Genomic DNA, 144179 nt, shown 5'->3' on the forward strand with positions numbered 1-144179 from the left:
AGAGTCTCACTGTAGCACCGATGCTCCTGATAAACGAGATGACTTTCCTCAGCATCGTTTTAAAGACAAAGGAACATCCCAAGTGAACGTTAACTGTCTCAGCTGTTGTCTCGTGAACAGGTTGAACCAGAGATGACAGGTTTGACCACACTGGGCCTTTCACACACACACACACACACACACACACTGAGAAGACAAGGAGATGTGCACTAACAGGTGCTCACTGAGTTGTAACAAATAATTCAGTGGTAAATAAAAGTTTGGGCATAATTGTTAGTTGTATTATAAGGAACTCACAGCGTGACAATGTGGTGGAGCCCACTCAGGAAATAGAAGTCACGTGATTCCTCCCGCTTTAAACCACAACGGGCACATGTCTATGTGGAGGTTTAGTCTTATTAATCATCATGAAAATGTCTACCGTGAATAGAATTGAAACTAATGTATTTGTTGCAGAGGCAGCGACAGCAGTGGAGTTAGTAGTAGAAGAAGAACTAGTAAAACCGTGTAGGACAGTAATTAAAGCTGTGGTAGGTGTATACGTCATACAGCTAAGATTTCTGAAGGTTTAGCAGGTGCACTTGAACGCAGCATAAAGTCACCTGAAACTAAAGGTGTGTGTCTCCTCCCCTTTCCACGCCGCGCCCCTCCGCGCGCTCCCGGCATCTTCCAGGAAGAGAAAGGCGGCGGATGAACGGCTGCTGGCAGCTTTAAGGAAGGGTTTGCAGAGGTTCCCACTCTCTACGGGCTGTTTGGTGCAGGAATAGTCAACATGCTCATCAAAGAATTGTGAGTATTTAACTTAGTAAAAGTACATTTTTTTTTATCCGATAGAAGAGAGACACGGGACTGTCACTGTCGCCCGAATCAGTTTTTCCTCACATGAGTAGCTGTTACCTGGGAAGGGGAGCGGGATACTGCCGCCGTAGTCCATCTAGTTGTATCTCGTTAAGTTGTTCCGGTGTGCTTTGCATTTGTGGCTTTTCAGCAGCTCAGCTTGGCTCAGAGTTGTCTTGGGATTTATAGGTGGAGCGATATATTTGAACCAGTGGTGTAAATCCACCAAATGTTAAACTAGATTTGGTTTACACAGTTTACGTACTCGGTTAACTAAGCTGCTGACATTTCACTGCATTTTGGCAGGAAGAGGCAGGCTATGGGTGCGGCAAAGCAACTGTCAAAGTTTAATTTCTATTGACTTAAATCATTCTTTGAGGTATTTTTATATGCCGGAGTGGAGAAGTACCTTTTAAGGCTTCTGAAAAGACATTAATTCACATTTCATAAGGCATGCGCGTGAATTGACGAGGAGAGACATTCCAAATTTGCTAATGTTTGAACACAGTTTGTTTTTTTTGTTGTTGTTTGTTTATGTGTGTGTGTGTGTGTGTGTGTGTGTGTGTGTGTGTGTGTGTGTGTGTGTGTGTGTGTGTGTGTGTGAAAAATGGCTTGATTGAAGGGAATTAATTGATGAGCTTTTACATTTCTACATTCTTGCACGGTAGTTTTATGACTGTCATGTCATATGCACATCATTGTCAGAGTAATGTCCAGTAGCTGGCTGTCATCTGACCATGGTGCAAAGTACATACAAATACTCCCCTATGACAAATTATTACGCTTAGGAGGAAAAAATTCTACTTGTAAAACCAGACTAATTGACCCATTTAGTTAGACTCATAACTTATAAACTGATCATCTTTTTCTGTTACCATTTGAGTGCAGGCAAACATCTTTTTCATCATACCAGCCTTCACGTTCATGCCTGATAGGCTCCTCTTTCACTCTGATCTGTTCTAATGAAATATTCAGGCCCTGCTAGTCCTGCAACAGGTGGCGATTAATTGGCTATTGTATCATGAGCACACACACACACACAGCGTTTCCATCACAAGTTCCAGGCTTATTTGTTCTCTCACACTGGCAGTCTGTGTTCCAGTTTTCTAATTTCCTCTTTCTCTTCTCTAGGTTCCTATGACAGCGATACACTATCAGAGAACTGTCTTCCCAGTGTTAAAAATCAGTCAGTCCAAATACACTCGTCAAAAAAGTGCTCGCATTCAGATTCTGAAGTGCAGGGTGTGAAAAGATGGCAGTGTTAGGGAGAAGGAACAACATATATTGTTACCCTTGCTGTTTTTATGGCTTAGCAAGATTAGTAGTTTTATCAGACCCTTGCTGGGCTGCCATGTCTAAACTGTCTAACAGTCACCTCTATGGTCCAGCTGATTCACCCCGATTCTTGATTTTAATGCAGGTGCTCTTGAAGATTGTGTTTTCCATTGTCACACATATCTACAAGTCAAATTTCTTATGTGTGTTGAGATCAAATCCACACACTCTGAATGAAGGTGCAGGCATTTTTTCAGGTCTGACATGAAAACACATGAAATGTCATGGGAATCTACTGTTTTTGTCCCCCCCTTTTCCACTCTTATGCTAACTAAGCTAAGCTAAGCTGCTCATATTCACTGTACAGAAATGAGAGAGGAATCCATTTTTGTATCCTCTGGGCAACACAGTGAAATTCCCAAAACATCCAACTGTTCATTTTAGATTCCACGTCTGGAGAAGGCTTTAAAATGAATTCACTTGCAGGTTCATTTTGCTTTTCTGACATGTTTGGACATGTGACTGTTTATTGGTGTGCTGAGATTTTATAATCAGAAGGCTGTCTGTCTGTCTGTCTGTCTGTCAGTCAGTCTGTCTGTCTGAACTTAAAGACAACATGTTGGTGTGTTGACCTTTGATAATAAATCCATATCCACCTCTTAGAGGTCAACAGTACATTGCCATTGTTTTATTGTCTGTTTTCTGTCTGCACCCTAATGAATGCTTTCTTGTTTCCCCTCCTCTCTCCTGTAGCCGAATTGTTCTGCCCATCTCGGTGGACGAGGTGAGTTGTTTCCTTTCATTTTATCAACAACACATTTGACATCGCTGCGATGCAAATGTTGCAGATTTAGCTAAATTGCTAATTTTGCACTTCCCTTATCTGTTGGCAGTTTGGTTCCCACTGAGTCAGACTGTCGATAGTTGCAACCTAGAATATCAGCACTCATTTATTATAAATGCAGTTACATCACATTTGAAGTGAACAATTCAACTTTAAATGTTTGATAGATCTCAGGGCTGTTGCATAGAATTCCTCACTACAGAGGTTTGTGTTGTTCCCCTCACTTTCTGTATACAAAGTACTTCCGTATGTCAGTGACTCACAAGTTTAATTGTGGAGGTTCCTTCTCTCTGGTGTTAGCTGATTAACCTTTATTATTTTTCACTGTTTAGAATTATCCAGGCTGCTGCTGGTCAATGTATTTCAGTTATCACCATGCACCCGACCTTACAGCGCTCAGAAATGATAAGACACATCAGAGCAAATGGGATTTTATACATGCTACACTGAGTGGCTGCCCCTCGGATCACTATGTGCCTAGACGTGTTGTTGTTGGAGCCAGCCTGTCTCAGGACCGTCACTTTAGGCTGCCTTTAGATGCCCTTGCAGTTGACACACTTGGCTATCAGGTCCAGAATTTATTTAGCTGTGTTTAATCTACCATATGATTGGCTGCTACCTCATTATCAAGAGGCCAGGGTCAGCCTCTTTCCCCTTCATCAGTTGTGTGCTTCATGGAAGAACCATCAGGGTTTTATTAGCCTACCTCACCTGAATGCTATTGGCTCATTCTACATTTTAATCTAAATGTTCCATACAACACTGTACTCTTTGTTTTTCTGTTACTCAACACAAAGTGGAAGCCAGTATTTCACTAAGCCATGTAATCATCATTTGCGGTATGACCAGCTTTTCCTCTGATCCCTTTCAGTGTGAAGCGTTAGCTGGATTTCGGTATTGGTTGAGTAACTAATTCTTTGTTCAGACTGTCGGCCCAATTCTGTTTTTTTTTTTTGGCCTATTGGATCCAGATTGATGTTAGAAAGTCTGAACAGCAAAAAACAAAACACACACATGAAATTCAGTTTTTGCCAATGGGATCGAGGCCACATTTGGAGGTGGTTTGAAATGCAGTCGTTTGGATTGCAGTCAGGTTTCTACACATGCATCTGTGTCCAGATGCCCTCCTCCCTCAAATCAGACTTCAAAGTGTCTTTTTTTTTTTTTTTTGTCACTCCCAATGCGCCATGCAATGAAAAATGAGCACAGTCCAGAGCAGTATGATGGAGGACGTAGAGAGCAAGAGTCCGTGGAAAGATGCTGAAATAAGCTGCCTGCTGGCCCGTTTGGGGTCCTTCCACGTTGGAAAGCTGTGTCACCGGTGTATCCATTTACTGACGCCTACATTGTTCCCAAAGCAACCATGCTGATAGGTTAGTGATGTCACTTGCATATGACAGAGCGGACAGTCCGACTTCAAGGTCTAATTTGAGTAACAAATCTGATTTGCTGCATTCAAAATTAGGACACTAGGGAAGCTTACTTGAAAATATATTCTAACTGGGCACAGGTTATAAAAAAACTAAGCTATGGAATTACTCCGTATTAGCTGTCTGTTCCTTTCAGTCAGTGTCACATAATAGCTTTTATATTCATGGTATCAAAGAAACATTTCAAAACATGACTATGGATATTAAAGTTTGTACAGTGGCAAACATTTTCACAGTTAAATTATTTGGTTTGATAAGTTGGAGAAAAAAAACTTTCTTTGGACAGAGGGTAGCTGATTGTATGTTTCCAGTCTTTATGCTAAGCTAAGCTAATCAGCTGCTGGCTGTAGCTCAATATTTTCAATACAGACATGAGCAAATAAGTGTGTTTCCCAAAATGTCGAGCTATTCCTTTCTTCACTAAAGTCACGTTTTAGGCAAAAATAGAGGCCACGTTGTCCTGGCTTTCAGTCCCAAGTGTAGGTCAGGCTCCAAAAACACTGGGCTCTACACTTCCCATAGTACAGCTTGGCGGTGTCTTTATTAAACCGGCTTGTCTGATAAATGACCATGTCTTGTAAACCCCCCCGCCTCATACTCCCCATGACAAGAAAACTGAGGTTGATTGGTGGGATGCTCCTTTAATCAAGAAATTCACACATCATAATACATAACAAAAATAGTTGTTAGTCACCCCCAAGTGTTTTAGTAATGAATGGAAAAGTATTCACAGGAGTGATTATTTTCACAGTCATCTACATTTTGGTAAATGCACGCTGCATGGAAAAGTTAATGCAGAACAACTTTTCAACAACACTTGAGGGATGGTGCTGCCTGGAGCGGTCAGGTCATGTGACTGAAATATTGCATAACGATTTAACCCAGTGATTGTTGTTCTTATTATAAAACAATGCAGCTGTCATTCAGAGTCGACTCCTTGTTTTTGACAGTTAACCACGATCATGGGTTCACTTATTCTCTGACAAACTTGACAGACGGAGCACTTTGCCTCAGCATGTTTTGTGATGACCACCTCCGGTCAGGTTCAGCTGGTCTGATGTGTCCAACTGAATGTCACGTCCCAGCCCCTGAGCCACTCAGGGAAGCCTGCGCCACGCCTGGCTGTCCTTGACAATGAGACAACACACTGGTTTTACACGACAGGTCACATTCCTAAGTTCCTACTCACAGTGGCAAGGCTGAACATCTGCAGCCACCAAAATAGGTGACGAGCCTGCAGACAGTCTGCTCTGTCTGTAGGACTACAAGGTTTCTGTTCAGCTAAAGTACAGGTGGTGGCAGACAGTGGTGGAAGAAGCACTCAGATGCTTTACTTAGTAAAAGTACCAATATCACTATGAAGAAGTACTCCATTTCAAGTGAAAGTCACTCACCTGAAACCTTGCTTAGTAAAAGTACTGAAACATTATAATAAAAACGTGATTAAAGTATGACATGTAAAAGCATTTGTTCTGTGAATTATGGTTTAGTATATTGTTAGATTATTAATACTGATGGGTCTGTGTAGTGCAGTCAGTGGAGCTGCTTTTCAACACCCTGTACAGTGAAGTTTGGTAGTTTAGTCCAGTGGTTCCCAACCTTGGGGTCAGGCCTCTCCAAAGGGTCACCAGTTAAACCTGAAGGGCCGTGAGAGGATTAATGGAAGCCAGAGGGGAGGAGGAGGGGGGGCAGAAATAAGGTTCTGATGTGAAAAGGCCCATCGGCCACTTACAGATGTCTGAGACACGACTGTGCAGCCATTGGTTCAATCTTTATTTAACATAGCAAACATGTCTTTTAGAAGCAAATCATCCATCCATCCATTGTCTACACACCGTCTATCCTTAAGGTTGGCAGGGGGGCTGAGCCAGTCCCAGCTGACATTGGGCGAGAGGCAGGGTACACTGAAAAATCACAGGGCCAACACATGGAGACGGAAGTCACAATGCTTTCAGAGTCATTCAGAGTACAATGCTTTCCTCTGAAATATAGCGATATAGAAGTATAAAGCGCCATAGAATGGAAATACTCAAGTAAAGTACAAGTACTTCAAAAAGTAAAGTTAAAGTAAATTTAAAAACCTTTTCCACTGAAGTGATTTGAACACACTGCGGCACTGTTGACCATCCATACGTGCAGGAAGTGACATTCAGCTGCAGTGTGTGTGTGTGTGGCCAGGCTGACGGCACCAGTGGTGTGAGTCACTCTTTCCAGTGTCACAGCACTTTTGCCTGACTCAGGAAGAGTTTGAACTAAGGGGTTTGGAGGAGGAAGAGGAAGAGAAGATGGAAAAAAGATGAAGAAACGGCTTGCTTTGCTGTTTTTCCAATGCTGAAGTCTGTGTCTGGGACACCTAAAGGAAACTGGTTAACTAGGGGTCATTTCCACGAATGGTTTACTGAGCTCATGACACTGATTCTCAGCAGGGGTGTTGAACTTGTCTGTCCATTCTGTTGTCTCTCTGGGGTTATCGTTTATTTTCATTCATTTTGCGAGTTATATGGTACAACATTACTGTACTTTTTCAGGATTACCTAAGCACTGTGGTGAAACATCCAACACACAAATTGTTTAGGAGGAAATCCTGTAAATCCCATTGTTTGAAGATTGAGCTGCTCAGTGCACTAGTTTTCCAATAGCCAATAATTAGCCAATGCTAAGGTATGCAGAGGCTAGTGCTGTGTTTTTTAGGCTGTTCCCATAGGAGAGAAGAGTTCATTCACTTTGATTAAATAAAGTGAAAATGTTTATTGGTCGGAAAATCAGACAGCAGATATTCATTCCATCTGGTGAACTTTTATACAACAGACATTTTGATTTGTCAAAAAACTTAAGAACTTAAAGCTGTTTATGGATTATTTGCAGCGCAACAAGCTGTAAAACACAACGCTGACATGTTATCATCTCATAAAGTTAGCAAATGGTTGCATGCTTACGTATCCAGCACAAACAGAGCTGCTAAATGCTCCGCCGTGTTCACCGCTGGTTGCTCTTTTGGTGCCGGGCAGGTAGCGTACAGTGACTCTGAGCTTTTTTGCTGAAAACGAGGCAGATAAAAGTCGAGGTTGTGTGGCAGAAAAACAAGACGATGAGCTAAAATGCTCCATAGAGCTGAGGGACACTGCAGAGTCAGTCTCTCTGTGTGTTATTCTCTGTGGCTTCCTCACTTGGAGCAACCACTTTGACAGTACACATTTAATCTGCAGCTGTGACGTCCACAGAGGGAAGCTTATCACTGAAGGGTAGTTCCTTCCAAAGTCTCTGAATTGATCAGCTTAAAACATGCATCAACACGTAATTTGGGATGTGAAAATGGATTGAAGTAATTTGGGTATGAATGTATCTGTAAACATTAACCATACCCACCCTTTTGTCCCTCCAGTACCAGGTGGGCCAGCTGTATTCAGTGGCAGAGGCCAGTAAGAATGAGACGGGTGGAGGAGAAGGTGTGGAGGTGTGTGCCAACGAGCCGTATGAGATGGACGGAGAGAAGGGACAGTACACCCACAAGATCTACCACCTGCAAAAGTAGGCAGCTCAGTTCTGCTACACACACACACACACACACGCACACACACACACACACACACACACAGCGACGCACTGAGTAGGAATACACAGAAATTATAGTACCACTCTCTGATAAGGGTTTTTATGTTGTAAGTAATGGCTTTATCAATGATTTAAGTCATTTACTAATACTGCATGGCCGTATTACCGTATTTTCCGCACTATAAGGCGCACTTAAAAGCCTTTAATTTTCTCAAAAAACGACAGTGCGCCTTGTAATCCGGAGCGCCTTATATATGGACCAATTGGTTAATTGGTTGATCCATACTGGTTGTACACGGCCCCAAAATGGCACCTTCCAAGAGACACGCTTACGACGCAGAGTTCAAGCTCAAGGCTATCGGTCACGCAGTAGAATATGGGAACAGAGCAGCAGCGAGAGAATTCAACATTAATGAATCAATGGTACGGAAGTGGAGGAAGCAAGAAGATGACCTGCGCCAAGTTAAGAAAACTAAACAGAGTTTCCGAGGGAACAAAGCGAGATGGCCACAGCTAGAGGACAAACTCGAACAGTGGGTTGTTGAACAGAGAGCAGCAAGTAGAAGCGTCTCTACAGTCACTATTCGAATGAAGGCAACAGCACTAGCACGGGACATGAACATCGATGAATTTCGAGGCGGTCCTTCTTGGTGCTTTCGTTTCATGAAAAGACGTAATCTCTCCATCCGCACACGAACTACTGTCTCGCAGCAACTGCCAAAAGATTACCAAGAAAAGCTGGTCACTTTCCGCGCATACTGCAAAAAGAAGATCACTGAAAAGAAGATCCGGCCAGAGCACATCACCAACATGGACGAGGTTCCACTCACCTTTGATATTCCCGTGAACCGCACTGTGGAAAAAACGGGGACCAGTACGGTGTCTGTACGCACCACAGGGAATGAGAAGTCATCCTTCACTGTAGTTCTCGCCTGCCAGGCTAATGGCCAGAAACTTCCACCCATGGTTATTTTCAAGAGGAAGACCTTGCCAAAAGAAAACTTTCCAGCCGGCGTCGTCATCAAAGCTAACCCGAAGGGATGGATGAATGAGGAAAAGATGAGTGAGTGGCTGAGAGAAATTTACGTTAGGAGACCGGATGGCTTTTTCCACACAGCTCCGTCCCTATTGGTCTACGACTCCATGCGCGCCCATATCACCGATGCTGTCAAAAAACAAGTGAAGCGAACTAATTCGGAGCTTGCCGTCATTCCGGGTGGATTAACTAAAGAACTCCAGCCGCTAGATATTGGTGTCAACAGGGCGTTCAAAGCTAGACTGCGGACTGCGTGGGAGCAGTGGATGACAGAAGGCGAACACACGTTCACCAAGACGGGGAGACAGCGCCGGGCGAGTTACGCCACTATCTGCCAATGGATCGTGGATGCCTGGGCTGATATATCAGTCTCAACTGTGGTCCGAGCTTTCACGAAGGCAGGAATAATCTCTGAACTGCCAGGCAACAGCAGCGACACTGACTTGGATAATGACGAGAGGGAGCCGGGCAGGTTGGATGCCGTACTCGCCCAACTGTTTAATTCGGACACTGAAGAAGAAGAATTCGAGGGATTCGTGGACGAGGATTGAACTGAAAAAGTGAGCTTTACGTGTTATACGTAACTGAACAATGTTGAGTTATGCACTAACGTTTGATTTAGTGGTATCAGACTGTTTCTTTTACTACGTGTTTACTGAACCAGGGAAAAGTTCCCCTCCACGTTTGGGAGAAGAGTGAGCAAGACTGGGAGATATTGTTTAATATGCACATTAACGTTTGAACAACGTTACCATGGGAGTGAACGGAGTTGTCAGAACGCTTAATAAAGTTTGACTTTATCTGACTGTTTTGTTGACATTCCTTTTAGCACAGCTCCATCTAGTGGATGCACAACGCAACCCCAGTCAAACGTTTGACTGCAGTATCTTCTATTCTATGCGCCTTATAATCCAGTGCGCCCTATATATGAAAACAGTTCTAAAATAGGCCATTCATTGAAGGTGCGCTTTATAATCCGGTGCGCCTTATAGTGCGGAAAATACGGTAATCCTCCTTCAGCATGACACTTGATTTATATCTTTTTACTTCAACAGGAAGACCAATCCAGTTATTAGATCACTTACCCTGTGATGAAGGGATATAAAGTTACAACACATGCTCAGACAGAAAGCCAATATTCAGTGAAAATGTCATTCGCTTCAACAATTTAATTAAAAAAAAGTATTACATTTAATTGAAAAATGCATTTTTTTTGTTGACACGAACAGGAAAAAACTGTATGAAAATGTATTTTGATTTGTGTATTCAGACTCTATGGCTGTTCACTGTCAGGACAGCACGACTTCAACAGGGTCAATTTGTATGTCAGAGTTCACCAGTTGATCAGATCAGAACAGATTTTATCGCCCTCTGAGCAAATGCAGTGATCCTGGTGATTCCATTGAAACAAAGATCTGCAACACAATGTCATGTTGTACATCATACTGTACCTGCACATTATGCTATTATAGCTGGAAAGCATTTGATGAACAGAAAACTGGGACATAGGATGCTAACACTGTTAAACTACAAAACTGCACCCTATGTTTCTGTAAGTCTGTGAGTGGATACATTTAGCTATGAGGATTAGTTTTGTGTGTGATTACATCAATGCCTATTTGTGTCTCTGCAGGAAAGTGCCAGGTTTTATACGGATGTTGGCTCCAAAAGGTTCACTCGAGATTCACGAGAAGGCCTGGAACGCATATCCTTACTGTCGAACTAGTGAGTCTACCACACACACACACACGCCGCATGTTGGTGGACAATGAAAAATATAAGTCGGTGCCTACGTTGTACAGTAAAGACCAACAGCAGCTGTTTGTTTGCAGTGCACAGTTACAGTGTGTGCCGTGGAACTGATGTTTGAAAGCCGTTTTCTAAAACCATGTCTTCCCTTTTCTTTCTGATCCACCCTCCATCACGGCCCACGCTCTCCTGTGATGCAGTCCTTACGGTAAGCATTCTCACAGTTTGAGTTTCCACATAGAAGTTCAAATTAAGTTCACCTTTCTACACGCTGTATGTGTTTGAATTGAATTTGAACTTTTTATCCTAAATATGGTCCATGTTTTCTGACTGTACTTTAGTGAGTGAAGTTAAAACTGAATAAAGTGCTGAGTGAAACATTGTTGAAGTTAACACATGAAAGATGAGACCATGTTAGGCGAAACGTGACACTGCAAGCTTGACTTCACACAGTGCGTGTATGTGTGTGCTGGGCTCACATGCCGGTGCTAATGTTTTATGCGTGGACTATAGTGCATTAATGCACCTGTCCGCAAACTGTCGCACAGACACGGCAGCATAACTGTTGTCTGACTCTGTCATGTGTCCCGCTCATGCTTCCAGAATACCTACATGGAGGGCAACTTCATGATTAAGATCGAGACGTGGCACAAGCCTGATATGGGGGATCAGGACAATGTAAGTCATGTGATCTTGCCATCGTACTGTCATACTTTACTCAACACATACATGGAGCAAATGCAGGTATAGTTGTGTAAGTGATGACTTGGACTAAGTTAAGTTATTGACTGCAAGAGGAAATTGGGGACAAAATAACAATCCAATAATGTAAATATTTGTTTAGCACCTTTAAAAACAGTTTGCAAAGGGTTTTGACAGAAAAGAAAAACGGGGTGCTCAGAAGGCAGTATAATAAGAGAAAGCCGGAGTTAAGATACAGTTAGAACAAGAAAACGAAAAGAATCAAAAACACCATAGAGAGAAGACAGAGAAAGATAAGGAGGGTAAAAGACATAGCAAGACAATAAAAACCACCAAGGAATGTAAATATAAAGTAATACAAATAAAAGAACAAAAGCAATTGAAAGATGACATTGCATAAAAGCAGGTCTATAAAAATGGGTTTTTAGAAGTCACTGACTCTGTGAGCCTTATCTGCTTAGGCAGGACGGTCCAAGCCTGAGGGCTCCTAATGGCAAAAGCAAGGCCACTTTTAGGTTTAAGCCTTGATTTTGGAACAGCCAACAGGGCCCCACCTGAGCATCAGAGCATGGAGGATAGTACCCCAACAATCACTGGTGTGCATAATGAGGCCTGTTATCCTGTCTGACCTGTGTTCCTTGCCTTTACTGAGCAACTGGCCTAACTGATGGTATGATTTTGCTTCACTGCAGGTACATGGACTGGACAAAAGCATATGGGAAAAGACAGATATCGTTAACATTGACATTGCTGACAACAGTTGCATAAGTGCAAAGGTAAGGACACAGTCCGATTCTACAATCAGCACCCAGAGTCCTACATTTTATGTTTAGGTAGCACATCTATTTACTAAAGGTGACATGCATTCAGCCTGAACCTTTTGGTACAGGATCTTGGGTTCGGTATGTGACTTTCCTTCGGTATGCTAACAGTATGTGACCCAAACAATTACTGCCAAAATAGTTTAGTAATCCTATTACTCCAACTTGTGGAACAATAATTCTAGAGGGCAAGTACGCTGTAACATCTTGGTAATGCACCACTCATGGATATGCTACCCTGGGACTGTCACTATAACACTATTGTTATTAAAACATGCACCCTTATCTCCAAAGTGAAGATATATCACCCTCCCCTGCCCCTCTCTGTGAATGTCAGCCTTTCACGCCGCCTCTGAATGAGGCCATTCTGAACAGCTATGGACACATTTGATTTCTGCCATGGTCAAACAGAGAACCAGTTCTGGGACAGAGAAAATGTGTGGTCCTTAATAAGTATGAAAGTAAAAGTAGTGGTTTGGTCCCTGTGGCTGATATTATGAATGGCATAGTTAGATCATTAATACTGAAGCATGACTGCTAGACACTGCATTTGAGGAACATGATACTGCTGTAGCTGCTGGAAGTGAAGCTGGTTTAACTACTTTATGACAACTGAACCATAAATCGGCAGAAAACTGCTGTCAGCAGGTGTCCTGGCTCCCTGCAAGAAAGAGAACTGTATTTTCCTTTTCCACTGCATCCAAACTAAACTGTTTTAGTAGAACTTGAATTTTGTGTACCGCTACACCCCTGGTATCTATTTAACATTCAGTATAACCAACCAGCTGCTTATTAGGCTGCTTCATATTTGTCACGGCTACACTGTACATCATTGAACTGGCTGCATTAACTCTTTAGGACTACAAAAAAGAGCACGATCCGGCCATCTTTAAGTCACAGAAGACGGGTAGAGGGCCTCTGGGACCTGACTGGAAGGTACTACACCTCCTATCACTCTTCACTGTGGCTCACTTCATTAAAGAAATGACACTGAGTTTAAAGGCCTGGAGAATTTTGTGTTTTTTAACTTGTCTTTGCATCCACGTGTTTGCAGAAAGAACTTGCTAACAACCCCAGCTGTCCACACATGTGTGCCTACAAGCTAGTCACTGTTGAATTCAAGTGGTTTGGACTACAGGGCCAAGTGGAAAAAAACATTCAAAAGGTATAGAATTGCTGTTTTTTCTAGGACAAAATGTGTTTTTTGGCGTACATTGCCTTCTGGTGGCCAATATATGAATTTCTGCACGAAGGAGATTTCATTTTGCCTTGAGTAGAAAAGGCACACAATACCAAAGACGTACTTCGGACTACTTTTGTTTCATTTCTCTCTGTAACCTCTCTGTCTGTTCACTCCTCCTGTTTGTCTGCTGTGTCCTCGCACTACACACCCACTCTGTCTGTCCAGGTGGAGAAGCGTCTGTTCACCCACTTCCACAGACAGCTGTTTTGCTGGATAGACAATTGGATTGATCTGTCGATGGACGACATACGACGCATGGAGGATGAGACAAAGACAGAGCTGGATGAGGTGACTGAACACAGCATACTGTACATGGCACCACTGTTGGAGGGCAGAGCGTACCTCAGTGAAACCATTTTTGTCGCCTCTCATGGAAGCTTGTCACTGCCACCATGACAAATATTTGCTCCATTTCTCCTCATAATACAAAAGATTTCTCCTTTGAACAAAATTTTGGAAGCAAATGCTATAGCATTTGACTGATAAAAAGTAATGCTGTGCTCTTGTGAAGGTACACCAAGTATTGCCATGAATAGATTTTTCCCACAATAGCATAGTCGCTATAGAGTCATACATAAACTCTTTATGCCGTTGCCATAGTCTTTACAATATTTGTCGTCAGCAGCAGTGCCTGTGCTGAATAAAAGAAACCAGGTATTTGTGTGTCCTTCTCAGTAACACATGTCTCTCCGTGTCATAGATGAGGGTGAAAGATGAAGTTAAAGGCATGGGATGTGACGACAACTGATGGCATTTGACTTGGCTACCCCTGTGAGTATCAAACTAATGATTTGGTGACGTTTAATGGTTGTAAATTTGAACAGGATTAATCAGTCTCATTTTTCTGTACTTCCTCTTCAGATCACTTTTTGGAGGATTTGACTTAATCGAGCTCAGACTCCTCACCTTGGACACTGGACCCAGAACAACTGGATAGGCATAATCAAGAATACCACACTTCCATCCTAATAAAATTTGCTCTTAATAAGAGCTCATTATTGTAAAGCAATTGTGTGTATTTATGTACTACATTTGACTACAGCTACAGCAGCTTTTAGTCTTTTAGTTGAAAATCAGGTTTGAGGATGAAGTGTTTTGGTTTATGCCTGTTCTGTCTTCATTTTGTAAAAACATGAATAAAAAGGTGTGGGTTGTTCTGAGGGAACATTTCTGATTACCGTTCTCCTTTTTAATGGCATTTTCTGGGGTTTTGTTCTTTTTCTTGATTTTTGTATTTTCTAGTTCTCAGTGGTTTATTGTTTACTCACCAGAGCATCTTTGACACGTCTTCTGTCTACATCCACAAATGCTCCACAGCTACTTGGATCTTAAAATGCTTTTAATTGACTAGGAAAAAAATAGGCTGTAGTGATTTTGAGAAAATTCTGTTAATTTCCTGTTCACAAAGTGCACATATCGTTCTGTTTGTCAAACTGGAAATTCTCCAACCTCATGTGATTAAAATGTCACAAGTAATTTAAGTCATGTCATGATGGCTGGAGGCATTACAACTTAAAAAAAAAATAAATAAAAATGCTGCTTCTAATTTATGTCAAATATGAGGTGGTTTACATATGACATGTTTACTTCAGAAAGACTCCATCAGAGACATTTAATATAATTCCAGAGTAAACTGTGCCTGCTTTCAACTGGGTGATCACTTGCAGTTATGTAATTGTAGCTTTGGGTTGAGGTTTTGAGTGTTGGTGATGATAATATGATGAACCTGAACTCAGCAGATTTTAAAATGATGAAGCCGATCTGTCTTGATAAAAGTTTGACCTATGTAAAAGTCATGTCCTGTGTTGAATGAAATAACCTGGATAACGAGTTATACGATTGTGTAGTTTATTAAAGACAATGTATTCCTTGCTTTTTGTATGTTTTTGCATTGCTTCTCTGTTGTTCTCTGAGACAACTAAGTCTATATTAGTGAGCTGAGCCCATCCCATCCTTTTGATTCCAGCCAGGAAAAGACCACACTGTTTGTGAATTTAAATCACAAATTATCACAGAAGAAGAGTCCATTCATGAAATGTAATCTAATAAGAAGCTGTGTTGTGCTTCACCAGTAGCAACGATACAACTGCTAGTTTGAATCCTTCATAATAAAAGCATCCTCACATAGGTTAACTGTATGGAAACAACCCGTATGCCACAAAGGGTGCACATACACTGTTAAAATGCCTGTTTTCACTTTATTACTTTATCCTCACACTAACGTTAAGCTGTAGTTGTCTTAGAAACAAATACGTCAGGTCAGGCATAAAATATAATGCCGAGAGTTTGAGACCGAAGCATTTACTACATATGTAAAAATAAAAAAATTCTCCCTGTGAAGCACATAATTTCTTTTGGTTATAAACATCATTGATGTTGATAGCTGAAAATGTATTGCAGCGTAGATAAATGTATTGATGAGGAGTTTATTGTGATTCATCAAGTTACGTGCCATTATTTTGAAGGGAAACAAATTGTCTTCCGGATGAGGGCGCAATTTCCGGATGAGGGGCGGGACAACAACATCACCAGCTACTGTAACTGTGAGGCTGCCGCTACTGAACTACTGTACGTGCCTTTTAAGTAGAAAAACAACGAAAATAAGCGCTGCCGAAGCACACCAGGTAGTACACGACAAACACACCTACTCATACAGGTTTTAAATTCGGGCGTTAGCTCAGTGCTCGATGAATAAAGCTCGGTTTAGCTAGCTGCGTAGTGTTGCGAGTATTAATATCGTTTACATTAACGTTTCAACACCACAGCAGCGGGGCACGATGATAACGTTGACGTTAGCTATGTACAGTTAGCTCGACGTAAGACAGTGCCACCAGCTACTCTTGTGCAATAATCATGTCTGCTCAAGTCAGAGATTAAATACGTTGCATAACAGCATGTAGATTATCTTCAGCCTCAATTTAAAGTAGAGGTAGAAGTTGTTAGCAATCTCAGCTCACAGTCAGTGTAAACGGAACAAGCGATTTACTAGCTATTTATTGGTGTGCACTTCACTTTAGACTCCAGCTGTGTTTGTACTGTCAGATTTAAAGTTGTCTTGCGGGTTTGCCTCATTGCCTTCCAGGTCTGGAGATGATGGAGGAGCAGGAGGAGCAGCCAGACCTCAGTTTGAGGAGGAGAGACAACGAGGGAGAGCGCTTCAGGTTGGCCTCCCACTTAAGCGCCCTTTCACAAAGCCCAAAATGTTACAACTGCAAAACGAAAATATCATCTGTAAATTGCTTAATTAATAAAACTTTTATAAAATGTTAAGTCAAACACTATCAGGCATCTTGCCAATAAGCAGTAGCCCCACAACTCCAAGTTTCTGAATGGACCTCAGCCTGAGACATTTTCCTGTAAACTCCGATCAGATCCTTCAGGAGATACACAGCATACAGCCACTGCACAATGAGAGGACATGCATGCTTACATACTTATGTACATGTATGTACACACACCTTTTGAAAGCTGTGTTGGCACAGCTATGAACTGATCAGGTTTACTGCTCGTAAAAAGCGATGGCATGTGAGAGGAAACTGCTTTTTCTTCTTGTTGCTTAAGTAATAAGTAATCTGAAGTGTGACTCAGGGAATAGTTCCTGAACTCCTGGTGTCTGGTCTTTGTGCTGTCTGGTTGTAGAGCCTTACCAGACTGGTGAGGAGGAGGGTGCGGGGAGAGACTCATTGACTGCTCAACCTAAAGTTCAAGTGGCATATTGGGAAATATGCTCAATATTTTTGTTCTGTTTTTGAGGACAAACTAATGATCTGTGGGTTTAAAACTGTACAGAAGCCCAACCATACAATGGGAAGTAGGGTATTATGAATCAGGCGCCAATGTGATGGGCTGTGATTTATACATTGTATAATACCAAATAGTGTGTGAGAGTGATTTTTCAAGCTGCTTCAGATATCTCCTCATTGACACTATGTTGTGTTGTTCTTGTAGCCGGTTTGGTGCTGCCTCCTTAAGACAGAGATGGCATTGTCCAGGTTTGGATGTAAAGTCAGACAGAAAGACAGGCTTTACAATGCTGACATTCATTTTTACTGCTTATCTTAATTGTTACATTTTAGATGTGGCATTAAAGTGTACACCTGCACAGTATTATTTCTCTCTTATTTCATTTAATTAAAGGATAACTCCAGCATTTTTAAACCAGGGCCCTATTCTTTACATATTGTGGGTTTCAAATGACTTGTAGGTACAAAACATTTTGGAATGCACTAATAATAGTACAAGACTCCATTGACAAAAACAGTAATTTTATCTCACAGAGCATGTGAGTTGTTGATCTACTGCTGCCTCAATCAGTTAGTTTATTTGTGTTATTATGTGACTTGGTGTTTTAAAGGGTTAGTTCAGATCCAACTCAACACACGATAACACAAACAAACTAACCGATCAAGGCCAGGATAGACCAGCTACTCCTGTTTTTTGCGAGAAAAATTACTATTTTTGTCAATAGAGTCTGGTGGCTTTGAAGAGAGCGATATAACAGCTGCTTCTGGTTAAACAAAAATAATCTCCCAGGTCTGTCTCTGTAGGGATAATTACCATAATATTGCCAGACAATTAGAATAACAGTCTTAGCTTGTCAGTGGCAAAAACACTTGTAGTGCGCCTACTTTGATCGGGCATAGTTTCCTCTAAGGACTATGGAGCAGCCATTGCATCTCGTTTCATGGCTGGACCAGTTCCAAAACTTTTTGCACCTACTAGTCATTTAGATCCTGAAATATGTAAAAATAAGGCCCATTTTTAAAAATACTGAAGTTATCGTTTAAAGCTTCGGGATCAGTAATTAACTAACTCATCATATGTCAATGCCTGCCGCTGGTACCAAAGCTCCCAGGCTTTTCCTGAAAAGCATAGCACAATTGTCTGTCTCAATTAGGGTTGAACATGCTCCAAGACTAAACACAATGCAATGTTTGCCAGTTTACGAATCTGGCTGCATTGTGTCAGGCTGATTTAGTTGCTCAACAATACACACTTAATGCGGATTTGAAGAAAGAAAACAATGTGTTGCTATTCCGCCTGAGGAAAGAGCAGCTGGGTGCTCAACAGCTTGCAAAAGGGAAAGAGTTTTTATATTCACTGGGGCAAGTTGTTTTCCTAATGTTTCAATAGGCTTTATGTTGAAACATTTTACAATGAGATTATGCATAGTTTTTAGTACACAAAGAAGACTTGTAGACAAATAAACCAGATCCCTAATCACTCAGTCCAACTCTGGAGCACCAAATCCTTGAGCCACTACTTTCCTCATTTCACTCAGTGGTTTGTTTCTACAGAAGCAAGCAACACTTTGGACCCTTGCACGTTTGAGGCAAAAGCCAAACATACTTCAAAGTGTCAAATTTGGGCAATTTTTAGTCTCGTGTAAATTCAGTCCGGCTTTCAAGAAGACTGCTGAACACTTTGAGCCAGAATGGATGAAATTAGTCGGCTATTTGGCACCACGGGGCGCGTCCGCTCCGTGAGCCTTTCCAGCGATGCCACGCAGTCCACGGGGAGCAAACTGGGTCTGCGTCATCGACTCACCCAGCTGATGACATGCGTGGATGACTTGGACCCCAAAAACGAACTGCATGAGAAAGTAGTCAAGACCCTGGATAACGCCTTCCTTATCTGTGGCAAGAGAGCCAACAAGCCGAAAAAGGACAGTTTCAGGTGGAGGACAAATGCCACCTCTTTGCTTTTCTTTTCTGTGTGTGAAAGCTGGAAAGAAAGTTTGTGTTTTTTGTACAGGGATGTTATTCTTCTATCTCCTTTTATTCAGCTCTTTACTTTTTTCTTTTGCCTCTCTTTAATATGTTTGATTGATTCCTCTCCTGTGGGTTCATGATTTTCCCCCACCACTAGCCAACAGAAGACACTTTTGAGTCTTGCTAATTGAAACCCTACAGCAGCTGAGCACAGAAAACTCAACATTATAGAGGCTGCGAGTTTGTGTGAAAGGATTACTGCTCTCATTATGTGTTAACTGTAGCAGCCTGACCTACGTGTGGCTGTAGCACTGTGCTTTTACTGTAACGGCTTTTACATTCGGATGATGTGCTTGCCTGTGGTTTTTGAATCACTGAATGAAGCTCTTTGATTGTAAAGTTCAACTTTTAGTCCTGCTTCATTTTGTGATATAGTGGAGCTGGCTGTTGGAGAATGATTCTGTATATTCTTATATGTTTTACCAGCACTTCAGATAGCTTGCTCTAAACATTCTCCATCTATTATCGATGCAATATGTACATTTTTGGATGTAAGTGCAGCACAAATGACTACATTTCCATATGCCATGCCCACAGGCTACACATGGTGACGTGGAACGTGGCCACAGCTGATCCGCCAGATGATCTGACCTCGCTTCTCCATCTGAACTCCCCAAAGAGCCCAGACCTCTACGTCATCGGGTAGGTGCTGTGGTGCAGAGAAAGTGAACTGACTCATGGGGTCATGAATTTGTTTATATAACTGGGTATGGGACAGAATGACTGACAATTAAGCCTGTTTGTGTGTGTGTGTGTTAGTTTGCAGGAGGTATACTCAGGGCCGTTAAGATTCATATCAGACACTGTATTCGATGACCCATGGAGTCAGCTGTTGTTGTCCACTTTGGCACCGCGGAAGTATGTTAAGGTACAAATCCTCTCAAAACAGCCTCATACACATGCACACACACCAGAGGCAGCACTCATTTTCTCAGGCGAGCAAGATTAAATTGATCTTTCAAGTAGTAGTACAGCGCCTGCTCAGGAGTGGCTGATTGCTTTGCTCTCTGAAGTGTGGTCTTGAGACACTCATTCATTGAGACACTCATTCAGTCGACTTTGCTCTCAACACTCGACCACAAAGTGTGAACTCGATTGCATGAACAGCTCTCAAGATATGCATACACATCTGATGTAGAGACAGCCATATTGGAGGTGTTACACACACACACACACCTTGATGACTATTAAGTATTATGTTAATGTGTGTATTATGTCCTGCTGTATTTACTGTGTGTGTGTGTGTGTGTGTGTGTGTGTGTGTGCCTGTATGTGTCTCAGGTGTCATCCATCAGAATGCAGGGGCTGCTGCTGCTCTTCTTCTCCAAACTAGACCACGTCCCCTTTATCAGAGACATTCAGGCCACGTACACACGCACAGGCATCTTCGGTTACTGGGTGAGAAATACACTTACACACAAACACTCACACACACAATTAAGAAATTAAAAGAGTACTCCACTGATTTAGCAATGCATTTCAGGACACTGTTAGACTCACAATGGACAGTTTTAAAACTCTTGTTTCCCACAGTGCAACTCAACTGCCAACAGTTCATGCTAATAGCATGAAAAACCCAAATAATGTAGCCTTGAGCTACATTAGCTGCTGACTTTCACTTTTATCAGACTTCACACAGCTCCCTCAGGCCACAGACAAAAGGCTTCACAAGGAAAGAACTTGGGCATACTCTGAGATTAAAGCAGTAAATTTATGAGCAAAAAAAATCGAATTTATGAGAAAAGTGTTTTTGTGGTTCCTTGACAAAGAAACTTTGAATTTTCCAATCTTTCTTACCTTAAACCGGTAAATTTACAAGAAATTTTTTATATCTTTTTTTACTTTTCCAAGTTTTAATCTCAGAAATTCAGCTTTTTTATTAACCCCCCCCCACCAGGCTATTTTTTTTTTTAGCCCTTATAGACTGCCGCACACAGACACCTGGAAGCAGATTTTGATGTGTAAAATCGGCAGAATTCTACTTTCAATACGTGGTGGAACTAAACGTCAAGTTTAAAAATGACGTCCCACTGTGCCACCTTGGTGAACTGAACCGTGGGAGCAGAAAATGTCTTGCTGTTTTTTCCCCCAAAATGTCAAAATAGCTCATGGGTTCTTTTTGTTGAAGCTGATAATTTTGTCTTAGTTTCAAAAGCATCAGCTCGTCTCCCTCACCTTAGAAACTGAAAGAATGGTACAGACTAGTAAACTGTTTCCTCTGTTTCTTCTCTCTTCCCATTTGTCTCTCAGGGTAACAAAGGTGGCGTGTCTGTCCGTCTGTCTTTCTATGGCCACATGCTCTGTTTCCTAAACTGTCACTTGGCTGCTCACATGAAATACGCCACAGAGAGAGTGGATGAGTTCGAGTACATCATGGACATGCAGACCTTTGACTGTAAAAAGGCTCCAGCAATTGTTGACCACAGGTGAGCAGATACAAACCTCTGTTTACCCAACAGGTGATTAACACTAAAGCTCCATCAACAAGGCTTGTGCTGATTGGTGATTGGCTTGTATATCCAAGAATGAAAAGATAATCGCAGATTGGTTTTTCCTATGCCAGCATGAAGGTGATTTTGAACTAACTTAACATCAGGACTAAGATTTGAGGGACTGTCCGCCCACTGAGCCCCGTTAATCAGCACAAGTGAGTAGTTAACGTGATGGAAGAGATCTGGAGTGTGATATTAAGGAAAAGATAATAATGTTGAAAGAGCTTGATGCAGTGATATTGTTGTACCAAGCACAAACACGGTCGTTGTCTGGAAGGACAACTGTTGCTGTTAAATAGGTTTTGTAATGTTTAAATATTCACACACTTGTTATTATAAATGTTTATTCTTGTAATAAATATACAGCTATTTCTGCTACTGCTAAGAATGTTATCAAGGGAACAAAATATTCAGTATTTAACAGTAAGCCTGTTAAGCCTGTTTACCTGCAAACAGTCGATAATAATCAAATTTGGATAACAAGTAGCTTTGTTACGTACTTAGAAATCCAACACTCTTTCCCTTTTGTCCTGCTGTGTCTCTCCATCCAGGTTGGTTTTCTGGTTTGGAGATCTCAACTTCCGAATTCAGGACCACGGCATGCACTTTGTCCGCTCCTGTATCAACAATCAAACCTACAACCTGTTGTGGAGCAAAGACCAGGTCTGACACGTCATCATCATTATTAGTGTTATTAGAATCATTAGACGCGGTTCGTTACCGTGTTGGTTCTAGTTTGGGAGGCCATGAAATGTGTGTTTTGTCTTCTCAGTTGACTATGATGAAGAAGAAAGAAGAGATGCTCCAGGAGTTTGAGGAAGGGCCTCTGGACTTTCAACCCACGTACAAGTTTGACTTAAACTCTGATACTTATGACAGCAGGTAACCGTTTCCAACTGAAATCATCATCATAATCGATCATAGCTAATTCTAATCATACTTTTGAAATCACTTTTTATTTCAAGTACTTTCCTCTTAAAATGTTAATTGGTGTGTGTCTTATCCACACCTCTTTTCAACCTCACAGGCTCTACAGGACATGGTTTGGCTTTAAGTAAGGCTTCAACTCCACATCTCCTTTAAAATATCATGTCACCACCTTTTTAATCCAACTAGCTGCACTTCAGTATGCACATACTTTTAACAAGATGCTAAAAGTACTGTCCTCTTTTTTATGCACTATATCTTTAGAAAAGTTTCAACCACTTTTCTAAGGCCTTTCTTCCCCTGTAACATACTGCAAATTAAACAAACAAGCAGGTGGAATAAACAGTCTTTTCAAGACATGTCAGATTGTCTCTGCGTTGAAAAGACTGACAAGCTTGTTTATTTTACAGAACGCTGTCTGAACTCACAGACCTGCCGTTCTGGGAGCCAATACTGTTGCTGTTAAAGGCACCCTGTGGAGTTTTTGACCACTAGTGGCACTGTGAAGCAATGTTTTTATGAGCAGATCCCACTTGGTTTTGCATCACTGTTATGAGTACGCAGGCGAGATGCGACGGTTTCATGTTATTGTACTGGTAGACAGTTGGTGGAGGTGATGCACTAAGAACAGCAAATGGCAAGGACTTCTAGCTGAGTATAAAAAGTGTTTATGAGGAAGAAAAAACATTCAACACATGTTGATAAGGCTTGAAGTGCATAAAATGGTTTCTTAAATGAAGTACACTGAATGGAAATATAACTGATTGTTTACAAAGCTCCACAGGGTGCTGCCTTTAAATGGCAAAATAGCAGTACTCAGTGTTAACTTGCATTAAACCTACTGTGTAACACCATTCCACTGCTTTCAGAGCTAGTGTGTTTAAAAGCCAGTGTGTAAAACTCTCTGCGTCCCCGAACAGCTGCTACATAATAGCTAACATGCATGGCCAGAAATAGATGTGTAGGTAATGCAGGCGCTATGACTGTGGATAATTCCATATGTGTGCACTGGATTATAACTGCAACAGCAACTGTATCTGTAATAACTGCGATGAAACTGCAATTCCATTCGATGATGGCATTTTACAGTGCTTCTGAATGCGTGATGTAAAGGCATTAATGCATTAGTCACCGATGGAAATGTGGCTGTGTGAAAATGGGCAGGTTTTTGTCCTGTCCTGTGAAGCGGGTTGCACTGAAATCGATTAGGGGACCGGCACCTAATCAAAGGACATTCTCGAAAAGTGCTTGTTTTGCCACTGACAGGCTGAGATTGTTATTCTAAGTGTTTGACAACATTACAGGAATGATCCCTTACAGATAGATCTGTAAGGTCCTTTTCGTTTAACCACCAAAGCTACCAGACTCCACTGACAAACAGTCATTTTACGTCGCAGAACACGGTATTTGCTCGTCTACCGCTGCCTCGATTGGTTAGTTTGTGTTACTGTGTGACCGGTGTTTTAAGGGATTAGTTCAGGTCCAACACAATATTTGTGTAACGCACAAATATCCTTTAAGGTATCCCTTCACATGCTCGCTCTGTGTTACTTCAACCCTCCAGTAAAAATTTAAAAAAGTAAGTAAAAAAAGTAAAAATGTGCTGTCCTGTAAAAATGCCTGTCTGGCCTCTTAACATAAATGGAAGGCTCTGTGCCCAGGTGGTCTCTCTGATGGGGCATGAGAGATGGATGAAGAAGTAAGAAGTTTGATGTCCTGCCTGACATAATGCCATAGTGTTTTTCACCAGCCTTGTCAAACCACTATCTTTGCTGTGTAATTTTAACAGTGCTTTAATTATATGACATCACCTGTAACAAAGATTAAAGTGTAATACATGCCCATATCCTGTAATGTGACAATGTGAAGTGCCTTAAGGCATAGTAGTGAATACATATTAACTGCTGAAATATGGATGTAATGCTGATCACAGAAAGGCATGAGATGTACTGTAGTTACTTTCACGTGACCCCACCGCCAAGGTTGCTACTGTGAAATAGATACTGTAGCTTGTTCGGTGTCATGTTATATACCGTATATACTGTTTCCATCACCCAGTCATAACATACTTTATCCTTGCTATAATGATGTGACTGTCTCCTAACTAACCACCTCTCTGCTCTCTGCCTGTCCGTAACCACCTGTCCAGTGGTAAGAAGCGTAAACCTGCCTGGACTGACAGGATCCTGTGGCGGCTCCGACCCAAAGCCCCGCCCCCCAACGAGCAAGATGGGGTGGATGGGAAGACGCTCAGGCAGCTGGAAGAGGATGAGGAGTACCCTCTGAAGATCAGGCAGGACTTGTACACCAGCAATATGGAGTACAGCATCAGCGACCACAAGCCTGTCGTCGGCGTCTTCACACTGGAGGTGAGGAACTGGAGCAGTGGCCGTGCTCTCCAGAATGACACAGGCACAGCTAACACTAGCTTGACCTGTCTCTCTCACACAGCCTTAATGCTCTCCTTTCTGACCGGCATGATTGGATTATCTATTGATCGTGGAGCTGAACAGTGCTTGTTTTGTTATGGGAACAAATCCTACGAAAACACTGAATGAATCTGCTAACACGTATTATCTGTGTATCACAACCTTATGTGTCTTCGCTGTCTGAGTCATTGAGCTCCATTGTTGTCCAAAAACTATTCAAACACATCAGTGAGTCACACTATTGCACTGGATGTTCCCTCACCAGCATGAAAACACACACCATAGTTTATTCTAAAGCAATCCACCAACGAAAACACTATTGACTAACTCTTCCTGTTTGAGTAACACTACAGTACCCGTCTGTTTCAAGTTACTGAGCCTGTTTATAAGTGCATACTTGTGACCAGTTTTTATGCCTCCACGCTGACGAGGAGGCATTATGTTTTCAGGCTATCAGGTGGTCCATTTGGACTCAAGGATGAACTGCTAAGATTTTGGGGGCCAAAGTTCCAAGGTCACTGTGACCTCACAAAACACGTTTTTGGCCATTGACTCAAGAATTCATACTCTAATTATGACAACATTTCACTCAAATGCCATTTCATATCCAAAAGGTCAATGATCAGCTTTACTGTGACTTTTCTGTAATAAACACATTTTTGGCCGTTATTTGACGCCATAACTCGGGAACACAAGGGTAGACGTTAGGTCAGATGCTGAGTTGGTGCCCACCTTGAAACTGTGCTGATTGTAGAGATCTTCTGTTCTGTGCTGTCTGGTTGAGGATGTGTGTGAAGCATCCACCTTTTATAATTTGTAGCTTCCTTGAAGCATAGTAAGTATCTTTGTGTGTGTGCGTGTCGTCTTCTGTAATGGATGCAGCTCTGCATCAGAAGCAGCTTTATTGGCCGAGCATGTTAACACATCCAAGGAATCTGTCTGTTTTTGTTTTACATATCACTAGATCACAAATTAGCCTCAAAGGGCTTCACTCATCCTCTATCTAGGGATGATTGGTCATGAGTCATGGTTATGACAGTATTGTGCTCACCACAGTACATACTGAGATCTGGAAATACTCAATATCAATTGGCCCAGACAATTGATATTAGGTTATTGCAGATATATTCTATTGATATTGGTGTATATAATGGCTGATAATTAACAAGAACTTGCACAGAATTAAATGTTTGACTACATTTGAGATCATTTAGAATTAGTGTTGATTACATAGTTTGTCCACCACAGAGCCATGACAAGTCAGCAAGTGTCTAAGGGTTTTATATTACGATAGTTTGTGTTGATTATTTATGTTTGAAAACTATCTAGCGGCCAATATATGTCATTATTAAATGTTTTAGAACTCCCCAAAATGTTCTGTTTCAGTCTGAAAACCCCACTATGGGGTTCAGGGTCGAGCTGTGGTTACAACAAAGTCTGACGGGGCCACAAACAATCAGACAGGATGTTTAAAAGCCAACAGTTTTGCCATTTTTTTTCTAAAACATCATCTCTCATTGCACAGAAAGTTTGTAGCTTCGATTATGGTACCAAAGGTCAAAGTAAAGCAGGACGTCAGTCATACTGTGATGAATGTTACGATACATAATAACCTTGGTTTTGTCTTCTAAATAACTTTGATTAACGTGTACCCGTTTCCTTCCCTTCCACATCCTTCACCGTCACAACTGATAGAAACTGTGGCCAAACTTACCCAAACAAGTTTTAATAGCACGATTTGTCCTTTTAAGATCGGCAATTTACAGATTAACTTGTATGATATTGAAAGGCCAACTTAATTGTCATTGCAGCTGAGGAAGATGTACGGGACTCCTCTGGTGCGTCTGCAGGCCGAGGGCGACTGGAGTGCAGACATTGATGCCATGGTTCTCTACAGCCCCCTGCAGCCATTCCCTTCCAGCACATGGGACTGGATTGGACTCTATAAGGTTGGCCCAGCAACAACCATTCACCACTGGTGATTGAAATGGGATTATACCCCTTTTGACAATCTCGACTGTGTGTTTGAAACCCAGGTTGGATTCAGCAGTGTGTCGGACTACATCACCTACACGTGGGTCAAAGATGATGAGGTGGCCTTTAATGAAGAAATCGTGCAGGTAACAACTCGTGCTCCAGGGACATGATCATCTGTATTATCTGAAGAAAAGTATCAGAGAAAACTCAGGTGGTATAAATGTGTCTGCTTTTGTAGGTTTATGTTAGCAAAGAGGAAATCCCTGTGCGGGGAGGAGAGTGTGTGCTGTGCTACTACAGTAGTACTCTGCAGTGCATCATTGGAGTCAGTGAGCCGTTTAAGGTGAGGAATAATAAGCACAGACTGTACACCACTGATTTATTTATCTATCTTTCTATCTATTTATCTACAACTTGTAACTGACTACATTTTGCCAAAAAGTAGAGTGCGGGTGTGATCTGCTGGTCTGTCTTTCAGGTCCACGAGTCCAAAGTAGCCACTGAGGAAGGCTTGGTGCATGAGAAGCTCAATGGACTCAACAAAGCCATAGCGAGTGAAGACCTTTGGAACTAATGTGGCAGGAGCCACAGATGGTATGGTGCAGAAATGGATCTATTTGGCCTTGGATTGCCTGAACAACAACTACTGTGTTTCCTAACTGTCCACCGAGGGAGCAGATTAGGAAGTGCTGCATATACATGCTGTTACACATCCCAAATGACCTCTCTAATGTGACCGGTACAGCTGTCTCTCACACCTCTTTGCTCAGTACACAAATTCTAAATTGGCCTTCTATTTAGCAAAGAGGTGCCAGCTTTGTGTCCTGAAGCATCACAACATAACAAACGTACTGTATTAAATTTGAGAAGAATTATACAATATGATGAAATGTTTCGATTGACTGTGGCATGTTTAGTTGATGAGGAGAGGGAGGTAACGGGTGAGACGTATCGATGAAGTAGAAGGTGAAGTATGTTGTTGGATCTGTGGGGATCTGTATAATCGTCGATAAAGGAAGCTCTCTGTTGAAGGCTGAGGTAACGGATGAAAATGTTTGTGTGAACTCCATGTTCTAATGCTGAAGTTGCTCTCACAGCTGCCTCCGTGTGGCTGAAAGAAAAGCTGGAACACTGAATACTGATGTTTGGGAGGGTGAATAGACCCCAGCCAGACTTCACCTGACTGCTACAATTGTGAAAAGGAAAAGGGAAATGCATAGTTAACAAAATTGGCCGACTTTTGTTTACATGACTCCACTGTCACATCAGTTTGTTCATTAGCAATGAGTTATTTTGCAGTGGAAAATTAGCTGTTTGCAGCTAACTTAACAAATATGAAGAGACTGGTATCCTTGAAGCCAGTCCCAATATATATGACTAATTTACGTATTCATAGCTCAGCCAGTCTGATGCTGGATCAGGAGCACATTACTATTAATATATTTTCCACATGTTCATTTCAGTTTGATTAAAGCTTTAAAATAAGAAAGTACTCCTTGTTCAGAGGATAATCAGAGCTTCAAAACTTTAGTCAGCCAACCCATGTCATCTCAAACTCTGTCTCAGGACAACCTCCAGTAGTTGAGCCTCAGAAGTACCACTCTCCTCACCACCAGTGATGTGCAGGCACGGCAGGCTGCAGGTGAGCAGAGTGAGTGAAGGAAATAAAGAATAGAATAGGCCAAATCCCATTTTGGCTACACTGTTACAGAACATGTTTATGCCATGGAGTTTTGGAAGAGACATTATGGTCAACAGACGTGGGGTAAAGTGCTGGATAATGACTGAACAAAATCCTCAAAGTCACAAAGAAATAAAATTCCCTTTTTTTGGTGACCTATTCCATTGAACAGACGGTGATCTGACCTTGTCGTCGTCCTTTCCACTCTCTTATCTTTAAAACATTATGCTGTTTTGGCTTAACTTTGTCTTAAGTAATATGCAGAGCATTATTTGTCCTATGGGACTAAGTCACATTGCAGTTGAATGTAGGCTGAATTTCTTCGCTGTTTGTAAGTTATTTGAAGTATTCGCTGGGCTCAGAATATCTCACTGTAGTGTTGTGAATGGACTGCTGTGGGAAGTGTTTGCAGTTTTGATTTTCTCCTGACAGTATTTTAATTAACTGCAGTTGTTCCTGGACACTTGAACACACACAGCTATAAGATCCAACCTTTTACTTTTTTCAGAGCAGATAATCTGAGGCTCTTTTTTAGCATGCTGTCTCATTAGCCCACACGATCCCTGCAGTTTTTAGAATCATTCCCTTCTGATACTGATTGTGGTATCACAACGTAAAGATGTGTTGCACTGTTAATTGTTAGTGTGTACTGAGAAATAATATAAAATCATTTTTTGTTTTTAAAATATGTATTCAGCAAGTGCCTTTGAAATGATTGTTGCTTCAGTGCACTTTTATATGCTGCTCAATTCTGATACAACACGTATCATTAATGTCCATCACATTATTTATCATAGCTTGGCATCGTCTCCTTGGCTCTTCTTAACGTTCACCAACATGGAGCTCTCTTCTGCTGATGGTGTTGTTATTGGCTTTCTAGAATCATCATTACATTTCAATTTATGTGTTTTTATTTTTTTCCATTTGTAACTAAAAAGTGACACAAAGTGACTTCTCTCAAATAGACATAAAATGTTGTAATGTACTGTAACAGAATACCAACAAATTTATAGCTTTGCAAATGCAAATATTAAACAAGTTTCACTTCATAGTTTGTGTGGTTTATTTATTAAGCACCAGCCATCTATTCTATTTTTTAGCGTCTATTTTGTCCACAATATACAACTACTACTAAGGCTAATAGTAGTAGGTATGATACACACATGCACACATATACACTGCTAAAAGAAATATAAAGGGGACACTTAAATCGCTTATGGGATTGCGATGAACTAAATATTCAAGTTCAAAATCTTTACTGTACATTTTGTAATTCGTTGAGAACAAAATGACGTAACAGTCAACGGGAACCAAAATCACCAACCGACTGAGGGTTGGATTCAAAATCAATCAATCAATCAATCAATCTTTATTTATATAGCGCCAATTCACAACAGCGTTATCTCAAGACGCTTTACATAAAGAGCAGGTCTAGACCAAACTCTTTAATTAGAGAGAGACCCAACGATTCAGGAATTCAAAATTAAGGATTCAAGAATCCCCACATGAGCAAGCATCAGATGTTGTATCGAGCAACAGTGGCAGGAAGAACTCCCCTTTAACGGGAAGAAACCTCGAACAGACCCAGGCTCAATGTGGGTGGCTTCTGTCAGGATCCGTGTTGGGTGGAGGTTGGACAGAGAGAGAGAGAGAGAGAGGGAGAGAGAGACAACACAAACAGCAACCATCGTACTAGCAGTGACTATAGCACTAACAATAGGAGTGTGACTAAAAGATCAGCAGTACGATATTATTGAAAAACATGACGAGTGGCCGACGATCCGCAGCAGTGATTCATGAAGCAGAGAACCACATCAGCAGGACCAGGACCAGGATCCACAGGAACCTGAGAGATGAGAAAGCACAGAAAGGCTCTGGGGAAGATAGCAAGTTAGAGGCAGACATTAGGCGGACATGAGACATAATGATGGAGAGGAAGAGGAGGATAGAGAATAGAGAGGAGCTCAGTGCACCATAGGAGTCCCCCGGCAGTCTGAGCCTATAGCAGCATAACTAGGGGCTGGTCTAAGGCCTGATCCAGCCCTTAACTACATCCCTTGTCAAAAAGGAAGGTTTTTAGTCTACTCTTAAATGTAGAGAGGGTGTCTGCCCCCCGAACCCAAACTGGAAGGAGGTTCCACAGGAGAGGAGCCTGATAGCTGAAAGCTCTGGCTCCTGCACTACTTTTGGAGACTTTGGGAACCACCAGTAGGCCTGCATTCTGGGAGCGCAGTGCTCTAGTGGGGTAGTACGGTACTATGAGTTCTTTAAGATATGATGGGGCCTGACCCTTAAGAGCCTTGTAGGTGAGGAGAAGGATTTTAAACTCTATTCTAGATTTTTCTGCATCATCTATAGACAAAATGGGCCTGATTTTAGCAATATTATGTAGATGGAAAAAGGCAGTTCTAGAAATCTGTTTAATGTGGGAGTTAAAGGACAAATAAGACTCCCAGATTCCTCACAGTGGAGCTGGAGGCCAGAGTAATGCCATCCAGAGTATGTATGTTGTTAGAAAAGGTGTCTCTGAGGTGTCTGGGGTCGAGCAGAATAACTTCAGTTTTATCTGAATTTAGCAGCAGAAAGTTGCTGCTCATCCAGGACTTTATGTCCTTAAGGCAGATTTGAAGTTTAGCCAACTGATTGGATTCATCTGGCTTTATTGATAAATATAATTGTGTATCATCTGCATAACAGTGGAAATTAATGGAGTGCTTCCTGATAGTATTACCCAGAGGAAGCATATAAGATAAAGAGTATTGGTCCAAGCACTGAACCTTGTGGAACTCCATGTCTAACCTTAGTGTGGACAGAGGATTCATTAACGTGTACAAGCTGAAATCGATCTAATAAATAGGACTTAAACCAGCTTAATGCAGTTCCTTTTATACCAATGAACTGTTCCAGTCTCTGTAACAGGATGTGATGGTCAATGGTGTCGAAAGCAGCACTCAGGTCTAACAAGACCAGTACAGAGAGAAGTCCACTGTCTGATGCCATAAGAAGGTCGTCTGTAACCTTCACCAGTGCTGTCTAAAAATCACACCGAAAATCTAAATTGAAATCACAGGCTGATCCAACTTGTGTGAATTTCATCACGACAACTCAGGTGTTCATTTTTTTCGATGAAGGACAGGCAACTTCTCTCATTTAAGGTGCTTTATTTTTTGTGTGAATAAGTATTGAGCTTGGCCAAGGACTCAGTCAGAGCTCTGAAAACCACAGTCAGCAAGCTGTTAGTCTGTAGCCAACAGGTCCCAGAGTGAGCCCCGAAACACGTATGTAGTAACAGTATATACATTCCAGCAAGAATACAATTATTTTTGATTGGTTGTCTAGGTGGGGAGTAGCTGTGGATTTATGCTTGGCCCTCCCTTCGTTGGTGCACAGGCTGGTCCCAGCCTCTTGGCATCACGACCTTCATCCAGCAGCCGTACCTGTAAACAAAGTATCCTCCCTGGTGACCTTTCCCTATCATGTGCGTGCTTCTTACAATAGAGTCTTTCTGAGAGCATCCTCCCCTGCAGCTATCTCATCCTCCCGTTACAATGTCGGCCTCCCACCAGCTTTCGGCCTTGGAGCTCCCAGTACTGGGTGTGAAATGTAGTTTATGAGGTGTGTAGTAGTGCATGTAAGCGTGCTTGTGCTTTCTTGCCATAAACATCCCACTTAATCATCATGTGTCTGACCCTTCAGAACCTGGGGCCAGTGCTTGTTCCCCTCTTTATCAACTATGGGGTATGGCTCTTCCCTGTGGCGGTGCATTGCATTAATGTGTCTCTCCCTGCTGATTTAAAACAGTACATACATTGTCAGTAAGAACTGAGCTTCCAGTGTTAGTAAAACAATTGGCTCTAATGGTTGATTATATAGTTTTATTAGTTCACTCACAGGTCACTTAGTTAGTTCAAATATAGGTGATACAGTTTATTATTATTATTATAATGTTAGTCATACAGTTATTATTGCTAATTCAAATCCAGTGTTCTGTAATTAGTTTTACATATAGTGTTGTTAGTACAAATTTAAGGCACACAGTATTGTATAATTGGCCTTTTTATAAGTAGTGATTAAAAGTAGTATTAAAATTCCCCACACCCCCACCTGTAAGACCTTTCCCCTTTTGGGGGTTGTCTTGCTGTTGCCTCTCCAGTGCTCCTGTTGTCACTTTCATTTGCACCAAAACAGGTGAAATTGATTCACAATCTCTTATGTTTCCTAACTGGACATCTCTGAGGTTTACTTGCCTTGGTGTTACACAGTGATGATGTGTGCTCTTCATTTGACCAGTGTACAGCTGTGACGCCTGTGACGTACGTCCTCGTTGCCGTAGCAACCGTTTGTTAGGGTCCACTTCCCCAGGAGCGAGAGGCTGATAACGCTACAGCAGGAGTCTCCACCAAACAAGGTCTGCATATCTGTACTTGTGCTTTTCTCCCTAACGTGTGTGTTTGGGTAACGTTACTTTTGGGAATGTCCGGTTCAAACGCACGGTTAGCTAGCAGCTACTCTCTTTTGGGCTAACGTTAGCCTCCTCCTGTGCTGCCAACGGTGGCTAGCGACACAAAGTCATGTTTTCACAAGAAAATAATTATTATTTAAACTCAACTTTTTGTTTCACGAAGTCAACATCAAGCTCAATTCAAACAACGTAATGTAAGAAACAAAAATATGCATAAGAACCTAAGTCTGTCATTTCTCGCATTTTTATTCCATGTTCAGTTTACACTGGGTGTGTTCAGGCCTTCCTTTGTCTCTCAAACATCTCCTGTAAAATCTGTATCATGTGTTTTCCTCTGATTGTTACTTCTCTTCCACCATGAGGCAATCCACATTTCTTCCCATTTTCTTAATTCACGTTCTTCCCTCCTGCCTGTGCTGTCAGTGACTGACTACCAGTGGAGAACCATGTCTGTCCTGGAGCGCAGCCTCCAGCAAGGTGATGCACCCAATCTGGTGAATATAGAGGTCATGCGGAACCGCTCCGAGCTCTTCAGAGCAGAGTGCACCAGGCTGATCCAGCAAACTGACAAAGCGTGCAGACGAATGCAAGATGATGACAACAAGCGACTGGGTAATAGAGAGAGCAGCAGAAAAACAGCCAGTCTGTGTGTAGCAGTGCAGATAGTTTTACTTGTGGTGTTTATTTCTTTTGCTCTGCAGATCAGCGGGTCAGAGACATCCAGTTTCTGAAGAAGGAGCTGGAGCTTAAGTTGGAGGAGATTATTGTGGAGATTGATGACCTCATAGCGTTGCAGAGCAGAGTGGCGAAAGCCCTGCAGGCCTGCAAAGAGCCTCAGAGAGTCACAGTGCTCTGTCTGGAGGAGAGGTTAGGAGGGAATCTTGAACATTCAGAGGAAAAATGCTTTATATTTTGCCACCGTACATAATAAGTTCAAGGGGTTGGCTGCCTTGAAGGATGCAGTTTATAATGGTGATGCATTTAGGCAGTGCAATTATGCATTATCCATGTTATTTGTGTAGTAACTTAATCTCCAGGAAGTTGTTCAGAAATGACCAAAAACAGATTAAAGGATTAGGTTCAGATTTTTCCAGTTCATCTTAATACAATACTCACAGGCCATATGTGTGTTGAGAGTTATTGGTCACTGTAGTCATTCCTCCGTACTGTCTGCCATGAAGAGACGCCTTTTTTAGAATGACTATGCTGTAAAGGCATTTGGGACAAAATCCATAGTCCTTGTGTAAAAATACATTGTTAACTAGAGTTAAAGGTAATGTAATGCTTCTGCAGTCTTGTTATACAAGTGAAGTTGTTATTTTGGGAAGCATTGTTGTACACAGGCAGAATTAGGGCTGCAACACTATCTAGTGTTAACAGGGGCAAACAGAGGTTTGATTAAATACGTTGTGGTGAAAGGTGCTGTAGCAGTAGGGATCAGCAGATGAGTGATGCACACTTGTTTTTCTTTGGGCTCCAGAATGAAACGTGTCCCCTCTGAGAGGCTGCATGACGAGGTGGACAGAGAGCTACTGAAGGAGAGGGATGCTATTGAAGGAGTGGCCTCCGTCCTGCAGCGAGTAGTGGAGCAGATCACTGAGCAGATCCGGTAAGGAGGACAGAGCAGCTATGATTATACGACTCCACAGATGGGATCTTAAAAGTGTGCAGGCCTTTTGGTTTTACTAATATTTGTTGTCCTGAAGCCTGGAAAGCAAAAAAACGGCACAACATATGTTGCTTTGTGTTCCAGATTGAACCGATCTGCCAAGTACCATCTCGAGCAGGATCTGAAGGAGAAATTTGAGGCTCAGTGCATCGACAACTCCTGTGCCCTAATGACCACCCATTCCATCAACACACTGCAGATGTCCAAAAACACAAAAGCTGGCCTGCCGAGGTAAACTGCCCTCTTCTTGTTTTCTCCTTAAAGACATGAAAATCATATCTGTGAAAGGTTTTTTCAGAACTTTTAAAGTGTAAAAGTTTAGGATATTTTCTTCAAGCTGTCTACTCAGATCTTGGTAGTCTAGAAATGTACAGATCCTGTTAGATCCAGGCTTTCACACGTTTTTAAACCTCTCCCTCTCCCAGCTTGGCAGTGACTCCAAAGCAGTGGGAGAACATCTCAGACATCAACATAGCCAAAGCGGAGCAGCAGAAGAGCAACTCTCTGTCACTACGGGCCCTGGTGGAGTCTCTGCTAGAGCAGACGGCTGCTGACATGCAGAAGCAGGTCCAGGCCACAACAACAGCCTTTCAGCTCAACATCCAGGAGATCAAGTCTGCCAAGAGCCAGATGGAGGATCAACTGGCCAAGGTAGGGCAGATGAGTGTGTGGTGTATGTAGATGGAGCAGAGGGAGGGAATGATGGGAAGGGAAACAGGCAGTGAGAGGCAGATGATATAAGAGAAAGTGAGAGAATTAAACAGAAGTAGTTGGCCAGTGATGATCCTTTCATTAAGGATGGACATCTGGGTAATAATGTGATTGACTTTTTTTCTAATGGACTATTGGATTCTATTGGATCATACTGGAGTCAATACTAATTTTACTTTAATAGCTGTTTCCCACTCTGCCAAGAGACGAGGAATACTCCTTACTTACAGCATAAAGCACCATTATATTATATTAACATAATCAATGCACATGATATAGTGTTACTGTCCTCTGTGCCAGCAGATTCAATCCAAAACTATTGAATTCACTATCTGGCTTTAAAACTGGCCCATAATGATGAATTCGGAAATGTAGCGGACCAGTAAGACAAGCAGAAAGTCATAAAGTCTATTAATCGAGTTCAGGGGTAAAAGTCTAATTCAGAAAAAAAGGAGATGCAGTTTAAAGCATTTTAACAATTGAATTTATGTTACAGAAAAACTGTATCAGACACAATGTTTAAATGGTTGCTACACTCAAAATATTCTCCTCCTAGTGGCATTGTATCCCCTTTGTGCCACAGTAGCGATAGCTTGACATGATTGTCCTAATTTACCGTGAAGTGATACTACTGATGGGCCCCGGGGTGCCACCTCTACCCCCTCCAGATTCTGTCTGAGTGTGCCAGCCAGCAGAAGATCAGAGAGGATCTCCAAGTGGCCATCACAGAGAATGAACATGTTCTGACATTGGCCCAGACCCGGCTGGCTTTGCGCCGCCAGAGGCCTGCCAAAGAGCAATGCTACGATCCAGTACAGTCCCAGCTCCTCGCCGAGGTCCAGCAGCTCACCGCTCACATCAACAAGTAAGGCCAGGACCCTCTCCCCTCTGATGTGCACACACAGCTTCTAGTTTACAAAGGCTATTTCCAATAAATGTTAAAAGCACAAGAGGAGTAGAAACAAATGCACACAAGGTGCCTGCCATGTTGTTAATTTGTGCTTCGGATGGATTGTGTAGATTGTGTTCCTGTCCTCTACCACCATTCTTCTCATATTGGCCGATGTATTGTTCAGAGGTATAACCATTTAGGAAAAGTCATTATGTGGCGTCTATTTATCTCTGTACTGTCAGACTGCAGGAGGCAGTGGCCCAGTCGGAGGAGGAGCAGAGGGCTCTGACTCGCTGCCAGCTGGAACTGCAGGAAAACATCGAGATCAAGGCCAACTCTCTCTACATTGACGAGGTCATCTGTGCCCAGCACAGGGAGCCCATCATCATACATACCTTCTGAGCAGGAAAGAGGGCATATACCTAGTATTTCTTTCTGAAAGCGGTTATATAAAAGTCAACTGATAATTATGTGTGTGAATCCATCTATTTTATTTGGTCTAAACAGGATTTCAAACAGAGTTTTCTTCAGTTTATTCTATTCAGTGACAGAGCTGTGTGTTATTTTTTTTTTTTTCTTTTTCTTAGAAATGGTTACATGAGTTTCTCTGAAGCCTTCGAGAAAATCTTACATTTAACTTCATGTACAAAACCCTTGATGACCCTTTTCATTTTTATTTAAAACATCAGCTGGGGCATTTGTATGAGTGAATGAAATTACTAAAACATCTCCATATTTCACTTATTTTGTAATGGGGCAGAATCTGGAACAAGTAACCAGTGAAATGATGACCGACAGCCAGTTGCACCAGATGCTGTGTTCACTAATTCACTAAATAAAACTGGGGGACACCACATGCATTAGTTCTTACGTAGATATTAGCAGTAACTAAATAATGACACCTCCTAACTGTCAGCTGTAACTTTTACGTAACTAACTGAACCAACTCACTATTAACTAACGTTAACTTGTTAACACATGACTTGAGTTACTATACAGAGGAGTAAAAGAGGTCGGTATCTCTGACCTGACGCCTCTTTGAAATGACATTTCAGAAAAACATCTAAACATCAAAACTGCAGTGTCCTAGGATGTGTTTGTAATGAATTTCAGGTTTTGACAAGTAAACCTGTAATGTTTTAACTTTAGCAGCACTGGTTTGGACAGAGGAAATCAGCTAAATGTTTTAGTAGCTTCATGTGGAATTAAAAAGAGACCATAGAGTAAACTGAGTAAACTATTAAATCCTGAACTCTTCATGTGGGCACAAAGTCATGTACACACTAAGACTAAAACTCACTTAAACTACCAAGAAAAAATAAACTAATGACGTGTTGACCTCTTTATTTCAGCAGAGTGTGGATTTGGCACTTCCCCTAAACACACAGGGAGAGAGGAGGGGAAACCTATTAGCAGAGGACATTTCAACAATGTACATACAAATCTTATGTGATGTGGGAATGTTACCTTATGCCAACGGAGTGTGAGGAGGGGCAGGGCCAGGTGGCAGTGGGGGCAGGTGCTGATCTGGTTTGGGTCACCCCAGGGGTCACTGCTAGCTCCGTTTGAAAGGGAGGTTGATTTATAGGTGCTGCTTAGCTGAGATATGGTCCCAAGACTGAAGAAATCCCTCTCATCCTCCCTCTCTTCCTCCTCTGGCTCGGCCTCTTCAGCATCAAACCACCTGGTTGCTGTAATACACTCCAGCTGGTTTGGGGACATAGACAGAGATATTACTTTAATGGCTGCTTGTTGAAGAATGCTGTACAGTGGATCTGGACTAAAAGGACAACTTAAGTATTTTAAAATCAGAGACGTATTTGCTTGTACTCTGGGGTCCAAGTCACTAGTAGGTACATAAAGTTTTGAAATTGGTCCAGTAGATCGCCTGACGGGCTCAGATTGCTCTTGTGAGTGTCTGACAACATTATAGAAAGTATCCCTAATAGCTATGATGGCGAAACAGCCATCATATCGCTGTCTTGAAAGCCACCAGACTCTAATGACAACACAGGAGTTGCTGCTGCATCGATTGATTGGTTTGTTTGTGTTACAGTGTGTTTCACAAATGTTGTGTTGAATCTGACCAGTCCTTTAAAACACCACAGTAACGAACTAAGCGGTCGAGGCTGCAGTAGACCAGCAACTCCTGTGTTCTTTAAGATAAAATTATTATTTCCTAATGCTGTCAGACACTTAGAACAACAATCTGAGCCTGTCAGTTGTAAAAACTGAGCGCACGTACTGATCAGACACAGTTGGCCCAAAGTTCTGCTTTACAGCCATTGTAATGTGTTTCACAGCTACAGGCTGAGGTGATCTTCTGGACGACCAGTCATTTATACACCAAAATAAAAAAATACTGCTACAGCCTTACTTGGTCTGGAATGATCAGTAGCTCACGGTGGATAAAGTTAGCTCATGTAGGCTAACTTCATGTAAAGCTTGCTGAATAACTTGTATTACTCAGTCAGTAAACAGCAGCTTCAATTTCACTTTAGCAAAAGTTGCATAGTTTTCTTTTAAACCTACAAGAACATCTTTTTCCTTGCCGGGGGCCATGGAAACAAACAGTGAACACAACACTGACACATCATCATAACCTATGAAGTTGATATGGCAAATATTGGCGAAGTTACACATCCAATAGTTACGGAGCAACATTGTCATATGTGAGAGAAATGCTTTTACCTCATGTTCCTCTATATCTTCAGCTGGAAATGAGACCTTACATGTAGTACAGCTCACTGGTATCTTCGCTGTGAAGAGAAAACAGCCACTGTAATAGTTGGACAAATAAGGGAGTTGGGGTTTGTGCCAAAGCCTCAAAGCCCACACACCCTTACTGTTGTTTGGTGGTAGTTTGCTGGTAGTCTGAGGAGGAGGACCTGAGCCGCAGGTCAAGCCGTGCTCCTGCAGGTCCTTCAGGGTGACGTAGCGGCCGCAGTCGTTGCAGAGCTCGGTGCGACTCCCACAGGCCAGACAGTGCTCATCCAGCTCCTTCCACCGCAGCTCCAGCGTGCAGAACTGACAGCTCTGCAGACGCTCCACACACTCCTCGGACTGGGGACACAGCAGAGTCCGACTGGTGAACATGTGCCACATGCTGTGTGAGGCAGTCTGGAGGATCTCTGCTCTCTTCTGTGTTTGGACCGAACTCTAACAGAGATCCAAACAGCGTCCTGCTGATGGTTCTGTCTTTTTCAAAGTTTAGTCATCTTCAATCTTTTCTTTATTTTTTCAGCCACAGTAAAAGTTTACTCACAACTCAGCAGAGACTGTTGCCTATTGCCTATTGCCTATTGCCTACCCTCTCTGGTGGTGAGAGGGCCGGCCTGTGATATTTCCTGGGAATGTCGACTTGACTCCCAGTTCTTAATACCAAAGAAGACTGTAAATACACAGGCTTTCATTACTGGGCCACTGCGGCACCACTGTGTTAAATCATTCAGCTACAGATCGGGACTCTTGTTTAGATGGAGACATTTATTTTACTGAAAGTCCTGCAGATAGTATATAGTATAGTATAGTATCCCAGCTGAGATAACCCTAATGACATCACTACGACATCATCAGGGTCTATCTTCTGATCAGGCAAACAGCACCAACAGTACCACTGGGCTTACCTCATGATCCACCAGGCGACAACGCTGCATCTTCTGGTTACACTTGGAGCATCTCACCTGCAGAAAAACAAGACTTGTGAACCTATGCACCATCATGGGGCGTGCGTGTGTGTGTGTGTGTGTGTGTGTGTGTGTACCTGGCTGTGCTGCTCCTCTCTGTGTTGCTTCAGTTGCTGTCTGGGGACGGCTTCATCACAGTCGGGGCAGACACATAGGAAGCGGCTGCAGTGTGTTTCATGCAGAGCGAAGTTGGCTTTGGCAACCTCCTTGCAGCTAAAGGGAGAAAAGACCAGTGTGTCAGTGTTTACACACACAAACACACGTGGATCTAAACGGATATCAGTAATGTACTGTAGTTGTAGTTCAGTTTAGTCTGAATAATAAAGTTTGAAAAGTTTAACATGTTTTGTAAAGTTGGCCTGTTTTATAACTCATATTCACCCTTTTATTCAGTACCTTTTATATTCTATTTATAAATAGAGAATGACTAGAATATTCATTTTTATATGCTTTCCACACGCTTGGATGTTATTTCTACTTGTGATTTGCACATTTTGAGGCGATTATGTATTATTTTATTAATATATTATAATTCAAATTAGATTACATCTTAAATTCTTTATGCTTCTCTCTCTCTTGCCTTTTTTAGTATTAATGGTGAAATGTGTTGCACCCAGAGCCGACTCTCGCCATTTTGGTGCCCTAGGCGAGATTATGGTTTGGCGCCCCCCCCACCCCCCCGCGCGCACACACCACCCCAGTCATTAATGGACAACAGCCGTATGACAGACCTTAAAGGTTTCATTGTTAATCAAACACACCAACACACAAACACACACTAAAATAACATGAAATAACATAAATAACAATAAAAAAGAATTAAATGAAATAACATAAATAAAACCAGAGTTCCTGTTCAGGTTTTGTGCGAATATTTAGAAAGTCCTGACAGCTCCCACAATATGAATAATAAAAAGGTGCTATGTTCAAACAATACAAAACAGAGCAGTATAATATAAAAACAGAATACAAAAGCTGTCGTTTATTTTTTCTGTATTTGTTCATCTTTTATTTTCAAGATAGAGCACGAGGAAAGGGCACCAGTCGCGGATGCAAATTATTACTATTATTGATTTTATTTTATTTATTGTTTTAATTGTTGTTGTTTTTTTTGAGGGCTTGCAGCAGCGCCCCCTCCAGCAGGTGGCGCTCTAGGTGACCGCCTAATTGGCCTATGCCAAGAGCTCTAGTGCACCACTTCAGTGTCGCATTTTGAGATATTAGTCTTTGTCACTAAGCTCTTCTATATCTTCATTTTCTTTCACTCAGTTTGAAAGTTACTTAGTTTGTTTTTTTCAGTTACCTATAATGTTTTTTTCACAGCTAGTTTTAGTTTTTAGTTTCGTTTTAGATCACTATAATAACTTTGGCACCAACAGTCTCACTGACAAACATTCCTCTGCTGGAAGGTGGACTGGGTGTTTTCCTCCTGTGAACTACAGTACAGTCTGTGCCCCCTGAGGTCAGACCTGCCTGCCTCCACAGTGGAACTTAAATACAGTCTGTCTAAAAGTTAATGAGACCAAAGAAGTTCTCATGAGATCTCTTTATGAAGTGCTCCATTATACCATCATAACATCGCCATGTCATCAGATTCACTCGCACTGATGAACGTCTATATTGGTTTACTTCCTGTGAGCTACATATTCACTCACCGATTATCAAAACAATGCCCTTCTCCCACATAAAGTTCACTCTCACCATTGGCTGCAGATGCGCGTTTCCTCCTTGGTATCCATCGACAGAAAACTTGATCCACACTAGTCCAAGATTATTGACACGTCCATTCTCAGTTCACTAGAAAAAGAAAGTGAAATTAGCACAGTGGCGCTGTTCTGTGTTTCTGCCGCTAGGTGGAGCAAGACATCCAACATGATTTGTATGGGCGATTCAGGCTTTGCTCTCATTTGGGATCGACAACCGCCTCCGACACTTTTATAAGTTATGTAACATTTGTCATCTTGACCCATTGCCTCTCCGTGATGTGTCCTGGAAACAGACCTGAAAAAAGTGAATCATCAATTCTAAGTGGAGAGGAAAGGCAATTTTCTCCTAAATGATATGAATACCTGTTCCACCACCGGAGCTGACCGCCTTGTTGTGGTGCGCTCAAGTAACAATGGGGATGTTTCCGATAGTTCTTGAATGCAGCAGGAAAAAAACCAATTTGGAAGGAAGGAGGCGCTGCGATGCGTCGCTATGGAGACCGATGCCGGAAGTAACAACGCCGAAAGCTGAGTCTGTATATTTGTCCACTAACTCCTTTATTTGACTGGAAAACAGAATAAAGCAACTTGTCGACACATTTCTCAGTTTTATTTTGAGTTTGGGGAAGTGCTGAACAAGGGTTGAAGCTGTCGTGATTTGTCCGCCATTCTTTTCTTTCATTTTAAAATACGGCCTGAAAAAGTTGCGACCTGTCGGTTGGAGTTAATACAATTTAGATAATAAGAACATGTTTTTACATTAATGTCGTAACTGATAATACTATAAGAAGCAATAAGTGAGCATTTTGTCATGAAGATTGTTTCTGACAGTCCTTATATGATACATGTGATGGGAGGATGAGGGTTTATAGAGGTGAATTTTAACACTGGACTCTGAGACCCATGTCCACTAGTGGGCTAGTTTGGTCAGCCGTGTTTGTATGCACTAATATTGTGGAGCACAATAATTATCAAACTTTATGACATTTATCTCAATGAACAACATCTTCAATTTCCAGGAAGTAGGAGAAGTAATCACGGATAGAGTTTAAGAGTACCTACAGGGCTGTCTGATCTCAGCCACCTCCAGCCAACCCCCGCCTGCACCCAGTCCTGCTGCCCCACAATGTCCCGCTCAGCCACCCCAGCGCTCAGTGTGGGGCCCACAGCCGCAGAGGCTCTGTCCCTTCTCCACCAGCGCCTGGTGTTGGCCGAGGAGCAGGCTGAAACTCTTATTCGAGACATGGGCACACAGGGGGTTTCCAGGGACCGAATCCTGGGATCTGCAGAGAGAGTTTGGGCCACTCAGCGCCCTGTAAGTCCTCTGAAGGTCCGTCAGGTGTGCAGGGATGAGGGCGTGCAGTGGGACTCTAGTGAGCCGTGTGTGTCACATGGAAAGTCTGCTACAGACCTTCAAACTCGCCATCTTCCGCCTTGAGACTGAGAGAAACATTCAGTTTATTAGTTGGCAGCTACAAGCAGGATGCAGGTATGCACTGGAATCCAAACAAGAGCAGAGCAGGGTACCACTTCAACAGAACACAATTAATCATTAAGTTGAAATATAAATATAAAGATGTTCTGTCTCCTATTTTTCCTGGTGTAGATGTTCTGAAACAGCAGCTGGCAGCCCTGCAGCAGGAGAGTGAGGGGGAGCATCAGGCCTCCAGGAGGGAGGTGATGAAGCTCAGGGACCAACTTCAGCAGGCCTACCGGGAGAGAGATGAAGCTCGCACAGAGCTGCAGAGGCTGGGGGAGACAGTGGTAATACTGTCATTCACTCCTTCTACACCTTTATTTTTCTATTCTTGTCCATCACTGTGATTGGTACTGGTGATATCTCACTAACCATTTTTTCTTTGCCTTTATAATACTGCTTTTGTGTAAAAGGTTGCTATAGGAATGATGGTCTGTCCCTGAACTGTGTACAGAATGAGTCAGTGAATAGTTGAGAAAGTGTTCTGGCTTTCTGAAGTCTCTTTCTGGCCTCTACCTGGTTTAGGAACAACAATCATGTCAGTGAACTGTAATGTTGTGGACCCAGCTGCCACATAGCTTAGCTTAGCATAAAGCTTAGCCAAGACCTAGTCATTTTTCTTAAGATAAGATAAGATAACATTTATTGATCCCTCAGTGGGGAAAGTTTGCTGTTACTGCAGCTCAAGGGGACAGAAATAGTTAAAGAAATAGAAAATTAACAAAATATATACAGAAGAATGATGTAGATTGTGGATTATTGCACAGTTATTGCACAGTTGCCCAAGAGTGGGTAGTAATAATAAAGTGCATTAGGTAGTGGTTGTGCTAGTGATTGGTGCAGCAGGCTATAATGCAGCATTGTACAGTCTGACTGCAGTCGGAATGAAGGACCTGCGGAAGCGCTCCTTCTTACACCTGGGGTGTAGGTGGGAGCAGTGGCTTCCTGGAGTCCTAAAAGAAAAAAAAAACATGTAAATGCAACTACAGTCTAGGGTTAGGCAGTAGTATTAGAATTCAGATTGTGTAAATATATTTGTAATGTAACCACTGTGTTGTTTATCTTTTCCTTGTCTGTTTTTCTCACTTTACTTTCCTCATCTTTTACTTTTTCATTCCTGTTTTATTGCCATTTGTCCTGGAAGATTTTATGTTCATTTTATGCTCAAATGACATAAAAAAAAAGACAACAAGTAAAAGTAAGAAAGTCATAAATAAAATAGTCTAGTTAAAACAGTCAATATGGAAAATATGTAGTGAACAGTAGTAAGTCATCAGTAGTTTAGCGCTATGCTTATTCCAATTACTGTAGTTTACAGTGAGCATCAGTGTCTTCTTGGCACAGAAAATACAACTGTCTGTGCTAGGGGACATCAAATCTGGTTGAAAATCTCTTTAAACAGCTGTGCTCCCTTTAAAATCTGTTCTTTTTCAAACTGGTAAACCCCCCCAGTGATGTGCTCGTGGTGCACAGTGAGCACTGTAGGGGTCCCTGGTTGTGATTATTACCATTAGTCGTTTGCTCCAGGTGGACGTGGCTCTGGCTGCAGAGGAGCTGAAGATAGTTAAATTAGAGATGAGTCAGAAACTAATGGAGGTGAGTGTCTTATCATTTTCAAAATGTATTTCAGCCTTTTGTCCCAAATGTTAAACATTTCTTTCATTAGATCTGACCAACTGAAAATGACCCGTCTTAATGAAACAGATGCGGCAGGAGTCGGCCCACTCTGCTGAAGCCACGAGAGCTCACAGCCAGCTTCTCCAGCGTGTCGAGGGCACGGAGAGAGCGGTGGAGATGGAGAGGAGACAGGTACGGTGTAGGGGAGCTCACTGAGTCATGAGTAATGAGCAGCTGACATTATGCCTGCCTCTGGCCTCCCAGGCTCTGCTGCTGCAGTCGGAGCGCCAGGCTGTGCATGTGGAAGTCCAGACCGGCCGGCAGCGCCTGGAGGAAGAAAAAAACAGAAGCACAGAAGCAGACAGCTGGAGGAGCATCGTCAGCAGCTCAAAGAACAGACAGGTCAGGAGTATGATAAGACACACTTCAAACCATTACAGAATGCTGCTTTAAAGGGAAAAAAAACGAGTTACAGTATATTTCACCAGCTGCCAGTCGAGTATGGAACTGATTCAGAATTCTTTTGGTCACCAACGACCTGGTCAGGGCCTCTCTCATGGGCCTGATACTCTGACAGTAAAAATACCAATCCCTATCAATCTGACTCACAAAGTGGGTTAACAACTGGAAAGTTGTGAAGATACAGTGAGTTTCTCAGAACCCCAGAGCCGACCAAGAGTCCAAAACTCAAAGACTTTATATTTACTGGGGGAAAAGCAGCAAATTCTTACATTTAAAACTCTGGAACTCGACAATATTTGGCACTTTGCTTAATAAATTATTTAAACAATCAAGTTTTTTCTGATGTAGCTGATTAATTGACTAATTGAAGGGTCTCCTTTAGATACTTTACATTCATCCCTTACATGCCCAAAACAATCTCTGCCATTGACACAGTGATAAAGCTGGTCTCAGCAGCAGCGGTTGGACCTCTTATCTTTGTAACTTTGTAAAGCACTATGAGACACTCTGTTGTGATATTGGGCTATACAAATAAATTGAATTGAATTGAATTGAATTGAATTATCCAGCGCATGCTGAAATGAAGGTATTCACTCAACTGAACTAATGTACTTTGTTAACTTTGTTTTTTTGTCCATACGAGTGAACGTACTATTACTGACCTTTAGAGGTGTTGATGTCTTTAACTGTGGACAGAGCCACGCTCGCTGTTTACCCCTGCTCCCAGTTTATTCTCTGCTAAGCTATAGCTGTAGCTTCATATTCAACTGACAGACATAAGGGAAGAATCACTCTCCCAAAAAGTCAAACTAATCCTTTCACCCTGCCTTATAAATTGTAGTCATCTTAAGGGAAGGCTGAAATGTAATAAACAGTAAACAATGGCATCTGTTCATTTGTTTGTATAGTTTTTTAAATGGGAAACCATTCCTCTCAGTAATTCTTACACAATATTTCCCAGCTCTACATATGATGTTTGGATGCTGATCTGCATTTTTCCGTTTGATTTTCACAGCAGTGAACTGCTCCCTTGTGTCTGAACTGAAAGTAAGTAGAGAAAGACAGAACACTGGATGAAGGTGTCCTCAGGTGTCTTCAGTAGATTCTCATCTGTAAAATGAATGAATCTGTCATCTGTAATGTATACTTCTGTGCTGTATTTACTTTGAATGTTGCACGCGTGTGATATTCAGCGTGTTCGTTCGACTCTTCAGAGGCAGCAGACAGAAAAGAGCTGAGAGCTGCTGCTGACACTGTCCAGGTCAGTCAGATGCCTTACAGGAATCATCCAAAGTTCATTATAACGGCTGTGTGGGAACACCTGTGTCCTCTGTGTTGTTAAGATATATTGCACACACACAGACATAAACACACACAGCGTGACTCTTCTCTCTATCTTTCAGGCTGACAGGAGTCGTGTGCTCAACAAACTGCAAGAGTGAGACCTGCTGCTGGAGGCGGCCAGACGCAGCATCCAGACTGAGCTGCAGGTGGCACTAACGGATAAAATTAGCCTGCAATTGGAGCCGTGCGCTTCCCACAGCTAACACAGAGCCCAAACCTCACACGTTTAACGAATGATATCAGTTTGTAAATGTAGTAAATCACAGTGATTATTACTAACTGGGGCTGGTGACACTATTTTTCATCTTATTGCTGTAATCACAGTATGTGTGCATAAAGCTACTTTTATAGCAAGATATCAAATTGCAAAATAGATCACATAAGCTAGACGTTGTGGCACAATCAAGTCGAAGAGAGGAATGTTGATGTAATACTGTGAAACACCTATGCTGAAATTAAAGGTTAACTCTGGTGTTTTTAAACCTGGGCCCAGTTTGCACGTATTTGATGTCTAAATGACAAGTTGGTGCAAAAGTTTTTGGAATTTGTCCTGTAGAGGCAGGCAGCCATGAAACAGGCTGCAATGGCTGCAACATAATTGTTTGGGGTAACTGCGCCTATGTAGGTCCACTAAAAGTGTTGTTTTAGCCACTGACAGGCTCAGATTGTTATTCCAAGGATCTTACAAGATTATGGAAAGGATCCCTACAGAGAGAGACCTGGAAGATCCTTTTGGTTTAACCAGAAACAGCCGTTGTAAGGCTCAGTTCAAAGACACCAGACTCTTTGACAAAAGCAGCAATCTTACCTCATAGAACAGCAGAGTTGCAGGTCCACTTCTGCCTCTACTGGTTAGTTGGTTTGTGTTATTGTGTGTTACACAAACATTTTTTTGGATCCAAACTTAAAACTCCAAACTCACAATAGACTACTACTGGATCAGTTGTACCTGCGTACCTACCAGTCATTTCCAACCTAAAACATGTAAAAATAGGGCCCAGGTTTAAACATATTGACGTTATCCTTTGATATAAGCGTGGTAATAGAAGTATTTCCTTTTGTATATCAGAAAATGTGAAACTTTTTTCTTTTTTTGTTTTGAACAGCAGATGGTGTAAATGGATATTTTCATCTATAAGAATATCTGTCTTTTTGTAGAGAGAAGCTCAAAGGTGAACATACACAGCTTGTGAAGAGCTTTTCTGTTCTGCACAAGAGACAGCAGCCACTCAAAGTGAACTTTTGGAGTGGACCATAAAGAAGTTACAGGGGGAGCTGAGCACGGCCAAAAAAGAGGAGCAGGCAATGAGGAAAGACCTGGAGGGTTCAAAAGCTGAGGTATATTCAACAAATGCAGCAGTACTTTCTCCATGATGGGGAGTGTTGTAGCAACAAGTAGAACATACCTACACCTGTGTGTGTCTGTCTCTTCTCTCCATGGCCACCAGTTATGTCTTATTGTCACTAAGTTGGAGGGTGAGAGGAGCAGTCTGGAGGCCCAACGTAGTGAGGCCAAGGTAGGACTGGATATAAAACCACCCCATGAATATTATAGCTTATATACCTTAAACATTCTTCCGTTGGTCATAGTACTAATGCCTGTCCTTATTGGCTCGTGAACCTGTGATTGGCAGAGGGAGGTGGGATCTCTGAGCTCAGGGTTACAGAGTCAGCAGGATGAGAACAGGAGGCTCATGGGAAAGGTGGCTGCTTTAGAGCAGCAACAGGTGATAGACAGTTAACCATATCTCTCACTTGTTTATTTCAGTGAACTTTGTAAAGCACTATGAGACACTCTGTTGTGATATTGGGCTATACAAATAAAATTGAATTGAAATTGAATTGAAATCATTGTTACAATCAGAATTTCTGCTTTGATATACAGTCGTAGTCATTTTTATGGATCAGTTAATGGTGCCAAGTGTGTGTGTGTGTGTGTGTGTGTGTGTGGTGCAGATGCTAAGTGACCACACACACACACACACACACACACACACACACACAGACACTGATCAGTTTTGGCTTCTCATTTCTGAAGTGACCCAACTAAATAGGTTTAAACCAGCACTAACTGATTTCTGAAGCTGAACTCTAAACCGAAAGAAGCTAAAAGACTCAGTAGAGCTGAGAGGAAGTGCAGGATGTGAGGTGACCCCTTTTACCTACCTACAGTGATTTAATCCATCAGCCACATGATGCTCATGTCAGGTCCACTGCTCTTATCGCTCTGTTTGGATGCAATTGAAAGATTCTAACAGTGTTATTAAACAGAGTTGTTACTATCAAATATATTATGCTGGTTTATCATTATTACATGCACAGATATAATACTCTTCTCTTGAAATCTCTCTGAACAATAAAATATGCAGATGGAGTTATTTTTTAATAAATGGTACAAACATAATTGTACATCTCTGAGAACTTCTTTCTTTAAAATGTTTTGAAGATTCATGTTGGTTAGGTATGAACTTCAATATAAAAAATACAAGTTGGAGTTTGTCTTTTAGACTATATGACATTATCTCCTGAGACTATGGTTTGATGTCTTTCTGGAAAGCATCTTGAGATAACACTTGTTATGAACTGGCGCTATATAGATAAAGAATTAATTTATTGATCAATATGGCTTTTGAAGGGTTAGGGTTAGGATTAGGGTATAGTGTATTATTCTTAATTGTGATGATTTTTATTCATAAAAGATTGTCAAATGTGGCAAAAATTCAGGGAATGTTCACCCAAATGTTACTCTTGGTCATGTGGGAAAGCTTCTAAATGTTACTGTTATGTGATAATAAAACAATGAAACCCATATTTGGGGGATAACAGATTCTTAGAAGAAACAATGCAGTGCATTGTAGCTTTCACAGACTTTTAAGCTGATAAGCAGAAAACCACTGACAGGTCTATATTTCCTTTCTTGCAAAGACACTGGCTTAACCTTGTGCTTCCTCTGATCAAGTGTACTTACGTCCTCACATTGACCAGCAACATCACCCTTCTTGTACTGTAGATCAGTGAGCTGGAGGGTTTCTGTGGTCCTGCCGGAGTCGCTGTCAGTCAAACCCTTGAAAACATCCTGGCCTTCCACACCAGACTCCACCTCAGCAGTCAGACCCTGCAGCAGGAGCTGGGGGGACAAGAGCAGGAGCTGGCCACACTCAGGAAGGACAGGTCAGAGCTGAGTGAGGACTCCAAACTCTGAATGACTGGATGGAGATGCAGTGTGAATTCATGTGACATTACAACGAATACAATCAATGCAATGTATAGACTGTAGATGTGATCTTTATTTTGGGTCATGAATCTAATAATGATGTGTGAATTTATCATGTAAGAAAAGATTTCATCATGAGGCTTTAAGTGATCACTATACTGTAGTATGATACAGTACATGATATGGTAAAGAGGAAAAACATGACGATACAGTGAATAAGGGCAGTTAACATAAAGCAACTAGCAAGGAGCACATGGTACAACATCTGTAATGCAAAGTTTGACTTTCACTACTGAATGAGCATAATAACACTTCAAATAGTATCAGGCTGCATAAGTGGAGGTGGTGATGTTACATGTTTCTTTCCTCTGTGCCAGGCTGCAGGCTCAGAGACAAATCAGGAAACACCAAGCAGAGGTGGAGAAACTCCAGCGACTCCTGACATCTACTCACTCTGAGAGCAGCACAGCTGTAAGGACATGCTATTAATGGGCGCACTCTTTAGGATGAAGTTGCTCATGTCTTATTATCATTCATGCCAAGAAATACCTGTATTCACTGTTTTCCTTGTGGGTACATTCTTGAGAAGGTGGCTGTAATAAAGAAGATGCATTTCGCAAAGCACTGGGGGCAGTACTCTGGTCAAAAATACTTAGAAATATAATTGATAGAGATTATTGGAAGATCAGCAGGACAGATAAGCAGTACTGGTTAGCGTAAAGCTAGCAGGTCTAGTAATAACTTCACAAGTCCAATAAATGGCACTAATCTAATGTGGTAAATCTGGGTTGCTTTTCTTCAGTCAGCAATTAAAGGGATACTTTGCCAATTTTTGTGTGATGAATAGCAAGATCGAATTGACAATGCTTCCATTCAAAAGTACTTTGAATCAGACTTTTAGGTGTAAACACATGCTGCAATGACAGCTGACCTACTAACTGAAATGAAGGATAACAATACTGTATCCTCCAGACACACCGTGCACCACAAACCTTATAAAATCACAGTCTGTTGATAAAATCTTTATTAAAGAAAGTTTGCCTGGAAGTGAAGTGAAGTTTTTACCCTCCCAGCTCAGTCTCTCATGAACAGTCAGAACAAGTAAGCTTGAGAAACAGTTGGTGTAGCTGTGCAATTTATAATATAAAATATAAAAACTAGATATATTGGAATTTTAGTGCCTGTTGGTTTTGTGATCACTGGTGAAATGTAAAAGGAGGAAAATTCACAGGACACAGCAGTAAAAACTTCAACATCCAGATTATTTCTGTTTCCAGAGTATTTCCACCTCTTCTCCTTTTGCTTGATAATATGCAGAAATAAAGCAAAACCTCCATTAAGACAGTGGAATGGACTCTTTATGCTAAGCTAAACTAAGCTAACCAGCTGCTGGCTGCAGCTTCATATTTAGTGTAAACAAACCAGAAAGTACCAAAGTTTACCTCCTAAAGTAAGTAACCACCTTTAGGTCCCGAGTGAGGTCCTGACTTTAATTTGTCCTGAGTGACAAACTTGGGGGTGTTTACAGTAGTATTGTAGCCTGGGAGTACTGGGCCCTAGGGCTAAAGGCAAAATATAATGATGGTGCCATGTATAGTCTGCTGTGTGCCTTATGGGACTCAGAGTTGACAGAATATAAACACAATACACAAAGAGGGGGGGTTGCAAGGGGTCAACAAGGACCCATTGCTCATATTCACCATGAGTCCCCCTATTGAGTTTATCCAGTTACATTAACTTGTTTGTATAATTAAATCTGTGTATAACCCTCTGTGTGTGTGTGTGTGTGTGTGTGTGTGTGTGTGTGTGTGTGTGTGTGTGTGTGTGTGTGTGTGTGTGTGTGCAAATCCTCCAGCTGGAGTCCTTGCAGAAAGCCTTGGATACGGCCAACATCTTTGCATGCTGTCACTGTATACTGCAGAGACGAGGAGCTGCGTGAGGCTCGGACAAAGATTAGTTTGTCTGGAGAGCTGCATGCTGTAAAGCAACAAGCTAGGGGAGACTATGAATCTTCCATGAAGACACTGCATCGAGAAATCTCAGAGGTACCAAATGGTAGAAATGTTTCATTCTGTCATATTGATTTTTTAGAGAGAAGAATTGCTGTATTTTCCGTGCAGGTCCAAGATATTCCGCCATGAATGATCACATCCTGTGAAGTCTTTGATTAAACAGTATCCCGGCCTCTGACCGGTGTTGAAAGACCTCCAAAAAGACTTGAGAGTACAAGTTGGAAGCAGGCAAAAACAATTCTAAGCTGCTGAGAGATTTAGTAAAGTGTGTAAATATGTAAAAAATGTATGGACATGCATAATCCTTATTAAAAAGTCTTACCTCTGACTGTGCTGTTTTCTTTTGATGCAGGGCACAAAACAGTAGAGGCTGCCAGGCTTCTCATCAAAGACGCTTTGGTTACAGCCACATCAGCCATACTTCCTCAAAATTAATTACCTACTAAACACTGCACCAGCACTTTTCCTTGCATCTTGTGTCTCGGGTTTATAATTTTTACCCCTTTTTTTCACGAGTTCCATGTTTGCTTGCCTAGCTAAGAAGAACAGTCCAGGACTTGTCAACACGGTCAGGTATTTGTCCAAGGCCAATCAGGTGCTCTGCCTACGGGTGTATCAGAGAGCACAGGATCCGGCTGAGGCAACAACAGGAGAGAGGAGATTTGCAAGAGAGCTCTCAGACAGTTGAGGTTACATTACTCCACCCTGCACGCAGTAACGAGTAAGATGTTGAAAAGGCAGGTCTGAGAAGTAGTGATGAAATTGTTGAATTATGAAATACCAAGTGAAACACAAACACATTTGAAGCTATTGAATACTTTTGTAGCATTCATTTAGAATATTATTGCAGTATATAATAGTATTATGATGTCCTTAAAAAGCCTTTCCTGTTAAATCCTAGTACAGAGAAAGAGGTTAGGCCATTTGTGAGGCCAGGCCAGAACAAGAACATGGAGTCAGACCCGCTCTACTGACCGCCTCTTGCTTTCCTCTAGTCTGGTCTGAACTTGTAAAGATTGCTTTTAATTTTAGTGCATGTGACTCCTGGAACAATTTACAACACCTTCTTAAAATCAATACACTTTTTGGAGAATTTTAGAAATTTGATGTTAAGGCTCTCAAACTCTACTCATAATTGTTTAATTGAATTGTAATTGTTTAATTAAAATGTACATTTTAATAATCTTAAACTCTCTTTTAAATTATCTTCCCCAATTGGAGCATTTTAATTAGCTAGCTTTTATTAGCTAATAGTGGGATTGCCTTTTCTTTTTCCGTACACCTCTTTATTCTTGTTCTCTCCCTTTCTCTGCTTTTGCACGATGTCATTGTAAATGAGGGTCGCCCCTCACTGATCTCTCAAACATGAGTAAAGGTTGAATCAATAGATAACAATAGAAGAACCTTAACCTTGAGTCAATTTCGGGCCAGAAATATTGATGTTTTTGTCACTGTGAGCCTGTGTAGATATTCAGTCTGCTGTCTCACCAGAGGTCTGCGGAGAGAACCAGGAAACTGCAGGAGGAGGAGGAGGCTGAGAGAAAGCTCCAGGCGGTCAGGACGGACTCCCAACAGGTACACATCTAGAAAATATCTCAGTTCACATTACGTTTATATACAATCTTAGCTTCTTACCAATATTGTTTAGTCAGCGTAGGTCTTTCTGTTGCTCATCCATTCTCTTGACTTTCCGGTCTTTTGGTTTAACCTTTTCAAAATTAAAGGTATCGTTCCTTCAAGCCACTGAAACGTCAAGGCTTGTCAGTCGAGCGTGCTTAGCACTTTATGACTCTCCTGATTTGATTTGTAGGAATAACCCTTTCTGTTTGTCTTTTAAAACATTCCCTGGTGACATTTACAGAGCCACTGATCTTAGATGTTTGTCTCTTTTGATGCCTTACATGAGTGGAGGATAGTTTAAGTTGCATATTGACGTGCTCAATCAAATGTATCTGGCTCAAATTGTTTACTGATCAGGATCTACGATCAAAATCAATAATCAATTCTACTGATTTGTCCACCACTGGGTTTATAAACTTCTCAAGGTCTTCCATCCATTTTAAAACCATAAATTGAGAACCAAATTTTCTGCAAACTAAAAACGAAACTTTTTTACTTTCTGAAAAGCTGACTTTTTGATTTTTGCTTGTAGAAGAAAGACTAACCAAGCTTGAAAAACACTGTCTGCTAAACAATGTTGTACTGCACCACTGAAAACTGACATCAGTTGAATTTCTCAATGTGTTATGTCTGGTTCAAAGCTGCAGCTGTAATAAAGTAGATTCACTCCAGCAGGCTAAAGAGGTTATTAAAACAGGATTAGACCATAGCGCTGTGTGGAGAAGACTCAGACAGATCTGCCTCAGGGTCATGGTAGTTACCTTTTATCCAGAGAGATCAAAATGAGTCAGAGATTGATACAACTGGATAAATAGAAAGTTCAAACTTAGAAGAAACTGAGCTGCAGATGACCTGAATACATGAAGGTGGCAGTTTGCTGCCTTGATACTGTGTCTGAAAACTGTAAGATCTGTGATTATGAAGATTTTGAATCTTTGAATCAGTAAACAGAAAAAAGTTACGCATTATACCCAATAATCTTGTGTCAAACTGATCATCTGGTGCATGCTACACTGGAGGACGGTTCAGTAGAATTTGTTTTCCAGAGATTTCTGGTGACCGACAACTCCCATGCATCACCTTAACGAGCAATTGATCCTGGGGGGTGTTTTATGAAGGTGTTTCAGAGCAGCACAGCTTGTATATAACAAACTAGGATTAAGCAGTTTCATTTACTCATCAGCATTCTGCCCTCTATCTATTTGATTGTGCTGTTTGATTTGTACAAGTGCCATAAAAGCCTCTATACGGTGAAAATACAGTTTAAATACCTCCAGACTGACTGTCTGCCCCCCATGCATGTTTAGTCACATTGTCAGCACTGCTACATAAAGTATTTCTTAAAACTGTTGGATGGATTGTCATGAAATTTTGTGCAGACATTCATGGTCCTCAGAGGATGAATCCTACTGATAAATACTGATACTGATCTCCTGAGTTTTCCTCTGACGCCATCATCAGGTTACAGTTTTTTTTAAATTTCTCCACTGGTTTTAAAATATGTGGGAAACTAATGACATTCCCATCAGCCTCAGCTTTTTGCAAAAGCACAGATATTAGCATGCTAACATGCTAAGCTAAGATAATGAACCTATTAATTATTGACCCTGTTTATCATCAGGATGTTTCCTGTGTCACTGTGAGCATGTTAGCATGCTGATGTTGGTGTTCAGCTCAAAGCACCGCTGTGCACAAGTACAGCCTCACAGATCTGCCGCCATGACTGAACAGTGTTAGTCTTGTTCATGGATGCATTTTTGACTGTCTGATTCTTTCACTTAATGTAGGTGACATCTAATGAACCAGTGTGTAGGATCTAGTGGATTTTAGCATTGAGGTTGCTGGTTGCAGCCAGCTGAATCTCCCCTGCCTTTTCCAAGCTGAAGGGGAAGCTATGGTGGAGGATGATGATTGACGTTACCTTTGTGCTAAATAACAAAAATGATCCTCCATTTGTCACAACACAAATTGCTCTTCCTCTTCTTTCTTCCTCGTCCAACCCGTGCATCAGTGCCACCGAATTAAAGATGCCAATTAAATGTAAAAATGTGAAAGGCCCTATTTGTCTGTTCTGGGCTACTGCAGAAACATGGTGGACTCGGTGGAAGAGGACCTGCTCCATATGTAGATATAAAGGGCTCAGTCTAAGCTATTGAAGAACACAGCTCCTAGTTTTAGGTAATTATGCAATACTGAAAACATGATTACTACTCTTGTATTCCATTCCTGCCAATAGATCCTCCTAAATCCTCCAGGCTGCACATTCAAAGGTTCCATATCATACAAAATGTTTCAGTGTGTCCCCCTGTGAGACCACCAAACGAAGAGAAAAGACCACCCTGTCTCTTTTTCTGCTGCTTCATCTTTCAGTTAATGAGTGTGACAACACACCATTTACATTTGTCTCCCTTCATGATGTCATAAGGAGCACTTCGGCAGGCTGGCTGTACCCACCCGCTGAAACCCTCCTAAATCCACATTGCTGTCCGCCACTAACGCCAGCTCCTGGTGACACAGATTTCAAAGGCAAGAGTAAAGCATCTAGATTCTTCTGTTCCTCCAAAACGGAGCGTACAGACAGAGGCTGAAAACGATTGCAGCAGCCATGACTTGTACAGGAAAAGTTTTTTTTAACATGAAACCATGTAAATCTATTTTCGTAGGGCCTTCAAATACCATTATGAGCTTTCAAATGAGCACAATATGTAGGCTTTAAAAAGTGAAAAATGCTACTTACCTGTGATGCCACTGCCACTGGTCAAATTCATGTATTAGCTTTGTTTTAATTCAAACATATATGAAAGCAAATGTGTTGCCTGAACTAGTGTGCAGTGAACCTTCAGGAAGGAGCTTTTGGAAAAATACTGTTTCGGTCTGACAGATTGATTGTTACTGGTTTAACTAGTAATCTCGTTTTATGAAACACCCCTCTGGTTTGCACAGCTTGTGGATGTTGCATTCTAAATGTGATGTGTGATTCCTGCTGGGTTTTTCTGGTTCTCTGCAAACACAGAGTGGGAGAGGTGGACCTCTACTATCCAACGCTGGGAAGCTCACACGGCTGGAGGATCCAAGCCTGCGAGGACACAGCCGATAACGCAGTTGCACTCATATTAACCAACACATACAGGCGTAAGGTGTCTCACACACATGCACACAACGGAACATGACACAGTGCTCCTTTGTATTTGTTCAAACATTAGACTGCGGCCCACAGAGAGGAGAAATAGCAGCAGCCGCGAGTGGAACAGCAGCTGTAGAGTAAAGTGTGTGTGACATCCTTCAGATATATTTATCAGAATTTAATGATGGCCAGGAGGGAAACATGCACTCTCATCAAAACAAACTGTACAGTCATAACATCTGATATACTTCTCCACTGTACAAAGATTCTTATTTTGTTGTACCAACAGATTCTTTATACAAAAGTAATCTTTTTAAACAACACTGCGTACAAATGTATGATTCTCCATCTACCATAGTTTCCATACTTTGTTCTGTACAGAGTGTTTCCTTCGGTTGTTTGGTGAGTTAACTATAAATATGCTGCAATGATATGACCTTGCGCCCACCCATTTGAATCCCAGGTTGTTTAAGATCATTCAGAGTTCATCTGGAAACACATAGATGTGAATAATCGACTAGCTGCGCTTCCAGTAGAGAGGGCTCTCAAATCAGCTCATCCAATAGGGTCAGGGTGTTGCCCGTGCTCTGAATTCCATTGAGGAAAAACAGTCTTCTCTTTTAATCAAGTGTTTGATAATTGCGCCAGCTCCTCTTTGTGACTGTACCGTAGGCTGAAGAGTAGAATGTAGATAGAGACACAAAGATCTTGTCTGGCGCTGCACTTTGCTACAAATCCTGAGAAAAACATCCACACATCCAAAGTCCACCTTCTTTTTTTAAAAAAGTTGACAAATCTTAAAAACCGTACAAACACTCACAGTAACAACAGACCAATGCAGGCAAACAATACAATAGTCATGGTGGTTGAACAGCGACCGTTACTCCCTGCAGCCACGAGAGTGCAGCATAGCGACACAAATCAAACTCCAATACCAAATCAAAGGACAACATTTTAGCAGGCACGAGGATGCTACTGATCTCAGTTCATTTTAAACTAGTCCTTGTCCACTTTACATTTAGGACTGATATCACTGTTGCTGCCAATCTTTACTCTTCTGATATGCTGAAGTTGTTCCAGTTGATGCTACAAAGAGAAACAAGTGAGGAAACATGTTGTGTAATTAAAAACTAAATAGCTTGTGAATCCTATGCATAATGTACGTATGTGATGTATCTGCTAAAATAGAAAAATAGATGATTTGAAAACAAATTTAAACATAGAAAAATATATATAATTAAATGCTATATATGTACATGATCAGTGGTCACGTGACCCATGCTATAGATTGGCTAGAATGAACAGTGGACATTATAAAATTAAAATTCTCTGAACTGAAAGCATGTGCACTGATCATGTTGAAAAGATACACTTCCTTCCTGTATCCTTTATAGGCAGGAATAGGCTTTAAGCACTATATCATCCTGTTGGCTCTGATGAATGTGTGATGTTGGACAGGTTGTGTGTGTGGGTGCGTAGCGGGCTGTGAAGATGACGTCCATCCCAAGGCGAGTGTAGAGGTCACCATACAGAGCATTTGTCTACGGGGTTCATTGGAGAGCCCCTCGGACAGTGGAAAACACGGGCAAACTCATCAAACTGGGAAACACTGCCAATCACCCTGCAGGGGGAAGAAACAAATGAACATCCAGCAGCAACGCAGAGATCATGAAACATCTGTGCCTGTGTGTGTGGGCCATCTTTAGTGCAAACGCAGGCAAGTCTTGTCATAATTCATTTGTAGTGTTTGTAAATCCCTTAAAATGTGAAAGAAATGCACACAAATGTAACATACTGATGACTTTCTGGATGTTTGTGAGTGCTTTTTTTCTGTAAATACTGTACCTGTAGTGCTCTGGGGCATGTTTGTCAGTAAGCAGCTGCAAGTAGATGGACTGAGATCTTCTTTTCATGCACCAGTTCTGTAAAGACAACATGAACGTGCTAGTGCCCCACGTACATCGATTATTCAGAGGACGAGTACTTATGTCATTTCAGATGATTTTCACACATGATTTTCATATCACTTTTCTGTGACAAGAGTTTTACAAAATGGGCGAAAACACTGCAGATTGCATTAAAAAGTGTGTCTAGATTTTGCCACTGTTACATTAAGCCATGAATTTCAATGAAACCGCTGAATTTCAATGATAGTCATAATAGTTAGAAGGAGCAGTGGTGGTCTAGTGCTTAGAACCACTGTACTGTCATAAACACTGCGGTTTGGATCCCTCCAATGGTTAATGCTGTCATCAGCTAATGTTGGAATAATCTAGAACTCCTACCAGCTCTCTGTGATCATTCACTCCAGCTGAGAGTGGCAGCTAAAATGATTTAACATGTAAATGTAAGGAAAGACAGTAATGTGAGAGTATTGGAGGGTGTCTGTACCTGTGCAAAGGCGATGAAGAGCAGCTGTTCGTGTGTGTATCTGAGACCAGGCAGGGGCCTCTCAGGACCGTGCTCCCTCACCCACTTCTGATATGCCTGGGCAGCGAGAGAGGTGTGTGGAGGGAGTGAATAATGAAAGACAGGAGATACTCAGAGATGATGATCTCTCACCTCATGTCCAAAGTAGCATATTCTCTCTGAGTTAAACTACGGTCTGAAACCAAATGGGACGTTTACATTCGTACATAGAAAGCCCTGAGATGTGAAGGAAACTGGTTATGTTTGCACAGGTGTGAGACTCGACATGACTAACAGGCCTTAGGACACTAATGCTGCATTTTGATGTTTTCATTTATTTAAAAGGATTCACTTATTCCCTTTGTACTCCTGTTTCTGCACAAAAAAACTCTCTGCTTTAATAAAGACCACTGACACACTCAATTATGCACGATCCCAGATACTCCGCTGTCCGGGCAACACACACACACACACACACACACACACACACACACACTGATACAAGCAGACACAGGGAATTCAACTAAAAATGTTGATCTTCTATCTTGATTCTGAGGCACTTGTGCGTTTGTGTGTTTATGAAGAATACAGAGACAGAGATTTGAATCATGATGGTACTTACAAAGTATGACAGCTTGAGCCCTCCCATGTCAGCTATGTTCTCCCCCAGAGTCAGACGACCATTCACCTAGACAAAGAGAGGAAACGGCTGCATAAATTCATTTGTGCTGGTGTGTTCAAGCACTATAGCTTGTCTGCATATGATGTCACATCACTGTGTTGCTGTGGTGACAACTATAGATGGAAGCTAGGAAATGATTTTCTACACGGGAAGCGCTCTCAACTGTCAAAATGGTTTGCGTCTTTTACGGTTGCTCAAATCGATGGAACAGGGAAACCACGAGGAGCTTTTATTGAGTACCAAAAGTTGTTGTTGGGGGGAAAATGGAAGAAATTGACTGACAGCAAAAATGGCTTGCGAACCTCCGCCTGCAGTCGGAAGGAGCGGAGTCAGTTAATGCTTGTGTGTGCCGTTGCTTATATCTATTATCTTGACAGGTCAGTCTTTCGATTCAATTGAAAATCCTCCTCTTCTACTCCTCTTCATAACATACTGATCATGTCTGAATGGGGCACGCTACCAGAATCAAATGACAGATATCTGATGTTGCCTAATCAGTGTGACATCACTATGACATCACCAGGGTTATTTTCTCAGACTTGACAAAGCTCCTCCAGGGCCACTGCGGGAGTGATTTAACTGTTGTTACATGCTGAGAGGTAATCCTAAGTATGATGATCTTTATGTAAAATTGACAGAATGCTACGAGAAACAGGTAAGAATTCAGTAATATCCAAATAAGATAAATTATTTCTGATGAGGCAAAGAAAAAACTATTGTGAGCTGCGAAATGTTCCTCTGGGTTGTTCACAGTGCGTGTGCAGACCCACCCTCTGGTTATAAACAGTGAAGTTATCGTAGAGCTTGACGATACATTCAGCCTTCGTCTGGAACTTTCTGTAGGACTCCTCTGTCCACCACTGTTTCAGGTTGCCGTGACGGTCGTACTGCCCCCCTAGGGACATGAACCATTGCATCACTAAGATGATGGGGAAAAGGGCAGGGGGGCCGTGTTAGCATGGAGACAGCACAGTCTGCAACTCTCCTTACAGTCCAAAGAGCTGCCTAGCACGTCATCTTTCACACTTGTGAGAGTCAAACCATTAGGAGGTACAGAGTTGTTAGACCCAGGGTTAATCTTGGCTGATGTATCCCGTTCAAGAGCCAAATGAACTGCTTTTCCAGCCAACTGGATTGGTAGAATAAAAATGATGGCTGATTATCTGCCAAAGAAGCTGGTAGTGCACAAACCTACCACTCACACTCAAAGTTATTCCAGCATTTGGTAGATGGCTGGTGGAAATTTCACACCCTCATTAAATTCTTTTGATGTATGTTAAAGGGCAGCACTTAAGACTGGAAATGAAAGTTAGAGATTGTGGTTCAAAATAGTCTTTGCTGTACAGTGGAGGGCATCTTACAAACGTCAAATTATACCATGCATCAGGGAACCCTTGCGTTTTCTGTGAAGTAGAATAGTTCAATGTGATTGTGGGAGCACAGCATGGAACGGTGAAAACTCGCGGGTGTATGAGCATTGTTGTAATGGATTATGGAGGAAGAGGTTGTCATGCTTACCCCAGTCATCATATCCATGTGTTAGCTCATGGCCAATGATAGCACCTATCCCTCCATAGTTGAGAGACCTGGCAGCAGGAAGGAGAAATGTGGAACATTACTCAAAGCTTCCACTGTGTTTGGTGTCAAACGAGTGCTTGAATAGTGCTGAACTGACTACATTCACTAACTCTGGCTCTCTGTGTTTGTACAAAGCACACATAAGGTAAACGTGTTAAGTACTGACCTTTAAGGATGCTGGGAGGTGGACTGTGTTACCTTTGCACAGAGACAGGCTTGCTGTTTTTCCCTGATTCCAGTCTTTATGCTAAGCTAACCATCTCCTGGCTCTAGCCTCATATTTAACAGACATCAGAGTGATATCGATGATCACAGCTAACTCTCATCAATGTGAACGAAGCGCATGAATAATCTATTGTTGAACAACAACTAACTATAACTATGACTGAGAAACAGCTGTTTAGTATTCTATCATTCGTAGCTTTGCACAGAATAGGTCAGAGTAAGTTGTTAGTGACTATTGCAGCACTTCAAGAGCGGTTCAGAAACAATATGTGTCTCAAACAAAGTTCATTCTCTCCTGATTTGTCTGTAAAAATGTGTTTAGTCATAGAATGTGGTTTGGGTCCAATATTTACTTCTGTGATTGTGGGGTGAAAGGAACGGTCATAACTTGTGGTCACGTTCACTTCTCTCATTGGACTCAGTGAACCTAGGACCTACCACTAGTCTCCTAAAGGGTGGGGTGGGGGGCAGTGGTGCAACCCACGTGACACACACAGGAAACTCTCCTTTTCTCTGTCCTATACTGTCTGTGGTTGTACACAGCTTTAGAGGCCTCCATTTTTGAGGAAATTAGAGGCACTGACAGTTTTTTCTAATGTATTAATATCTGATGAGCAAGTAAATGCTAAGTGACGTGTGGTTTCACTAATACAGCAAATGTAGTGGCATTACTTGCTCAGCCAGATACCCAAAGATAGGTCTGTATGCATGCCCACTCACTTTAGAACAAAGCAATATGCCTTCTTACTGACTTTTTAGGAGTCTCATTACAGTCACTCTGTGGCTTTCTCTCCCTTGATTTGTGCCATTGTCCTCATTGCTAATTCTGCTCAAGCCAAGCCAACAAAATACAACTTGCTCTTGGGATCTAATGTTGGATCCATAGGGTTCAGATTGGTATTGAATAAAAAGAAGCTCAATGCCACATTTTGCTGTTCACACTGATTAGGCAACATCAGATATCTGTTTTACAAGTGAGGGAAAAATCAACAGTGGGACCTTTCAGCTACAAAATCTTAATATCCCAATTTGTAGATGCAAAATACAGCACCGCCTAACACGCCCCCCCCCCCTTGTGTGAGGTGTCGGTGTAAGCCCCAGCCCGTTCGCTCCACCTCTCCTTGACCCTGGGCCGGGCTGGATCGCTGTCTTTGCGGCACATGCAGATATAGAGAACGATGAGAGGGCAGACTCAAGGCTGTTCACATGGCTACGTCTGAAAATGACTTTCTGACAGCTAGTCGATACGCTGCCTCACACTGGGCCCAACTCCCCCGCTAAACTAACTGGCTGATTGAAGCTTCATTATACTCGACGTGATAGTGGAGAGGTGTGTGTGAGAGTTTATGGGAGGTTAGGGCTACTGCAGTAATAACTTCAAGGGGACAGGTGCATGCACACACACACACACACACACACACACACACACACACACGCGTACTTTACTACATCATTAATTAAGATTGATAAGCATGCATGGCAGCAGATATTGGAAGTAGTGGAGATCACCTCTAATGAAGACATAGAAGTGTTAGCTAATGTTGGATAAGTGTGTGTGTGTGTGTGTGTGTGTGTGTGTGTGTGTGTGTGTGATTACTCGCTGAAGTTGAATGAATAAATGCAGGAGGCTGCAGCTATTTGGACTGTATTGTATGAGCTGGCTTAGAATAATACTCCACACTGGCAGCAGCAGTTTTGTCCTCAGTGAACAGCTCTGGTTAACAAAAGGTATGTTGAGTGGAAAAACAGGCCTCAGTGCTGCAGTGCGCTGGTAGCCACACCTAAAAGTTTTGGCTTCATTCCCTTCTTTCCAGGCAGTCATTTGGTTTTAATTCATGCCAGTATTGTATGAAAATCAACTCTCAGCGTTGAGAGATAGCTGCGACAAGTAATCCATCACTAGCTGTGTTTCCAACTAATGTCAAGAGAATTTTAAGCAAACTTTTGAATTAGGTGCATTAGGCGTCTCTCCATCAACTGGTTTAGAGTGTGCACCCTGAATGACAGGCACACAGGAAGGGCCAGTATAGAGACTGACGGCCCGCCAGCCAGTCCGCCCACCGATGCGGCGCCCCCCCCCAGGAATTCATCCGTGTATGACAGAAACATGGCCACTGCACCACTGGCCATGTTTCATGCTGTCCGGACATGAAGACAAAGAAATATTATGATTCTAATACACGGGCCAAGTCGCCAACAGCAGAAACAGGTGATCAGTCATCTGAGTCAAATGTTCGCTATGTATTCAACAAACATGTTTCCATCTCCTGTTTTGCATGTTAACTCCAGTACAATACTTCAATATACATTTTAAATACGTTGCTGGAAGCACTGCGGCTGTGAACATTTAGTTTTCTCCAAACTTTAAATGAATAAACTGTCAAAAACCCCTGTGGAAACACTTTCTTATTTGTGAGTTAAAGGAAACTGACATTTTGAGTTGGATGCTGATCATTTTAAAAAAAAGTACAATGACTATGTTGTCTTCGAGATTACTTTTAATCTGTCAGTGCCTAACCATAGAAAACTGTTTGAATAAAAGGAAAACAGAGGCGGCCTGAGAGGTAGGGAGTCATGCTATAAACTTACGGGAGGCTGTGATAAATGGTCGAGAGTAATATAAAATGAACACAGCTGTAAATTATGAATGAAAGTAAATTATACACACAGCTTATAATTAACAGAGTAAAACATGTAAAACCACTGCACGGTCCTTAGCAGCAAAGATCAGGAGAGGTTAGTGCAGTGATTGTGCGGCAGGTGTGGGTCAGCTGAAGCCTTTTAAACACCTTTTCCACTGAACACACTTGGACAGATCAGAGCAGGAAAAGCACAGGTGTGAATAATAAAATCACAGCTGAATCGCATTTAGCTGCTTCTGCTTCAGGGTCCTGGTATTGTTCATACCGGCTCACTGTCACACTGTCATAGCTTATTGGGGCTCCTGAATAGAACAGAGACATTGTTAATGTTATTAGTAACACCTGTGCTTTTCCTGCTACGACAAGTCAAAATGTGTCCTGTAACAAAGTACTAATCACCATGAGGTATCAGTAAGTCAGTGTGCTGCGCTTCTGGATCATGGTTATGAGACACAATTATATTAGTCACACCTGAGTATATTCTAGTTAGACATTTTGATCAGCATGTTTTATTATATTGACTTGATTGAGTAAAGAATGTGTACATAGTAACACACAGTGCTGTATTAAGTACTGAAAACTGTTGAAAGGCATTCAGTGTTTGAGAAGTTTGGTTTCTTCATTAAACCTAACATGTTAATTTGGCTCAAAATAACATACAGAAGCAAGCAATTGCAATAATGATTTGAATCTTGGCAGCAACTGAATACCTGATTTTGAAATTTAGTCACTACTGAAAACATATCATTGACATTTAAATGCTGCAGAATTCCCTCTTTGTCAATAGTCAGTTCCAGGCTGTGCAATTTCAAAAACTTAATTTCAGGTACACATACTTTTCATGTTCACAAATGAAGTAGGCATACCCGATATTCAAAACCTACAGTATGTTCAAATGAATTAAAGTTCAAGTAAAAATATGCACTTGAAAAAATTCAAGAGGTAAACTTCAGATCTGAATATCTGGGATACTAACACTAAGCAACCAAGCCTGGAATTCAGTTTGATTTAATTTTCAACATTAAGTATGCAAAATACTTGGTAAGTATCAAAATTATGTATTTAGCTGCTGATAAGAGTCAAATAATTATGTCAATTATTTGCTTCCAAATGACTATTTTGGAGCTGACTCTAGTATAAAAACATTTCAGCTCAGCTTCAGTTCTAATTGCAGTTAGTTTGGTTTGGCTTTATTAATAATATAATGATTTAAATGTTAATGCATGTTAATGCAAAGGCTTTTCCAACATGACAGCAATCAAATACTTGTTTGTCCTTGTTTGGCATAAAGACGATGGATTTTTAAAAAACACTACGTATTATGATAAAATGCTGCATTTCCAATTAGTAGCTGTATTCCAAAGAGTATCAGTGACCATGAAACAGCCCATATCTGTCAGCCCTTAGTAAAAATACACAGAGCTCCTACCCAAATTGCACAACTGAGGGAGATATAATTTGTGTTCTGATTTAAATACATCCCTAATTTATAGTTACGAATAGTTTGGTCCAATAATGCCGTGACTCAACACCAAGAGCTGATTTGAGAGCCATAAATGAGGAAGATAGACAGGCAGGCTATCTGTTTTCATGCACCATCAAATTACTCCATGGACTCAAATTTAGGGAGGAAACCTCTCAATGACACCTGTTCCATTAGCAGGACCTTGTTCGGTAATTGATCTCTCAGTGGGTAGTTAAATTGGTTTAATCAGGTGTGCTGGGACTTAGGGGAAGCAGAGGCTTGTCAGATTAACGTAGCCTTTAATGACCTTTGATGTTGCGGTTGTGGCGATGTTGTTGCCTCCCTGCGGGCAGCAGGGGGAGAGACAGGGACAGGAGCAGGGCTACTTACTGTGGGAACTCAGGGTTGTACAGAGTGGGCTGAAGGATGCCTGCGGGAAAGACTGGAAAAGAGATAAAGAACCAACATTAGGGAAGTGAAAATGACCAGATCCATATGAAAATCACACACTCTGGTTTTAGTATGACTGGGATATTTTTTTTAAATCAAAGTCTGACAAAGCACGTTGATACAGTCTCAGTTTGGAGGGAAAAAGACAGTTAGGAGGAAATGAAAAACACAGATGCCTTAAAACTGCACTAGCCAGGATGTTAATGTAAAATACGTACATCCATCTTCCATCCTACGTCTCATAGTGCAGCGCTGCAGAGCGCAGGAAGCCTCTCTGTTTGCCCAAATGTGTTTGTCGTAGCACACAGTGAGAGCATTGAATCCAGCTTCTCAGATTTAGGGATTTAAACCATTAGCAACACTTAACATAGCAACTCATTGCCTCCTTTCAGGGTAAATCTACATACACAACCTAGCAAATCACTGCAGCACATGTAATTACTACAGGATAATGAAGTAAGACGCTTTATTGCGAGGTTCTCTCCATCTCTGAAATGCTTCAGCGATACTGACTCGTGTTTTATTGCTTTTATTGTGAGCTTCTCTTTTAGACTTTCTTCTTGGTAAGTCCATCTTCTTTTTTGGGTCGGTTTAGAGGAGTTGCAGAAGTCTAGTTTTTTCTCAGACCACTTGAATTATAAATTATTATGTGATTTTTGCCCAATGACACCAAAAATAAACTGCCTACCCCAGCTTTAACAGTATGCTGGTGAACATATGAATAGTCAGCATTTAACCTTATCAGGGTTGGTGAAATCAGTCATTTAGTGACTGAGAGCCAGTTCAAGGCAAAAATGGACTCTGTATCAAAAAGCTGCATAGCAACAGAAGAAAAATCCACTGCAACATTTAAATAAAACACTGTCCTTGTCTCTTTATGTTCAAACAGAACCTGAAAGAGAATAAGCTGAAGAGATGAAGGTACAACTTAAGTGGGGAATGTTAATTTGATTTAAAAAAGACAGTATGAAAATAACTAGCGAGCTGAGAGCTGAAGTGGATGGGCTGAGTGGGAGAAATGACATGTGTGGGTTAAAAAAAATGACCCAAGGGGCTCTGATGACTGTGTTTGTCTGACTCCTCCTGTCCTCTAGCATCAGCTTGCAAGCACACCATTGATTTTTCTGCGAGAGATTAAATCCAGCAGGCAGGCAGGCAGGCAGGCAGGCAGACACAGACAGCAGGCCGATCCTGGGAGAAGACGAGGAGAGGAGGGAAGCCGGGGAGGCGAGGGGAGGGGTGACATCGCAAGGCTAGATTTGTTAAAACTCAGGAAGGTGTTACTGCTTGTTTTTCCTCCAGGGGGGTATTAAGTATGTGAGGTGGAGATCGAAGTAGAAAGTGAGCGATGAGAAGGAATATGATATGAGGAGGTAGGCGTCCGTCTTGTTTGCCTCGTTGAAAGCAGGTGCTAACATGGTGTAATTGCTTGTAACTAATGCACGGTGCATGTTGTGGTGCAGCATGGCAAAAGTGTGTGAGCGTATAGACAGATGACAGACAGAACACATATATCAGTATGTACAATGAGATGTCACACACTCACCCATTTGGTTCTTGTTAGGGAGGTAGTAGGCATTAAGGGCCTGAGGGGGGAGAAGCCACCTGAGGAGACAAACAGTGCCAACCAAACAGGGTTTTAAAGATGGGATCCCTCACACACACACACACACTCAAATCACCAATCTACCTACTCGCAGCACATCCCGATCCTGAACAGAATGCCAAACACCTCTGCCTAGCTCTGTTTCTAAACCCCCTGGTGAGAAATATTCGGTGCGTGTGGTCCCACGGCCAAAGTTCCTCTCTGCATATGAAACCGCGGACAGTTCCTTTATGGTAATCCACTTAAAGCCAGACCAATCGATTGGCACAAAATCCCCCCAAATAACTCTGAGAGTGTGAGATGCCCTTGTTCTAGGAGTGACTGACTGATGGCTCTGCATGGACTGTGGAGAGATGGAGGGGAGACAAACACAGGGGGGAGCAGGATGAGAAATGTGTCCTTCTTTCTTTATTTCCCAGTAACAAGAGAGAGTGAGTGATGAAAGGTTCACTTTTTGGTGATAAAAGGGGGGTATCATGTGATTTAACTCTTCAGGCGTTGAGTGTGGGCTAATGATTGTTTTGAGCACCTCGGAATACTAATGTGACTGTAATGTGCTGTCATCACAGAGAGGCACTAAATTCATGCGTAGAGGGCTGTATTTTAGAAAAATGAACCACATGTCCCACAGCACTTTGCTGCTGCCTGACTGCTACAGATAAGTAAATCAAATGGATTTTCTCCAGCTGTGTATGTTGATTTGGTATCTGCTGGTTTAATTCAGAGGCGCATCAACAAATATGTCAAACTAAAAAGGGATTCACAGGGACACATGTTAAGCATGTCAGACACATTAGAGCGGTGGAACTGCAGCGTCCAGTGTGCGCCTCAGCTACATTAGCTCACGCTGGATTTCAAATACATCATCCTTCTTTAATTGCTTTGCACTGCGTGTCAGCGAGCTGAGACGGCTGGCTAGTGTAGCTTGTGTAAGATTGGGAGCTCTGACACTCACGTCGTCTTGTCCACTTCTTCATGGATCTTCTTGACTGACAGCTTGATGTTGAACTTGATGCTGTTGATGATGTTCTTGAAATAGGTCTTCTCGTTCACATCAAACTGCAAACCACAGACGTGAGGAGACTATGAGAGGGAACACTTGTGCTGTGTGCTATGAATTAAAGGAATAGTTTGAAATTTTGGGGATTTTAGGCAGAGCGTCAAATGAGAAGTGTGATACACTGGACACGAAGCTGCCACCAGCAGTTAGGTGGCTTCTCTCAGCATTAAGACTTGAAACAGGAGAAACAGCTTGCCATGAAACACCTTTTGTTCAGATTAAACATGTAACACCAATATAACATGTTAATTAGTGAGCTTCAGAGGTTCTGTAGAAGTAGGGTAGGTGTGTTTTCCAATATGTGTGATGTGTGTGAAGTAAGTCAGCAACTAATTAGCTGTTTTAGTTATGAAATAATCTGTGGCACGACTTCTCTGTGTATGTGTGAGGGATATTCCCTCCTGCTGTAGTGCAAGTAGCTAACATTAAAATGCACTTGCAGTCGTTTACTCAGATTGAATACTGGTTTTGTTCACTTGCCAAAAGAATTGAATGTAACTTGCCATTGTACCATCTCCATCCATACATACATACATCATCTTTCTTGTTTTTGTTTTTTGTTTTGCTTGTTTAGTCTCACAGGGCCAGATGTGCTTCTGTCAGTTGGTGACAAAAATACACATCTGTGCAGCGCATTATTCAAAACTGTGCCAACAGATGGAGGAAAACTTGCCACGAACAGAGCCACCACAACCTCCTTCCACTCTTGAGTCTGCAAGCTCAAGGAGAAGAACCGGTAATACTGTTTGTTTGTGAGTGAAGTTGTGATTAAAGCAAGAGAAGTCCTTCACAAGCTGCCAGTTTCCCTCCACATTAAATGTAATTTCACTCATCCTAGCTGATGTAGTATTGTGATCCTTTATTTAAAGGTACCTTGTGGAGTTTTAGACCAGTACGAGCACTATGAAGCATCTGTTTTTCTGAGTGGCCCTTTTTGGTTGTGTACGAGCACATGGACACATATCCATACCCACATACTGCACTTCTCTTGTTGTTGAGCCATGGAGTTGGGGCCAACTTTTCTTTAATAAGCTGATCATAGATTCATGTAAACATGAACCTGGAGCTGGGAAAGTAAAAAGTACTAATATTTTCCACTGACATGTGTAAAACAGCATGAAAAAAAATTATTGAGTACACAAGTAGAATACTTCAGTGCAGTTTTCAAATCTGGATTACACTTAAATCCTTCCCTCCAACATTTAAGCAAGTACATGGACATGCTGTACAGCTGCCCAACTAGTTTTCCATCAACAAACGCTGCATGATTCTGACAGCTGAGCTGCTGCTTTACACCTGCCTCCTAATTGAATCAAAATGCTTAACGTAGCATAATGAAAGTCTTTCTTTTAAATGTCTTTAGCAGCACCTATGGCGCTAATCTATAACTGCAGGTGTGTTTTTGGATCCAAAGAGCATCCTCGCTTGTGTTTTGACTGTTTATCTTCATCTGAAATTCAAATTTGTTTCCTTTTCTTGGATTTGCACTTGTTTTTGAGGTCTCATTGTCTGTAGTCATTGACCTTTTCTTTGTTGGCTTGGCCATAGTAACTGTTCACTCACAGCTGAGCTGAGACCAGAGAAAACAGTCCTGCCTACCGTCTCTGGCTGACCAACCACTGCTGGGTGATGGGTTCCTTTTATGATTTTTCCCAGGAATGTTGACTCAACATGCAGTTCGTAATACCAGAGAATACTGCAAATGCAGAGGCTTTCACCAGTGGACCGCAGGTTCAGTCACCCTCGTGTTGCAACAGCTAATGAATGAACAGATATTTATTTAACTGGAAATCTTCCAGATTATTACTTTAAGGTATATTATTTATTTGAACAGTCTCATCAGTATGTTTTCAGTTCATATACTCCTGTGCATGATGTTTTTTTGGTTCCATCTGAATACCATCCCCCAGGATGCATAGTGATGAAAGGGATGCTGGGAAAAGGAATTTGATTGCATAATGTGTGGGTGTGGGTGTGTGGTGAGGATGATTGGACAGCACAGCGTGAAGTAGGAAGCTCGTGACTCACCCCATATTCTTGATCTATGAGCTCAGGTTTGAGCAGGAAGTCTGGGTATCCCGTCATCACCATCATGTGCTTCAGCTGGGAGAGAAGACGAAGAAGAGAGTGGTATGCAATGACGGAGAGAGAGGGAGAAACAAATGCTCCAACATCACCCCACATTCATTTTCAGTAACTAATAACCACTCATACACACTGGTTTTTTGGACCTAGGCACACTGCCACTCCCCAAACACAGACACAGACACAGACACACACACACACACACACACACACACACACACACACACACACACACTTGCATCAACTAATCAAGCAACTCAATGTAATAGGATTACAGGGAAGCTCTTTATATTCAGCATGGCCCTCTAAAAGGATTATAACTTCAGATTGTAAAAGTATTAGAAGGGATATCTTGCAGTGCAGACCCTAAATCAGCACCACAGAGAGATCCGGATTAGGCGATCCACACTCCTCAATGTCAAGCCCTTGATGTTTTCTATCACACACTTCCATCTAACCAAACAATCAATCAAACCCCCAGAAAGAAAGGCATTGCAAAGAAATAATTAAATTCTTTTCAAATACTAATCGGATCTGGTAGGGAGTCATGTTTATGATGCAGAAGCTGAGCGAGGCTCTGAACCTTTGCTCTGGCAGCCTCCTTGGTGGCTTCATCCATCCAGTCTAGCTCGTGTAGCCTAAGGTCCAGGGAGTGCTTTATGTCCTCTACTAGCTCCTGTACCTGGGGGAGGATCACAGAAGAAGTTTTAAAAACAGTTCAAAAACATATTCTCTCTGTCAGCTTACTTTGAGTTATGGGATACTACATAAGCACACACTCTTATTTAGCCTCAATTAGATCAGTTTTAGAGTTTTTGCATGAAGGATTCCTATGTTTGTCTTTTTGTCTGTCTGTTTCTCACTGGTTTGAAGTGGGCTGAACAAAATGTGATGTCATGTACTTCTGTGCACCAATCAGGACTTGGCAACATTTCAGTCCGAATTTGATGATAGTTGTAGGAATCATGAACAAAACACACCCACACAGTCCTGATGAGGCAGATGAGCTGAGTTTTTGAATCTTAAAGTGTTAGAAGACAACTTTTTTTGGTGTAACTCATCATTATGAAGTCAATGTTAATTGCACAGTGCAATGGCTGTAAAATAATGACACCATCAGCGTTTAGAGTGGTTCCCCAGAAGCCTTGCTTTCACTATACAGTTCTGTCTGCTACTGGGTGTGAAAATGAAGGCTTGTTTTACAGCACAAGGAAGTGTTGCAGCCATTGTGTTACCAAAATAGGAAAAGCATAGCGCCTTTGGTCTCTATAGGTAGCTATCCCCTATTACCACACAAAGATGGGGTCTGAAATGAATGCCCGAGAACACCTGTTAATATACAAATAAAAAAGTATATAAAGAATTATAGTACCTTCACTACTCTTTAGTACAAGTATTCAGTTTCAGACTTAATAGAAAACTTGATGAATGAAAACAAAGCCAAGTGATGCCTCTTCATTGCCTAATAAACAAGCGTAGCTCCCTTTTGGAGTTCCCTCAATAATCTGGCTGTGCTGCAGTCAGCTCCCAGGGATGAGCAGCCTGGGAGGTGCCCGGTTTTAGAAAGCGGAGGATGGAGTTGTCGGAGGGTAAAATTAGGAAATGATGGACTTTTTGGCTCGTTGCCAGGGGTTGGCAAGCTAACGCCTCTCACTCTGATGACAGACTGTGCCTCTTCCACACCCCTCCCCCCTCCCCTGTGATTTGTGACATAAACACAGTAAACGAGCATAATGTGAAACTATGGACGAGATAAAAACCAAGGTAAAGCAAATGTGAACCTTGTGCCGTGGGCATCTTTCTGCTTATTAACACTGCTGGATGTTTTACTCTGCCTTTATCACAGCTAGGATTCTTATGGGATTGTTGTTATGGTTGGTTCTTGCTTTGAAGAGTAGCCAGGCTGCTATCAATTGTCAATGCACTGCAATCAATAATACCCCTTGGAAATGTACAAGTGGAGAATCTAATTGGAATAATTAATTTAAAAAGCAACTTAACACCCATTTAGATTTAGCACACCCCCTTCAGAAATTCAAAAATGCCACCCACCATTGCCCCCACTGTCACATCACTTCTTGTGTGTTCAATGGATGGCTTAATAAAGTGACTGTACATGTAGTTTAATTACTCAAAAAAAGTGTATTTAGAGTTAAGTTACTATGCAAACTCTTGATAAATTACAACCAATTTTTTTTTGTTAACTTTGATAGTTGCTTATTCAGTCAATAATATTTAATGTTACAGAGAAATACTGAGGATTTGAAGTTGTCAGGGGTTTTCCTTTGTTGAAATTGCCCAAATCCCAAAACATAAAGGTGTAATTAAAGAGTATATGATCAAGCATGAACAAACTGGTGCTTGCATTACTAACTGATGATGCATATCTACCTACAATGGTGGATTTTCTCCCACCTTTGTAGTTCCATTGCTGCAGTTGTTGATGTCAGTAGTGGGTAATGTGAATTCCCACTGTCCAATATGTAATTACCACTGACCCTATGTGCAGCCAAAACACACCACAAACCACGAGTCAAAGCGCTCAGCCGATTTCATTTCACAAACAGAATGGTACATGGCTCTATTTTCCAGCTGCAAGTACCAACAAAAGTCAAAGTGACTGAAATGGGATGCTTTGACTTGTGTTCTGTGATGGGAAATAGCTTGCAGTTGCAGTGTAAAGACGCAGAGAACATACAATTTATAATGTGAGTATGCCACAGAGCCACCAATGAAACTTTAATTACTGAGAATGTCTCGTTTTTCTTCCAGAATCCATAAAAGGGAAGAATTCCCCTAAGTCACCTCCGCCCTAATTAAATATTAGGAACCACCTTAGAGTGCAATCAAAGCTGATTCTTTTCACTTCTGCATGATTGTTGCACACAGAAAACTAGGAATGTAATGACTTGGAATCAGCGACATTTTTATTTTAAACAGCAAAAGCAACGGTCAGCACCAGCTAAAAATGAGAAGCTGCTCGCGGAATCAAGAATTTTTCTGAAAAAGAAACAAAACTATACTTTCACAGTTCTTTGCTAATGAGAAAGGGATATGAGAGCTAACGGATTTGTTAGTGTCAGAGTTTAGCAAATCCTGCATTTTGCCAACTTTGGCGTCAAATCTCAAAGTCTCACATTGATGCACCCCGCATGATTTTAGACATTTACACACTATAGTGTTCACTTGCAAATGCAGCAGCTGCAGACCACAGTTGTCATAAAGGATACAGTGCTTTTTTTGCCCATTAGCTTTTTATTTGTCTGAACCATAACGTACTGATGTCGTCAGGGGTCTACCCGAATCCTAACATCTGAGAGCCCGGGAAGCTGAATCAATCGCTGAGCAGTGGCCCTGACTCATTTTTCAGCTTGGTTTCACTGTGCACAGAGTCAGTGAAATTTCATTTGCTGCTCCAGTCACTATTACTCCATTGTATCTTTACATAGCAAATAGTTAGTCAGGGTAAGTAATGCTATATTAATGCTCTTAATGGCATATACAGAACCTTTAAAGAATTATACTGCTGCTCGCTCAAACCACTGTAAACAAGACTTTTACTACTAAAAGACCCCTTGGACATGTTGTGTGCATCAGCTCCTTCTACATTGGTGATTCAGGATAATAAGAAAGCTCATCTTTCCTGCTCTGTCTCCTGTCTCTCAGCTTCGGCTCCTGAGACTCATTAATTCTTGTTCATGCTGAGGTAAGCAGGTCAAGGCTTCACACATCGCCACTGGCATCGAGGCCGGTGCCTCTCGTGTTGATAATGAGGTCTCCAACCTGTGTGAACATGCCAACATTGTGCAGACTGATGTCTACGAGCAATGTGAAATGATCAGCGTGAACATGGAAAAAAATGTAAATGCATTAACCCAACGTGAGACTTTCTATCCTGCCCACATTAGACACTCGCAGGATAAATACTATTGATAGTCTGAATGATGTTTAGTTTAGTTGCACCCTTTTCATCCAGAAAAAAAGTGTAGGTTTGGTTCTGAAACTCTCTCTTCTCTATTATTAATCAGAACAGCTCCACTAGCTTGAGGCATTTATGAAACTTACACTTAGTATCTTATTAGAATCTTAAATGGAACATTAGGGGCTTGGGAACTTAAATTTCAATTAAGGTGCAGCACATAGAAAGTAATTAGCGCCCAGAACTTATCCAGAAGTGTCAAACTTGCTTTATGCTTTATAGTCCTGAGCTTTGGCAGAGATTTAAGAGTTTGTAAGAGAAGAAGACAATCAGCTCAATGTAAGATAAAGCGTGTAGGGTGGACCGTGAGAGTATGAGAAGAAGATGAAAGGGAGATGATAGGGGGCTTAAAGAAAGAGCATGGGGCTACTGAGGTTAGAAATCCCATTGGGAACCATATCCCCATGTCCTAGAATGGACATGAGACAGTTATAAGAATACATATGGGGGAGGATTAAGGTGAAAGAGAAGGAGACCATAGGGTAGAGGTGGGAGTCCGACCTTGGTAGAGAGCAAAATAGAAACAATAAAGCAGTGAGTGAGAGGTGGAGACTAGAGACAGTTGGGATTGGCCTGGATGGTATTTCCAGATCCCAGTGCAGGAATCAATCAAAATCATCTGGCCATGTGAAACGCCACAGCTGGACCCCCTGCACTGCCCCCGCACAGCCAAAGAAAACGATGAACCAGAACTCAGGTCAAACACCAAGAGGCAGCAGTGTCTAGTCTGCCAAAAAGAGTTTGACCAAGAATAGCGCCAAATTCTTTCTCCCTGTCTTCACCCAAACATTAAGCGGTCATGATACATGATCATGATTAACAAATGCGTAATGTCATTTCAAGAGAGTGCAAAAAGACAGCAACAAGATATTGATTTTATCCCTCTCATCCCCCCTCACACTGGTTGGCTCCTGAAGTGAGGACAGTTCTTTTAACGCCTGGAAAGTAAACGGACTGGATGTGGAAAGTTGAAATTTGAACTCAGTTATCTGCAGCATGTAATTTATAACTTAGCCTTGAAATTGGTGGGAGGTTTGTGAAGTGAATTTGTGTTCCTTAGTAAGCTGTTTAGACAAACGGACAAACCGAGGCATAAGTGACCAACAGTATTCATCTGCACATATTTTTGTGAACAATCACGTACTGGTATCAAGACTTCTATGCAAATGCTTACAAATGATGTACTGCATAGCATATATACACTGTTGCCCATAAAGTTGGAATAAAATGTTTTTTACCTCTTCTCATGAAATGATTGTGACAATGTGATTTATTCTTGATAAATAAAGTGTATATCTTCTCAACTTTATTGATCAAAATCTTCCAAACATATCACAGTGAAACTTAAACCACAATTAACCTTTGCAAACTGTGTATTCAGGCTTTAACAAAATTGGGGGTATTGAACAATTATTCCAACTTTATGGGCAACAGTGTATATAAAGTGTGTGCAATAATTCAAAGCAGTGATTTGTATCTGACGCATCTAGGTTGACAAAGTGGTTCTCAAAAGTATTCATCAAGGTCGGGCAGATTTGAAAAGAGAACAGAAAAATAAAGAAGCATTAGAAAGAAGTGATTAGTTTCAGTGCTGACACAGTTATGGAAATTACAGAGAAGTTATGAAATTTGAAATATTTGTTTTCCAGGATTATAAATGTCTCCGATGATTATAAAATCTTGTTAAATGTTTTCAGTACCACGTACAGTCATTAAAATTCAATTCGAGACCGGGGTCAGCTTTGTGGATTTTCTTTCTGATGCCTTTGAAGGTCGGTTGGTTTCACACAGATTGCTGTCCAAATATTTTTTTAATCAGTCAATAGAAGCCACAGTTTAATTACACATTACTGCATATATTTTAGACTAAGCAGTGATGGAAACACCTTCATTAAAGAAATAATGATAGATCTGGCAGTTAGAAATTGACACATGGTTCAAAGTCATGCAAAACTGCTACTTAAAATAGGCTCTTAAAAATCTGAAATGTCTCAATTATCTGTTCACTACAGTCTGGTTGTAGTCTTTTCTCCTTTGTGCAAATCTGAGCCTAAGGTATAATGTGATTGTGTATCATTATGCATCTGCAACAGTGGTTGTGAAAAAACTGCTCAGGAAGCCAGTTTATTTGCAGATAAAAACACAGTGTAACAAAGCACTGGGCAGGGTTTGGGCTGTTATGTTAAGTAAAACATGAGGCTAATTTATTTGATGTTTCTTTCTGTCTCTGAGTCATCAACATCCACACATGTCATGTGATGCAGGCAGATGGGAAGAGGGAAAGAGACAGATGCTGTATCCTTCTTTCATAATACAAACTAACTGCATACAATATGTACCGTATGCTGATTTTCATAGTGAACTATTCTTGACGTTAGATCCCAGAAACATCTACAGTTTATACTGACTGTTGTGTACGGACAGGAAATGATGCCTTCACTGATCAATCAAGTGAAATCAAACGAAGCATCAATCAAACTCAGACTGTGGTGTTCCAGTTTATTTTCACAAAAGTGAAGATTGTTGCCAAGCAGTCAATTTGTTTTTTTTTGTTTGGGTATAATGGAGGATTTTTTACAGTATTAAAATGTATAAATACAGCAGAAAACAACTTTGCTATATTAGGTCGCATCTCTGTATTAATACGACACAGTGATATAACGCTTTTCCCTGTGGGACGGGAGAGGACACAAAGTGATTGTTGTGTGGGAGGGAGGGAGGGGAATATCATTATATGTGCAGTTGCGGGCAGGAGTGGAACATATGTTACAGGAATGGGTGTTACTGTAATGGTCATAAATCCAGCAGTAGCAGGATTAAGGTAACAGTCTGCACAGGGCTCTGTAAACACATTAGAGCATTCATTAGCTACATTTCCTTGTGTGGATACACTTCATACTAAAAACCTGCTTACAATTAGTGTGTACGCACAACCAGGATGCAGCCAATGCATTGCATGAGCTTGGAAAACAGATCCTCCATTTGTCAAAAGTAGTTTATTTTTAACTCGTCACATCACATAATGGTTAGCTGACACCAGCAACCACTTACACCTCTTCTTCTAGGAGCATGTGTGCCACCAAATTCAAGCTGAAAATGTGAAAGTTCCTGTTTGTCTGCTCTGTGCTATTGTCGAAACATAGCGGTGCCACATGGTGGGCTCTGTGGAAGAGCCCCCCCCCTATGATAAGATTTCTATGCAGAAAAGATAAAGGGCTCATTCTAAGCTAATGGCAACTCACCGACTCTCAGTTATAGGTGATTATAAACTGGGGAAAACATCAATATGAATGTCATATTTCATTTCTGCCAATGGATCCCACCTTCAAGTGAAAACTGAATTGTCTGAATTGTTCAGTACCAGCTGGGTTCAGCTGGCTCGTGTCTCATTTGTAGAACTTGACATGCAAAGGAAATTCGATGCAAAGTCTTATCTCTTCTGAAACAGGACAAACTGTAGCTCATGTGACTTTATCCATCCACACATCTATCTATACACTGTCCCAACAAACCCCCCCCCCCCCCCACCACCCACACCCACCCATACCTTAGCCTTGCTCTGTGAGGAGAAGTGCTGCTGGACGAAAAGGGCTCCCAGGGCCATGCCGAAGTGTTTGTTGGTCTGAGTGAGGCAGAGCCGTCCCAGCTCCAGCTGCTGCTCAGTGCCGTCAATCTCCCGAGAGAACTCATGGATGGTGCTGCGGAAGGCTGTGGACAGGTGTTCACTTAGCGCTGCCACAATGCGCCACAGCATGTAGTTATGGAGAACCCTGGGATGGAGGAAACAAGACGGATGGGTCAGTTACATTACAGAGAGAATTATTCATATCTGTAAAGCGCACATGAGAGACAGATAACAGTCAGTGAAAATAGCACCAATCAAGAGTAAGTCATCGACTTGGAATAAACTGATCATTTTGATGTCAGTGTTCACAACATTTAATATGTAAGTTGACTGAAAAAACACTTCAAATAACTCCCTATAGAAACCTTTTCTCCAGTGATTGATTAAAACATCAGAAAAGGCTTCTGCTACCGTGCAAACCCAAAGAATGTGCAATATAAAGTGAGATGTATGTAACTTTTTCTGAGCGGCGGCCACTGTGTCCACAAGTCACCTCACAGGATGTTGGTAAATGCTAAATCATAGCACAACAGCAGCACATGTAGAGACAAGGCACTAAAACAGATACTTCACTAAGCATGAGCCTGCAGCTGTAAACTCCCTGTGTTACTTCTTCTGAATTCATGTTTTCATTTGTAAGAGGAAGAATGTCTTATTTCTACTGTCAAAAGTTACAGTCTGTGTTCCTGTGTTCTCTCTTTAAAGTGACATCTACTGTGTCTAACTGTAATCTTGCACCATCTGGCCCAAAGTTCTGTTTTTCCATCTGCCCTCGGAGTCTCTCCAGAGTCAGAAAAGTTAGAGAGCAAACAAAAGAGAGACAGTGATGGAGAGCGAGCGGTGAGGAGTTGAGAGGGCCCAACAGTTTAACAACAGCTCCCTCCGATCCAGAGTGACTCACAGCGGAGAGGCAGCACAGGGGTGAGAAAAATGTCGAGCGGGAGAAGAGAAAATGGATCGTTCATTTATGTATTCAAGCTGTGTCTTCTCCCCCCAGACGATGGAGCGGTGGTGTGTCCTCATGCCCCCACTGGGCGCACACATCTCATCTGCCCTGCAGGGACAAACGCCCCCCTCTCCTACTGTGAGGCTCTGTGTGGAACTCCAGACATGTTGTTGTTATTTTCCCCAGTTTTTTTTAATTTTCCCTACGCATGACAGATATTAAATCAAAAGCGCCTTGGCAACAGCACCCTGAGGTCCCGCCAACAAAGCACTTGTGAAGTGAATTTAATTGATGGGAAAAAGGGGAAGGAAGGCAGGAGGTGGAGGAAGGGAGGGTAAATAACTGAATGAGAGACTCAGGTGGTGTCCTTGATCAGCAGTACCATCAGCTACATCAACATGTGTTACAGGTGTGGCTGCTCTGCTTGATGAGCTGGTTTGCTTGATGTTGTTGCCACCTGGATGCTGCAGACTGTTTTGTTTGTATCGTCACACTTGGACAGATGTGAGTTCATATCCGCATGTGTGTGTGAGGGTGTTTGCTCACAAGTGCAGCTGCATGCATGGAAGTCATCTATATGATAATGGTAAAACTACAGCATTCCTCTATTGTATGTGTGGGAGGGATGAGCAACATTTTACTTGAGGCATCTTTGAGGAAAGTTTAATGACAGCAATCTCTTGGTGTAAAGCTGGATTCAAACTTGACTTAAGGGGTTTTTACAGTTTTCTGAGTTCCCCCTGCTGATAGCACCATCACAATATCAAACTGGTGTATTGCTCATAGTCAGGCTGTAAGTAAGTGTAAGCCAGTAAGTGTGTTTGCATTCTTTCATGCATGAGATGTAAAATAGTGGTGGGACCTATAACTACAGTCACGTCCAGATAACTTGAGTTTCACCTCATGACTGAATAGGAGACTACTTCTGTGCAATCAGTGTTCACTCATTCACTGAGATAAAGAGCAGCAGTGTTTGCACTGAAGCTGTGCATTATAAAAACTCAGACTTTCTTCAACTTCCCGTGGGGGGACTTTTTTCAGCCAGCTTTGTATCATCACAATGTGGGTAGTATATGCAAATGATCAATGTTTAACTTTCCTCCATGTTGGCTGCACCCAGATCTCCTTTTGCCAGCTCTAAGTCTGTTGTTTGAACTACAAGAACATTATTTTAATAGTTTGATGCTGGAATCAGACATTCAGGGCTACTTTTTTAACGATCAGAGCACAGTGCGGAGGAATTACAACATACAGTGGAGGAGGAGGCTGCCACAGCCGATAGTCAAGCACCTCTAGCCAGGCAGGATGACGGCACAGTGCATTCTGGTTGTTGTAGGTTTTCAACCTTTTAAGCAAAAGGGAATACCAAGGCTAATTTTCTCTGTTTTCTCTGGTCATGTAGCATCAATTAAAAAAATATTTGTCCCTTTCTACTGCATAGACCATCTTTTAGTTGTCTTCACTCTCATCAATCTCCACCAGCAGCAGAAACTTGTCAGACGGAGCACAAGCAGTTCCTCCAGTCTCCACATGGAGCCCTGACACACAGTTACGTTTTTACAGGACAAGTAAGTCAGCTATGGTGCAGACTTTGCTATGGACCCAACAAACTTACTGCTAAATGTTACTGCTACACAGTATACCACTAACACATGACTACAAATCCAGCTAAAAAAGACATAAGCCACACTGATCAATGGTATAGACTAAGAGTCTGTAGCCATCCTAGCTGCACATCAGTGCTTTGAGCCAAATGCTAATGTCACCCAGTGACAATGTGCTAACATACCAATGTTAAACAGGTGTAATGTTTACCATGCTACCACTACTTAGTTTAGCAAGGCACGCTAACATCAGACAAAGCAGATCTGAATTATTAGTTTTGCAAATATTTGATCATAAACTAGAATATTGGGGAAACTTTGACCTGATGATGGTGCTGGAGGAAGTTATGGGATCAGGTCATCCACTAGGGCCTAAGAATGTCTAAATCAAACATCAAAATTGATAGAAATGAATTAAAAGACAATCCAAATTGTTGGGTTACTTCACTCAAAACCTCAAATGTCAACCGCATGGTGGCACTAGAGGAATCCAGGGGATTATGGAAGTCATTAGTATTCATCCTCTTGGGATCATCAACGTCTGTAGAAAATGTCATAGCAATCTGACCACTCAGAATCAAGTATTCTTCATGGCCATTGTTGATCCACATATGTTCCACGAACAGTTTACAGCTGACGTTGTGCTGTATGCCAGTGTGTGCTTTGTGCGGTAATGTAGTCACAGCGTAGCTAAATGAAAGCAGAGGGCCTGTCGGTGAGAGTGCTGTACAGATCAGGCATTAGGTCTTAATCACTGGCGGACTGAGTGAAGGCTCATTAGCTGAATGGATTTTAATGGGGCTAGTTAGGGAGATGAAAAGACACAGTCTCTATGCAGTGCATTAACACATTACCACAGGTAATGACCCTGCAGGTAATGGAGGAGGGAGGAACTCCTCTATTCCAAACTTGTAATAACTTAGAGGAGTTAGATCATTTTATATGTGAAGTAATAGAATGAAAGTGGAATAATAGAACAAACAGAAACTGCACACACAAGCTTTCAAACTGCAAAATGCAGACACTACAGAGACAGAAAATCACACATTTTTTGTTACTTTGGAGGAGACTCAAATCCAAAGCACCTTATAGTAGCATGACTGCATACATTTTCAGCTCAGGAGGCCCTGCTGGGAATCAAACCTCCAATGCTGAAAGCTATAGCGCCATGAAATCTGCCATTTGGCGACCAGCTTCATCTGAAAATGCTTTACAACTACCTGTGTGTACATTTTTAAAAGCATCAGACGCAGCAAGAAGCGAATCCTCGACTGCTGCTGTTTCACCTCAGTGGATTACTCACAATCAGACATGTGTTGCACGCTAAAACACACCGGAATAAACACACACGAAACGATCGACTCTTCTGCTTGCTTTCAAATTGCACAGGCAAAATACATCGGACGGAGCAGATGGAAAGAGAGAGGGGGGGTGGGGGGGCAAGAGAGGAGTGTGTGAGAGGGATGCTGGTGTTGTCATTATGCTTTCCCCTTCATTGGAGGCCTGCTCATCTGGCTAATGGGATTGGCTGCAGTCATTGCAGTGTGTGGGGACTGAACACACACGCACACACTGGAAGGAGAAAGAGGAAAATAAAGATGGATGGAGGATGAGGAGATGGTGGTGTGACTGCTCCTGTCAGTGGACTTGAGAACATGGAAGGGGTGGAGAGAGAGACCAAGGGAAGGACTTGGCCAACAGATGCCTGTAAAGATGAAGAATGTGTACACTCGGTGATGAGGAATAGAGAAATGAAAAACATGCAACAAAGAAAAAATAGGGTGGGAGAAAGTATGAAAAGAAATACACTCCCCTCCAAAAGTATTGGAACAGTGAGGCCAATTCCTTTATTTTTGCTGTAGACTGAAAGCATTTGGGTTTGACATCAAAAGATGAATATGAGACAAGAGATCAACATTTCAGCTTTTATTTCCAGGTATTTACATCTGGATCTGATTCACAATTTAGAAGTTAGCACCTTTTGTTTGAACCCACCCATTTTTCATGTGAGCAAAAGTATTGGAACATGTGACTGACAGGTGTGTTTTGTTGCCCTGGTGTGTCCTATTACATTGATTATTCAAACAATAAATCGCGCTGAATGTCTACGTTCAGTTTCAGATTTGGGTTTTGCCTGTGCAGACTGCATTTATAGTTAGAGGCGTAACCAACAAGAAAACCAGAGAGCTGTCCATGGGTGAAACACAAGCAATTGTGAAGCTGAGAGAAGATGGAAAATCGATCAGAGTCATTGCACAAACATTGGCCATAGCCAGTATAACCATTTGGAATGTCCTGAAGAAGAAAGAAACCACTGGTGTACTAAGTAACAGACGTCAAACAGGTAGACCAAGGAAAACAGCAGCAGTTGATGACAGAAACATTGTGAGAGCTGTAAAGAAAGACCCTAAAACAACTGTTGACATCAGCATCAACCTCCAGAGAGCAGGAGAGAAGGTGTCACAGTCTACTGTTCGCAGAAGACTTCATGAACAAAAGTACAGAGGCCACACCAGAAGATGCAAATCACTCATTAGCAAGAAGAAGAATAGGAAGGCCAGGCTGGAATTTGCCAAAAAGTCCAGAGACAAGCCTAAAAATTCTGGGACAAAGTTTTATGGACTGATGAGACAAAGATGAACCTTTACCAAAGTGATGGAAAGGCTAAAGTTTGGAGAAAGAGAGGATCTGCTCATGATCCCAAATATACAAGCTCATCTGTGAAACACAGTGGAGGTCATGGCAGTCAATGTCATGGCTTGGGCTTGCATGGCTTCTTCTGGGATGGGCTCATTCATCTTCATTGATGATGTAACACATGATGGCAGCAGCAAAATGAACTCAGAAGTCTACAGAGACATTTTGTCTGCCAATTTAAAGAAAGATGCAACCAAACTGATTGGGAGATCCTTCATGGTGCAGCAAGATAATGATTCAAAACACACTGCCAAAACAACACAGGAGTTCATCAGGGGCAAGAAGTGGGAGGTTTTAGACTGGCCAAGTCAATCTCCAGACTTCAACCCTGTAGAGCTAAAGAGCAGACTGAAGGGAGAAACCCCCCAAAACAAACCCCAACTGAAAGAGGCTGCGGTGAAAGCCTGGAAAAGCATCACAAAAGCAGAATGCAAAAGTTTGGTGATGTCAATGGGCCACAGGCTTGATGCAGTTAAGTACAATACTTTTGCTCACCTAAAAATTTGGTGTTCCGTTACAAATAATGCTATCTTCTAAGTTGTGTATCACATCCAGATGTAAATACCTGGAAATAACAGCTGAAATGTTGATCTCTTGTCTCATATTCATCTTTTGATGTCAAACCCGAATGTTTTCAGTCTACAGCAAAAATAAAGGAACTGGCCTCACTGTTCCAATACTTTTGGAGGGGAGTGTATGTGAAGAAGACAAAAAGATGAGATGGAGGAAAGCAAACACAGTGAAGGACAAGCGATGTGAGAGAAAGAAATAGGAATCAAAAGAAAGAAAGCAGGACAGTAGAAGAAAGGATGATCCGTTCTTTTTTAACCATGCTGAAACACACAGCTGTCTCAGAAGCACATGAAGCACCTGTCTGCGCACTCTTCTTACTCGCCTGTCACCCTTTCACCTCTCAGAGTGCAGCTTCACACCATTCCAATTTAGCAAGAATCTAAACTTTCCTTGTTTTTTGTGTTTATATGACTGTCAGTCTGTACTAACCTCTTCAACTGTACTCTTGGACACTATGTGTGTGTACTACATGTGTGGGTGTATGTCAGAATCCAGCTGACTACGAGTACAAAAGAGTTTTTCTGTGGTCCAGCCTTGAGAGGAAAAGAAAAACTTCTGCTCTATTGGACAATGACACAACAGGCAAACACCTCTACAACGATCTCCAACTCCGACACTCTGTGCACGTGTGTGTGTGGTTACAGGACTTTTTATGTGGTTAGACGAGCAGGAGATAATATAAAAATAGACATGCTCCGCTCAGCTGGATTAGTGACTGGATCATGTGGGTGGTTTAATCATACTTGTCTTATAAAGCACCGGTACTGTGAAAAATACCAACTGTCCAAATACCAGATCAAGATAAATCAAAGTAATTGGCCCAAAGTTCAAGATGTGCTTTTAAAGCAGACAAAGGTGGATTTAAGGAAATTCTCATTTCTACTGCAAATGTTAATCCATTTTATTGTAAGTCATTCTAGCAGTGTGGCATTAGGGATGGCGATGCTGGTCCACAGCTTTGTGCCAGACTGAACTATCTGAGGGACGTTTATGGTCTTCAGAGATCCTGATGACTCCCCTGAGAATTTATCTTTTCTCCACCATGAGGTCAATATTTACATGAGACATCTCAACAAATATTGGATGGGTTGCCAAAACTGGTACAGATCCCATAACTTTTTATGTCAAAAATTTCAAAACTAATGATACTCCAATCAGGCTCAGCTGTGCTTTGTGCCACTTGTGCAAATCTTGTGCAAATGTTAGCATGGCTAAACTAAGATGACGAGCATTGTACCCTTTAACCACCAGCATGCTGACCTCAAAGCTCAAAGCATCTGTAGGAGCCCAGTTTGACTGTACTGACTACTTTGTCGCTACAACTCTGTGACCCTGTTCCCCTTTGTTGAGATGCTCAGTAGGATTTATCTCGTGGGTGGAAATCTGAAAACTTGAATTTGGATGTTAATAAACCGTCAAAACCAGATGATTAGATCTCCATCCTTCTTTGGAAATACTCAATATTATTATACCAGTCAAAACATTCTACCTGACTGACTTTGCAGTGGGTTCAAATCAGTTTCAAATTTAGGATCTAAGTCTGATTTTGCCTCACAGAGCCACTAACATGACTGTTAGTGACGTATCTCAGATGCTAACAATAGTAGCACTGTTTTTGATATTGTTACTGATACTGAAAATGCTTTTTTAATTAGGATATGAATAACGAATAAGCACATTTTACCCAAAAGAATAAAACAGCATAAAACAAAGAAGTTGACAGGATTTTGCGCTTCAAGTTCCCGGTGTTATCCCAGCGATAACTTTGGTTCCCTTGTGTCTACATATTTGTGTGCATGAGTGAGTGTTAGCTGTGTGACTGGTGAATAACAGGCAGTGGCAGGAAGACCCCTTGATGAGAGTAACCGGGGCATTTTTGTAGAGTTCTTATACGCTATGCTAATGAGCAACACCCCCAGGAAATGGAATGGCTCTATTGAATCCCTCCATTTGTACGTGTTTGACTGTGAGCATGTGGGTTAACTATCCCTAACTATGCCAACCTCGAGGTAGAAAAAAGATGGAGAATGAGAAAATGAAAAAGAGAAAGAGTAGTGACAGATAAGAGGGGAGAGAGCAGGAACAGGTGAGGAGGAGAATGGCAGGAGGTAGGGAAGTCGCAGAGGCAGAGATGGATAGAAAACAATAGGAGAGGTGCAGATGGAGAGAAGGGAAAGCACTATTAGGGGACTGAGGCAGGAACTGGGGGAAAGAGAGAGTTATCACGCAAAATTGAGAGGGAGAAAAGTGAGGGAGGAGAAGGGGAGGTAGACAGATGGAGAGAGCTGCAAGAGGAAAGCGTCTGGTGAGGATGAGACCGAAGGAAAGACACGGAGTCAGAAAGTCACTCAGTCAGGGAGAGAGGGAGGAAGACTTAAAAGTTCAAACTGCTACGTCCCACTGTCATTGTATAGAAGCTCAATCCAGCCAGGAAATGGTCATGTTTTAATCCTAACTTTCTCAAATTAGCCAAACTTCATCAGAATGATGAAATAAGAAGTTCTAATTATGAAAAATGAAAAGTTAGGATGTCTTAGTTCACTCCTCAGGAATGTTATTACAGCGTATGAAAACTATACCATGGGAACTGTGAACGTAACCCAGATGATGTCATCAAGCTGTGTTAGGTGGGCACACGCCAGGCAGGGAGGGTCCAGCAAGAGACATTATTGTTTTTTAGTTTAGGCATTTTGATTTAATAAAAGTATTGTTATTTTTTTTATCAGTTTTATCATTTTATCAACTTTTCACCATTTATTTCTTTTCCTGGCAGAAATGAGCTTTCATTCTTTTGGAGTCACCGATGTGCAAAATGAACTACTGCAGTTTAAAAGATTAAAAAAGATTGTGACCTCTCCTTTACATTATATTAAAAGCCACCTGTTACAAAATCTCAGGTGGTGCCAGGTCACATGTTTGGGTGTTTTTTCATCTGAACACAATTTGTTGCTCATTTTGACCAATAAAACTTTAAGCTTTAAGGTGTTACTGGCAACTCGGAAATGAGACGTGGATTTCAACTTTCATAGTGCAGCTCCAGATATGAGCCAAACATTAGAGCTGAGTGAGAGTTTGCACGATAAAAGGGAGAGAAGACAGGATGTCAGATAGACATAGGAGTGGGGAACAAGAGACAGGGAGAGAGGATGATTGAAAGTTAGTGTAGAATCTATTACTAAAGCCATCGGGGGGATGATGGACAGACAAGTCAAAGAAAAGATTGGTAAACAACAAGGAAAGAGACAGAGCATCAACACGAGCTTCTGCAGCCTGAGGAGAAGTGAGCCAGGGCTAATGGAAGTGATAGCAGAGATGGTAGCTGCACTTTTACAAAGGGGATTATGAATCCCTTAATGATATGACCCTAACTCAATCCATATGCATGTTGGAGTGTTGTGATTAAAAAGTACATTTCACAAAGAGAGAGCAGCGGGCGGCCAGATAAAAGAAATCAGAAAAAAGGAGCGCACACAGATCGTAGAAAATGTGATATGGAAGAGATGTTTACACTGATAGGAGCTGAGCTAAATCACTGCAAAGAAAAAGATCTTATCTTTTGTTGGGGATGATAAAAGCCAGTGGTATAAATCACAAGTGAAGAATAACATTTATCTGTATCCTGCAAAAATGTGAACGGAGGAAGAAAAAGGAGCAAAAAGCCATCCTGCATGTTGCATGATGCCATAGTGGACATCTGGGCTGGGCTGACGGTATACAATGTGGAAGTGCTGAAGTGAAACTGGTTCTTTGTTGAGCAGAGAGGATTGTCAGTAAAGCTTTGCTCTACTGCCCTGAACCTTACCTAACAGGAGGATAAGGGTGACATTTGAGCTGACCTAAACCTCCTTCATTTGTCATCTACAGAAGAGTATTTGAGTCAGGCCTATGAGAAACAGAATCTTTTGTATTTCAAGAATAAAGTAGAAATATTTAGGATAAAGTTGGAATATATGTTTACCTGAGTCTGGACATTTTGGCTTTATTCTTGTGATCCAAAAAAATTCATCTTTTTTTTTCTCTCATGCCTGGCCCAAATGCACCTCTGTGGTCATTGTCATGTCCCGCTCTGTTCCCTACTTCATATTATCTTCTCATGTATTTATGGTTTCCTGTTTTATTTTGTGATTTACTTACTCTCGTTTCAGAGTCCTGCCCTTGTGTGTTTTCCACATTATCCTGTCCTTCCCAGTGTATTTAGTTTGTGTGTTTCCCCTTCTCTGTGGCAGCGGTTCAGCAGTTTTTCTTTGTGCAAGGATGTTTCTGATTAGTCTGATTCCTGCTTGTTTCCTAACTATGTCTCTGCCTTACTCTCTGGATTGTTTGCCTTATCTCTGACTGCCTACCTGAGTACCGACCATTGGAAGACTTTTTCTTATCCAAAACTGCCTGTTAAGATGTTGAGTTGTGTCTTTGAGTCGTCCTGCCTGTGGTTTCCTCCAGTTGGTACAGTCATCAGATCACATTTGATGGGGAATCTGCTTTATTGCTTTACAGCCTAGACGGAGACTGATTTCTCGCTAAACATATGAAGCTGAAATGTGGTCTCCCTTGTGAGAAACTCTTGTACCAACTCTTACTGAGTCTCACAGGAATCTGATAGCTTCACACCTGAACTGATCAAAAAAATCCTCCCATCCATCGTTTCTAATAATGAATTCTTAGGTTACTCAGGGCCGTCTTGGTAAAATAAAAGCGAAGCATGGTCGCTGTAGTCTTATTTGTTCACAGTCTGATTTTCAAGGATGCTGATTCCTTAGAAACACACTTTACAAAGAACCAGCGATGTGAACGCGTTCTAAAAACATGACTTCTGCCAATATGACCCACAGCTGATAAAGTGAATATAGTGGATTTTGATTGATTAATTGATTACATATCTTGTGTTTGATCAGCCCCGCACTAAATCAGAGGTTGTTGTTGTGGTGAGCTGGTAGAACTACCAACATTGACGGTACGATAAGGTCATGACCGAAACATCTGAATAGTTTATGCTTTTTTAGAGACAAACAGATAGACATGACCAGACTCAGACATAAATGACAAGTAAGTAATCCACCCGCCAGTCATCCAGCCAGTCAGCCATGCATGAGGACTGAGTGCTGTTGTGTATTTGTGTAGAGCACAGTGACTATTGGCGAGCTGTCAGTTGCTGTGACACATCCTGACGTGCAGCAGCCCTCTAAGGCCTCCCCTGGAGTCTGTTGAGAAGAAGAAGGGGAAATAAAGAGTGTGTGTGTGTGTGTGTGTGTGTGTGTGTGTGTGTGTGTGTGTGTGTACGTGCATGTGCATCTGTCTGAGTCTGCAGGTGGTAGAAAAGAGTGGGTGTAGATCAATAATAATCAGCTGCAGTAGAACTGGAAGTTCACCCAACAGTGACTCACCTCAAACACACTCAAATACATGCAGCACTCAAAAACCAATCCATACACCTCATGACACTGCGTTGTTGCCCAAACTAGTGACAGCACACACACACAAAACCACCTCAAACAAAAGCGCTTACTCGTGCTCAAAAAGTCCCGACTCAAAAATTCCTGCGTCTTAATTTCATTGATTTTGCATACACCTCAGCGCCCTCATCTTTCTCTCCCCGCACCCCAAACCCTCAGCCCCCACCCGGCCACCCGTTCTCTCTTTACCTCTTCGAGGTGGTCTTGATGATGTCAGAGACTTTCTGTATGTAATCAGTGGCGAGCACCACGATCTCTTCGTCTTCTGAGAAGTTGTCGTGGAAGATTCTGTCCAGCAAGCGCTTCCAGTGAAGCTGGTGGGAGGATGAATGATGCAGTGTTGGTTTTTAAAGAGTCATACACTTCACACTTTACAAAGAAACCCTCAAAGCACTGACTTATAAATTGAATCCACATGAAAACACTGCGTAGACACGAACAGCTATACAACAAGAAAATCTAGATCAACACGTAGATCAAACACATAGACTGAAGCAAAAGAGTGATCCACGTTATCATTGTACAATTTTTGTGAACACTCAGACCACCAAGTGTGTGTGCTTCATGCAGTGCATTTTCATGTTGGTTTAATGAGACTGGAAAAGGTCTTTTTTTACTGTTTGACAAGAACAGATATTTGGATACGGACTATATTAGACCTTAAAGGGTAACTTTTGTATTGGAAAATGAGATTGATTTTTCTTAAAGTTTGGTTTTTATTTGTTTTAGAGATTGTCTTCTGGTTTGAGGTTTGAGAAAATGTAAATAATGTAATTAATGGTGATGCATTATTTTCATGGACGTAGATAGGGAACTACATAGTGTGATGTACCTTGCCTGTAGTGGTTTGGCGGAGTGATATAATGTGAGTGATGTATCACATCGTGTGTTGTTGAGTTGTCCCACGGTTGAGTCGGACATTAATAAAAAAGAAAAAGTGAGTTACACAGAAGAAGCTGCCCCCCCTGCCCTAACTTTACCCACATCCCGAATGTGTGTTTACTTCAGAAATGTAAGTTAACGTTAAGAGAAAACAGCGTTGCAGTATTTTAAACTTGGTTTCAAATAAAATGTTTTTACATATTTTGGCTTCTGTGCTCTGCAAAGTAAAATGGCTGTAATATATACTGTTTATAAATGATGGTGGCTTTGAAGAGAGAGTTACGACGACAGTGTCTGGTTAAACAAAAAGGATCTCACAGGTCTGTCTCTGTAGGAATCCTTTCCACAATCTTGTCAGACACTTTGAATACTAATTTGAGCCCGTCTTTGATCGGGCACCGTTACCCCAAAGGATTACACTGTAGATATTAAAGACAGGCTTTTATATCCAGAGGAGTGGCAGAATTGTAGAGTTCAAATGCATTAATGATCCTATCATTATAGTTTGTACAAATTTAGGAGACAGTGTCCATGCCAGGAAGATAAACTATATGTCTCACCTTTAACATCACAACATATAACTTTACATTACAGATATAAACAGATTAATTTTTGAGAGTGTGTTTGAGTGTCCAAAATGTTAATTACCTCTCCAGCATTAGAAGGTGACACTCTTAGGTAGAGGTGTTCACACTGAAACTATGTATGTGTAGACATTTCTTTGCTTAAAAAGTGTCCTGAGCCAAAGAATGTGGGACCAACCGCCTTAGATCATTAACAGTGATCTACATTCATCATTTTACTTTTCTATTAAGTTTGCTTCATAGACAGGGTGCCTTTTTGGTGGTAATTTAGTTGCAAATCAGCACTCTTATAATTCTAACTAAATTTTAGTGACTCTTGCATGCATTTTAACTGCAGATCCAAGTTATAGCAACACACTGAAGCCATTTAGCAGCATTCAATCATTCCCTGGTTGAATCTCTATCCTCTAATGAGGCTATGCCTCTCCACTTTTATTAACACTCATGTTTGCGTCGTCTCTTCTTCCGTGTGTGTAGTGTTTTTTGGCTGAAAAGCTAAAAGCTCCCCTCAGAACATGCCCAGTTTCCAGCTCTTCTCTTTCCCTCCTTTCCTCGTCCATCCCTCCCTCGGCCATGAAACTTCTTGAGGATTCTCTGACAGTGTTCCCGCTGCTTCAGAGGAGAGCCCCCTCCTTCTTTGCTCCCTCCCTCCCTGTGTCTCCAGTGTCTTTTCCTCTCTTCTCTCCTCCCTCCACCATTTCCAACATCCCCAAATGTCCCCTCATTTTCTCCTTTTCTTTCTGCCTACTTCTTTCATTCCATCCCTCAACCTCCCAATATACCCCTGCAGGGCGGACAGCTTTTGTGAGTCACTTAGGCCTCTGTATGCGTGTGTGTGTGTGCGTGTGTGTGTGTAGTGCTTCGCCACTCCCTCCCTCCCCAAGCACAGACACACACACACACACACGCTTCTCCTGTATGCTTACACACTGGCCACACTACTTAAAATGCTCAGTTGGAGTTCAAATCTTAATCCATCATGTCTGTGTCTACCTAAAATGCATGTGCACACACACATATGTGTAAATGAGGGGTATGTTCATGTGCTCTGTGTGTGTGCGTGTGCAGTCCTCACACTGGGAGCGATGCGCTGTAGCTGCCTGAGGGTGATGCGGTTATACATGGTGCTGATGTCCTTTCTTTGGTCGTCATATTCTGACACAGTGATCTGGAGAGAGAGGAGATTTTACTTACCACTTTGCACACTAATGCATGCATGAACACATCATGTATGCGTGCATGTGCCCGCACACACACACACACACACACACACACACACACACACACGCTCACATTGGCCAGACGGGTCTCCAGCTGTATAATCTCCTTTGACTTCTGTGTGGCGTTGTGAGCTCCCAGCATGCTCAGCAAGCGCTCCATCAGGGCCTTGTATGCCGCCAGGATCTGAGAAGCACAACGACATCAGCACTAATAGACAAGAGGAGCTGCGACAACATCAGTAATGGCCAGTGACGGGGGTGACATGTGGCAAAGTGGACAGGATAACAAAAGCACAGCGGGTGACAGAGGAAAACAGGTGGATTGATGAGGAGGTGGCAGACAATTCAATAGACAGATGGAAGAGGAGTGAAGGATGGAAAAGAAGGATCAAAGGAAGGAAGGAAGGAGGAAAGGAGGGCAGCAGGAGGTGATGTTAGGGAGGAGAGAAAGAACCTAATGGAGGTCAAGTATGAGACAAAGAAAGGAAACGATGTAGGAAAAGGTAGGAGGGTGAGAAGGACAGTGGAAAAGGAAAAGAGGGAAGGAAGGGAGAAGTAACTGACTGAAGAATGTAGGGAGATGGTGTGGCAGCCTTAAAGAAGAAGGTACGGTCATATGTTTACCTTCACACTGTCCTCATCCTGTCCCAGATAGAGGCTTCTCTCAGGCAGTGTGAGCCCCTCCTGATCAATCTGCACACACACACACACACACACACACACACAGTCAGAAGCTCCTGCAGTGATTAGATTTTTTCTGGTATGTGGTCACATGTGTTGCGAAAGCCCCAACAGATGCTCATTCAAAGGACTGGTTAATATTTTAATAATCTGTAGCCACGCCAACATTTACAAGCCATTCAACATACTGTATGCTAAACGTATGAATTATTTATAACATTTAATGAACAATCCCCACACATGACTCATGCAGTGTGTAGCACTCATTTTCATCTTTTATTAAATCTAAAAATTTGGCCAACTTGAATATTGTCATTGTTCTCTGCAAACCATGCATCTCCAAATTAGATGACTCTGAATTCTTGTGTGAAGTATTCCTTTATGGGCTGTGACAATTCTCCTACTTCTTAAGCCAAACAAATGACAAAAAAGCCCATTTGATTCTCTGAGAAATGCATTGTTGCAAAGCTCCTCGCTCATTAAAAGTAAACAGTTTGAAGTTACATGGTTTTCAAAGGCCAGCAACAATATTGGATGTTTCCCCTCATAAGAGTCAAACTTTTTGTTGAACACGTTACAAACCTGGGGGTGTCAGTCTATAAAAACAATGCTTACAAGCTCTTGGTGGAGCTTTCTTCCATATCTCACAACCTTTTTCAGGAAATGGAACTTGTTCAAGTACAGAGATACTGTCACGTGGTAACAGGTGGTTGTATATCGGGTCCAGACAACTGAGCAAGTTCCACTTGTTGAAGACGGTTTATGAGATACAATTGAAAGCTCTGGAAAAAGTTAGTAAGGGAATCTTAAGCTTAGAATATCCTATCACAGATGTGTTCCCAATGTTAATCAGTCTTCTGCTTAAGTTCATTCACTGTTATTTAGGAAGCTGGTAAGGAATTTTCCACTTGACAATATAACTTTAGTAACTCTTGGTAAATAACACTCATGGCCTCACTCACATGTCACGCTTTCACAAATGTACACTCACTTCCCCAACATCCTTTTTCTCACCCTGATTGCATTCCTGGAGGAGTTTTTATCATCCACATTGACAGTGAGGGAGAAGAAGACGGCAGTGCTGTACACTCCCTGGGTCCTGTATAGCAGCTCATTGAAGTCTGGCCTCTGCGGGGCACCCTCTCTCTCCCACCCGGCAGCACCAGGAGGAGCCCCCACCAGGTCCCACCCCCCACAGCTGTCTATCACCTCAGTCATGGGGTCAGAGCCCAGCTTGTCAATCTCCTGAATGTTGACGCAGGATCGATAGAACTCCTTGACCTTGCGCTCGGCTGAGTCAGGCCCACGCCTCCGTATGGGCTCCAGCAAGAGGCGCTGTAGTTTCTCCTCATTGTGCTCTCCAATGGCGGTGATGATGCCGTAGCTGAGCTTGTCTTCAGGGATGCCGTGGCGCCTCAGCCAACCACCACAGGCGAAGGAGTAGAAGTCCTGGCAGGGCTGGATGGTTGGGTCAATATTGGCCTGAACGAAGCGCGCCGCCCGCAGCAGGGAGCGTTTGCGTTGGCAGTCCTGACGGCACTGTGGGTCCTGTTGGGCGTCCAGGGAAATGTACTTGAGTGCCAGCATGCTGCCCAAAATGACGCACATGCCTGCTGCAAAGACCAGTGCAGAGAGGAGGCAGATCTCCCTGCGGCTCCATCGAGGAAGCCCTCCACTGCTGCTGGTGCTGCTTAGATCTCTGTTTCGACTGTTCGACCAGGTCCCTCCCCGACTGCGCCCCATATGACGGTCCAGGCTGCCCCCCAGGTGAAGGGTCATGCCATTGCTGAGGATATCACTGCTGTAGCGGCCGCCATATTTCACTTCCTGGAACTCATCATAGTGGGCAGTAAGTGAATATGTCTTCTCCATGGCAATGGACAAGGTAAGAAGAAGTAGAAGGGCGTAGAGAGGATGGGATGAAAGAGGAGTAAGGTCGATGTTTAGTGTACAGCCGTGACTTCTCCTCCTGAGACTAAAAGGTGGAGTCCCACTGCTGGGCAAAACACTGGAGTAATGTCAAAATCCCGTTGGCCCTCTGTAGGCAAAGTTCCCTTTATTCTTTTTAAATCAAAAGCCGGCAGAGCGAGGGGCTCCCATTGTGCATGGGGAATCTCATGGGTCCTGCTCTCTCTCTCTCATCCTCTTTCTCTCAGCTCCCTTTCCATTTGTTCTCCTCTCTTCCTTCTCTCAAACCAGTTACAGGTCACCTGTCGATAAAAATAGAAATGAGATAGGGGAGGGCTGAAAGTCAAGAGAGAGAGAGATAGGAAATTGAATCCACAATTACAACAGCGGAGGATGACAAAATAGCATCTGGTTTGGCACATTTTTCCCACTTGGTCTCATTGTGTGTTTGTCAGCTAAGGCTGTTGTATTGATTGGTGACAGTCATCCTTCAGGGAGATGATGTCCCTGGGTGACTCACAGCTTTGGATGGATCAATGGAGATAGGAGCACAGAGCTGAGGATCAGCTGGCATGGAGAGTTGTGGCAATCACCATAACTTATCTTATGTCCACCAAAAATGATGTAAAACTTAATATTATTACAGGGGGACAGGGAGAATTTATGTCCGCTGTCTCACCAAAACGAAGACACACACACACACACACCTACTGTACAGCACAGAGCATAGAGTGATCCTCTGAGGAGGTTTTAAAGGGATGACAAGCCATCACATTACAAGCAACTGCACATACATCCCAAAGCGTTTTCATTTATACTGAGGATAAATACATTTTAACACAAAGACCAACAACACACTGGATTCAAAGCAGGTACATGCATTTTTTGTCATGCTGCAAAAACACCCCAGCAAATGCAGACACACACAATATTTCTTCAGCTGTTTGCATTCTCCTTTGCCTCTGCTGATGTATTCTACATGTAGCCTGTAGGCAATATCACAAGCCTTTAGACAGAGAAACTGACTGATAAATTGTTTCTTGGATACTGTCCCAGTGTGAGTTTGCAAGCCCTTGTGTATGTGTGTGTGTGTGTGTGTGCTTTCAGTGGCTAGGCGCAGTGAACTTGCTGAAAACTGTGAAGGCGATCTGTGAAAATTGATCCCTTATCTCCTCTGAGAATAGCAAACTTCAGCACTGATGTCTTTAACAAGCTTTCCCTCGCCTTATGGTGAGTGCTGTATGTAGATAAGAAAGAAAGAAAGAAAGAAAGAAAAGTTTAGCGTTTACAGGTAAACAGAGAGATGAGTAGTGGGTGCCTCATCTTGCGAGAGCTGGTAAAATAAATCATGATAGAACGGCAGACAGGTGGAAAGTGGGTTAAAGTCTTGTGTTTTAGAAGGAAAGGGGTGCATGGGTGGTGCAGAGATGAAGTTCTTGTCTACCACTGCAGAGATCTGAGCTTCTAGTTCTGATGCTGATACCTCTGGTTTAGTTGAATGTCCCAACAAACAGAATTGATTGTGTTTGACAGCCATTTTGCAAACCATACTAGTGTTTCAAAATTCTGATTCTTTTCTACAACTCCAGGCATCCATTGGCCTTTTCAAGCACTATTGAAATCTATTAATAGACTCTTGAAACTTGCTTGACTTGTGTAATCCATCACAATGAACATCAAGTCTGTATTCATTTTGTCAAAGTAACGTTTTCGTTATGAGGTAGCAATGTAAAAGCCAAACGCAGGTGCAGACCTGACTTTCACTGTGATTGATTAAACAAGCTTGTTTTAAAGTCCAAATGAAATTACACAAAAAATGAACAAAAAGAGGTATTTGGGGAAATATCTGAAATGTTCCTTACACTCTTGGCAGCTGGTGGGGCGGGTCAGTGTCTGAGTGTGATTGACAGCAGCTGGCAGGCTGAGCCCCAGCAAGGAAATGAGAGCCAAAGTAAACAAGCTTGTGGTCTAGCGTATAGGCCATGGCCAGTGGTATTTAAGAGTAAGGACCACACCAGCATCTAACAGACCAAATTCACATGTGCAGGTATGTTTGCATGTTGTTTCATGTGCTGCAGCTGAGCAGCTAATCAGCTTTTCACCTTTTCCCTAGTCTGTGTTAATTGGGTGTTCACTGTCTTGGCTGTTAATCAACAGGAGCGGCTGCCTACTGTATGAAACAAAAAATACATACTTCTCCCTTTTGGTTTCTGATTTTGTTCTCAAGGAAGGACACAGGACAAGTGATTGCCAGAGCAAACAGGCTATTTAATTTCAGCTGGACCTCAAGAGTCAGCTGATTGATTTTCACACAACTTGAGTGCTGGACAACAGAATTGCTTCCCATAACTCCAGCCTTTAACATGTGAGTGTTGTAGCTGCCTAACCATCCTGTAGTGTATTTGATACTGTACACATAAATTATATCAAAACACGTTTTAGTGATTGAAAATACTAGAAAGGTGCTATGCAAGTACAGTCCATTCACCATATATGTTAGCATTCACTGCTCAAATAAAATCCATTGTCATAGCATGTAATTTTGGGTTTTGCAGAATCATCCAATATCAGCGTTCAACATCCTGCTCTAGTGACTCCTACTGTTTGGTCAAGATGCTGGCAGAGTAGACGTAAGAATAGGAAGGGACAGCATGAACCTCCCGCACGTTACATTGCTGTTCTGGTGAAGCTCATGGCTGGCAGGTGAAAAGAAGTAGCTGGTGACAGCATGTAGCATATCTGCCTACAGAGTCTGACAAGTGCCATGCAGAGGGGACAAAGTGGGAGAAAATGGAGTGGAAACAGGATAGTGTGTCTCTGTGCAGTGTCATTGCCAATTCAACTTATCATCCATCAATCCTCTGCCGTGTTGCGCGCTCACAAACACAAACAATTAAAAACAACATGCTGTATCTATGAAACCGTATCCGGTCACTCTGAGCCTCTTGCACTTCAAGCATGAGCAGATACCCATCGCTTCCATATAATTGATTATAATGTGAATATTATTGAATTGCAACTTAAGCTGTATGCATTCTCTTCAGCTTCTCCCCCTCTCTTTCAAATGCACATGCACTTCTCATATGTCACAACTCTGTAAGCATTATAATAAATTATGATACACACACACACACACACACACACACACACACACTGAGTGGATACCCAGTGTATGGCTAATGGATTGGATCTTGTGGGTACCATCACAGAAAAAGGCATGTGTGATGAATGGCTATTTACCGAACATGACAGGGCCTAATATCTGAGAGTTATACTAATACTGCTGCACGCACACACACACACACACACACACACACACACACTCACAATATCTCTCCGTCTCACACATACACACACAGAACATGCATGGGCGCTTAAAATACATTAAAAACACACCCCTGGCGATACATAGCACCATGTCAGTTGTAAATCATTTCCCATACATCTTCCCAGCAACAGACAATGACTTATTCAATTATAGCAGGGGTTTTTAAAATGTGGTGAGGGGACTGTTGTGGGTCCTGAGGATGGTACCAAACAGTCAGAAAGTCCTACAAAATCCAAATGAAACACAAGAACTTCAAAGAGTACCTTAATACTAAACCCCCCTACATCTCTGCAAAGTTATGTAAAGTCACTGTTAATGCTTCCAACTTTGACTGATAAAAAAGACGCTTTGGGTAGTGCGAGTGAAACGTGAGCTGTTCTCGGCAGGTATAGACATTAAACTGTGAGTTACTTATGTAAATGCGGTTCTATGAATTGTTGATGACAGGTGGACGTTATAGTTATAGGCATTATGAAAATGGATGAAATGCATCTGTTTACCCGGGGAGAGACAGACGGGTAGCGATCTGACAGTGCTGTGAGTGGGCGTGCCCACAGCTTCGGGGCATTTTTTGAATTTGTGAAAATAAATAAACCAAGGTGTCAGTTTTACTCTTTAAGCAAGTTGCACACTTTGAATGCTGGGTGGACAGTCTCTTGCTTCTCTAATGGCTAATAATAAATCCTTAGAGAAGATTAAGGATAATCAGTAAACGCAGGCCGATCAGATGATCATGGTCTAGCATAATGTAGGAGGTCTCACAGAAAATCAGTTTTGGCCTATAATATAACATAGAATATTTGTGGTGTGAGTTGATTGATTCAGTACCGCTAACGGTGGATATTTTACTGGTTTACTGGTAGTTTTCAAAAAAACACTCATCCCTGAAAGTTGATTTGAAATTTGAAATATTTATTGTAAAAGAAAACTATGTCTATCAGCATGAGCTGTGCTGAACTATCGCCACAGTTTTTCCAGTGCTTTAGGAATTACAGACTTTAATGCTTTGGGAGTTAACACATCAACACATTGAAATTGTTCCCCATAGTCTTAGAAAGCAGCCAGATTTGTTGCAAGCAAGTCACCTGGGAGCAACATCATCTCAAAGTTGCCAGCAAATCCCAGCGGGCACATTAAAAAGGTCATAAAAGATAGCTGTTAATACTAACTCTGTCACTATTATTTACTGTTGAATCGATAGTAGCACAGAAATGTTCCACCTTCCGGTCTGTAACCAAAGACGTGTTCTGCTAAACCGTAACATCTCATGCAGGTCAACTACACAGGAGGGATATGTATTAGGTGTCTTCCTCCAAACCTATCATGACAACATCCTTTAAATCATACTTTGAGCATTACCATCGCTTTCCAGACTGGCTAACGTAAAATGTAATCATTAACATAAATTCACTTGGAGTGTTTTTTCTTCTCTTCAGTTTGTGATGATTTTTGGTGGTAGCCAGAAATAAGGGCTTAGCGAGAAGTTCTCTGCCTTTATCTCCTCTCAGGCGAGTTACGTCACCTGAAAGCCCTCTATAAATGGGTTTATTATCCCCTAATCAAAGTGGTCACAGAGCCTGCCCCAAAAGCTTCCCGGCACTCTGAGGGTTCAGCATGGGAGTCAGCCCCCTCGAGCCTTATCACCGGTCACCAGAGGCTGCAGTAGAGTGCTACGGTGCGTTTGTATGGACTACAGATTTGGACACACAGCTCAAGGGTTCATGAGATACTTGTTTGGCTTGTACCATAGCAGAACCTCCATTGTGGTGCTATTAAAAACTAGCGAGGTGCCGTGTATGCATGAAATGTCCCACATCTGCAACATTAAAGGGCATTCCATGGAGCACACTGGGCTCTTTATGTTTTGTTTAATTACTAAAACAGAAGAGTCGGAGTCATTCTAAAGAAAAATTGGACTTCAAATACTCTCATGCCTTCATACCCCCCCCCCCCCCCCCCTCTCTATTACACACACACACACACACACACAAAGAGACTAGCAGGTACAAAGCACTCACATGCTGTAACCTTAATGACTCTTAAAAAACTTAAAAACTCCTTTTCTGGCTAGAGCACTACACCAAGCTCCAATTCAATGATTGTAATTTTGAACATCTCATGTCTCCATAGGCAGGCGTACCTTCCAAGTACTTTACCTTGTTAGGTATCCCATGGGTGTGTTTCTGTGGATTTTTTTCTTCTTGTATGCGTTGTGGTATATGCGAATAAATCACAAGTGTTTAAATCTGTATATGGTCTTAAATTATGTTCTACGACGTGTATCAGTTTCCGAATAGGTAAAGAAGGATTCATTTAACCCTGACTTTGAGTGGGATTCTCAAAAGCGGATAAATCATGAGTGCATGAGGCGAGTCGGTGTCACGGCTAATGTAGGGATCCAGAATGTTGATGTCAAACTTCTGGGGCAATGCTAAAACTCAAGTTGCGTAAAGACGCAGTTCAGGCTGCAGCTGGTGCGCAAAAAAGGTAAAAAAGGTAACCCGAACTGAGCGCAAATAGGAAATAGTCCTACTTTTACGCACATTTTAGTACGTTCTATTCTGTTCTTTTGCTTGATGATGGATACATTTTTTCTGGCGAATTATCACCAAAGACGCAAACTGGTCACATGGAAAAAGCGACAAAGAGAAGAAAAGAAATAGAACCATCTTACTGAACACTTAAAGCCCATGCACTGGAGGCACATCGTCCGTCTGTAAAAAGTAATGTCAGTCAGTCAACTTAAGTAGCCCAATTTCCAGACCGACTCAGCATCCAGTTTGACCATTTCCCCAGAGGCATTTTATTTCTGACCATCAAACTTCATGGACACCACGAACAAAAGACTAATAACTGAGAGACATGTGCGTAAAAATGACTGAACACCTCTCATCAACGTGTCGGCTGCTATGACGTGACTTCCAAGTTAATCTGTGGCAGTTTTCCCTTTGTTTCCGCTCTACATAATTAAGGAAACATGATCAGATGTGGATTTAGAGGAGCCCATGGCCGGCCGTGCCGTTCTCACAGCGGCTGGTGGCTTAGGTCCGCTCATTAGACATAGCCCACAGATTGCCCCAGAGCGAGGAAAACTTATGCAAAAAGACCTTACCTGTGGTGAGTCAATCGAAATCCCCAGTGGAAGTGTAAAAGTGCCTTTGCTCTGAGCGTGTAGATGAAGGAGATCCTCTCCACCGAGGGTCCGACTGAATTATCCAGTCCCTCTCCGGAGATCGGCACACACCGGGATCCGCACCGCTCTCTGCCGCCGCTGCAGCTCACAGCCTCCGATGTATGGTGGAGAGAGAGGGAGGAGATGGAGAGAGAGGAGAGGAGGGAGTCCTTCATTAACAAGGTAAGGAGGCACACACACACACACACACACAGAGTTGAGAAGATGATAATCCTTATGTCCACTGGCTGAGCTTTTTTTCTTCTCTCATGATTAAATTGGCCTAATTGGCATTTGTGTGAGAGATCATGAAGTCAAATGCTCATTATTTTTTCTAAATCATTTTGGGGCAACTACTCCTGCTTACCATAAGTAGTTGGGTTATTATTGTTAGTTGTATTCAGTTTTTGGAAGTGGATTTACTTGAAATGGAGAATTTTGGGGCTCAGAGCATCTTCAGTTCATGAATGAAAAGCCTTTGCCAACTTCTGCACATTCACAAATATCCACAAACATCCATATTAAGATGAGAATAAAGTTATGTAAAACCTCACAATGAAAAAAGAAAAGCTCTGTGTATCCCCTAGTTATAATCCAGACTTAAATCAATCCGATCAGCTCAGAGTGAGAACATCAACTCATTCCCAATTGAATGAGTGTAACTCACTGACTGATATCATTAGGCTGCATACTACCAAATCACTAAATATATTTGAATAAATCTTCTAGTCTAAACATTCACAACAGAAATATTAACATCCATGCAGCCTGAAAGTGACACAAATCAAACTAATCAAACCAAAAGGTTGGCTAGTATTTTTATGCAAATCAGTTGAGTAACTAACTTGCCGTTTCATTACCCCATTGATCAGTGAGAGGAAAGCGCTCACGAGGGGAAGGCTGTTGGTTGATTATGGATTGCCAAAGTGACATCTTTTAAGCATTAATAAAATGACACGTAACAGCAAGTGAAGAACAGTAGCTGAAAACTGTGGTTTAGAGGTGTAAAGAACAGGACTCAAATGCAGACACGGAAGAAGAGCAGTTTATATTAGAGTTACTTAGCGGAAATCTGCGATAAATGTTGTAAAGGTTTATAGCTGGCTGGGGGGGGTGTCCAAACAGGCAGATTTACAGGGTAATGAGTGACAAGTGCATAAGAACATTTGGGTCAGGTGACAGGCAAATATATGAGGACAACTAGTAGACAGGTGTGAAATGACAATGTTGAAAAGTTGAAATGAAAAGGTCCATGAGCAAGCACTAAAAGGGAGACAGTGACGGTCCACACAGAATTATCACCTGACTCTGCTGCAGCTCCAGGCAGCATTTGCAGCTCATTGTTTTGACTTTATTCCAACTTTGCCATCTTGGTTCAGTCTTACGACTCTCATTAATGTCATGTAGCTCTGATAAACCTGCACATCCTCACACCAAAATGACAACAGTGGTCATTTTTTAAAAGAAGTTAAACAACCAGTGTTTGTGTAGGTGACCTCTTGAGTGATAAAGTCCACGTGGAGAGGAGTCCAGGGTGTATAGATGGGCCAAACACAGGACGTTGACCCACATGTCCCGTGTGAAACTACAAATCAAGGATGACTTATTTTAAGTGACTGACTCATGTGCATAACCAAATATCAGTCTCTTCTTTACTTAACATACTTATTTTATAATTTATAACTTATTTTAACCCAAACTTTTTCTACTCATAAACCCTACCAAGTAGCTTCAGTGCCTAAATTTTAAAAAACCTCGACAGCTTCACAATGTTAACTTGCATCACCTATGTAACATACCTTGGACTATTTGCTTGCTTGTGGCTGGTTGCCATTCGTCCTATAGAGGGCGCTGAAAATACTCTATATGTCGATATATATGATATATGGAGCCATTGGAAATTGACATATTGTTTTGTTTCGGTATGACGATGTATTGGATAAACCCTCCATTACACTATCTGCTCAGCACCAAGGAATAGTAAAGGTTACCCATTAGGTGAACATAGTGGAGCATTTTGCAGCTAAAGAGCCAGATGTTTGACTCAGGAGTTGGTGGAGACCAAAAACAGAGTTGAAAGAGGAATGAACACTGACATTTGTCAGGTGGCCAGAGACACGGCTTCTCATTAGTGCTAATGTTGCTTTGTGTCTGCTTGACGTTTAGATAACTAAATGTTTGCTAATAGTTCTCTAACATGTTTACAGCTTGTTGCTCTGCCCTAAAGTAGTCCAAAACTCAATAAATGCAGCTTTACACAACTGTGAGGTTAACATATGCGAATTGATTCAGACAGTGTGTTGGGACATTTATATTTCATTAGAGGCTGCAGACTTGGAATAGGCAATGGTTAACCTTGTATAGTCCAGTGAATCACATAGAGCTAGCAATTGAAGAAAAGAGTCCTTTTGATTCTAGAGGCATATTACTCCATGCATGGCAAAAGTGTTGCCAAAATGTTGCCATACACAATATAGTGAAATCCATTTACCCTTAAATCTTCAGGTAACAATTTCCCATCTTTTAAGGCTGTCAGTAGCTGTGTTCACATGCACCCTGATATTCCACTAATCGTAATAATCGCCCAATCAGAAGAGACTGGTCTGATCTGGCCCGAGAGGAGTTGTGTAAACCTTTGATAATCTGTTCAATAAGAAAATATTAGCGCTTAATAACCCTATAAACACTTAGCATTTCTCTCTGGTTGGAACAAATATATACTTTTTATTTTTAAAAGATTTTTTTGGCATTTCCTGCTTTATTTGATAGGGTGGGGCAGAGAGAGAGACAGGCTTAGGTTAGGGGAGACAGGGAGAGGGGAATGACATGGAGCAAAGGGGCGCAGGAATAAATGTATTCTTTCTGCCCCACGTTGGGCTAATGTTGAAGTCTCATTATTGTCCATTGAACTGCAGCCAGTGTTTACAGTACCTCAGTATATGCTGTCGTACCCATTTATAATCAAAAGGAAGGTAGTTGTTTTGACTTCCACGCATAACTGATTGCATCCTGATGATTACTGACTGTTTGCCCACCTTTTCATTTACTTAAACTGCAAATGACTTTGTACTGAGTGTTTCATTCCATCCTCTTATGGGTGTGATTTCCTCAGCTAATTTACCTTTAGCTTGAGGCCATTTTATCCCACTTTCCCCGGCAGTGCCTGGGCTCATTTTGCTAACAGGTAACAACAGCGAGGGAAACGAGGCAAACCAGGCACACTGGCCTATAATCCAGCTCAGTGAAGCAGTGTATTCGGGCTCAGCTGTCAGCCCGCACAGAAGCAGAACACTTGGCAAAATGATGCCACAACACTCACGGCCTACAGACCCAGCATTCTAACGAGTGCCCCAGCAGACCAGAGAGGAGGGAGAGAGCCTCGTGCAGCTGAGGGGCGCAGAAGACGAGCAGATGAGCTGGGATCAATGTCGCTTGGTGAAGAGAAGGGGCGGGGTTGTACGGATGAGTGGCGGTTCGGTCCCTCAGCACTTTGATTCATCCTCATTTTTATTAGGGTGTTACTTACACACCTGCTGCCACAGGGACGGGCAAAGAAACTCACTCTCTCCATCTCTGTCTGGCTCGCATGCACACACACACAATATACAAACAACACTGCAAGCAAACACACACATCTGCGCTAACTAACACTTCCTCCTGACAATAATCGAAAAGTCTATAGGAGCTGCAGACTAGTCTATTTTTGAGAGTCTAAAAATATTCGTTTTGTCCTGGTTCACTTGATTCATCAGGGTCCCCGATGAAGCAGACGACTCACAGGAAGCTAAATCAGAGACAGAGACAATATTACTTAATTTACTTTCAGTGAAAAGTGTGCTGATTTCACAGAACATACTAGCCGGTATGGCTAGTGATATATACTGCACCTTCCTCTGAGATGGGTGTAATAGAATTAAAGAGGTAGCCTCCGGGTAGCTCACAGGTTTAGCCAAACTGAAGATGGATGGAGGCGGCTCGCCTAAAAGGTGCAACAACTCAGATAAGAGGAGAAGGGAGGATGATGAGGGGATGTTTTTTCTCCCGTCTGCTCAGCACCTGAGCCTGACCCCACCCCATGCGTTCAACCCCCTCCATCTTCCACTCAGACAGACTAATGTGGAAGCGGGAGCACCATTTATATTCCTTGCCCCCCTACCGGAACCCGACTTCAGCTGTCTGATGGCCGATTCTACCCCCTGGAGGGGTTAAATAGATGTGTGTGTGTTCTTGTACTTTGGTACATATGAGAAAAACTTTTGTGTGAGATCTTAGTTTTGTTGTAAAAAGCTTCAATAGTACAGTTTTTTATTTTACCATCAGTGCATCATTATAATTTTAATTTCATATGATTAATTAGAATTGCCATAAATATCTTACATGGTAGTTCCTGCCTCTTGCTAGAATTTACAACCATATTTCCCAACGCCATGTTTGAAATGAATATATCAAACTTAATGTGTTAAAAATGTAGTGATGTTGGTTGTTAATGAGTACAGGAATGGCTGCCTTCATCCTGTGCTTTGTTGCAGATGTCATGATAACTCACATTATCTTCTCTGGTTTGCTCACTGCAAAAACTTTCCAGCAAGGGGTAGGTGGGAGCAGCATACTGTTTTCTCCAATCTCCAGTCTCTTCCAGTGTTGTGAGGAAATGATTACTACGGTCAAACAAACAAAGATAAGATCAACGACTACAGATGAAGCTTCAAAAAGAAGTACACCTCCACAGGAAAAGAAACAAAGTTGATGTTCAAAACTTAGAGTGAGGACGCAGGTCCAAAAACACACCTGCAATTATTGCTTATCGCCATAGATGTTGCCAAAGAACACAAAACATAGGACGACGATGATTGCTATGGATATTTACGGCCCCCAGGAGGTGAATCGGACTGATTTTGGTGACATTTTGACCTTTCCACTGGTGCTACTTCTGTATGAGACTATAATTAACACAAAGACAAGAAGTCTACAGGCCAGTTTATTATGAAATTTGCTGGTCATACTCATGCTCCTCGGAGGATTAGCCCTTAATGTTCTGGATACCACCAGGCCAAAATATCAACTTTTCACACCACATCTTACTAAATCTAACAGACATATTACCAGGAGCTTTGATGGGCACATTCATGTCCTCAAGATGAGTTCTAAAGTGCCTGTTTCTTCATATTCATATATGCAATATAACTGAAATGTAATGTGACTGTAAATATCAGTATGTGTTGGTGTGAACAGCCAGGACTCTTTCAGTTCACTAAATCTAAAAAGCGGTTTCAAAGAGTCATTTTCAAATCCTGGCAGAGAATCCATTCTTAGCTGTATGATTATAGGTCACAATACGTTGTTTATGGTGAACGTTTTGCACATTTTTTAAAATCCTGAGTAAAATTCACTTTCTGATTGAATTAAATTGAAAGTGAATTGAGTCTCATCTAAATATCCATGTGCATGTCCATGTTTGCGTGTGTGCCAGCATATCGAGCCAGACGTCTGAGATGTCTCTGTGACTGATAAAAATTGAAATGAACTATAATGAAGATGGACAAGAACTTGGCTCTCATTCCCTCCTCCTCTCCTTCTTTCCTCCTCCTCTTCCTGCTCCTCCTCCTGTGCTTTCTTCTTCCTATCATCTTTTTTCCTCTTCCTCTCCTGTTTTCTCCTACTCTCATTTGAGTCCAGGACCAGCTTGTGTAGCTGGTGACAACGGAGGTCAATTCTATTTTCCTGTCAAACACAGGAAAGCGGATTTCTGTGAGATGTCAGTGTCTTTGATTAATTTAATCAGGCAGGGGTGTCTCTCACTTCCTTATGCACAGGACATAAACTAAATCATTAACCATGGGATCGACATCTGTGGGATTTTTTCCCCCTGGAGAACCCCCAAATTCTTGAGCTAACTTTTGCCAAAATAACTAAAATTAGAAAACTTGTTTGCAAAAATCCCTATTGATCCCCTCAAGGATCTCTGGAAATCCTTGAACTGCAGTTTAAGAACTGCTGCCATAAACAACCTGCAAAACAAGAACCTCAGATAACACGTCGGCACGTCTCCCACGAGTCACAGCTGCAATGTTCAATAATTGCTTAATTAACAATTTTTCTGAGACTCTTCTGAACACTTTTGAACATCATGGACTGCTATGCAAGTGTGCAAAAAAAAAAAACATACACAGCTGTGCATTCTTTTTTCATGCGCACACATACACAAGTGCATGCTGACAAACACACGAACATGCAATTACACTTTCCCAATAATGAAGGACTGATGAAAAGCGCAACAAAGTGCTGCAAAAGAATGTCTCTCTGTGGACCCTTGGAGTACTTTCTGTTATGCTCACAGTCCAAGGCCTTTACATAAAACTAATAATAATGTCCCTTCGTTTCCCCCCTCCCCAGTCCCTCTTCTCCATCTTTTTTAGTTCTTTAGTCTCAAGTGTCACAAACCCCATTACAGTAATTAAGTCAGCGGACCCTCAAAGAGCTCTCCTTCAAATGGCCGGGGAGGGAGGGAGGCATGGAGGGGGAGAGATATGGTTAGAAGGAAAGAGATGGATGGAAAGAGGCTTCAGAGCGATGATGGAGTGAAGGAGAGATGAAGCGGTGGATGAGAGTGTGGGGGAACAAATGCTTCTCAACACGGGGAAAAACTGTGACGACAAACACAAAAAGCAAATGTAAGGTGTCCATGTAACATTTTAACTTCAGTAAATCAGAAGCACATTAACTTCAAGATGGTGCTGTAATTACTCTAAACAAATGAGAGCAGATGATTGGCAGCCTGAAACAGCCTCTACACTTTTACAATGAACACCACTAATTGCTCTAAGGCTTTATAGCACACAAAACAGGAAACCACCATTCTTCATTCTTCTGTCGTGTTAATCTTAATTTTTGAAGTAATAGAAGCTACCCATCATAGTCTAATGTGTTTACTTGTGATTACACAAAGGTATCATAATTTAGCTGATAAAGATATTTTAACATTCTAAAAAGCACCACATCCTCAAGTCGGGTGAAAACTAAAGAGAAATGACAAAGGCAGCAAAAAGATGGAGCTTCATGGAAGAGAGAGCAACAAACAGGATGTGGAGAAGCATGAAGGGACAAACCAACAGGAATAACAGTTCATTTCATCCTGTTAGGGCAGCAGTATTCTGACAAACAGAATAAATGTTACAAAACTGTAAGTGGACTTTGAGTAATTTCTTTAGTCAAACTACTATTTCCACGGTCATGAATGATCTTTCACACTTTGTCGTTCTCTGATTCTGCTCTCTCCCTGAAAGCAGCTGTTTGTCAATGCACCCTTGACCAAAAAGGGTTCTTAACAATCCACCCGCTTAGTGACTGAATGGTAATGAATGTCTAGTAATTATATATGACATTTTTTTAGTAAATACAATTCCAGTTCTCAACAGACAAAAATCTGTTGCTTAGCTCTATTTTTTGTGGTGGAACAACGAGTTTAAGCAGAGCTTCGACAGTTTGATATTTTCCTGCCTCTGAGACTCTTTGCTTGGCTGTGTGGTATTTTGGTGCCAAGTGTATTGTTCACAGGAACAAGGTGTGAGTGATTTGTTGTATTTCGGTGGACAATGTTTCTTAGGCTTGTGTTGAAAATAAGATGTCTCAGAGCTACCAGTCTACTTTCCTGTCTCCATGTCAACTCCTTCATCAGAGTCCAACTGTGGATAAACTTCTAGATGCTTAACAGGTGTTCACATCCAGATTAATCATTATCACTCCAACACTGGTCACAAACCTGAGGACTTTAAATTATTATGATTATCCTCAGTCATCATCCTCTCATACTGAACTAACAGTAATATGAGGGTTACGTTTATCCAGACAGACGCTTTCCCACTTTGATTTCAACTGGTGAAACAATGACAAAAACATTGTGCTTGTATTCAATTTAGCTTTTGCAGTAGTTTGGTTACTGGGTTCTAAAGATAAGAGATGTCTAAGTATAAATTATCTGCCCCCAGGACGGTGGGACAAAGATTTCTTGAATAAAATAGACCTTTATTACAATTGATAAAGGCTGATTTATTCTGCAGAGCACAAATGAAAATGCAGCAGTTTAAGTATGGTTTCAACACAAGTGACACATCACCTGATCCTACTCATCATCTTACTGGTCACGGTACTACTTCCTTCCTGATGGGATGATACCACTTTCCATTTGGTTCAAAAATATTGTGTAAAAATGCACATTTATGTCAATAACAAAATGTTTTTCACTAGAGGTTATAAGAGTACAAGATTATTCTAGAATACACACATAATAATTATGGTTAATTACTACTTCTACCACAATATCTTTGAAAGAACTAATGAATTCATAACAAAAAGTCCAACACTGTTAACTACTTGTGACTAGGCGTACCTCTGTCAGTGTCTGAAATAGACCAAGAATCCTGTCTGTTGGCCTAATGGACATAATGAAGGCAACAAATGAAAAAGAAGTGGGAGCTGAAGGGAAAGTGGTACTGCTGGGACTGGAGAAGGCACAGACCAGAGCAGCAGCCGGCAACCTGAATTTCTGAGAGAGAAAGACATGTGAACATAAGGGAAGGGTGGGGAAAGGACAGGTGTCAAGGCCCCATGATAAAAGGCCAGCAAAAGAGGAGTTATAGACACCGAGGGGTGGGAGGGTGGAGCGCAGAGGGTGGAGGGAGTAGAGGGTTTGCCAGGAGTGCTTGGAGCTGTCCTCCGACATTGATATTCTGAGCTCATAGTTTGCAACCCCCCTCCTCCTCCTCCTCCTCTTTTTTTCTTCTGAGGGTGATGTCATCCCTATATGGATCCTTTGGTCAGATGCCACCGCAGCTTACATCTCTGTCACTGTCACCATCTGCGCACATGCACATTCACTTAGCCCCGCAGCGACCTACATCTTAATGCACTTTTGCTTCAAAGGACACAAATATATCTGTATCATTACTGGAAATTGGTGGAGTCAGCAGTGGAGTGGTCATCCAGCTGCAGATAGTTCATGGTCTGATATCCACCGAAGCTACAAGAGCTTTATGGCTTGTTTAGGTTGGCTAACCATGCCACTTAAGGCCATGGTGGAGTTGTGTGCTCCATTTTAATATATCAGAGTGGTTCCAGTGGTGTCGATCCATGTGAGGGAGGTTGGGCCAATAAATCATTTCAAATCCTTATGAATTCATGGTTGGGATTAGAGGCTGGTGTGTGTGTGTGTGTGTTGCTTGTCAGTGTTTTGAATCAGAAAAGAGAAGGTGGCCAAAGGCGCCTGCCACCAAGATTTCATTAGAATTACTGAGCAGACCACCAAGAGAGGTGTGAGTGAGGAAATACTGAGTTTTTAATAATAACACTAGCTGTTACGCAGCGTCAACCAGCAACGAGACAGGGGTTGGAGGGGATTTCACCAATTGCCAGTATTCACATGTGGGCCTCTAGGAATCTCTGTGTGTGTGTGTGTGTGTGTGTATGTGTGTGTTTATCAGAAACTGTGTGCGTTTGGGTATATTATTGGATAAAGACTGGGGAACACTGAGCGGGAGGGAGGAAACAGCCGCAGTGCTCTACTTCACTATTGGCTGTCGATTGATTAAGGAGGTCATCTGAAAGTCAATCTCTCTCTCTCGCTCTCTCTCTCTGTCATCCAAGTGTGACCCACCCCCAACCCACCCCGTCCTCTCTTTTCCTCTGTCCGGAATTAACAACACAAGGCAATTAGAGCCAACCTGCCACCGACTCGGTGTTTCGGGCTCGTAATTTTTAACTCGCCGTAATTAAAAGTGTTACAGCAGCAGCAGTGCAAGGGAGGTAAGGATGGGTAGGTGTTGGGTGACGAGGTGTGGGATGATTGATCGATGGAAAGTGCGTAGGTGGTGTAGAGTAGGGGGCGGAGGGGATGTGTGACGAAAAGCAGGGGAAGGGCAGAAGTCAGAGCCCTGAGTTTGATTGGAAAGAGGAATGTGGAGGAGGAATAAAATTAGGGCAAAGGGAGGGTAAGTGTGTGTGTGTGTGTGTGTGTGTGTGTGTGTGTGTGTGTGTGTGTGTGTGTGTGTGGGAACAAGTGGATGTGTCAACGGGGTCCCCAGGGCATTACTAACGAGATGACCAGGGTGAACTAATTGTGTCTGTTGTGTTCTCTTGTACAATCAATCAATTACAACAGATAGTGTACTGCAGGGCAACAGGAGGAGGAGTTGTGTGTGTGTTTGCGTGTGTGTGTTCACCATCGTCACAGTAATGAACACTACATGTTGCGACTGCTCTTTCACAAACAAGCAGAAAAATATGCACGCTAAATGGAAGATAAAGCAATACATTGCTAAAATGGTTTGAAGTCATAGAAGTATGACTGCAAAGGACTAGCTTAAACAGTAGCTGCAGCTTCTTCGATCAATCTGATTTAGGATTCCAACTCAACTGTTTACATAAATAAAGTGATCTGATAAATGGTCTGTATTTGTATAGTGCCTTTCCTCGTCATAGTCATTCACTCAAAGTGTGTCTACACTACATTCACTCATTCACACATACAGGAGTATATACAGTATCTAAGTTGGAGGAGACTCTTCTTTCACACCAAAGGTATGCTTCAGGAGCAAGTTGGGGTTCGGTATCTTGCCCAAGAACACTTCCAACACCCGAATTGAAGGAGCCCAGGATCAATCCACTGATTTTGCGATTTATGGACGACCCACTCCACCTCTGAGTCACAAGGTGCGTGTCTACATGCCCCAAATCCATTTAATCAGGATATCATTTTTTCACATGCGCAAAAGTAGCTCTGCCTATTGTGAAGCCTCTAATATGCTGGAAACATAACAGAAAAAGATGTCGCCACCTTAACCCCTATGCAGATTAAACATTTGCAGAAAGAGCGCATTTATTTCAACCAGAGAGAAACGGATTAAGTGTTTACATGGTTACTGGGCGCTAATTGTTTTCCTGTTGAATGGATTGTCCAAGGTTTACACTTCCCCTCTCAACCCGATTGGAAATGACGATCGGGCCGGATTGCTCTAGTCTCCACTGAGTGAGGTGGTTAAATGAGGCATTTTTATTGTGATTGGGCCTTTATTGTCATTATTGGTGAAATATTCGTGTCCATATAAACACAGCTGTTTACAGGTCAGTTGTAAGAAAATACTATTGGGACAAAATTCACTTTAATGTCATCACTATTGTTAACTGGCATTCAATTTAAAATCAGCTCAAATGAACACACTTCTAAACATGACGGCTGGTGTTGATGAATGAGTGCTTGAGTTCATCTGACAGGGCTGTGGAATTACATTAGACAAAAAAAGGTTGGGAGCCACAGATGCGCAGTATATATATGAATGATGACTTTCAATGGAGGCTACATAAAAGTACAACTATACATTATTTTCATTATAGGCGTGTTGGACTGTATGGCCTTAATATCTCATTTTAATGTCCTTGCAGGCTTTATGGCTATTTTTCAGATGAGAATGGCACACACACACACACACACACACACACACATATGCAGACAGACAGAAACAGAGAGTATAATATAGAGGAAAATCATAAGGGAGGAGTTAACAGTTACAGCCCCTTCTGTACTCTCCTCCCTTTGGCCTCCTCCATTCGTCCTCCCTCCTTCTTTCCCTCATCCCTCCTGAGTTGCTCCTCCAAATTTTTTATTATCAGGCCCAATAAAAGAGCGTGAAATGAAAACATAATTGAGTTTTAATTTGTCTGTGGAGTTCCAGCCACCCGCTGACTAAAGCCCAACCAGATCGCTGCTCAAAGCCTCATTAAGGGACGGAGACAAGGAGGAGGTAAAAGTGCTGCCAGGAAAGGAAATTCTCTTGCAGAGAAAACCAGTGTGAGCATATGTGTGTCTAAGGCTCAGTCATGTGTGTGTTTATTTACACCTCTCTGTTTCCTCCTGTGTTGAGTTTGTTTGCTCTGAAGAATACACAGTGAGCCCAGCTCCAGGACTAGGTGTGCTTACAGCCTATAAACAAGTGTTCAAGTGGGAAAGCTCAAGTACCCTTAAGTAGGTCCTTATCACCACCACGAGCATATGTGTGTGTGTGTGTGTGTGTGTGTGTGTACGTGTGTGTGTGCGTGTGTGTGTGATTTGTCCTCTTTGGCTCGTGGCTGTGTAAGCCCTGAGCTTCTTAAAGAGCCCAGTGGGACGAATAGAGGAAGCAGAGCGAGGGCTTAACCTGCTCTGCCCCCTCGACATCACCTCTACTCTGCACTGCAGTCACACATCTGTAGTTAAGGAGGAAGAAATGGCCACAAGTGGCATCAAGTTGTGTGTCACACACAGCATATTTAAACACTGGGAGGGAGGGATATCAAGCAAAGAAGGTCAAGAAATTTTGAGTTGACTTTCTGCATTCTGGTGAATTATGATTCACCAATTTGTGTCTTCTCTGCCTCAGTTTATGGTGAAAATGTGTTTATTTATGGACACACCAAATTCAGGCAAATTTAGAGTGGGCATTAATATGATAGTCACAAGTGCAAGGAGAAAGAGGTAACATGGGGAGAGAGGTAGGGGTATCACATCCAAAACAAAGGTCCATGGCTGGAAACAGTGGAAATTGTGGTTATCTGTCATGCATCTTAACCTGTAGGGTACCTGAAAACCCCCTGGCTCAGTTTTAGATTGGTTTAGGGTTTATTTGTCTTGTCGTATCTTTGTAGAGACTATTTTGTCTCAATTGGTGACCAATCCTCGACTAACACTAGCATAACATATCCCTCAAGGCACCATTCTGGGACCTGTTCTGTTCAGTCTATATGCTGCCCCAGGGAAACATCATTAGAGAACACAGGATTCTACCCAACACGGACCTTGACAGAAAGCCCCCCCCCCCCGAGCCTGGTTCTGGTTGAGGTTTCTTCCTGTTAAAGGGGAGTTTTTCCTGCTCTGTTATACGGATGCTGCTCATGTGGGAATTCTTGAATCCTTCATTTTGAGTTCTTGAATCGTTGCGTCTCTCTCTTAATTAAAGAGTGTGGTCTGAGCTGCTCTTTATGGAAAGAGTCTTGAGATAACACTGTTATGGTAAATGGTCTGTATTTGTATAGCACCTTTCTAGTTATTTCAACTACTCAAAGCGCTTTACATGACATCCTCATTCACCCATTCACACATCATTCATACAGGAGGAATGTAATTTGGAGGAGACTATTCTTTCATACTCATTCACACACTGAAGCCATGCTTCAGGAGCAAATTGGGTTTCAGTGTCTTGCCCAAGCACACTTCGACATGTTGACCCATAGGAGCTGGGGATCGAACCCCGACCTTCTGATTGAGGGACGACCCACTCTACCACTGAGCCACAGCTGCCCGCTGTTATGAATTGGTGCTATATAAATAAAGATTGATTGATTGATTCATTCATTCATTCATTTTCATAGTTATGCCGATGATACACAACTATACACTTCTTTATTCCCCAATGATATCAGTCCTTTTAATAAACAGGTTCAGTGCAGCGATCATATCAATTGTTGTCGTAATTTCTTACGATTGAACAGCGTTATTGTAGAAATAAATATACCAGAGGCTTTTTGTGTAATATGAAGATAATATTTGCAAGTGGCTGTACAATATGTAGCGGGGGATTTACAGCACTGCCTTGTTGTGGTACACTATCACTTGCTTACCTTGAATGATTGTGAGACAAAAAGATCTGAGTCCCCGCTGCAATACAATTGGTCTCATTACCCAGGTATGTAAGTATGTTATTACCTGTTCTCAGGGGCAGTTCTATTAATGTTAATACTACAAATATGCTCTGAAGAATACATACTGAAGAATACATACATATACTGAAGAATATAACAATAACTTATTGATCCACTCCATTTTAATGAAATTGTGCTACTCTCCTTTCTTATTTTTAGTTTAAGGTTACTTAGAATGAACTCAGTCTCCAAGTAACAAAAGAAACAGAAGAAAAGTTATTCACTCCTGTCTTACTCCACAATTTTCATAACAAAACCAGTGAATGCTCAACGTTTCCATAAAATGTTCACGTTCTTGTATTTCCATGACTGATATCACATGCACAGCAGTGGATAATCATCCACAAATGATAGGTTGGACTGAATCACTGTAACACTCACACAATCACTACAAAAAGATTAAGAGACATAAAATCAACACCTTGGTATAATCAACTTTGGTATAATGGAAACATGAAACTGTGCACTGTGTCTTTAGAAAGTGTGACTTTACACAAATGTGTGTGGGACGTTTGCATCACACTGATCCTGGCAACACAGAGTGCATTCTTCAGGGGATTCCAGGGCACAAATTGTACGTAATTATATAGACCAGTCAAATATTACAAATGATATAGCTGAAGCATATTATTCTGAGAAATTTGACTGTTCATGAGAGTATGCTATTGTAGAATTGAAAATAGAAAAAAGTGGGCTACCTTTTATTAAAATTAAAGAGCATTTATAATGTGGCGAGCAAGTGCAATACTGAAGTAATGGTGTTCAGTTTATATCCTCTTCGATGTTTAAGAAAATATGGCTGTGTGCTTGATGACCTAGTCATTTCTGTTATAGTCAAACAGTGGAGTGAGTCAAACCCCATTAGCGCAGCTTTAAGAGCTGATGGTCCTCTTGCCACATTTTACAAATGAGGGGAGTTTTTAAGAACCTGCTGAATACATTTTTGGACAAGAACAAAGGTCAAACCTTACTGTATGTTCCCATTCTTCAGTCATTGTCACTGATATTAGGCCTGAAAGAAATACAGAATAACGCTTTCAACTCTTCATACATTAGTCACGGTGATAGGTACAATTCATTTCACCTTTATCCACTGAAGACAGAACTCTCTCCTTCTCTACATTGATGATTTTTGGAAAAAGCAGAAGATTACTGCTGTGTATTGAGTATTGGCAAATGTTCCACCACAGGGTTGTGTTATACTGGCAATTTATCTAGATGTGTTTACCAAAGCTGTGGTTGTAAAGAAGGATGGTTATGACACAGTGCTTAAGCTGCTTTCATAGACATTGTCCAGTTGGAAGATGAAGGTCTCTTTATTCCTGTTTTGGAAAGAAAAGCAAAGGCACAAGACTTAATGTAGCATCTGACAATTTAGACGCCCATTCAATTGGTGGCTTTTTGGAAAGGTTTTGTGCATCTCATGTCTGCAGGTTTTTTCGGGAGACCTCTTCGGGTTTTGGGAAATAGAAGTAAGAACTGGATGCTTGTGTGAAAGAACAAAGCAGGAACATGGTCTTTATATAAAAGCAGCTTAATAAAGTCACACTCTCACTCACTTCTTTGGTGTGAAAATGCTTTGTGTCTTAACTAATTAATTAAATTATTTTCATATTTTGTTAGGGTATACACCAGACTTGCTGTGTGACCTGTTTGAGGGAATAGCACAACTGAGGCTAGCTTTGTGCCTTAATGTTCTGATGAAGAAAAAACACTTTATTTCAACTCCTAATGATCTAATCGGACAAGTTTCCCTACAAGTTGACTGACTAGGCTGACAGCCCACCGTCTGTCCTGCTGGACCTTCCCACCCAAAACAGTTTAAGTGGAAATGCTCATGAAAAGTGGAGCTTATTGCGTCTGCTTCCACTTATCATTGGTTTCAAAGTTCCAGAGAATAAACCAGCATAGCATCTTCTGATTGATATTAAAGGCGTTATTCAACTAGTGATTTCTCCATTTCACTAAGATGACACAGAGAAATCAGAATGCAGACTTAGATATTTGCAAGTTGGCAATACTTGTATTACATTATATATATATCATTACATTATCTACAACTAATCAGGGCTTTTTCGACCACTTGTACTGCAGCTCTGTGTGAAACAGCTTTTTTAAGCAAGTTGTTCGACATGCTAGCAGTCTTTTGATGTTAAGCATCAGTACATGCTAGCTCACCCTGTCATGGGACAGACATATTCAAACCTGCCCTCAATATCACTAATCTGTCCACAGTGCATGAGGATGTGGAAAACATACAGGAAACAGCACAAAGAAAGTTTCCGGGAGCGATATGTATTCAGGTGGGCAATAAAGTGACCTTTATGGCACCAGTTACTCAGTGGGAATGATCTCGTCCTATGGATTCACTCGAGGGCCTCTGGAATTTGGTTTGGCTACATTGAGCAGGGAATGGAACCAGTGGATACCGCTGCACAGGACCTTTCTCCTGCGACGCAAGTTACCATAGGAGGTGTCCGTTTTTCTGATCAATGTACTTAACTGAGTCCTATTATTACAGTGAAACTTTAGATTTTCAGCCACATAGAATGAGTGTAATAGATCATTGACGTTCAGCAGGTCGACTCTTTCACTGTCATCAGAACAAGCACTTTCCCAGGTTTGTGCTGCTCCCAAATGCATGGAAGTGGGTCAGGACCACCAAACACCATGATTTTAAGCAGCAACCCGAACCTAAAGAAAATGTGCTGGATGTACTACAACACCAGTTTATTTGAGGCTCATTATTAATGTCCTTTCCAGCTCCTTTTCTACTCATTAATTCTCATGACAAACAAATCAAGTTGACAGGTCTCATTTGGATGATCTATTACAATCATATGCAATAGCAAATACAACTATCTGACTAGGTACCCCGAACTGTCACTTTTGACGGATGGACAGACAACTATTAGCAAACAGTCCTGAATAATGTCACATTTGTCAATATTAGTTTTAACTGATATGATCAAACTTGGCTTTCATCCTTTATGGATAATTGAATTGTATTTACCAGTTATAATACAACTTTAAAACTATTTCCTGCATTGTCCCACTCCTTAATGTTACCCCTGGTTGTTTTCCTGTACACTCCATGTTTGTAGGAGTCAGTTGTTTTGTTTATCTTAAGATTGTATTGGTTCCACTCATTCACTGACGATGTGAAATCATTATGAAAACCAGTCCAAACACTTGAAAATCACCCGACGTGGATAATTATAATTATATAGGTTTAGTCACCACTTACAGTCATCAGAGTTTCTTGATTATGCTGCAATTCATCATAGTTCCATTTTGCTTGTGGTCTGATCGATATCTGCATCCGTCAAACTTCCATCTGTTCTTATGGGATGAAACTGAGGAAATTACAGCATAATTACAGCACCATTGAGAAATATGAGCAGCAACCAAAGGTCTAGCAATTCTCAAGACAATGGATTCTGTTTATCAAACAGATTTCACATTGTCAAAAAATAAGTGGAACTTATGGTATCTTAAGTAGTTAAGTTACTTAAGTTAAAGAAATCCCATACAAACATGGAGTGCACAGGAACACCATCTGGGAAATTTTAATGAAAGGTACAACACACTAATTATATTTGAATACTTGAATGTACTTACTAAACTGAAATACTGAATCTGTTGCATGTAAAAAGACGGTTAAGACTAAAATCTTTTTTTTTGAAACGGTAGCTTTGGTATTTTTAAACCTGGGTCCAATTTGAATTTATTTTGTAATTGATACAAAAACTTTTGGAACTGGTCTAGACCATCTCAGCTGGCAGCTGCATACCAGGATGCTATTGTTAATTACATTTACATTATTAATTACAGTATGTTCACTAAAAGTGCATTTTGTTATATTGTGGTGGACGAACCCTCTCAAACACCATAGTCACACAATAACACAAACTAACTGATGATAAACCAGAGGATCCTGTGTTTGACAAGGGAGCATTACTGTTTTTAATGCACAAATTGAAAATATGCAGAAAACCCACCTGAAACCTACACACATGACTGCACTTGTCTTAAAACCTTATCTAGAAAATGTCGCTTAAGAGGAATCTTTAGCAAAGATTTTAAATGCGCTGATTGATTTTCTGGCCACTTTGGGACAGTGCTAGCTTGGTTCCAGCTGTTCCACATCTTTGATTCATCCAGTGATTCAAACATATCTGGTATTGTGCTCAGGGACTGCTGTTTCCTTTGGTAAAATCGACCAATTATGTGGGATTAAGAAATGGGGTGTCAAAATCTGAAATAGCTTGCTATCAACTTAGCTAGAGAAATAATTGGCTCTGTCCATTGCAACATTCTTTGTTGTCTGAACATGAAATAGATGAGTTAGATACTTCACTCACTACTGACTGATTAAGGCAAAATAACAACCCTTCCTAGGATATGAGTAGGGTGTCAGACCGAGTAATGAGGTGAAACAAAAATGCCAATAAAGCCTAATTACCAAGCTAGAGAAGCAAAACAGGCTGTTGAAGTCATGTCTGGGGCAACCTGATCAATGTTATAGTATTTGCTATTCTTTTAGCTCTGTTTTGATCTCCACCAACTTATACAAAAACATCTGGCACTTTAGTTACAATATGAGCCACTATGTTCACCAGGTAGTAAGTAACTTAGTCTGCTGTCTGGTACTGGCCAGTGGGTTTATCAGAGCTTTATTACTGAGAACAGCTGCCTGCTGCTGCTGCTGGAAATGAGGCTGAGGAGAGCTGAGCTAGCAGGCCCAAAAATAAAAGCCTGAGCTCTGGAGCTTCTACTTGACTAACATCTCTATGAGCAAAACCCTTCATGCTATACTTTTGATCCATTAAAACTATTGATTTGTGAAACTTTGATACGACTTCAATCATAATTTTTAATTCTAGATTCTAGATTTCTGTACAATGTTGCACAATTTGTAAGCTAGTTTCTAAAAAGTTCAATCAGATTGTGTCTTTATCAACCTCTCATGCAGAGTTTAAAGAGTGTCTTGGCATTTTATTGCTGCTTTCCCACTAATATGACATTTGTTTCTTTGTCTTGTGCAGTCAATGCACAGTGTTGCACGGCTGTGGCTCAGTGGTAGAGTGGGTCGTCCCTCAATCAGAAGGTCGGGGGTTTGATCCCCAGCTCCTATGTCAACATGTCAAAGTGCCCTTGAGCAAGACACTGAACCCCAACTTGCTCCTGAAGCATGGCTTCAGAGTGTGAATGAGTATGAAAGAATAGTCTCCTCCAAATTACATTCCTCCTGTATGATTGATGTGTGAATGGGTGAATGAGGATGTCATGTAAAGCGCTTTGAGTAGTTGAAATAACTAGAAAGGCGCTATACAAATGCAGACCATTTACCATTTTACCATTCTTTCACTCAACCCTTTGATTTGTTATTATGTGGTGTACTTGGTGGCATGAAAGAATGCTACAGTAAGTGGAGGCAATAAGTCTTTCCATCAGCCTTTATTTACACTGCAGACAGGTTGACTTGTTAAACACAGATGCAACTGATAACATTAAAATGAAAAAGTTCCATTTAAGTGGTCAGGGCCCTTATATTGTTCATGTTGGCTCAGTGGAATGACTGAATCGAATGGAGCCATCATTAATGGTATTAGATACTCCTACTTTTACTGGATATATTTTTACCTGCTTTTACTAAATACTGGATGTAAACATACCTGTTTTGTACTTATTGACAGTAACGACTACAGATAACCTGTCCACTGAGTTCTTACTGCCGGTAAAACTTTTTTAACATAACAAACTCATTCATTTGAAGCCTGCTTCAACCTAACAAAACAACACATTGCAGTCGTGTGTCAGTTTTTTCAATCAAAACGTCAGTACAAAATCTATCTTGTAGGCACACAAAAGCATCACATGCCCTCAGTGTTACAAATCATGGCTTCAACATGTAATCTTTGTTTCCCATGACTGTAGCAGAGGGACAACTGGGCGAGAGGGAGAGAAGCTGTTCAAACAACAAACAGTAAAAATGAGATAATGTGTTTGTAAAAACCCTAAAGACTCTTTATCTCAAAAAACAGATTTACCCCCTCCCTTCAAAAAGTGGCTGGGAAAATTGCTTTCATTGGTTCAGCACAAGCACAACTAACGTGGATGTTGCAGTGTCCATGGCAACCTACCTGGCTTTTTGCTGCCACATTTTGCTGAATGGGTTTCCTCCTGCCAGTGCGGCGTTAGGCACCCAGTCGATAGCAGTACATGGTGTAATGAACAGACTATATGAAACAAGGCCAGAGGCAACGCCACTCTAAAGATAAGAGCATGAAAGGAGAAAATGCTGACAGTGTTGAACAAAGATACAACTATTTAAAGCAGAAACAGCCCTGAAGCCCAGCTGTTGAGAAAGCAGCGATGAGAAAGAGTAGTGAATTATCCCAACTTGGTCTGTACAGCATTACTTTGATTTATTTAAGCGAAAATTCTGAAAAGGAAATGGAAAAATGTGGATGCCATCGGGAGGAGTATCCTCTGTTACCTGTGTGATGGTACAGCAGAACAAGTTTTAAATGATCATTTCTGATTTTTACAGATGAGGCCTAATGCCATGCACACATGCCATATATAAAGCGAACATTTTTGGTTGTGGAACTCATTCATCCAAGGAGGATTTCCTACATGTCTCCATTCTCTTCCATGTCTTCTTAAAGCTACATTTCTGTTGAACTAACGTGCTTTACCCAAAGCATGCCACGTAGATTATGTTTCCTGGCAATGTTTTTTCTACGTTTTTCGTAGAGGTCAGAATAGATGGTTGCACATTGCAGGACTCTGGCAGGCTGATAAAACACCTGATAAACACTTATGGCCTGTAAGTTATTACATATACGTATCCCATGGAAAATATTTCACCAAGCCCACAACCTGTCTGCAACGGTAAACCTGCAATAACTGTTCATAACTCATTTTTTGTTATATTGCCTGAAATTCTCATAACAGCCTGACAGCAACCAATAAAAAAATCTGGTGTCTTTGGCTGTCATAGGACTGTAAGAAACTTGTCCTATCATTTTGTTTCATAACTGCCTGTCTACCAATGCACTGACCTAAAGCTAGCAAGCTTGTTGCACAAGAATGGCTGAGATAAATGTGACCAAAATTGAAATTACGGCTCAGCGATAGACTGTTGTGGGTTACCAGCACAAAGCCAACACCCACTGAGCTGAGAAGCGAGAGAGAGCCACTGCTGACCGTGGCAGACTGTTGTTTAGTGAGCTAACAGCACAAAGCACAGCCTCTGAGCCCAGTGGGCGGCTGCTATGAGCTAAAGGCAGGTAGTGTACACTGGGTTTTTAGAGCTGAGAACGGCTTTCTAACAACTACATACATTTTCAGGGCATACAGGCTTCAAAACTCCCAAACCTATCCTTTAATGCAATAGAAGAACCCTACGATTGTTTTACAGTGTAATAATTACTCATACTCATTTTATTAACATGCTTTGGCAGTTTATTTTATTGGAACAAATTAAAGTGCTCTTGGAATCATCTCATTTGTATACTAGACAACTACCTAAACCAAAGAATCCTCGATGAACCCTCTGATGCAAAGGATACTTTTTGCACTCACACAAGCATGAGCTTACACACACACACACACACATACATATGTAAGCATGCAGCCAGCTGATCATGGCGGTGCGCTCTCCATGTATTCATTATCATTATTATATCTGTGTAACACAAATAGTCCCATTCACTCTCCTCCTATTGACATAGTATCACATTCCTTTACACATTACAATTTCCTCCAGGGGGGATTTCCTGCATGTAATAACCTTGTTCCATATCACACTACACTACGATGCTATACTGCATTCTTGGCTGAACACACACACACACACACACACATACACATACACACAGCAAGTAAAACCAACATGAAATGAAAAGAAAAAACAATCATTTGCTGTCCAAACTGTTTAATCTACAACCCCTCCAATCTCTTTTTCATCTTCTTCCTCCACCTTTCCTTATGTAATCTCTCCATCTTTCTCCCTAGTTAACTCATCTCTCCCTCTCACCTCCCTTCCATTTAACAACTCTTTACCTATCCTCCACTTCTGAACCAATCTCCCCTTTTGCCTCTCTGTTTCTATCACCCCTCTCCTCCCACCTCAGGCCTGACAGGCTGAGTGGAGTGAGTTCAGGGCTGTAACCTCCTCACACCCTCCTCTCTCCCTCCACTCAATCCATCTTTTCTGAAAAACATAAATACCAGTTTCCTATTACATCAGTCTGATGAAGCCAGCAGCTGAGGCAAGATTACATTACTGCTGAGAACAATACTTTTGTGTGTGCGTGTGTGTGTGAGTGTGAGTGTGTGTGAGTGTGTCTGTGTCAATCAATCAATCCATCAAATTTTATTTGGTTTTGCTCCCTTGGGAGAGATGAATGCACATGTATGTGTGTGTGTTTGTATGTTTGTAAAGATGTATGTATGTACCTTCGGTTTGTGCTTAAAACACTTTCTTTTTTCTTGTAAAGGAACCAAAGAGACTGAGTGAAGTGAGTGAAGTGAGAAAAGAGAGACTTGGTTGCACTTGTTCGTGTGTGTGTGTGCGTGTGTGTGTGTGTGTGTGCATGCGTGCGTGTGTGTGCATGCGTGTGTGTGTGTGTGTGTGTGTGTGTGTGTGCCTGTAAATCAGATTGATTGCAGCTATAATTGAATTGTATGTGCTCCCAGAGATCATGTCTCCCTCTCTCCCACTCTGCCCCTCATTCTGTCTCTCTCCCTCTCTTTTATGGTAAGTATGAGATGGTCATGTTGCTAGTGTGTCACTCCCAGGAGTGCACATTTCTACCATTTGCACCCACAGAATCATTTGAACCACGCTGAAGTGTTGTATTGCACTCAAGTATTTTCAAGGACTCATTATTTTCAGTTTTAATTGGAAAAAAGGGAATTCAGTAATAATAAAACTCTTGCTGAACATTGGATTATAACAATAACATTTGCAGAGCAAACTGGCTTTCACACATGTATTAAAGATGCAGTGCGTAAGATTTGCCCACCTGCTCCAAACAAATAGGGGGCAGTGTTTCACCTCCTACTCCCATCCAGCAATGACACTGTTCAAGATTGTATACAGTTTGAAACACTTAATACACTGTCCTCAAAAATGTACAGCAGCCTTTCTAACCCCCCGGTCTTGCCTCATCTCATAACGGTAATGCTAAGCAGTTACAATATGGTGAACCACTTTATTAGTCAATATTACTAATACTACTAATATTATACTAATATTATAGTCAAAAAATCTGCTTCATTTAATACCAAATGTTAACTGTTCACTTACCAGTCTAAATGAAGTGTTACGGCCTCAAACCTCATGACTTTACTCACCAAATGCCACGCCAGTGCACATTCTTGTTTCGTGTCATTTGCTCTTTGTGCCAATAAGCGGGCAGCTGTGGCTCAGTGGTAGAGTGGGTCATCCCTCAAGGTCCCTCAATCAGAAGGTCGGGGGTTCGATCCCCAGCTCCATGTTGAAGTGTCCTTGGGCAAGACACTGAACCCCAACTTGCTCCTGAAGCATCAGTGTGTGAATGAATAGTATGAAAGAATAGTCTCCTCCAAATTAGATCCCTCCTGTGTGAATGGGTGAATGAATGAGGATGTCATGTAAAGCGCTTTGAGTAGTTGAAATAACTAGAAAGGTGCTATACAAATACAGACCATTTACCATAAGCATGTTTTTTTGCTAGGAGCAGGTGGTTGGAATGGTGATGGACATAATGTAACTTGAAAACATAATTTGAAAAACATAATTTGACACAACATCAATACTGTTATTTCTTCACATCCTGTTGATATTTTTTGTTGTTTATGAATGTTTTAAATTAAAATTCTTGCCAAATTTTACATGGCACGTCTTTAAATACTTAATAATTTTCTAATCCCTTTGTGGGATTCACTTTCTCTAATCTGACACACCAGATGGTTTGTAACATGGAACCATCTGGGAAGTCTTCTGTGAAAAAGGGGCAGGCACGTGATATGTCTATCATCTTCTAACATGGGCTAACCAACCAATCAGATCAATGATCCATATAACATAGTTAAAACTAATAATCCAGGAGAAGTGCTTTTCTTTGCTCTTCTGTCAGTTCAGATATAACTGACGCTTTAGCAGCATCTGTGCTAACCTCTGTAGGTCATCTGTATAGTAACTTCAACACTTCAACAACTCACACACAGTGTTGCATCTATTTCATCTGTAAAATATGAAAAAGACATTATGAAAAGACAAAAATAGGGAAAAACAACTTTTCTGTTCTGTAATAAATAACATCAAATACATAACATACACAAAACCACATTATCCACATATAATTAAGTTTCACCCCTTTATTTATATTTATGTGGATGTTTTTAATTACAGTCATGATTCCAATTTAACATCTCATCCTCTCATCTAACGTAATCCTCACATAGTGACACAGAGGACTGGGAGATAAGATCTAAGCAGATGGGCCTCCACCCAAAGCTCCATTGTAATTTCTTTGTTAAAGAGGAAAGGATTGGCTGCATGATCACAGTTGGCGCCTGAAGTTGGCATTTGTGAGAGTGACACTGTGATGTGAATTTTATTATTCCCAGTAATGAGTTGACAGTTATTGCATTGTTGTGCCTTAATTATGTTGGATTGGAATTGCCTTTTCGATAATGAGGAGCCACCTTCAAGGCTTGTATTCAATTTTCACACTTCTCTAATTACCCTTCACCTGCCATAACACCTCCCCCTGTCAGCTTGATAGACTGTGAGATGGGACACCATGTATTTAGTATAAAGTGCATGCATGAACACCCTTAATGTATATATGCATAAGCATAGTGCCTACTCTCATGAAATGTATATCATGAAAAGTGTGAAGAAAGAGCAGCAACTTCACGCAGATAGTGAGATAGTGTGATAGTGAAAGTAGAGATAGTGAAAATTTAAGGATGCCAAAGTGATGGATGAGTAGATATAACAAGGCCATCACCTGACAAAAATGTATATATTCTGCAAGACCCTGGATCAGTTCTAATGTTTTTTTAAATTCTCAATTTCTATAACGTCTGATCATGGCAAATACAGTGAAATTGAAGGTAGACTGAGTCAGATTTGTACGTTTTGTAAACACAACATTCAAAGTTGGCCCCCCCTCCCTGGGTTGGGGTTAAGGTACCAGCTGATGAAAGCCAACCCCAGACTTACTGTCATTTTGTCATGGACACTTCTGGAGCTTCCTGGTCCTGGACCCCACCATCCTGCACCCTCTGCTAATCTGCCAGTCAGCACCTGCCAGCTTTTTCCCGCCAGTTCACTATCCACTCCCCCTGAATTATCCGCCTACCAATCAGCTGCCTGCCAGCTCAGTCTGCCACTCACCTGTTGCCTATCAGCTCATGACCTCATAGTATTTATACCAGTCAGTCTGCCCTTGTTGTTTGCCAGGTCGTCGTTAGTGTTTTTAGGCATTTCTCTGCCTTTACCCTTCAGTAAAGCCTTTGTGTTGTCTTACTCCAGTCTCCGTCCAGTGATTCTGTGTTTGGGTCTTCACAACTGGAATGATGATATTTGAGTTTTGTTGGCACTGTGCCTTTTTCGTAGCTTCCTCTTGGATGTGTGCTCATGATCTGGCCTGCATGCTGTTAGTAGCTGGGGGCTACACACACACACTGACCAATGGTTGATGCATCCTGAATGTCGTGAACAGGCAGAGGGCAGCAGGGTCTCTGCAGATACAGGCACTAGCACACACTCCTAGTGGGTATGAAGTGATGATTGAGAGGGATTACTTCAGTGTGAATTTATACATTGTTTTTTTTTTTATAAGAAATTTCTACTCATTCTACCTTATAGGAAAGATTGTGGTTATGAAAATGTGTTTAAGCTAAACTAAAATTAAAATATTTGGTTAAGGGCAGGGAATGTTCTTTCCACCTCACTACATAAAGGGCACAACTGTTTGAGTCGGCACTGGACATAAAATGCAAGGTGTGAAATAAGGCACTTCATAAAGATATACTGGATACACAATATATTGTCAACCTTCAATTTAATTTTAATTCCTATTTGCCCTGGGGGTACAACAGTTTTCATTTATATCTTTAACAAAAAGACATGCTGCAATGCAATGGCCGTTTAACCTATAACTGGCCAACTTATCCAAAAACTGATGAGAAGCTCAGCACTCAAATCAGGTCACCAATGGAATATTAATCTAATCCTAATATACACTGAGGTTCATTCAAATCAACAGCATAACCATTTCTGTCTGGGCCACTTTTCTTACTTTTTGTGCCAGAAAACTCAACTTTCATGGTGTGCTCGCAGCATGTCTGGTCTTGCTTGCTTATTAACCTAATGTTTTTGCCTTAAACCAAAGATTAACTCTACAGGAGACCTCACAAACTGTAACTTCACACAGAGATGATTTTTAAATTTTTTTGTGATCATCGATCTGTGAAGTTTTTTGCTCCTTGCTGACTTTTGAATGACTTATCTGTTGATAAATTCTCAAATGGACCATCATTGTGCTGTACTGGAAAATATGTACAACCAAATAATGCTAAAATACTGCATGTTTAGGTGACATTCAGATTAACTAAATCATGTCCATCAACACAAATCTCCTTAGATTGGGGGGGTGATTGTTTCCTGAAATCAGTGTAACTGCAACCCCAAATGTCTTTACAAGGCAGGCTGTCAGGGTCCATTCACATAGTTGTGAGAACAAATATCAAAATTCTATGAAAGCACGAGCGCCTTCATACCTCACATGCATCAAATCAACGTTTCTGATACGCCTTTACAACCTTTACAAACAAAACAAGTCATACTTTGCTACTCAGTCCAACTTCTCATTTTCATCAAACCAAAATGATTCAAGATTTTGTTCTGCAGTCTGACAGATGTGCCTACAGGCTATCACATAAAGTAGCCCGAGAGAACAGGCTGAAATGCTCATGGAGCTCACTGAAGTATGCACTGGTACGTCCTGTAAAATGAGGCCCATCCATGTGATTTACCAAGTTTTTAGGGATTCGCAAAAACACTGAAATCTTTGATCAAACTATTAGTGGTTGGGCTGCACAGAAGAAGAATGCAATGACAACTCTGTGGAGTACTCTGTTAAGTTTCCATGGTCTCACTATGAGGGTATTGCTTTATCTGGGGCAAAAATCCAGCCATTTTTTCTACCTCTTTACAGTCACAATGCAATGAATTGTACAAATGAGGATAACGGTACATGTTTTCAGGAAGTCTTTCCTTAAAGGCGTTCATGGTGTTGTGGTTGGTCACACACACAAAAATTGATGGGAATAGTTGTATGAAGAATGAAGAAAGAGCTTGACAGAGAAGTTCAAATCATTCCTTCCTCCACACACTAGCCCGATCATAAAGTTGAAAAGCTTGTCAGATTGTTGGATGTGGAAAGTTCCAAAAGTTATCAGATGCAGCCCCCCCCCCCAGTTTGGTCAGAAAGATCTGTGGGCACAGAGGTCCAGTCAGTTTTTGTCAGTCTGGCTGAACATGCACATCAGAGAGAGCTATTTATCCTATGCAGGCACACAGATAATTTTGTAGGCAGTCCTCATGTCAGATGCTGTTTGGTGGCCAAAACCTGGTGGATGGAGATTAAGTCTGTTAAGCAAATAGTTTTCTAAATTAAACCCAAACCAATTGTATAATTACCATGCAATCCACTGAAGGTATAGAAACATGAAACACAATCTATTTTCACAACATATAATCAGTGTTTTAGATGGTTCAAATCTGTTTTAAAAAATCCCATCTCATTAAAATCTATGTTGCCATCTTCAGTCAGTGTTTTCCTCTGTTCGGAACTCCTTTATGTCTGTCACTTCTATCAGTTCAAGTCAGTGCGATCAAACAAAAAGAAGCAATCAAAGCTGTGGGGAGCTTCAGTCTTTCCTCTGTGGCTTCATACTGAGTATCAGAAGGTGGGAATGTGCAGCACCCAACTGTCAGAGCTGATGATCAAAATCTCTCTCACAGGCTATAATTAATCCCAAAATACCAATAATTAATAACTTTGCTCCCCTGTTGATTTTTAATCGCGTGATGAGTTCTTTAATTCAGATCAGGTATTTCTTGAATGCCCTTGATAACTAATTGGGTGTAAAATCAAGATTAAAATTTAAAGGAAAGAGGTTTTATAAGAGTCTTCTGCTGTTGAAGTGTGTCTGTTATTTTGGAGGCAAGATGGAGAATTAACTGAAGTCCAGTGCTCTGCTGCTGCATTCAAACATATCCAGATATAGCACTCTGTGGGCTAGCACACGCAGAGAGAAATGCCACAGGCATCACACACTTGCTGACGCAAACACACTCACACACACACACACGTCACACACAAATTCATCCGTAAACTCAGATGTCTGCCTTCCACAACACACACAGGTACAAACGCCACTGGCGAAAATAAACAAAACACGATTAGGCCCCCTGTTGACGACACCTGTCAATACAGCTTTCCCCTGAAGGATGCAGTTGATGTTGCATTGGGATTCATTACCCCCCCCCCCACACACACACACACACACACACACACACACACACACACACACACACACTCATGTCTACATACGTACGCACACAAACACACTCAATGGCTTCTTTTATTGCTCTTTACACTCAGTAGTCAAAGTCAAAAACATTCCATATTCTCCTCTCTATACTCTGTTCTCCTGTTTCCAGGTATTTCTGTGTCCTTCTCCTTCAAGTTCACTCCCTTCTTACTTACTCTCTGCTTGTTCTTTGTCTTTATATCTCATCCGCACTGCTTAGCCTCTTGAAAGAGACCTTTGATTTCATTGTCTACTTACTGATTCGTTCCTGACATTCTCCACATAGACCCTCACCTTATTTTTGGATTTGATGATTGGATTGATATTTGGATTTGTTTATGATAGTGAAGACGTTTCTTCAGTCTGTAATGAACTGGCCGAACTTTAAATTCAGAGATGTGTGACTCTAATGCGTCCCATTGACAATTCAATGTCAGCATACCTAAGCCTGGAAAATTAGATTATTAGATAACCTACTGAAGTAAAGGTGAGACTGCAAGTCTGCCACTGCATCTGAAAAGAGTAGGTACAGCTATTGGCTATTTGGCTAGCTAGCAATGCAGGCAAACTAGCTAGATGACACAAACTATAAGACAAACAAAAATATTGTTTATTTGACACATTTGAGTACCTAAGCCTGTATCCTCTTTGCCTCTGGATAAAATACAGGTTAATCGTCCTCGAAAACAATCCACATCCAATCCAACGTTTTTTTCTTTGCAAACTCTGTGGTTAGGTTCAGGTAAAATGTAGGTTACTAAAACTATTTGGTTAAGGTGAGGAAAAGTTGCTGTCATGGTTAAAAGAAAACCAATGTCATTAAGAAATGATACACAAACTGTGTTGTCTGCTGTTGATGTGTGCTCTTATTTTCAAACATCAAAACTTTGTCATTCTCCTTGGTGTCTGATACTGAATGAACTTGTAAGGCAACCCTTTTCAGATGCTCAGTTCTCAGTTCTCATTCCCAGTTTGACTGTTCCTGACCATCTAATGTCAGGACCTTTTGTCAGAAGTAGCAATAGAAAATCACATACTGAGACTGTAGCAGTTTGGTTCGGTTTAGGCACTAAAACTAATTGCTTGGGTTTAGGCAAAGTTTGGATTAAAATAAGTAGCTATCCACATAACTGAAGTTTTACTCTCAGTTTCACATGGGACACAAACTGCGGACTCCTGGATCAAAGTCTCACACAGACACTAAAAGGTGCCTTGTGTTATGTCTCCTCAAGTTTGTTAAAGTTAGTTTGTGTGTTTTCTGTATTTCCTGTTTTATTGCGGCGTTCATGCTCTCTTGTGTGTGTTACCCTCTCCTGTGATTGTCTGCCCCACCCTGATGGTTTCCACCTGTGCCCCCCTCCCTGGTGTATATATTGTCTGCGTTGTCGCCTGTCCTGTGCCAGTATCCTGGCAGTGTTCCAGCATCCTAATCAGTGTTAGTATCTTGTTGAGAGTGTTAGAGTCGAGTCAGGTTTGTATTTGTCAGTAAGTTTTCTTTTGGATTGTGTCTGTTTTTGGTGCCTTGTCTTTGTTGATCTTGTTCAACAATAAACTGCACCTTTTTTACCAACTGTTTGCCTCACATCGAGCATTTGAGTCCATCTTCTTGTGTGTGCTTCTGTCTTTATGAGCTTTTAAGTCATTATGTGGGAAGAGGGCTGCACTGCGTTCTGCACCATTATATTCCCTAAAACCACTAAGATATTGCTTTACCTGACTTGTTAACAGGATTAATGCTAATACGTTTTATAATACTTTTTAAATAACATTTCAAACTAATCTGGGTCACTGTATGTGGATGTTGCAACCTAATACCATATTACAAATTACTCATGAGCAAAACATTTTCAAGATTTTGGCTGACTGTCCCAGTAACTGTTCTTACTTGATAGGGTGTTCACTTGAATTTTCCCATGTGGGAACACGTTTTTCCCAATGTTCCGACACCACTTGAATACACCCTTAGTTTGTGCAACAATCTGGTTACCTAAGTAAGACTCTTTATGGCAATGATGTCAACATCACACTATTTCTGACTTAGTGTTGCAGCTTGTCCCTAACATCCTACAGGATGAAGTAACCTAAACTAGTGTTCTGGTTTTTAACATTTCTGCTTGTTAATTTAACCATTCATTACAATGCCTACTCTATGCTTCATTGGGCCAGCACTCATCTTCCCTGAGTACCAGCACAATAGATTTCTGTGTATCTGAGTGCTGTTATTTGTCAGCACCGCTACTTTCTAATGAACGTAGGTACTCAAAGTGTTAAGCAAAATAAGTTGTTTGTAAGTGCTCTTTAGAACAGCACATGTAAGCATTTGTGACGTGACACCCCAATCAGCATTTGACAATGACTTCCAAAACACTTACAAATATGCAAAAAAAGTTTTATGAAGTGACATCATAAAAGGCTTGGTTATGCACAAAAACACATGGTCATGGTCAGGGTTACGGTTTGGTTGTCCTCATGGTTACAGTTTCTGGAAGGACAGTCTCAGTGTAGTTCAGTTGGAAAGCTGCTGGATAAGTGATTCAATTTGTTTGCCACTGTCTCCAAAATCCTCCTGACAGCTGTGTAGGTTGGTATTTGCAGTTATCTGGTAAGGAGTAAACTCAAATAGCAGTTCGCTGGTGCTTTTATATTGTGTGTAGTCCACCTGCTTTACTGTCTGTAGTGTGTGTGTAGTACTACAGTATGTAACACCTATTGTGTGTTCTATGGCTCATACTTATTGCTTGTACTGACCTCACGAAAAATGAATTCCCACAGTAGACTATTAATCCCAGATATATGAATGAAGTCTCGAACTGTATCATATTTCCTGTTTTCTCCCGACCGTGTCTTCAATTTCCTCATGTTCCTCCATCTTGCTATTGAATGTTCCCTCTGGGGAATATCAAGCTGTTGTCTCTCCTCATCTACAACACTCCCCCCTTCCCTTATGAGAATGGACAGTCATGCTCCAGTCACTACAGACTGGGAGAGGTGGGAGGACTGGAGGGTTTGTCTGAAAGGGTGGCATATAGTGTGTGTGTGTGTGTGTGTGTGTGTGTGTGTGTGTGTGTGTGTGTGCGCGAGCATGAGTGGAGGGCTGTCGGCAGGAGGAGCCATGCTGAGATTGCCCTCTGCTGCAGCCGCTAAACATTCAGCTGCCTTCCCATCAGCCCCACTGTTATTACCACGGACCAGCGATCCCTCTGACTGACTCAACAGCTGCCCGGGGTATATAGATGTATCTGTAAGTGTGTGTGTGTGTGTGTGTGTGTGTGTGTGTGTGTGTGTGTGTGTGTGTGTGTGTGTGTGCATCAGTTTTTCACCGCAAAGCTCTGGTTGTGGCGTGTGAGTGCTTACATGTGAGAGTGAAATGATGCAAAAGTGTGTGTATATTTAAGTCAATTCCTGCCAAGTCTATGCGTGTGTTTTCATTTGAAGGTGAAATGAATGATGTGTATACGAGCTGAAGTGAAGTGAAATGATGAGGTGAGAAATGGACCGGCTTGGTGGGACGCTTATGTTTGTGTCTTTTCCCACTGGTTGCTCCAATCTAGATGTTTATTCTGTGTACTTTAAAGAGTGGGATTTAAGTGTTCTAAAAACACAGCATGACTGATCCAGAAACTGTCTTGCACCTTTGCTGAATCACCTTTCCGATGAGTCAGAATTGAACTACTCAGACCCAGTCAACAGATAAAACCTCAAAAATTGGACTTTTTATTATTTGTCTTGGAGATTCTTTTGCTGTTTCTGCCCTGTTGTGACTGCTGGTAAGCAGATGCAGCGGATGTAATATCTGTAATTCAGAGTAAATGTGGAACACAGGATTCAGGATTTGAATGGCTATTAATAACTAATTATGAATAATATCAAAATGGGGGTCTGATTTCATGAAGATCTTAAGGATTGTAACTTTAAGTAAACTGAAAGGACAGAAGTATCATAAAAATGTACCTAAAGTATTAAAAGTTTCTTTTCTTTTCTTAAGCAGCGTTTTAAGGCTGAGCAAGCTTCTCTACTCTGCCTTTATAGCCCAGTGTTTCCCAACCTAGAGGTAGGCCCCTCCAAATTGTCAGAAGATAAATCTGGGGGGTTGTAAGATGATTAATTGGAAGGGAAAGCCAAAGATTTTACATCTCAAATGTATTTCTTTTTTGGGCTTTCCTCTAAAAAAATTTCTAAAAACATATTTTATATGATCAATCAATTATTAAAATAGTTAAATCTCAGGTGCTTTGAGGAAAATGTCTCTTTGGTGGAACCACTAACTACTCATAGACACTTGAAGGAGCCACGACTACATGCTTTTTTCTAATACGTCATAAGATTGGTTTTGGCACCTTTGAGGAAACTTTGATCCAATAATTTTGTAATGCATTCAATAGACGCCGGCAGCATTTCGTTATCTGGGATGCTGCCTTTGTTCTTTGCATGTGATGTCTTTAAACTATTTACCACTTACGAAATCACCATTGCAGATCCTGACAAAATTAGAGCTATTTTTTAAGAGGACATGGAAGCACAGTGACTTTGCAAATATGTGTTATGAGTTGTTGGCTAGGCTCCCTAATAACACAGCCACAAAACAGGTTTTCAAGGTTCAAGACTTTATTGTCCCTGAGGGAAAACTGACCTGCAGCAGAGAGCACAAAAATATACAGTATAATATAATACAATGCAATAATAAAATTGATAGATAAAAGACATAAAACACGTGATATTGTAAGAGCAGTGGACTGGATTACTAGAGTATACACTATGTAGTATCATACAATATATGTTTTATAGGCAGGTCTGGGTAATAAATGTGAAATAAGTTTAATACACTTTTAGTGAATCCCTTAAATTGAAAAGAATATTTTCTTGGTTCTACACAAACTTGGCTTCCAGTATATCGTGACATTTATTTGGATTGTCTAAGTTGGTGTGGATCCCAAACCTGCACAATCCACTCCTTCTGTCCAGGATCTGGAAATTAATGTCGGTGTCACTGTGCTGTAAGCTCTCCAAATAGTGGAGGAGGGAGAAGAAACTTCTTGAAGTCTCCTCTGGCAGAGGATGCACAGATGTGTCCTTCCCAGACATCTTTACAGTTTTGGCTCAGGTACCTTGCTGTGGCCACAGCCAGAGTATGACATCATCGTTGAAACCTGAGCAAACATGGCAGCCAGGTTATATCTGTTTTTCAGGTGCAAAGGATTTAGAGTTTGAGAATAAGCTTGGTTTGCCTTCAGTCTCTTACTAAAGCAGTGCTGCATGTTTGAACTGAGAGTCATCAGTCATCCTTATCAGCAACATCAACCTAAAAGGGCAATAAAGAACCAATGAGGAAAAAAAAGAGGAAAAACTGAAACTGACTGATGACATTATCACTACTAATACAGGAGGAAGTGCTATGAGCAGAAACAGCTGATGGGGAGGAATTAAATGGACAACAATTAAGAAGATAAACAGCATCAGTGATTCAAAGGAAAGCAACGAGTTCAATTTTGTGATTGTTAAACCCTGCCCCTCTTGGTTACTGTTGCTAAACCTGCCAAACTCTCCGTTCTTGCACAAAGCACAAGTTTCAAACCACATTTTCAGAGAAGTAGCAGAAGAAAATGTGAATTGATGTGTATTTCCATCCACTGCTGTGAATATTAGGAACTGGACAGTTGTAGCCCATCAAGATAAATATTGATTCTTTAAAGTAGTGCAGGGTGAGAGTGTGTGAGAGCACCAGTAAAACCCCACATGATGAAAAACCATGTGGAAAATGTGACAGAAATGTGACCTTTATGTTTATTTTATGCATTCATTTGAGGAATGTTACAGTCTGGTGATCCATGTAGAAGACAAGGAAATAAAGAAACAACATTGTTCTTGTAATGCAGTTAGTCTTAGTATCAGAAAGAAGGAAAGATTAGTCTGTTACTTCATACTAACATAAGCCTGCTTGGACAAGCTAGACAGTTATCTGGACATGCCAACATTTGGAGTTTACATCAGAGCACAAGATCGCCAATTTATCAAAGATCACATGTTTGAAAATTCCAACCTCTTAGCGGGCTGTGTCTCAGTATGGGGGTTGTGGTATAATCCAAAGCTGTGAATAAACCAAAAAGAAGAAAAGGTTCACATTTCAAACAGGACCAAAAAATGTATCACGACCAACATGGTTTGAATGCAATACTGATTCTGGTTTATGATCTGGGGTGAAATGAAAGAGGAGATATACTGCAACAGTGAAACACCCTGCCGCTAACATGGCCTCGGGGAGAAAAAGCAGCTTAATAACAGCAAAACTGAGCAGCTACAGTATGTAACAATAAGAAAACCACTCTTCTTTCAAGTTGTTTAGCTCTTACAGTTCTTCAAAAGTTCAATATCAATATTAGCAAATCGTTCTGTCTGTATATTTCTGCACCTTTGTGTGGTTCAACAGGAAAATCCATAAATTCCAATAACGCATAAAAGTTTTCTTTAATAATTCCTCTAAGAAACCTGCAATGGATCAGACTCAGTCAGTCACTGTCCCTCAGGCTGTCATGAAATTATTATTTCACCTATAAAAAAGACTGAAGTTAGAAGACAAACTACTTCTATGCACAGGGAAAGGTGTTGATTTGTGGAGACCTTAATGCATGCAAACACAACCTGCCTGACTTCAGGGTGAAAAGGAAAACAGCCATATACAGTCCAATGTTTAAATCTATGCTCATTTGTACATTCTCTGAATACCTTAACATTCTGCACTACTACTAACCGGTGAATGACAACTTAGCACTGCAGTGATATTAAAGAAACATACATGCTTCAGGCTTGGGAATCAGCATGATGTCACATTGCACTTTGGGTATTTCAGGGGCTAATCTCCCATAATTGTTGACAGCTGCTGTTTGTTTACATATGGAGCAGATGACACGGGTGCTATTTTTTTATCATTCTGCAGATTTTTGACTGAAAATGTGCAGTAAATAATCAAAAGAGAAGAGAAGAAGTTGCCACAAACTAATAATGGTTGAAAAGTACAGTATGAAGTGACTGTCTGTTAGAAATGAAAGCACATTATTATAAACACAAGTGTTCATTATAATATGCATTATAATATTGCTATTTGAAGATCTTCCGTATTCTTGGGTCAGGACTGATTCACTATTAGTGAATAACCCTAAAACAGCATTTAATCAATTTATACGTTGTTCCTCAAGTCTTTGGAAAAAGTGTTGTTTGTAGCTCAAACTAAAAACACTTCTCTGTGATCCTTAACTACCATACGTCGTCAAAGAACTAAAACATCGACATGCACAAGCAACAAAGAGGGAAACCGTGCTGTAACTACTGTGTAGGCGGCGATCTATAGAAAAAAAGTCAAGTTCTCTAAGATACATCAAAGATCTATGCAAAATGTCTTGAGCTCAAATTTGAATCTAACTACATTATACAGGATATCATTATCTGTTATGCAATCCAAGAAAACTGAGAAAAACACTGGATTGTTTTCATCAGCCCCCAGGCTCATTCCTGAGTCATAATGACCTTAATATGCTCCCTTCTGCAGACAGAAGGTCTACAGCAGACCTGCCTCTCTTAGACATGTTAGGCCCCATTTGTGCTCCGGACGTTAGCCTCTAACAACACTGAAATATTAATAATCCAAAGGTCCAGATGCCATGGGAAGAAGTCGAGCTATGACCGAGGAACGTCTCAAACTCGACAGTGCAGCAGCCAGACATTCCCGGGGCAGGACATCCCCTCCAGCTGAATCTTTTATTTAGCTATTAATGAATGGAGAGAAAGAGAAAGCACAAAGGACCTTCAGTGTCATCAACAAGTCAATACATATTATTGATGTCCGTTACTGAACCTACTGCCACCACATAGCAGCCAGAAGTCTAAAGTCTACTCTGAACAGTGCCTTTTGATAATTAATATTCTTAAAAGGCCCAAAAAGTCAAGTGATGAATGCAGTGAAATGTCCCCTCAACCAGCTGGTGCTCACCAAACTGATATTAATAACACCACAACAGCAGTGACCTGTGGTGGCCCATTTCTGACGCTTTTACTTTTTCCACAGTATGCTCTATTTCCCTTTATAATTATGTTTTATGGGTATGCTATATCTACTGACTGATCCTTGGACTTTTCATCCAGTAATTCACTGAAATACCTAAACATGTACACGAATGATTGGCATAAAATTAGATTCAGACAGTCATGTTTCCAAGAAGATGTACCCCAAAGACTTTGGTGATCCTCTGAATGAAATGTCATTAGTTTTTCAGGTGGTACCAGAGGAAAAGTCATTTATTTTGTCATGCTGAAATGCTATACTAAGACAGTGAACCTGGCAAAGATGTTTTTCATTGTGAGCATGTTAGCATGCTTCACCTCTCTGCAGCCTCACTGGTGTGTCTGTGGACTCATACTCTGTCAGCAAATTAATATGAGAATATCATAAAGCAAACTTACATTTGAACTGTGGAGATGGAAAGACAGCCAGTGAGGATGTGTGAACGTGAGTGAGTGAAAATGAATGAGGCCTTCCTGGCCAGGGCTGAGGTTTCACTCTGACACATATTGATTGTGGGGCTGAACAACTGCGCTAGAAGAGAGCTGCAGACCCTCCATAATATATATATATATATATATATATATATATATATATAAATGTGTGTATGTGTGTGTGTGCATGTGTGTGTGTAAGAGAGAGAGAAATTTTGTGCTTCAACAATTACATCTTAACAAAGACCAGATGACCTCGAAAGATAGGAAGATTCTGAAAGCTTGATCACTTCAGTGAATACAAGACTTCTGGGAAGATATCAGGTCAGCCTTGTAGTGATGGCGGTTCATTTAAAATGAATCTCAGGACCACTAAACATGTGACGATTAAATGCCAGCTTTCTCAAAAACAACTTATCAGCACGGACACATTATCGGCAGTGCAAATGCCTCTTGACACACAGCCGTGTGTTGGTAGAAGCTGGAGGTAACTGTGATGTTAATTAAAAAATAACAGCCTGTTTGTGTTGTCTGTGGACCGGCCATGTAATCTACATGACATTATTTCAAATAAACAAAGTTTCAGTTCACTACATTATCGTTATCAGGGGAAACACTGGGGTTAAGATCAGCTTAAAGTACCTCCACTACTACCATTACTAACCTTACTAAGATAACAAAATAACAGTTAGCTTAAATGACAAAATAATACATTTAGAAATAAAACACAAAAAAAATCGTATAGTGTGATGGTTATTATAATAATAATAATTAATAATTGATAATACATTTTATTTATAGAGCGAACTCAAAGACACTTTACAAAAGGTTAAAAATACACATTAAAAGCACAACTACAATAATAACACATTGTAAAAGCAGTTCTGAAAGGGTGAGTTTTGATAAGAACATGGGGGGATTGATGCAGTTGCTAATGTGTTTGGGGAGAGAGTTCCAGAGGATGGGGGCAGCAGTGGAAAAGGCTCTGTCACCCTGTCCACTGCTTGGTCCTGAGTGGTGGAGACAGGAGGTTGGCATCAGAGGAGCGGAGGCAGTGAGCAGGTCAGTGAGGTAGGAAGGGGCCTGGTTGTACAGAGCTTTGTGAGCAAGCAGAAGGATTTTAAATTGGATCTGTTGGGGGATGAGGAGCCAGTGGAGGTTCTGGAGGACAGAGTGGTCTTTGGCGGGTGTGGGTGTGGGCAGGCAGGAGTTTTGGATGATGTGCTGTAAAGGATGGTGTTGCAGTAGTTGACTCTGGATGTGATGTAGGCGTGGATAAGTGTTTCAGCAGCAGCAAAGGAAAGTGATGGGCGGAGGCAAACTATGGTCTTGAGATGGAAAAAGGCAGTTTTGGTGCTTTATCAAATCTTTCTGAAGCATATGTTCAATCAATTTATCATTTAAAGGCCTGGTTTAGAAGTAAAAGTTATAGATTTAAATCCCAATGTCCACGTACCAGCTTTTTCTTCCAGAACTCTTCATTCTCTCTTCATTAGCAAATGATACCAAGATCAAGAATGAAGTCAGATGCACAGCACACTATAATATTTTAATATATATGATAACATAGTACATTTTACTGACTTCGTTAGCCCATAAGACATTATATTTCTCTTGTACAGCCAATTCTTCTGGCTTTTATTGTGGTTTATTTTACCAAGTCTGTGCTCCCTGAAACGAGTCTGGTTGTTTAATTGAGAGGAGCATCTTCATCACTGAAGTTGAAGCGATACATTAACAGTGTGGTACATCTAAAGCAAACAGCAAATCTTAAAAGAACTAAATAAGTGACATGTTTACCTCACATTTGTTTCTCTAGCACCTCCCTTCTTAGGTTTCTTTTTGACGTCTAAAAGCACTTTGCCCTTTCACAGACAAGCTTTTCACAAGTCCTTTGTAGTGCAAATAAAATCTAAAGGAAGTGAATTCAAATGTTAACTATTATTGTTATATATTACAGTTTTCTGATCATGTTTGGCACAAATGCACAAACATGACTGTAATGACAAATGGCCCAATTTACAAAAAAAACATTTGTATACATGAAAAAACAATTATTTATAGCTGAGACCTTAACTTTTCATTTGCTGCTGGTTCGAGTAGTCAAACATAAATAATGCCTGAGAAATATGGCAGAGAGTGAAAAGTCAAACTGTCAACATGGCGGCGAAGATAACAGATTCAGGCATTTATTCATCATGCCTAACGTTAGTGGATGTTTACAGCTACAATAATGGCATTTACATTTATTTATTGTATTTATTTTTCTGGCCAAAGAGTTGTGCACCATACAGCCTGTATTGATGTGCTTCTGTAGGAAGGCAACTAAAAAGCCTATCGCTGTTTGTCACCTAATAGAGTAGGTCCCATTGTGTTTTTGCCTGCTAATGATCCTCAGCACCATAGCCATTATTAGCATGATTCTAAAGGTTGTTGGCCTAACCGGACATGTTTTAAGGTTTGATAAGGAACTATGGGTAAGGTTATGAATTAAGGAAAAACTTAAAAACTTCTCACAAGTTTGGTAATTAGAATGTGTGGTAGCATTACGAAGATGTGAGAGGTCATTCACAACACACACACACACACACACACACACTGTAGAGCACCATGGCCCTGAGTTGTGCTTAAAGTGAGCACTGTTTTCCATTAGGCTTGATTGGAAGTGTTGATTGATTCTGTCCATGTGTTGTCAGATCAGTGCAGGCGAGGCAGCCACTCTCCTTTATTGGGACACAGTGGCAGACTGAGGAGTGAAAAGGGCTGATTCAGCACAAAACAGAGTGAAACAGACTATAGAGAAGTTGAAGACTTTATTGCATACTCCCAATCCTTTGATTCTGTCTGTTTCTGCTCTCATACTGAACATCCTCACACTCTTTACTGTATTACTATTTCTCTCTGACTGCACATTTGCTTTTGAGACTAAGTTAAACAGGTGTAATTTTGTTGTGCCAGTTTTTCAATTTGAGCTTTAAAAACTGAGTGAAAATATCAAAAAACTTAACAAAACACTCTAGATATAGCAAAAACCTGGCTGAAAAAAATGGGATGAAGTGCAATGGAAACAGACCTTGTGAATAAATCATGACGTACATGAAGCATGTGATGTAAATATCCAAAGACGAGATGAAAACTTGCAGCAGATTAAATCAACATCCTCTTCTGCAGTGTTTTAAAGTAAGTCCACCAGCTATTTATTTCGACGTGTTCAACTCTTTACAGTCACAAAGAGAGATGGTGGGAATGCATTGATAAGTGCCCACTTTTCCACAGAAGAAGTCCAAGTGATCCAATGTAGATATAAAAAGATTGATTATAGCGTGACGGTCTAATGACAGATGATGGAAACAGGACCTAATGTTTTGGAGGCTTGAGCCAAACTAAAAGATGTGTGTTTTATCAGTTTTAAGCATTATTCTTTCCAAATTTCATGAAAGTGCAATCTTCTATAATTTGAGTTCCCCACAAGGTTTACAAAGATTAAAGTTGTTGCAGGGCTGTTGGATTGCATTAGTTTGGACAAGTCTTCATATTGCCATATTCACCCCATGAAGCTGTCAGTCGTGGTGAGTTTGTCTAACTGTATCTCTGTATTTCTTGTCCTGAATGTCAAACTGACAGACTGAATTAGAGTTAGTGTAGAACAACCATGATCAAATAAGCATGGCTGAGCTGCGCAGTTATCATTTATTCCCCCTTTCCTTTTTTTCATCTATCTTTTAGCAGGAAATCAACATATCAGCGGAGGCTGATAGGACTGATGATCAATACAAAGGCCTCAATGATTACTTGGCCACAGGCTGAGATTTCTGGTTTACAGTCTTTGGCTCATAGTCTGTTTGGAACTGAGACCACACAGTGTCTCACAACAACTGCTCCTCCTCGCTCACATACACAAATACAACTGGTGATGGAGGACAGTGCTATGGGCAACTCGCTCAGCATTTCATCTACTGAGGCTGAAAAAGCCTTTTTCTCGAGCCAGATTATTATTATTCTGGTACTCAGTGCAGTGATAGATTAATTGTGAAAATGTTTGTTTGTTTCAGCTGTATGTGGGATGTGTGGGGAAAAGGTTAGTATCTACTTTCACTGGCTATTTAAAATGTCATAATTTACTCATTGGGAGAACCCACCCCAAAAACTAGTTCTTATGTAGAAGTAAGTTACTAAATATCTACACCCAGTAACAGCCAGCTTGAACTTTTGCATAGGCAACTACAACAATAGACACATTTAACTTGCTAATTTGTGACCAATTTAGAGTGAAGAATAAAAAGGAAATGGGATATGGTCCATGGTACAAAATGCTGTGTAGCAATTAATTATAATCTGTAATGATAATGGGAATATAACTATAAGCCTTATCAAAAAGGAAGGTTTAAACCACTGCTTTTTTATGTTGTTTGTCATTCAATACGATGTCTGGTTGGTTAGCCATCACCAGTTTGTCAGTCTGGATCTCACAGGGCCTTTTCTTAGTCATTCTCAACTAATTTGGGAGTTGTCTTCCATTTTAGATGTTCCTGTACACTATGTCAGCCACTTAGTCATGGCGTCCCATATACGCTATTCTTGCCTGCATCTTACACTCTAATATTATGTGTTGGACAGGAGCATCTTTGCACAGCCTGCGCCTGGGGTCCTGTCTGGTGTGGTAGATCCCCGCCTCTATTGATCTTGTACTAAGTGCCTGCTCTTCTGCTGCTTCTGTGCTGTCTTTTAATCCAGCCTTTTCCAGCCACTGGTAGAGTTTCTTGATATCAGTCACTTCTTCTATCTCCAAGAGACTTCATCTTCCTCTTCTGCATTATTGAACTTCTGCATCTTCAGGTATTCACTTGGCAGCTCATCTTCCTGATGTATTCCTGGGCCTTGGTTGTGTTGAGCCTCACCCCATGGTGAAGACCACATGGTGAAGACCACATGTTTCTATGTCTGTGGAACTATGGACTCCATTGCCCAGTGTCCCCAAGTTCACAGATAGGTGTGAAATCACCCCTGCACCCAGCTCCCCAGCCACCATTGGCCAGAGTGGGACACATGATTTTACGACCTCAGGCCAATAAAACCAAATCACCCCCACTGAACTCCCTCTTCTTTCCGATGTCTGTCCTGAGGAGGACAGGCCAGCTCTCTTCTCCGGACCTCTCTCCTGAAGAGGAGAGAAGCTCTCAACTCAGCTAAGCTCTGTCTCAGTGTGGCCTGTACAAGAGCAGCCACCTCTTTCATGGTAGTGACACAAAGTCCTGCCTGAACTAAGCAGATCAGCGCCAGCAGGTACGACCCAGAGTCTACCAGCTGATAACCAGAGCAACAGGCGCACACCAGCAAGTTAGCTTCAAGCTGCTAACTAACAGGAACAAAGGAGCGACCGGATCCTCCAGCCTGTGACCACACAGAAAGGACAAGAACCACACCTTTCTCAGCAACAAGCAACTCACCTCAAGGACTCTTCTTCTCCCCCTTTAAGGACTGGTAACAAACTCTAACTGGGCATAACTAGCATAGCATTACTGCATACATGGTTTAATGTATTGGCTTGCTTTAATGTTCACTGAGTTTGATTATTGTGATGTGTTGTAGATTACTGTGCAGCCATTAAGTTTAGTTGATGTTTGTTTGTTCACACAGACACAGGGTCTACATGCACCTAACCATCCTTTCTTAACCTGGCACCTTTATCTACACACTCACACACACAGTTTACAGCAGGCCTAAACTGAGAGACAAAGCTAAGCTAACAG

General features: G+C 41.4%; 6 protein-coding genes across 8 annotated transcripts; 4 read left to right on the forward strand and 2 right to left on the reverse strand.

Annotated features, from left to right (window-relative positions):
- Positions 1-661: 661 nt before the first annotated feature.
- On the forward strand, positions 662-15361 carry LOC139200012 (phosphatidylinositol transfer protein alpha isoform-like). Its single transcript, XM_070829241.1, has 12 exons — positions 662-789; positions 2866-2896; positions 7769-7914; positions 10608-10699; positions 10924-10931; positions 11327-11401; positions 12118-12201; positions 13105-13182; positions 13301-13411; positions 13655-13777; positions 14190-14260; positions 14351-15361. Exons 1-11 carry the CDS (start codon positions 773-775, stop codon positions 14235-14237), a joined length of 813 nt encoding a protein of 270 aa, XP_070685342.1. The 5' UTR covers positions 662-772; the 3' UTR covers positions 14238-14260; positions 14351-15361.
- A 645-nt stretch (positions 15362-16006) lies between these two features.
- Positions 16007-29815, forward strand: inpp5ka (inositol polyphosphate-5-phosphatase Ka). Of its 2 annotated transcripts, XM_070828860.1 has the most exons (14): positions 16007-16113; positions 16572-16650; positions 19798-19902; positions 20020-20128; positions 20542-20658; positions 21511-21686; positions 22304-22415; positions 22525-22634; positions 22780-22806; positions 24829-25048; positions 26920-27057; positions 27145-27228; positions 27324-27428; positions 27564-29815. In XM_070828860.1, the coding sequence occupies exons 2-14, from the start codon at positions 16580-16582 to the stop codon at positions 27657-27659; spliced, it is 1470 nt and encodes a 489-aa protein (XP_070684961.1). In that variant the 5' UTR covers positions 16007-16113; positions 16572-16579; the 3' UTR covers positions 27660-29815. The 2 variants fall into 2 exon arrangements, with proteins under 2 accessions (XP_070684961.1, XP_070684962.1); XM_070828861.1 differs by lacking the exon at positions 22780-22806.
- Positions 29816-33136: 3321 nt separating this feature from the next.
- On the forward strand, positions 33137-36950 carry tekt1 (tektin 1). Its single transcript, XM_070828862.1, has 8 exons — positions 33137-33174; positions 33652-33840; positions 33930-34095; positions 34709-34837; positions 34982-35128; positions 35323-35548; positions 36277-36473; positions 36743-36950. Exons 2-8 carry the CDS (start codon positions 33675-33677, stop codon positions 36900-36902), a joined length of 1191 nt encoding a protein of 396 aa, XP_070684963.1. The 5' UTR covers positions 33137-33174; positions 33652-33674; the 3' UTR covers positions 36903-36950.
- Positions 36951-37829: 879 nt separating this feature from the next.
- xaf1 (XIAP associated factor 1) lies at positions 37830-41985 on the reverse strand. Of its 2 annotated transcripts, none has more exons than XM_070828864.1 (7): positions 41888-41985; positions 40264-40399; positions 40127-40183; positions 39347-39563; positions 39192-39259; positions 37968-38207; positions 37830-37876 (listed from the first exon to the last, which is right to left on the reverse strand). In XM_070828864.1, the coding sequence occupies exons 1-7, from the start codon at positions 41923-41925 to the stop codon at positions 37844-37846; spliced, it is 789 nt and encodes a 262-aa protein (XP_070684965.1). In that variant the 5' UTR covers positions 41926-41985; the 3' UTR covers positions 37830-37843. The 2 variants fall into 2 exon arrangements, with proteins under 2 accessions (XP_070684965.1, XP_070684964.1); XM_070828863.1 differs by having other exon boundaries at positions 39341-39563.
- A 1033-nt stretch (positions 41986-43018) lies between these two features.
- ccdc150 (coiled-coil domain containing 150) lies at positions 43019-53834 on the forward strand. Its single transcript, XM_070829271.1, is given in 16 exon segments — positions 43019-43257; positions 43259-43356; positions 43499-43656; positions 44897-44965; positions 45074-45178; positions 45251-45395; positions 46642-46709; positions 46852-46976; positions 47951-47999; positions 48002-48130; positions 48241-48309; positions 48433-48519; positions 49803-49963; positions 50384-50477; positions 53486-53593; positions 53829-53834. Coding segments are annotated over 16 exon segments (1710 nt in total).
- Positions 53835-56954: 3120 nt separating this feature from the next.
- LOC139199998 (endothelin-converting enzyme-like 1) lies at positions 56955-95077 on the reverse strand. Its single transcript, XM_070829221.1, has 17 exons — positions 94220-95077; positions 93149-93217; positions 92598-92708; positions 92380-92472; positions 90028-90152; positions 78491-78713; positions 71548-71646; positions 70908-70982; positions 68775-68878; positions 67760-67818; positions 66154-66205; positions 61372-61439; positions 60624-60748; positions 59794-59859; positions 59154-59249; positions 58608-58684; positions 56955-58383 (listed from the first exon to the last, which is right to left on the reverse strand). The coding sequence occupies exons 1-17, from the start codon at positions 95075-95077 to the stop codon at positions 58284-58286; spliced, it is 2400 nt and encodes a 799-aa protein (XP_070685322.1). The 3' UTR covers positions 56955-58283.
- Positions 95078-144179: the final 49102 nt, after the last annotated feature.

This window comes from Pempheris klunzingeri, chromosome 4 (assembly GCF_042242105.1).
Source record: "Pempheris klunzingeri isolate RE-2024b chromosome 4, fPemKlu1.hap1, whole genome shotgun sequence".
NCBI lineage: Eukaryota > Metazoa > Chordata > Actinopteri > Acropomatiformes > Pempheridae > Pempheris > Pempheris klunzingeri.

What these genes read in the sequence shown, in the direction of transcription:
- LOC139200012 (XM_070829241.1), top strand. An exon ending in TGCCCATCTCGGTGGACGAG is followed by an intron (nt 2,897 to 7,768) that starts GTGAGTTGTTTC and finishes TTGTCCCTCCAG; the next exon opens with TACCAGGTGGGCCAGCTGTA. An exon ending in ATATGGGGGATCAGGACAAT is followed by an intron (nt 11,402 to 12,117) that starts GTAAGTCATGTG and finishes GCTTCACTGCAG; the next exon opens with GTACATGGACTGGACAAAAG.
- inpp5ka (XM_070828860.1), top strand. Translation starts at nt 16,580, where the DNA reads ATGATGGAGGAGCAGGAGGAGCAGCCAGACCTCAGTTTGAGGAGGAGA. An exon ending in AACGAGGGAGAGCGCTTCAG is followed by an intron (nt 16,651 to 19,797) that starts GTTGGCCTCCCA and finishes CCATGCCCACAG; the next exon opens with GCTACACATGGTGACGTGGA. An exon ending in TTAATGAAGAAATCGTGCAG is followed by an intron (nt 27,229 to 27,323) that starts GTAACAACTCGT and finishes CTGCTTTTGTAG; the next exon opens with GTTTATGTTAGCAAAGAGGA.
- tekt1 (XM_070828862.1), top strand. Translation starts at nt 33,675, where the DNA reads ATGTCTGTCCTGGAGCGCAGCCTCCAGCAAGGTGATGCACCCAATCTG. An exon ending in ACAAAAGCTGGCCTGCCGAG is followed by an intron (nt 35,129 to 35,322) that starts GTAAACTGCCCT and finishes TCCCTCTCCCAG; the next exon opens with CTTGGCAGTGACTCCAAAGC. An exon ending in CTCACCGCTCACATCAACAA is followed by an intron (nt 36,474 to 36,742) that starts GTAAGGCCAGGA and finishes CTGTACTGTCAG; the next exon opens with ACTGCAGGAGGCAGTGGCCC.
- xaf1 (XM_070828863.1), bottom strand. Translation starts at nt 41,925, where the DNA reads ATGGATACCAAGGAGGAAACGCGCATCTGCAGCCAATG. An exon ending in ACGCGCATCTGCAGCCAATG is followed by an intron (nt 40,400 to 41,887) that starts GTGAGAGTGAAC and finishes TTCTCCCTTTAG; the next exon opens with CTGCAAGGAGGTTGCCAAAG. An exon ending in AAGATATAGAGGAACATGAG is followed by an intron (nt 38,208 to 39,191) that starts GTAAAAGCATTT and finishes TCCCCAAACCAG; the next exon opens with CTGGAGTGTATTACAGCAAC.
- LOC139199998 (XM_070829221.1), bottom strand. Translation starts at nt 95,077, where the DNA reads ATGGAGAAGACATATTCACTTACTGCCCACTATGATGAGTTCCAGGAA. An exon ending in ATCAAGACCACCTCGAAGAG is followed by an intron (nt 78,714 to 90,027) that starts GTAAAGAGAGAA and finishes CCTCCATCCCAG; the next exon opens with GGTTCTCCATAACTACATGC. An exon ending in TCACTGTTTATAACCAGAGG is followed by an intron (nt 59,860 to 60,623) that starts GTGGGTCTGCAC and finishes CTCTTTGTCTAG; the next exon opens with GTGAATGGTCGTCTGACTCT.